Source organism: Canis lupus, chromosome 32, assembly GCF_011100685.1.
Source record: "Canis lupus familiaris isolate Mischka breed German Shepherd chromosome 32, alternate assembly UU_Cfam_GSD_1.0, whole genome shotgun sequence".
NCBI lineage: Eukaryota > Metazoa > Chordata > Mammalia > Carnivora > Canidae > Canis > Canis lupus.
The window spans coordinates 6,018,153-6,162,331 of NC_049253.1; the positions used below are offsets into that span (position 1 = coordinate 6,018,153).

The 144,179-nt window shown below is 35.5% G+C and overlaps 1 long non-coding RNA gene across 12 annotated transcripts; it reads right to left on the minus strand.

Moving 5' to 3' along the window:
* Positions 1–2,109: 2,109 nt before the first annotated feature.
* Positions 2,110–117,512, minus strand: LOC102151347. 12 transcript variants are annotated; one of them, XR_005382614.1, is made up of 5 exons: positions 115,596–117,506; positions 112,638–112,707; positions 108,526–108,613; positions 99,425–99,499; positions 2,110–3,764 (listed from the first exon to the last, which is right to left on the minus strand). It is a non-coding gene; the product is annotated as an uncharacterized LOC102151347 (long non-coding RNA). The 12 variants fall into 12 exon arrangements; XR_005382619.1 differs by lacking the exons at positions 2,110–3,764; positions 99,425–99,499 and adding exons at positions 3,795–3,996; positions 80,388–80,473 and having other exon boundaries at positions 115,596–117,511; XR_005382617.1 differs by lacking the exon at positions 2,110–3,764 and adding an exon at positions 3,796–3,996 and having other exon boundaries at positions 108,519–108,613; positions 115,596–117,509.
* Between the last annotated feature and the right edge of the window lie 26,667 nt (positions 117,513–144,179).

Here is a 144,179-nt window from a genome sequence, read left to right on the forward strand (position 1 = left end):
TAATCCAGTTTGAGTTTATTTTGTCCATGATGTTAAAGGTGGTTAAAAGGTATAAAAGTTTCATTCTTTTACATGTAGCTGACCAGTTTTTCCAGCACCATTTATTGAAGAGATTGTCTTTTCCCCATTATATATTCTTGCCACCTTTGTCATAGATTAATTGACCATAAAATAATGGGTTTAACAGGAAACAACAGGTGTTGGTGAGGATGTAGAGAAAGGGGAAACCTCTTATAGTGTTGGTGGGAATGCAAACTTGTGCAGCCATTCCGGAAAACAGTATGGAATTTCCTAAAAAGTAAAAAATAGGACAATCCTACAGTCCAGCAATTGTGCTACTAGATATTCACCCAAAGGACACAAAAATACTGATTTGAAAGGATACAAAAATACCCTAATGTTTATAGCAGCCATTATCAACAGAAACCAAATAATGGAAAGAGCCCAATGTCCATCAACTGATGAATGGATAAAGAAGATGTATGTATGTGTGTGCATGTGTGTATGTGTATATACCATATCTTCTTATATATACTACATATACATCACACACACACACACAAACACATGCACACAATGTAATATTACTCAGCCATCAAAAGAATGAAATCTTGTCATTTGCAACGATGTGGATGGAGATAGAATTTATTATGCCAAATGAAATAAGTCAGTTAGAGAAAGACAATACCATATGGTTTCACTCATATATGGAATTTAAGAAACAAAACGAATGCACATGGAGGTGAGTGTAAAGAGAGAGGAAAACCAAGAAACAGACTCTTAACTATAGAGAATATGGTTACTGGAGGGCAGGTGGGAAGGAGGATGGGCTAAATGGGTGAAGGGTATTAAGAAGGGCACTTGTGATGAGCATCTAGTGTTGTATGTAAATGATGAATCACTTAAATTCTACACCTGAACTAATATTATACTGTATGTTAACTAACTGGAATTTAAATAAAAACCTAAAATAGAAAAAAGAATAAATAAACATAGGACTAAAAAAATCATGAATTTATTTCTGGGCTCTCTGTCCAATGATCTATGCATCTATTTTTGTGTCAGTACCATACTGTTTTGATTACTAGTATAGCTAGTATAGCTTTGTAGTATATCTTGAAATCTGGAATTGTGATACCTCTAGCTTAAAACACAGGTAATTTTTAATTGAGAAGTCTGGCTTAAAGTCAACTTACTAAAGAAAAAAATTCACAGAAAAAATAAAAACAGACAACATAACAAGTATACACATACAAACTTTCAATAAGAGAAACAGATAGAAACAAAATAACATTTTACACTGATCATGTGTAAAATGTGATTTAAAATATTGAAAATATTTGCTGTTGATTAGACTATGGGGAAACAATCATTCTCATCTATGTTAGTAGAGTGCAAAGTCTCAAAATTACACCTCCAGGTTTTTATCTACAGAAATGTTTGCATAATTACATCAGAATATAGGTACAAAGATATTCAACTTAGCATTACCTATAATATTGACAAATTAGAAGTAGTCTATATATTAGTCATATCTTAACAAGTTTGGAACATGAAAAATGAAAAATTATAAGGTTCAGATTTCTGAGAATGGAGGGATGAAATCAGATTCTTCCCTAATCCTAATGAAATGTGCATAGATAGGTAAAACATTAAAAAAAAAAAAAAAAGAAACCACTTATTAACATTCAAAGCCAGTTTTATCCTGTATTTTTAAAAATTATTTAAGAACTTTATTTGTTGTGCCCAAGATTGCGAATCCGAGAAACCACCAAGGAGCCAACACCGATGCAAACACACGAGAGTTTATTTACAAGCTCCAGCTTGGGTCCAAGTATACCTGACACAGGGAAGCAGGGACTTGGACCCCGAGGTGGGTTTCAGCTTAGTTTTAAGGACTGGTCTAGGGGACCTCCAGAAGGGGTGGAGCAATTCCTCAAGTTCTGTTTATATTTTGATATGGGGCCTTCAAGGGCATTGAGCTCTGTTCTTACTCTAATAGGGGCTTCCTGCCACTGGCTTGGGCTCTGTTCTCATTCTAATAGGGGCTTCCGGCCCTTGGCTTGGGCTCTGTTTTTATTCTAATATGGGGCTTTCTAGAACATTAAGCTGTAAGCTGTTTTCTTCCTGTAACTGAAGTAAGGTAAAGTTCAGCTATTATTCACAGGGGCCTGGGATGGCTGTACTTGTGATAACGCTTAACTTAAAGTGGAATGGCCTTAATTTTCTTGGCCTTCACAATTAACGAGTGCTTGCCATTTGTTGATTTTTTTTTTTTTTTTTTTGAAAAACTCAAGTTGTAAACTTATTTCAAATTAAAAATGAGGTTCTTAAAAATCTCAACTGGACCGGATATGAAACAATTTAAAAACCTTTAAAGGTATATTGAGACTTTGGGGAGGGGCTGAGTGTGTTTGACAAGGAGAACTATGGGACAGTCATGGGTGCTGAGCTCTGCCATGTCCTTGCCACCCTGGGAGAGAAGATGACCGAGGTTGAAGTGGAGCTGATATTGGCCGCAAGAGGATGCCAATGGCTGTATCAATTACAAAGACTGTCAAACACATCATGCCTGGGTGAAGCGGACTCCTTCAGGGTACCTGGCCCTTGGCCTCAGCCTTTCTGGGGCAAGTGAAGCAAGAAGCCCAGAGTAACTGAGCTGGAGCTAAGGTCCTGGACCCACCTTTGGCATGCAGCCCTGAAGGCATCCCAGGCTCATAGCCCTCCCTGTAAATAAACAGTCCTGGCAAGGTCCTGGGCCAAATTCTCTGAGAAAAAAAACAAAACAAAACAAAACAAACAAACAAACAAAAAACAGAAAAACCAGGCTTAAAAAAAAAAACCCACACATATATCATTACCAAAAAGAGACATCTTTAGGTAAAAATAATAAACCCCATGCTTCATAGATAATGCAGGCAGTTCTATTTATCGTGGGCAAAAAGGTCTTAACTTAAGGTCTTCAACTCCAATCTTTTGTTCGCTTCTTATTGCTGGAATTTCATCTTAATTTCTTCCTGGGGAAGACTAAACCGGCCGATGGTGGAGATGGTAAGCCCGCCCAGCTCGCCCAGGGAGCCTCCGGTTCTCAGCTGGGGGATCCGCTGCTTTCATCTCTTTGTTGCCGTCTTGCAGGTTTTCTGGGCGTTTGCGTTGGTAATTGAAGTTGTGGCGGCCGCTGACCTTGGTCTCACCTTGATTTTCCTTACCTTCCGCATTGCCATCTGGCTGTCTCGGTGAGGAGGACCCCGAGGGAATCGTGGTGCATACTCCCTCTCACTGGTCTACCGTGTTCTCCTGCACCTGGGGGTCAGCACCTTCCATCACCTCCCCCGCACAGGGGCGTTGACGCCCAGGGGGTCTCCGCAGGAGGAAGGTGGGAACCGTGGCCTGCCGCAGGGCCCACCTGTTGGGCCAGGCCTGCAGGAGCACTTTCCAATCCCTCCGTCTCCGTCTTTTCCCCACTCTCACTCTTCTGGTCATTCTGCTGTTAATTGCGTGGAGGACCTCTGCAACGTGGGTGGCATCTATATGGTTAGGTCTGCTGCATATTTACTGCCTTGCACTGGAGCTCCACCAGGGCCTGTCACATTTGCTACCTCGCACCTTCTTCTTCAACAACATCAGACCCCACATTTTCTCCATCTCCTACCCTGCGAAGGCAGGAGACCTTTCTGGGGTGATTCTTCTTTATGGCAGTCTGGTGCAGTCTGGCGTTCTGGCTCAGGGCTCTCTGGGGTCGGATCAGTTTTATCCTGTATTGACTGTATTGAGAAAGTTATTTATTTATTTATTTATTTATTTATTTATTTATTTATTTTTAAGATTTTACTTATTCATGAGACACACACACACACACACAGAGAGAGAGAGAGGCAGAGACACAGGCAGAGGAAGAAGCAGGCTCCATGCAGGGAGGTGGGACTCCATTGGAGGACTCCAGGACCGCATTCTGAGCCAAAGGCAGCGCTAAACTGCTGAGCCACCTGGGATGCCCTGAGAAAGTTAAAGACAAATAAGGTAATCAGAATAACAAAGAAGAGAGATGAAAAATCTCTCCACTCTTGCAGTTTAATAAAGATGCAATTAAATCTGTTCTTATACGTTCTTTCACTTTTATCAAGAAAAAGGAGCACATAATAAGTTAAGATCAACGAAAAATACTTATCATATCAAGTAGTATAAAAAGGATAAATTACTCTGTTAATACAACTAGATTGGATCTAAAAGCAAAAGCCAATAGTAACCGGTGTACAGGAGGCAAAAATTAAAACAAGTGACCCACAAGAATCGAAAATAAAATTACCATTTTTATTCTCAATGTAAAAAATAAATGCAATAAAAAAAGGTTGGGATATTAATATTAGGGTAGAAACTAAAGCAAAAATATATGAGACACAACAATATCATTAATTGTAAATGGTAACCTTTACAAAGAAGATTGTATATATTTATCATATGATTAAATAGGATGTCAATATATAAAGCAAACACTTCAGGAAATGCAACTGAAAATGAAGGATTAAGAACAATGAGATATTTTAACTCACCTTTTTCAGCCACTAAATAATCAAATAGATTTTTTTTAAGAGCAAACAGGAAGTCTAAATAACATACTGGACAGTAATACTGTCCATAATACTGGACAGTATTTTTATTTTGATTCATAAAGAAAGTAACTGAAATAGCCAACCATCCTGAAAACATAAAATATAAAAAAAAATCATAATAATAACATATAGAGAAAAAAATCTGTGGATTTAGGTGCTAATTGTAGCAGAAAAGAAAGTCACTAAGTGAGTTAATCATTCAACACACACACACACACACAAATAGAAAAAGTTAAAAAAATAAAACCTAAAGAAACAAAATGAATTTAGGGGAAAAAAAGAATAAATCAATCGCAAAATACTTCTTTGAGAAAAACAAGCAAGCAAGCAAAAAAAGAAAAAAAAAATTAAGCCCATATCTAACCTAATTGAAAAAAAGAAAAGATACAAAACACAGAGACATACATGTGAAGAAATTATTATAGATAGGAAAAATTAAAATAGTAAGATAGTTTGCTCAAATATATTTAATTAAATTTGACAACCTGGAAGAAAGTAGATGCCCCTTTCCTTAGAAAATTGACTACAAAAGAAATAGACACTGAATATTATCTAACATTTGTCGAATGAGAAAAATAACAGAGCTGTTCTGTAAAAATCATAGAGATGAGATAGTTCACAAGTGAAGTCCATTACACTTTCAAGGAACAAGTAACTCCAATTATCTAAAATGTTCCAGAATATGTCAGAAGGAAAGCTTCCAAATGCTGTCTACGAATTAACTATAACATTGATCACAAAACTAGATGAAACAGCAAAGAAAGAAGAAAAAAATCACATTTACTAATATTAATGCAAAATATTGGCCTATACCTTTGACTTGGAGAGTAGAAAGATAATATGATCTTGGATTCATTCTAGAAATGAAAACTATTATGATATTACAAAGCTCTCTTAATATAATTCACTATATTAATAGTGTGGCAGGTTTTGTAGACTGCCTCTCTCAATAGCCACTTAAGCTCTCTTTGGGGTATGCTTTCCTTGTACTTCAGAGGCTGAGAGTCTAAAATCTGCATTTCCCAGGCACACTTGAACCTATGAAACAGGTGTGATTTTTGGTTCTACTAATCAAGCATGCAAATGAGATTTTTGAGGCTTGAATTTGGAACCTAGTTAAACAAGAAGAGAGGCAGAGAATGGGGATTTGTGCTATAGTTTGAAGTAGAACTTTGTGGACCAAGGGATACCAGTTTCCCGATTCACCTTCAGTTAAAAGGCATTGGCAGCTGCTTTCCAGCTGAGGGCAGCAAGTATGATACAAAGAGATGAGACCTTACTTGGAATCTCAACCTTGAGCCAGAAACTCTAGCTCTTTAAAAGATTTTGAAAGCCATGAAATATCTGGTGTGAAATCCTTTTCTGCTGCTTATACTAGCTAGAGTAATATCTGTTGCTTACAATTGATAAATAGGTCAAAGAAAAAAACAAAAACAAAAACATAGGACCAGGTTTCTTGATGTCACAAAGACTGAGAAAATGCAACTATCTTAATTCCTGTTAGAATTTCTTAATGAAATTGTGGTATAGATGGATACTTCCTTAAAGAAATAAAATATATGTCTTTAAATCAAATTGATATTATGCTTACTGGATGAACACTAAAAGTATTTTCATTAAAGTATAACATAAGATTGGCCATCTCTGCTAGAATTTTTTTTTTCTTTTCAAGAATTTTTTAGTTATTTTTTCTAGAAGTACTAGCCAATACAACTAGAGATGTGAAAGGGAAAAATGCATAAAAATTGAACAGAATAAATAAAATGTTTATTTTCATAACTAGAAAATCCAAGAGGATCAACTAAAGTTACTAGAAAAAGATTATCTAGTTATTAATATATAGAAGTCCAGCTTCTCTATTTACAAATAACTACACAGAAAAAATGGGGGGAAATCTCATTTATAAGCCACCAAAAAACAAAAAACAAGAAAAATAAACAGAACCTAGAAATAAACTTAACAAGCAATATGGCAATTCTAAATGCAGATAACTTTAAGACTCAGACATAAAAGACTTGAATAGACTTTTTTTTAAGAGATCTTATTTATTTGAGAGAGAGAGAGAGAGAGAGAGAGAGAACATGAGCAAGGAGAAGAGCAGAGGGGAGAGAGAGGGAGAGAGAGAATCTGAAGCAGACCCCTACTGAGTGTGGAGCCCTACTCAAGGCTCCTTTTCAGGGCCCTGAGATCATGACCTTCATGGAAACCAAGAGTCAGACACCCAAATGACTGAGCCATCCAGGTGCCCAAATAGATAGTTTCTTATTGCATATTATTACTCAGTATTTTAAAGACTTCTAAACTGTAATCTGCACATTTTATATGACTCCAATAAAAATAACAGAGTATTCAATATCCATTTTTTGAAACTAGTTTAACTGATTAAAAAGTTTACAGTGAAAAAACCATTCAAGAAAAACCATAAAAATTCTGAAATGTTAGAGGTAATTTATGACAATACTTAGTAGTTATGAAAACACATTTGGTGGTGACAGTCATTAGATATGAAGTACTTTTATGATTAGATGGTGAATTTTTAGAAATAGCCCTAATAGAAATGCCAACAGTTGGTGTATGATAAAGGTGGCCCTGCCAATTAGGGAGAAAGATTTTTATTTATTTCGTAAGTTTTATTTATTTAAGTAATTAAGAGTCAGATACTCTTTCAACTGAACCAGCCAGAAGCCCTGGGGGAAAACAATTTTTTAAAAAATTTCAGATAGAATAATAATTTAAATGAACAAACAAAAAACCCACAAAAGTACTAAAACAAAAAAATGAGGAAACTTTAATGCAATCTTGAATTAAGGAATTCCTTTTTTAAATAAGACACGATACGCAAAAGCCATAAGGAAAATTATTGATAATTTTAGGTAGATAAAAATTCTATATGTTAGCAGCATTATAAACTAAGTACAAAGTCAAGTAACAAAATGGAAAAAATATAATCATAGCATTAGTCAAAGTACAAAGTGATATTTTTACAAGAACATTTTTTCAAAAACTTTTTAAAGATAGAATTCATATACCATACTATTAACTATTTAAAGTTTTTAGTATATTCAGGGAGTTGTGCAACTTCAAAGCAATCAATATTTTCATAACCCCAAGAAACTTGCATCTATTACAGTCACTCCTCCATTTCATCCCAACTCAGCTCCCTCAGCCCTAGGCAACTTTCTGTCTCTATAGATGTAGCTATTCTGCACATTCCATTAAAATGGTGTAGTATTTTGTTGTCTTTTATGATTGACTTTTTATATGTTTTTGAGGTTCATCCATGTTGTAGGGTAGCATGTGTCAATACTGCATTTCTTTTACTTGATATTTCTTTTTATTAATGACAATGTTTCATTGCATGAATACAACCATAGTCTATTTACCTATTCATCAGTTGATGGACACTTGAGTGGTTTCCACTTTTTAGGAATTATGAATAATGCCACTAGGCACATTTTTGTACAAGATTTTGTGTGAACATATGTTTTCATTTATCTTGGGTATATATCTAGACACAAAATTGCTGGGTCATATGGTATTCCATTTTTAAACTTCTGAGGAACTGCCAGAGTATTCTCTAAAGTGGCTGCACCCATTTTACATTCCCACTGGAGTGTAGAAGGGTTCCAATTTCTCCATAAACTTGAAAACAATCGCTATTATCCATGTAAAATGTTATGTGGTTTTAATTCACATTTCTCTAATGGCTAATGATGTTAAGAATTGGTTCATATGCTTTTTTGGACATTCATAAATCTTTGGCGACATATCTATTCAGATTTTTTTGCCCATTTTTAAATTATATTGTTTTTTTTTGTAGAGATAAAAGAGTTCTTTAAACATTCTATACACTAGTCCTTTAACAGAAATATGATTTGCAAGTATTTTCTCAAATTGTGTGGGTTGTCTTTTCCCTTTCTGGATAGTGTCCTTTGCATTTGTTCTTCTGGACTTGCCTTTCCCAGCATGAAACCACCCTATGAGTGACCTGGGCTGCGGACAATCAAAGTCCCAGTAACCTGGGCCTGCCTCACTTGGGGTAGAGCCTCCATTCCATGCATGGGGAGGGAATGAAAGAAATGAACCCCTAGCCTCTTGGTTACATTTTTTTCAGAATTTTGCCTCTTCACCTTGGTGTCAGAGGGAATGAGAAATGCTGGCAGCCAACTCCTCCAGGTAAGATACTATGTCTCTTGGTTAGAACTGAGAACACCTGAAACCTAGTGTTCCTATATTCTAGTTCCTAGAATATGATGGGCATGGAGTCTGCTTAAGATCCTCTCTCTCCCTTTCCCTCTGTCCCTCCCCCCCTTAAATAAATAAATAAATAAATAAATAAATAAACAAACAAACAAACAAGAAAGATAATAATTCTCTATCTTTAATTTGGCTATTCTACCTATTGCATCTGAATCACAGAATGTTACATTTAAAAGGAACTTTTGCAATTTAGTGTTACAGTCACCTCATTTTAATAGATAAAAGACTTTGCTAAGGTTCACATAGGTACTCAATGCCAGAAGGAATACAGGATCTGTTGCCACTTGATTTACACATTTTTAATGTCAACATGAGAAGGAAGTCTCTATGTAACCAACTTTCTAAGCCCAGGCATCCTCATTGCCTTCTTTATGTGTGTATCATACCTTCATCACGTGCAGTCCCTTTGTTTTCTTTGCAGAGTGTTATGTGCTATGAAGACAGGAAAGCAAAGCAGTGTCCAGGATGCATGAGAATGTGTAGGAGGTGTTTGGAGCCACTGCTGCTAACATTTTTGTCAGCAGCATAGCTGATATTTTTTAATAGGTATTTTGGACAGATGAGGTAGTAATCCTTTCTTAATGAGAACATGAAGGAAATTATTTTAGCCACTAATTTTAATCTTCTTTTTAAGTCCAATTTTAGTAATTTGAAATACTCTCCTGCTACTTTTTCTGCAAAGTTTAGTTTGTGATTTCAACATGTTTTGTACTAAAGATTTTTTCTGATCCACGAAGAAATCTTAGGTTTGACTGGCAGCATGAGGGTAGTTACATAAGTACAAGCAGGACCGATATGCTGGGGATTTAAATGTGCCTATAACTAAATATTAATTGCTAAAGATAGCAAGTAGCATCACGGATAGGATGCAGATAAATATATGTTTTAAAACCTCACCAAACTTCCGACAATTTTATCAGCCCACTCTTAATGGTCTGATATTTACTTTCCCATTGCTATCTCTGATCTGAAAGAACATAAGCATATGCCTACAGATGAAAAAAGTCATAAAATCTTCTCTTCCTCCAAATCTCTGACTCCCTCAGCCAGGCAACATGCCCAGCTGCCTGACTTTGAGGTCAGGTTGCAACACATATTTATGTAAAATATCTCCTTGAGGCTAGCAGTTTTAATATAATATTTCCAGTTTTGAATTACTGCTGAGTTTTGTTTTATTTGATCCTTGATGCAGTTTTTGAAAAGATACAATCAAAAAGCAACTAAAATGTAATATAAAAGAGGTAGAATGGGATAAGATAAAATAATGACAAAGCACATTTAAAAGAAACACATTATTTGAAAGAAAGAAGACAGAGAAAATTGGAAATAAAAAATACAAAAACATAAGAAGGGATAAAATGACTAAGAGCAAAGCAGACAACAGAAGTGAGAAAAACTGGAAAAGATGAGAAAGCCAATAAAATGACTGGAAAGATGCAAACCTGTAAATAGTATAGTTTCAACTGCTTAATTGTATACTTCCCTGTGCTCATATTTCTACTCCTGTGAATCATCATCGCCACTGTTATTTCTGTCTATTATTGGCAAGAATATAAAGACTTGTAGGATATAAGCAACAAAGAATGCCTTTTGGATAACTTTGTGTTATCATTCCCAACTTCAAAATAACATTCATTGCTGATTCAAAGTAAAAACTTGTATAGATAATTAAATGATATAATGTGTTTAATATTAGGCTACATATTAAACACATAGGAAGGAATTTTCTTTATAAAATATTTAGGTTAGAGTAATTGCCTCTCTCTCCCTGCACCAATTCTGACCTATGTCAAGGGGTGTATTTGTTCTTGAATCAAGGAATATCTTTGGACAGTAAAATGTAAATATTAATAAAATCTGGATAGATGCCTGAGAGACTCACCTATAAGCTAAATACAGGAGCTCTGTGGCATGATCTTTCTAAGATTTCTTTTTGCAACTAAGATAATTTTCCTGCAAAGTTATAAGAATAACAATGTCCTTGCTGCATCTTCCAAATTAAGAGATCTCTGCGTATGTGAAGAGCCACTGAATTCTTCCCAAATTGTCTCCTGTCAATAGGTCAACAGAGCTTGGTCATCTGGTTTTCCTACCTACAACAAACTAGAAGACACAAATGAGAAAGCGGGAGATAACACTTCAAAACAGACACAACTGCTCAGGGATAGGTGAAAAGTGACAATGCAAGATGTGAAAAAAGACTCTCCTGGAAACTAATCAGGGGGGCAAATTTTTTTAAAAAGTATGGAACTCTGGGAGAAATGAGACATAGTACTTTATAGATAGCCAGATGATAGATAAATGAATAGATAGGTGAAAGAGAGAGAAAGAAAGAAATGAAAGAAGAAAGAGAAAGAAAAAAGAAAGAAAGAAAGAAAGAAAGAAAAAGAAAGACAAGAATAAAAAAGAAAGACAGAAAGACACGCACAGTCCCCGCAAAGAACAATCCGAAAGAAAAGACCAACACCACATAGACCTGTCATTCGCACTTGGACGGAATTCGTTCTTCCTTCGCCTCCTCATCCTCCCTCATCCCCCATCCCTCCCTCCCACTCTTTGCTTTCTTTGCGATGGATGATGACTAGATCGGAGGGTCGGGATAACCTCTGGAAATAGGTTCATATCCCCATAGAATGAGGAATTTCATGTAGTTCATCCATGGAGTGACTGGCTTATCAACTCTAACCCTTTGCTGTTTCAAATTCTCAACTATTGCCTATAGCTTCAATATTTTCCAAATTTCTGGAATATATCATTTTGTTGATCCTTATTTGCTTAATAGGGATCTGAGAAGCCACCCTAACTTTTTAATTCCATTCTTACCTTTCCACGAGGATTTAGTCTTATGTTCCACTTGACCCATGTTCAGTGATCCAGATCCTCTGAGACCCTGCCTCATTCTCTAGTTTTCCAGGCTTGATCCCTCTCTGTGGCCAAATTCCTATCCTTTCTGGCCAGAACTCCCTGCTGCCACAGTCTCATCTACCTGGATTTCAAACTACTGCTTCCTGCCAGGTTAGCTTGATGTGGCTTCTCTATCATTAGTAGGCTGTTTACTGTGGCTCATCACTGATTTCCATGTCCCTTTGCCTTCTCCCGCTACTGGCAACAATACTCATTCTACCCTGACGGGTCAGTCTGACCTTAGACCTCTGGCCATCCCATCCTGCCATCACCTGGATTATAACATACTGAAACATGGAGAAGAGCTCATTTCCAATTTTTAAAAGGCAATGATCAAAGAAAGCATTGTCGTAAGCTGTCATTAACAAATATTAAAGAAAACATAAGGATCTTCAGTGAGTGCATTTCCAGATCTCTGGAAAAAAACATTCATGCAGAAAACTTCAATCTTCAACAATTTAAGTACAAGTAAATTGACACATTTGTTAATTATTCCATTTGGCACAAACATATTTAAGATAAGCACTTAAAGTACCACTTTCATATAAGTCTAGTACTAGGTACAGAGACATTAAAGTCCTCTTTCACCTCTAGGGCTCTGGCCTGAGCAGGGAGCCAGGGAGGAGTTGTTTCTCTTACAGAAATAGAAAGAATATTACCAGAAGCAAAAGTCTCACTGTTCACATTATCTATTGCACCTAACCCAACATTTATGTGAAAGACAGAGGTTACACCCTAAATCATCCAGTCTAGATACTTTTCCATATTTAGTATTTTCTCTTTTCAATGTCTTCACAAACTGTTCCCAGGAAAAGCCCAGCAAACAATCAGGTCATCCTGCCACTAATGGCTACACCATTAGGCTGTGCTCAGGTTTAACAGATTTGACAAAAGTTTTCTGGTAAGTACACCCCTGAGGCTGCCCACATGAGTCTATGGCCTGCACAGTGGCCTACTTCAGGTTTCAAGCACCTTTATATTATTAGAGCAATGTGCCTTGTCAAGAAAGTAGCAACAGACAAAAGCCAGTGATCCTATTACTTTTGCATTGCTCTCCATTCTAAGATGCAAAATAGCACACTCCTCAGTGAAGAAAAAATAATTCAAACATGTGTTATGATGAAGTCTTTTATTGAGAAAAAAAATCATTACAAAGCCACTTAGAGAATATCAAGAATTTTCTCCCATATTTGGAAAGAAATGCATCAAAGAAAAGTTTGTCTTATTTCTTTTGGTCTCTATACTTTTGGTTTTGGTCTATATTGGTCATCTTTATTTTATTGCTGTATTCACCTGATTGGAGGATCACCAATAAATCTCAATTTTGTTCAGAGGTAGCATCATGATTGAGAAGATTGAAAAGTAAGATCCATATCATATGATCAAGGCAACCCATTTATCAAAAATATTCTAACAGAAAAGAAAGTGAACTATTTTGTGCTATTAATCATGACCATTCAGGGTCAATGCCAGTTAGTCTTGAATTGCTCTTCAAGGAAAAAACCAAGTAAATTAAATAACCTAAACAGAACACATTAAATGCAATGATGAATGCAAATATTCTCCCTGTCTCATAAATAACTTTTACAAATTTGTAAACATGTCCTCTTGAGCTATTCTTTGAGTATTAATTTACTATATATTTTTTTAACTTTTTCCCTTGTGTCCTTATAACATAGTAATAAGATGCCTAAATACCAGACAGAGACAGAACATGTACTACCACCAAACTGCTATGTCCTTCACACTGATGAGACATAGAATCATCAAATGACTGACTGATTAGTGAGCTGATAGAGTCCATGCGGACTTGATGCCAGGCACTGTACTATTTACACCATGACACGTTAGGAATTGCGCTATCAGCAAGACAGAATTTTGCCTTTAGAAGGAGAATTTCACTTTGACATGTCTTTGACAGCAATGGTGGATTTTTAATTCCACCCAACGTGTCTTCTGTTGTCTGAAGACAAATATCAATGCCAGGAAGAAGACTCATTTTAGCTAGAGGATGAAGTTTTTGATTGACCAAGCTTAAGTAGTATTATAAGATACTCTTCGAATAAGAAATATACTGAATTTTAGTAACTCTAAGCAGATTTTTTTTAGAGTTTACATTATGAATTATGCATTATGCATACTTCATATTGATGTTCTCAAATTTAATGAAATGAGTCAATATACACTAAAATTGCCTCATAAACTCTAAAGCTTTGCAGGTAAAAATGTGTCTTTGTTATGTTGGCTTTCATAAGAGAGAAAAAATAGAACAGTTATACTTGGTTAGTCAATACTGACAGTCATTCAATCATTACAACACATTACAGGCATTCAGATTTATAAGCAGCTTCATAAGAATAAACATGCTGAAGGGTTCTGCTGGAAGAGTGACAAGTTGTCTAACATCTGCAAAGATTCACATATGGGAACTCTGGAAACCAAGTATTAATGGTAGAGCCACTGCATCAATATGTGACTACTTACCTCTGGGTTTTTATTTAAGAGACAAACTTTCATTTAATTTGAGTCTCTGTATATTGAAGTCCCTTTATCATAGCAGTTTAGCCTGTCTCTTAACTCATACAATTTCTAATCAGCTACTTATTTATTTAAATATGTTTATTCTGGTGCAGCCACTGTAGAAAACAATATAGAGGTTTCTCAAAAACTTATAAATAAAAGTACGCTGCAATCCAACAAATGTACTAGTAGGTATTTACCCAAAGGTAACAAAAATACAGATTCGAAGGGGTGCATGTACCCCAATGTTTATAGCAGCATTATCAACAATAGCTAAACTATGAAAAGAGCCCAAATGTCCATTCACTGATGAATGAATAAAGAGGTGGTATATGTGTATATTTATACACACATACATATATATGCATATATATAAAATGGAATATTACTGAGTCATCAAAAATAATGAAATCTTGTCATTTTCAATGACATGGGTAGAGCTAGAGTTATTATGCTAAGTGAAGTAAGTCAGTCAGAGAGAGACAAATACCCTATGATTTCACTCATGTGTAGAATTTAAGAAATAAAACAGATTGAACCTATGGGAAGCAGGAAAAAAAGAGAGGGAAACAAACCATAAGATACTCTTAACAACGGAGAAAAAACTGAGGGTTGATGGAAGGAAGCGGGTGAGGGATGGGCTAGATGGTTGATGGGTATCAAGGAGGGTACTTGTTATGATGAGCACTGGGTGTTGTAAGTGATGAGTCATTGAATTTGATTCCTGAAACCAATATTGCACTGTATGTTAACTAACTAGAATTTAAATAAAAATTTGAAAAGAAAAAAATATTTATTCTAAAAAAATATATAATGTCTTATACATGGCTTTGGAAATACACGAAGATTATTGTACTACAGACATTATTCTATTTTTATCTGTTGACCCAATAACAGTGTAGTGAACATTTTTGCATAGTCTTAGTGTGTATCTTTCTAAGAGTTTTGGGTTTTTCAGTTTATACTAAAGATTTTTTTTATAGCTAACCATTTATTGCTGATTTTTAATCACATTACATTTTGGTTAGGAAATTAGCCTGTATAATATTGGGGTTTTTAAAATTATTGGAGCTTTTCTGGAAAACTAGCATTGTCAATATTTATAAATATTCTATACATGTTTGGAATGAACATGACTTTGGTATTTATTGATTAAAAAGATAAATTTATATGTATCCATGAATACACACAAATGCATACACAAGCTTATTGATTTTGCTATTGAATTTTTCTGTACCTTTACATATATTTGTTTGTTTGATATATCATTTTCTGAGTGAGTCCTCTAAAGAGTTTTCAGTTCTTATTCATAACCATAACCTGCATGCACTATTCTCCATGACAAATGGGATCAAACAATGGCTTCCAGAAACTAAAAGCTAAACTTATACTAGCTATGTATTCTAGTACATGTAAATTTTTGGCCAATATTCTTAAACACTGTCTATGATATGTACCTAAAGATTAATTTAACTGTCCCTTTGAGGAGATGGGAATTCAGTTGTTCCATTACTACAACCATTTTTTAATAAAAGAAATTTTAAACGTATCATTTAATTAAGAAATACTCTCTGGGAAGACCCAGTTACTATGAAACAAAATAACACTTTTAGATTGAAAAACATTATCTATGCACTTTAATAAGAAAGAGTTGAAAAAGGAAAAGTAATTAGATGATATATTAAAATGTCTTCATATTGATTTCTTCTTTGCATTTTCTAACCAATTTCCTATAAATTATGGTAGCTTCATGGTAAAGAAACCTTAATTAAAATGCCAAGTACAAAAGGACAGGATTTGGCTGACATATGTAAATGCAAATAAAAATGACTATAGGGAAAGTGAGACTTCATCGAAGGTGACATGATTGCGGAAAGAAGATGTGCTGAGCAAGCACCTCAGCAGAACAAGCAATTTGGGGCAGTGCCATAAGCTGCAGGCATTTCAGAAAAAATACATTGAAAATGTAATTGAGAACAGCTTGGGTAATTAGACCCCAAAATGGCATCAATCTTTAGGACTGCAAAGGCAAAGGAAAAGAAATTGGCAATCAATAAAAAATGGAGATAATGCAGAAAAAACAACAAACACATATGTAAGGAGAGGCACACCTTGCTTTAACTTTTGAGTAAACCACATTATAAAAGTCTGTTTTTACATTAAATGTATATAGATGTAGATTTATACATATTTGTGTGCCCCTTTGTGCGTGTGTATGCAAATGAAACAGATATGCTAGCGTAACATAAGCTGTCTTATGCAAAGTGGTGTTTTGCAGCCCTCAGATTTTGTAAAAATATTCTGAAAGGATGTCTTTTCTCTGTAACAGAAGTTGGGATGGGGAATCAAGACAACAAGACTTTACAGTGTAGGAAGTCTTCCAAAAGAAAAGAAGTCATTCTTGTTAGTAGTTCTTTTCCTCTTAATTAATGAAGTCTTGTTACAGACAAAACAAAGAGAAAAGGGAAATTGTTATTGTTTTAAAAAATAACATGGAAGCTATTAAATGAAAAAACGCAATCAGTGACAGAAGGAAGACTCAATAAAAGAGGTGCTTTTCCATTCAGTTTGCCTAAATGGCACCTAGTTTAGAGACTAAATAACTCTGTTTCTATTTTAGAAAATGATCAAGCCACAGATATAATTATATAATCCTAGGGCTTGTCAAACACAGACTACTTGAGAATATCACATCTTTGACTATACTTTCCATTTGACATTTCCCACTTAAACTCTTTATATTTCCTTTCTCAGATGTGGGTATATCTGAACAACAGTTAAAAGTCGTATTCCAAAGGTGCTTTGCCCAAGGCTAAGCACATAGTATAACAATAGTCACTAGGGTAGCCCAATAAATAAATTATATACTTCTCTAAAACTAGAGGTAGCATAAATCCCCTCAATGAAATTGGCATATCTTCCCTCTCTCAAGTATGAGATTATCTATGCCATCTACTCTAACAATTCACTCATTCAAAAACTATCTATTGAACTCTTAACTATGTTTCAGGTACTATGATAAATTCAGGGGATAGAGAGCAATGAAAAAAGAAAAACAAAAATCCCAGTCTGTTTGGAATTTATATTCTATTCTAGTGGTAGACAGACAGTAAGTGAGAAAAATAAGAAAAAGTATCTAGTACATTAAATGATGATTATTAAGGAAAAATATTAAAAAAGGATGGAGATGGGCAATAAGGTAACAGAAATTTAATAGTAGCTATGTTTAGGATGTAAAATATAATTGGCAAAATAAAAAACAAAATTAAATAGAATGAGTAAAAATGGATATGGTTAAAGAATGAGCTAGTAAGTTAGAAGATTGGAGTAAAAAATTTCACCCATAAAATGGTAGAAAAGGACAAAAAATGAAAATGTAATAGTTACGCAGTAGAACAGATATAGATCTGCTTATATCTGCATAATAAAGTCCTATAAGGAGGATTATTTCTTGAAAAAAGGAAGAAATCTTTGAAAAAATAATGAGGATAAACTGTGTTCAAGTAAGGGTTACAATCAACAACTTCTCATTGCTCCCATTACTACAACCTTAATTCAAGCTATCACCTCGGTCTGGATAACTGTCATAGCCTCCTAATAAGCCAAATAGCCTCCTAATACCTTCCACTCTTTCCTTCCTATAATCTAGTCTAACACATTAGTCACAGGAAACTTTTCAAATTATAAATCATAATATATCACTCTTCTCTCAAAACCCTCTGCCAGTCTGATAAAAGTCAAAATTTTTACATATAGTATCCAGATTTGGTTTCTAAACCATTCCCCAATAAAACTAACAAGGGTCCCATGGAGAAATGGCTGATTCTAGAACTGGGGCAAGAAACACACAAAATGAACTTGAAGCATCTTATAGTGCCAGAAAGTAAGGAAGTATTCAAATTAAACACAACAGGGCAGCCCCGGTGGCTCAGGGGTTTAGCGCCACCTTTGGTCCAGGCTTAATCCTGGAGACCCGGGAACGAGTCCCATGTCGGGCTTCCTGCATGGAGCCTGCTTCTCCCTCTGCCTGTGTCTCTGCCTCTCTTTCTCTCTCTCTCTCTCTCTCTGTGTCACCCATGAATAAATAAATAAAATCTTAAAAAAAAATTAAACACAACAATGGAGGCCTGTCAAAGGGACAAAGGAGCCAACTGGAAGAGTTCTCAATGGCCAAAGTTAGAATTCAATACTACATTATTTTTTTTTGCATAACAAAAAATTTAATGTAGTATTGACTTATAACCTAACGTGAAAAAAATCTAGGAGTCCACACTGATATAAATATTTGAATAAACAAATAAAGTAGAAGAAATAGATTTCAGAAGAATCCCAAGCAATTTATGCAGATATTTGCCCTCAGGAAAGATGGAACAGGTGAGACATAACAATAATATCAGGTGGAACATAACTTCTATTCTTTAGATGTGGGCTATGCACAGTGACTTCCTAGCAAAGGGTACAGCTTGGTTATGAGAGAGAAAAAGAATAACTTTACAGTTAATAGACCTGATAATCAGTACTTCAGTCAGGTGATCAAGATCGAAAGCAATAGTGGTAAGTCATGTGGATACAATGTATCATTAATGTGATATAAAAATGGACTTTATTTCTGTGGTCATATTCCCCAAACAAATAACCTAAATCTAACCATAAGATAGACATCAGAAAAGTTCCAATTGAGGAACATTCTACTAAATACCTGACCTAGACTCCTTGAAATTATTTAATTTATCAAAACAAGGAAAGCCTAAGAAACTGTCACATCCAGAGAAGCCTAAGTAATTTTAAGTGTTGAGTAGATGTGTTGTGGTAACCTGCAAGGTATCTCAGAACAGAAAAAGAACATTAGGTAAAAACCAAGGCAAACTGAATAAAGTATGAATTTAGTTCTTCACAAGTTGTTCTCATTATCCAGAACTCTCTTTCCCATCATCCCACGGCTTACTCTCTTACTTTGTTCAAATCTTGTTCAAATGTTACCTATTCCATGAAGCCTACCCTGATCACTGTATTTAAATTGTAATCTGGTCCCTCCAACAATTTCAGACTACTTTAACCTTAATACTGTGTAACAAACTATATACTATACTTATTTATTATGTTTATTTTCGATCACTACTCCTCAACATCTTTCCTCTCAATCAAATTATAAGTTCAACAAGTGAAAGATATATAGGGCTGTTTTGTTTATAGATCTATTTTAAATACAGAACAATGACTAGATAGAGTAGGTGTTTAATACATATTTGTTGAATAAATGAATAGATTGCCAAACAGATGGTATAAGAAAAAAACACACATAGAACTAGTCCAGAATTTTTTTTTTCTTAAGTAGTCTTCATGCTGAATATGCGGCCTGAACTCATTCATGACCCTGAGATCAAGAGTTGCATGCTCTACCTACTCAGCCAGCCAAGTGACCCTATTTCAAAAAATTTTAAAACATCACTATGGTTTGACAGTTTGTCTCCCCAAAATTCGTATGTTGAAATCCTAAACTTCAAAGTAATGATATTAGTGGATGGGGCCTTTGGGAGATACTTAAGTTATGAGGACAGAACCCTCATGAATGGAATTAGTGCCTTATAAAAGAGGTTCCAGAGAGACCTGTAGCCCCTTCCATCATGTGAGGATTCAGAGAGAAGGTGCAAGCCATGAATCAAGAAAAGGGACTTCACCAGAATGTGACCATTCTGGCATTATGATCTTGGACTTCCCAGCATCCCAAACTGTGAGGAATAAATTTCCGTTGTTTACAAACTATCCAGTTTGTATTTTGTTATAGCAGCCTGAATAGACTAAGACAAATATCAAATACAGTAAAGAAGATTCTAAAAAATTCAAGACCAAAAGAGAAAAACAACTACCAGAGAACAAGAACTAGATTAACATTAGATTAACTCCATGAAGAGCCACCTAGAGCATAAGACTACAGTGAGGAAATATGTTAACTATTAAATGAAGAGACCCTTGAAACCACAATTTCACATTCTGCAAAGTGTCAGTCAAATGAGAAGATAAATAAAAATATTTTCAGACATTTAAATTCTTTGAAAATTTGCCATTTGAAAAGAACATTTAAAATGGTTTCTGAGGAACTGTACCAATAAGAAGAGAAAAAAATATCTAAGAAATGCTGCAATACTTAGGGAAAGGTAGTAATAGTGATAAAAATATAATTGGGAAATCTGTCACTATCTAAAACAAACAAAAACAATTATGAAGAAAAGGAAAGAAGGAAAAAAGGAAGGAAGGAAAGAAAGGGAGGGAAGAAGGAAGGAAAGAAGGGAAGATGGAAAAGAGGGAGGAAGGAAAAGACAAAAGGAATTTCAAATAACCCAGAATTAAAATTCCAAATGATACTAACATTATTGAAGTGGGAGGGGGTTCATAGAATCCTGAAACATACCAAAAATATTTTATCATTCTTGTTTTCCTAGATGCAGATATAAACATAAATATAATAATAGCAAAGAAAAAAAAGGAGAAAAGAAATTTTGTAGAAGAGGGACAAACTGAAATGAAAAGTAAACAAGTCAGAAATAAGTCCAAAATATCTGCAATCACAATCAGCATAAGTAAATGCACTAAACTTATCCGTTACAAAATAGGAACTGTGGATGGCTGTTAAATTTCCAGCAACAGGACGCCTGGGTGGCTCAGTGGTTTGAGTGTCTATTTCAGCTTAGGTCACAATCCTGGGATTCTGGGATCCAGCTTCACATCTGGTTTCCTGCTCAGTGGGGCATCTGTTTCTCTCTCTCCCTCTGCACCTCCCCCTGCAGTTCTCTCTCTCTGTCAAATAATTAAATAAAATCTTAAAAAAAATTTCCAGCTACAGTTCAGTTAGAAGAGACTCAAGTGACACTTAAGGACATAAAAGCTAAAAGTAAGAAAACCGAAGGTAGGTACACACTATTCAAAACAAATCTGGTATAATCATCTAATTATCAGACAAATTCAATTTTAAGGGAAAACCTAATATTATAGATGTGATTGCTTCATGAAAATGAAAATTTCAGTTTATTAAAAATTATAATAACTATAAGTATACTGTACCTAATAAAAATCTCAGAATTTATAAAATCAAAATTAATAGACTTATGAGGAGAAATTGGCAAATTTGCCAATCAGGGGACAAGACTAAAACACAGCTTTTTAAAGGAAAAGTAGTTACCTCAGGATTATGGAATAGGTATCATATAGACAATATTATTTGACTGCAACATAATCAAGGTAGCAGTTAATAAAAATACAAATAAAAGTGTCTTCATATTTGGAAATGGAAAGAGCATACTTTCTAAGTAACTCTTCAAAGATAACAGAATGAAAACTGCATGATCATGAAAAAACTATATGGCAAAATTTGAAGCTACAGCAAGAACAGTATTTAAATACTGTTTATCGCAAATAATTACAAAATAAACTAACAAATGCCAATAATTAATAAACTAAACATACAAAGTAGATAGAAAAATTATTAAAGATAAAAGCAAATATTGGTGAAACAGAAGTGAGTCTCAAAAAGTGAAATTTTGGTTGTTCAAAAAGATAAACCACAAGCCTCTATCAAAACTGATAAAGGTGAAGAGAGAAAAAATATATATAAATAACATTTTGAATAATATGGAGAAGATATTAGAAATAAAACAAATATTAAAGATGTAATAAAAATATCAATACATTTATGAGATTAATTTTAAAACTTAGTTACATTGGATAAATTATTTAAAAACGTAACTTACCAAAACTGAGTCCAAAATAAAAGAATAATGAAGACTCTATTGAAACCATAGCTTAAAATCATCCTATAAGAAAATAATAGTCTCAAATGATTTACAAGTGAGTTCAACCAAATTTTCATGAAACAGATCATTACAATCTAGTGGAAACTCTTCTAGGCAATGGAAAAAAAGAGAATATATTTCATACCTGTAAAATCTTAATGCAAAATTTAACAAAGAAAATTGTAGGTTCTTCTCATGAATACCATGAGAAGTATTCTCATGAATACTATAGGTAAAAAAGCTCTAAATCAAGTAGTATATTTGAGTTGCATCTATGAGAATCATACATGACCAGGTAGGATTTCTTCTAGTAATGTAAGGATGGGTTAACATCTTATATGTAAATATCTAACATAGGAATAATATATAATAATATATAGTACTAATATATAAATGACATTGCTGATTATTTCAATAGAAAGAAAAAATTCATAGAAATTTAATAAAGTAAATTTAATAAAATTTAGCATGAATTAATAATAAAAACTGTTACTAAACTTGAGGAACAAAGCTGGAGGTATCACAATCCCACATTTCAAGATATGCAACAAAGCTATAGTAATCAAAACAAAATGGTACTGGCACCAAAATAGACACATAGAGAAATGGGACAGAATAGAGCCCAGAAATAAACCCATGCACATATGGTCAATCAATCTACGACAAAGGAGACAAGAATATACAATGAGGAAAAGAATACCTTCAATAAGTGGTGTTGGAAAAACAGGACAGCTAAATGCAAAAGTTTGAAACTGGACCATTTTCTTACACCATGCATAAAAATAAAGTCAAAATGGAATAAATACATAGAGATGAGACCTGAAACCATAAAATTCCTTAAAGAAAACACAGGCAATAATCTGTTCTGTTAGACACTGGCCTTAGCAACCTATTTATGGAAATGTATCTGCAGGCAAGAGAAACAAAAGAAAAAATAAATTGTTAGTACTACATGAAAATAAAAAGGTTTTGCACAGCAAAGGAAACCATTAACAAACCAAAAAGGCAATCAAGTGAGTGGGAGAAGATATTTGCAAATTATATATATCTAAGAAGGAGCTAATATCCAAGATATATAAAGATTTTAAACAAGTCAAGCCCAAAAACATCCAATTAAAAATGGGCAGAAAATCTGAATAGATATTTTCCAAAGAAGACAGACACATGAAAAGATGTTCAACATCACTCATCACCAGGGAAATGTTAACAACGGAATATCAACTCACATCAGTCAGAATGGCTAAGTAACAAAAAGATAAGAAATAACAAATATCGGTGAGGATGTGGAGGAAAGGGAACATTTGTCCATTGTTGGTGGGAATGTAAATTGGTATAGCCCCTTGAAAAATAGCATGAAGTGTCCTCAAAAAATTAAAAATAGAGGTACCATATGATCTAATAATTCCACTACTGGGTATCTACTACTCAAAACAAAAACATTAATTTGAAAAGATATATGCACCCTTATGTTTATTGCAGCATTATTTACAATTGCTAAAATATGGAAGCAACCCAAGTGCCTATTGATAGATGAATGAAAAGAAGATGTGGTATATGTATACAATGGTTTATTATTACTACTTAAGCATGAAAATAAATGAAAACTTGCCTTTTGTGACACTGATGGACCAAGAGGATATTATGCTAAGTGAAATATCTCAGAGAAAGATAAATATTATATAATTCCACTTACATGAGGAATCTAAAAACAAAACAGATGAACAAACAAATAAAAAACAGACTCTAAAATACAGAGAACAAACTGGTGGTTGTCAGAGGGGAGGTGGATGGAGGAATGGGCAAAATAGGTGAGGCACACTAAGAGGTACAAACTTCCAGTTATAAAATACATAAATCACAAAGATGAAAAGAATAGCATAGGGAATATAGTCATAACAATGTAATCACATTGTATGCTGACAGATTGCAACTATCCTTTTCATGGTGAACACTGAGTAATGTATATAATTACTAAATCATTAAGTTGTATACCTAAAACTAACATAACATTGTGAACTATACTTCAATGATAAACATTTTTTAAACTCTTAAAAAAATAAAATATAAATAAAAATAAAATTACCAGTCTCAGAAAGAAAATAATTAAAAAAATAAAACTACAATTTTGATTCAGAAGACTTAAAATTAACAACTTTATCACAGGACCATAACTTTGCTATTAATAGAGTGGTCCACAGTCTAGGATCTATAGCATCAACATGACCCAGGAGCTTGTAAGATTTTCAGAATTTCTGGGACCACCAGGACCTGTATTTGGTTGGTTTGTGTGCACATTGCCGTTAGAGAAGTCCTGGTCTAGAATAGATTTTCTTGCCTTCTCACTGTTGACAGTTGGGGCTGGATAGTTACTAGTGTTGAGTGCTGTCCTGTACATTTTTATTTTTAAAGAAAACTCTAAATGAACTTGAATTTACTCAAGAAGAGGAATATCTCAATAAATGTATGTTATTGTCAGGCTTATCCAACATTCATGAATGTTAACTATATTATTAAAAATTTAAATGTAGCCATGCATGGCTCAGGGATGATAGTGTACCACAAATCATATTTATTATTAAACTAATTCTAAATATCTGATATATACATTTTCAAAATAAAGGGAGTGTGGAGGCCAATGCTCTTTCCACCGAACTTTTTCAATGAGAAAATAGGGTAAGAGTGGCGGAGAGATGTTCTTCAAAACAGATAATAAAAACAAAAGTAAATACAAGGAAAGCTTCCTAATCATTGACATAAAATTATAGAATCAAAAATATGTCAGTTGTTCAATACAGTAAGATGTGCTCTGTAGATGTAATATTATTAGTGGTATATCTAAATTTTCTAACGAATCTGGCCTTCACTGAATTCAACTACAAAGAAAAAAATGGGACAATTTTACTGTGTGACATGATGGGATATCTCCTACTGAAAGGCAACATCTATATTATTTAATACACTTTGTAAAGAACCTAACCCTCATGGTGGCACTTAAAAAGATATTTTGTTGCTTATGCCTTTAATAAATGGAACTCTAATCATATTCTCAAGCTGTAACAAAATGACATCCTGGCAGAGAAAAACCCATAACAAGTGTTTTTCTTTTCCTTCTTAAGGAGTCATATTTTACACACATCCTACTGAAAATGCAGTCTTAGTTGTCAAGATTTTTCTGTGCATAAAAGCCCATCTTTGTTTTAAGACTGAAACAAACCCTTGTGCTCACTGAAACTAGATTCCAACCACAAACTTCTCCATAATTGACTTCCTGTAAGGACCACCTATTAAAGTTCATGAATCTTATCCTAAGTCTGGATTCACTAGAAATGACTGGATTCACTAGAAATGACTATATCATTTTGTTGATTATACTGAAGTGGTCAGAGGACAAATTAAATCAGAACCAGAGGAAAAAAATAATGTGAAATAAAACATTTGCTCTTCTTTCTCATTAGTTTTCATGAATCTTTTTAATTCTTCTCTAATTTCCTGGTTGACCCTTTCATCTTTTAGCAGGATGTTCTCCAATAAAAATAAATAAATAAGGGATCCCTGGGTGGCACAGCGGTTTGGCGCCTGCCTTTGGCCCAGGGCGCGATCCTGGAGATCCAGGATCGAATCCCACGTTGGGCTCCCGGTGCATGGAGCCTGCTTCTCCCTCTGCCTGTGTCTCTACCTCTCTCTCTCTCTCTCTCTCTCTGTGACTATCATAAATAAAAAAAATTTTTTTAAATTAAAAAAAATAAATAAATAAAAATAAAAAATTAAAAAAAATTTGCTCTAAAAACTTTCTTCAGAAAACTGTATGTCTATACTGGATTTTCTTCATTAATATTCCAGAAATGACCACTTTTGGCTTTTTCTCCTGTCATTTTCTGATACTGAAAATCTTTTTTTGCTGTTGCTTTTTAATATTTTATTTATTTATTCATGAAAGACACACAGAGTGAGGCAGAGACATAGGCAGAGCAAGAAGTAGGGTCCTGAGGGGAGCCTGATGCGGGGACTTGACCTGAACCAAAGGCAGATGTTCAACCACTGAGCCACCGGCACCCCATGCTGAAAATCTTAAATTTTATTTACCACAATAGCCATTTCATCAGGATTTCTAAAAAAACTGACAGTCTAAACTGAAGCTCAGATATATGTAAGGAAGAAAAAGAATTTTTGATGCCACAAGGGGAAAGGCACTAGAAAGATTTCTCTAAACACTTCAATTTTTTAATTTTTTCCTGATTGAATATTACTAACTATAATCTGTTTCATTCTACATTACATATGATTTGAGTACTATCAAGTACATTTGTAGCCTAGGATTTAGGGGACGTTTTATCATCTTGGGTTTGTTGGTCTTTGGAGAAAATCTTATAAGCAAGAATAGTCCATGGCATTCTTATAGTTTGACCATGCTGATCAATAAAGGTATTCTCAAAATCTCCAAAAGCAATAATGTATTTTTTCAAGTCACAGTGTAAATCAAACTTTTCCTAAGATACTGTAAACAACAAAAGCTTTAAACAAAACTGCAGTTTTTCTTGCAACTTTCCTTGCTGCTAAGACTAGTCAATGAGATCCAAAGTGCTTTAATTTAACATGATATTCAAATATTGCTAAGGTGAGCAGGGCACATCAGAATATTCCAAAACTAGGCATCATATATTGAAAATGATATAGAACTTAAACAGTGGATAGAGAATAATTTTTAGGAATAAAAGGAAGTCTGTAGACTCAGCAATCATCTGAAAAAATTAACAAAAGATAGATAACTAAGATTATTGGGAAACATAAACTTGAACATCATGCATTTTATAACTGTTAACATTGCGCATAGCTATAATACAGTATCAAAACCAGGAAACTGACAGGGTTGCATAAACCATAAAACTTATTCATATTTTACCAGCTGTATATGCAGTTGTGTATGCCTGTGTGTGTAGCTGTCTAGAATTTTATCACATACGTAGCTTCATATAATCACCACAACTTTCAGTAATTTAAATGGGTTCTCCCCCTGCTTTCCAGACTTCACGATTTCTGATCATAAAACAGCTGTTGATCTTACTGAGGTTTTGTATGTGATAAGCCACACTTCTCTGGCTGCTTTCAATACTCTACCTTTATTTTTGGCTTTCAACAGTTTATGATGTCTTTAGGGGAGGATAATTTTGAGATTGTTCTACTGGAGTTCATAGAGCTTTTTGCATGTGCAGATGAATTTTGTTCATCAAATTTGGAAAATGATCAACCATGATATTCAAATATTCTTTTTGAATCTTTTTCTCTCTTCTTCTGGGACTCCCACTATACTTTTGTTGGTATGCTTGATGGTGCACATGTCTTTGAGTCTCTGATCTTTTTCTTTATTCATTTATCTTCCTGTTCCCCAGACTAAATAATCCCAATTGCTTTATCTTCTATTTCACTGATTCTTTCCTCTGTTCAAATCTTTTTTGGGCATCTCCAGTAACTTTTTCATTTCAGCTATACTTTCATCCACATCATCTATTTGTTTTTTAAATATATATCTACCTCTTTATTGATATTCTCTATTTGGGGAGACATCGTTATACTTTCCTTTGGTTCTTTGATAGCTCATTTATAGTCTTCGTCTAGTGAGTTGAACATGCGGGCTTCCTTAGGGACAGTTTGTATTGACCACTTTTCTCCCCTGTGTATGGGCCATACTTTCTTGTTTCTTTGTATATCTTGTAATTTTTTTGATGGCAAAAAATAAACATTTTCAATAAAATGTGACAAATCAGGAAATGAGCTTGTTGGTTTTCAAGGCTATTATAGAACTGGAGAGGGAGAGAAAAGGATGGAAATTGGGCAAAATGAAATGCCACTAATTTGATACCAAGGTTCACTCTTCCTGAATAAATTCTCCACAGATAGTTGTTAACCTTGTTAATATTCAGAATTTGGAAAATTTTTTGTTGATGTTTTTTGCAAATGTCCTGTTGCTTTTGTGGAGGAAGGGATTTGTACAGGATTTCACTCTGTTATTCCTCAATCTGTCACCTCCAATTACTAAAATTTTATTGAGCATTTTTACATATATTTTAATAAGAGATATTGATTTATGGTTTGGTTTGTATGCATGCAGGTCCATTCACATATGCACAGTATCTTTTGTTGCCAAGGCAATACTTGCCTTATAAAATTGGAAGTTAGAAAGTGTTTCCTCCAGTTCCATTTTCTGGAAGATGTTGCATAATATGTTAATAATTCTTTGAACGTTTGCTAAAATTTTCCATTAAAACCACTTGGGCCTATATATTTCTTGTCAATAGCTTTAAATTATAAATTCAACATCCTTAATAGTTATAAAACTATTCAGGTTTTCAATTAATCTTGGCTGAGATTTGGTAGTTTGTGGTTTTTGAGGAATTGGTCTATTTCTTATAAACTGTCAAATTTATAAGCAAAAAGTTATTTGTAATATTCCCTTATCTTTTTAATGGCTATAGGATTTGTTCTGCTATCCTGTTTCATTTCTGACATAGCTACTTGTGTTTTCTTTCATCTTAGGTGTGGAAATAAAACTTTCCTAGATTTTTCAGTGTTCTTCCAAAAGGAATTAGCCTTCTGATATGTTTTGCATTTTATAACAATGATATTTGTATCCATTTGCCTTCTTAATTACAGTGATCAGTGAGTATAAAAAAATGTCTTTTGTTTTATGGAGAAAGCCAATGGACTAGATTATTAGGTTAAGTTCCACAGTGTAAGAAATTCTGTAACCTATCCCGTTCAGTATTTACATTTCAAGGAGGAATGAGGTTGGAAACAGAAACATCTATAGTTCTGAGACAAATGGGATTAATTGACTTCGGAAAATATTTTAATTTACATACCAAAGAGCTGTAGTAAGAAGGGACACTCCAAAGGGAGGTGGACAGCTTTCTCCTTTCCCTGTATTAAGCAATTAAAAAAAAAAAAATCACTCTGCCTTTTCTCCCTGTGGAAGTATCCAGCTAATCAAGTAAGACAATTTACCTGACTCTTATCACATTGACCTAAGGATAAACACTACAGTAAAGAATCAGGAATGGTGAGAAAAACAAAAAAGGCTTATTATTTGCTAAAGGTGTTTAATAAAAACTCTCTGACCCGAAACTCTCCATGTGCATACATTCAGGATAAAATAAATGAAGATGAATATTAAAAACCCAACATTTATCTTTGTGAATCTTTGTAGAGATTTATCAGTCACTGACTTATTTTTTGAGAACTAGCTTTAGATTTCATTAAAGTTCTCTGTCATTTTCCTGTTTTCAATGTTCTTTATTTTTATAATTATCTTTTTAATGTTTTTCCTTCTTCTTGTTTTGCTTTTTCTTTTCTTTTTCTAGCTTGTTAAAGCAAGAAATTATTGATTTGAAATCTTTCCAATGTTTTAATGTAAGCATTTGGTGTTATAAATTTCCCTTTCAGCACTGCTTTAGCTGCAGCCCACAAATTTTAATATGCGTGTATTAATCACAGTTGAATCAATCAGTTCAATTTCAGGTGTAAAATATAACGATTCAACAATCCCATACATTGCTCATTGCTTTTTCTTTTTCTTTTTTTTTTTTTAAAGATTTTATTTATTTATTTATGAGCGACACAGAGAGAGGCAGAGACATAGGAAGAGGGAGAAGCAGGCTCCCTGCAGGGAGCCAGATGTGGGATTTGATCCCAGGATCCTGGGATCACAACCCGAGCTGAAGGCTGTTGTTCAACTGCTGAGCCATTCATGCGTCCCTCTCAGTGCTTATCAAGATAAATTTACTCTTAGTCTCCTTTTTCTATTTCATGTATCGCCCCAACCTTCTCCCTTCTGGCAACAACCAGTTGGTTGTCTGTATTTAAGTCTTGTTTTTGCTTGTCCCTTTTTTTCCATTCTTTGTTTCATGTATTTTACTTCTTAAATTCCACATATGAGTGAAATCATATAGTATTCATCTTCCTCTGACTGCCTTATATCACTTAGTATCATAACCTCTAGGTCCATCCATGGTACGGCAAATGCAAGATCTCATTCTTTTTTATGGCTGATATTAATTCCATCATATATGTAACACATCTTCTTTATCCATTCATTTATGGATGGACACAGGTTGCTTCCATATTTTGGCTCTTGTAAGTAATGTTGCAATAAATGTAGGAGGGCATATGTCTTTTTGAATTAGTGTTTTCATCTTCTTTGAGTAAATACCCAGTAGTAGAATTACTGGATCATATGGTAATTCTATTTTTAATGTTTTAAGGAACCTCCATATTATTTTCCACAGTGGCTGCACCAATTTATATTTCCACCAACAATGCATGAGAGTTCCTTTTTCTCCACATCTTTGCCAACCTTTATATCTTGTCTCTCTTTTTTAAAGATTTATTTATATATTTCAGTGAGAGAGAGAGAGAGAGAGCAAAGGGTGGAAGGCAAAAGAAGAGGGAGAGAGAAATCAAGCAAACTCTGCTGAGGAGGGAGCCTGATGTATGCCTTGATTTCATGACCCTGAGATCAGACCTGAGCTGAAACCAAGAATCAAACACTTAATGGACCATGCCACCCAGACACCCCTTTTGTCTTTTTGAGACTAGTTAGCTATTCTGACAGATGTAAGGTGATATCTCACTGTGGTTTTATTTGCATTTCCCTGATGATTAGTGATGTTGAGTATCTTTTCAAATGTCTGTTGGCCATCTGCATGACTTCTTTGGAAAAACATCTGTTCAGGTCCTCTGCCCATTTTTTAAATTGGATTGTTTGTTTTTTGATGTTAGGTTTTTTGAGGTTTTTTCTATATTTCAAATATTAAACTCTTGTTGGATATATCATTTGCAAATATCTTTTCCCATTTAGTAGATTGCCTTTTTGTTTTGTTGATGGTTTCCTTCACTGTGCAGAAGCTTTCTACTTTAATGTAGTCCTAATAGATTAATTTTTTTGTTTCTCTTGCTAGAGGAGATATATATAGAAAATATATTTTGCATGTTTCTTTAGTGTTAGATTTCCTGTTTGACACATAGATTATTTAAAACAGTGTTGCTTACTTTCAAGTGTATGGAGATTTTTCTGTTGTCTTTATCATTGATTTCTAAGTTGATTCTATTATCACTAGAAAACTTATTCTCTTTGATTTCAGTTCCTTTAAATATGTTAAATTTGTTTTATGGCCCAGGATTTGGATTGTAGTGAAAGTTCCATTGGCACCTCAATTTAATTTTTGTTTGGTGTAGTGTTCTATAACTGTTGATGGTATCCTATTGATGGTGTTTTTTTTTTTTAAGATTTTATTTATATACTCATGAAAGACACACAGAGAGAGAGGCAGAGACATAGGCAGAGAGAGAAGCAGGCTCCACACAGAGAGCCCGATGCAGGACTTGATCCCAGGACTCCAGGATCATGCCCTGGGTCTAAGCCAGGAGCTCAACTGCTGAGCCACCCAAGTGTCCCATTGATGGTGTTATTCAATTATCTATAGCCCAGTTGATTTACTATTATTTCTCTGGTTTCCCAACTATAGTTGTGGATTTCTTAATCTTTCAGATCTATGTTTTTGCTTCAGGTGTCTTAAAGCTCTACAGTTTGGAGCATACTAATTAGGAATGCCATATATACTTTATCTCATATTAATGTAGTTACTCTTACTTTTTTATTTTTTAAATTAATGTTTGAGGGACACTTGGGTGGCTCAGCGGTTGTCATTCTTCAAGTCCAAAAGTCCCTAACTTGTCCATATTCTTCTTTCAAGCTTTCCAGTTGGAATTGTCCTCCAAAGTATAACCTTGCCAGAGGCTGATGAAGTGACTAGTCTAAGATTATTGACTAGGGCAGCCGGGGTGGCTCAGTGGTTTAGCGCCGCCTTCAGCCCAGGGTGTGATCCTGGAGACCTGGGATCGAGTCCCACATCAGGCTCCCTGCATGGAGCCTGCTTCTCCCTCTGCCTGTGTCTCTGTGTCTCTGCCTCTGTCTCTCATGAATAAATAAATAAAATCTTTAAAAAAATAAGATTATTGACTAAACCACTCCCATCTAGGTTTTCCTATCTTATGGCTTAGCAACCTCACATACATACTTTGAGATCTTTAAATAGATTGCATTTGATTCTTTTAATGAAAACATTAATAGATCTGGTAGATTGCTGTGATATCTCTATTAACAAAATTAATCTTTTTTGTGGCCTCTTATGTACTCTGTAGTGATTACAGAGGGTGTCAAAGAAGTGAACATGTTTGTTACTAAGTACAAATGTATATGTTTGTTAATATTTGATACCTTCATCCAAAATAACCAGAATATAAGGCTCCACCTTTTAAGATAAGTTTAAAGATGTATGTGTTTTATAATTAACAAAGTTCTGGCCTCTTTTCAAATTTTTTACACAGGAAAACAAGACTTTAAGTTATGAATACCAAGAGAGGATATGTGGTGCTATCTGGAATGACACAGCTCCCTGGCCAGGCAGTATTTAACTACCCACTTTAAAACGTTTATAGTTTCAAGACAGGCATCATTATGTGAAGGTACTGGCATGGAATTAAAAAATATTTACTTTCATGCCTCAAGAATTACTGCATTTCAAATGTGCCCTGCTGCTAATGAATTAAAATTAGCTAATGTTGAAAGTTAACATAGAAAACAAAACAAAAAAATCTTTATATTTTCTTAATATTATTATTGTAACTCTTTCAGGCTATCTTATTATTTTTGGAAGTTTATTTTGAAGAGACTATCTTTGAACAATAATATTACTGAATACTTTATATGTGCTTTTTGCACTTAGAAAGCAAATGGGCACATAAGTAAGGGATTTAATGAAACATGTTTTTAAATATTTTAAATGGCCACTGTAAGTCCTTTTAGTTTTTAGTAATAATTTAGCTAGGTTTTCAGGAAGTAAGCCAAGACTTAATAGTAAAAGGGTCTGACTAAACTATTCCTTCAGCTTTTGAAATCCACCCTGAAATAACATTAAGTAGCTTTAAAGGTTCAAGTAATGAGGCATTAACAAGCCAAATTCATGAGAAATAAAATGGAATGTTTCAAAATGGTAGATATTTTAAACTGAAGATGTAAAGAATGAAATACACTCAGTGAATTTATCTTTTATAAGTTTTCTTAATGTTTAGTTGATGTAGAATAAATTCTACACATTTAACTTGTCCAATGTGACAAATTTGCATATACATATACATCCCATGAAACCACTGCTGCAAAGTATTGAATATTTTCATCAACTCCAAAAGTTCCCTCATGTCTTGTAATTTCTCATTCCCCCATAAAAAAATTCTTTTGGCTATTGTAGGTCCTTTCGATTCCCAGGTGATTTTAGAATCAATTTGTCAATTTCTACTAAAACAAAACAAAAGGGATCCCTGGGTGGCGCAGCGGTTTGGCGCCTGCCTTTGGCCCAGGGCGCGATCCTGGAGACCCAGGATCGAATCCCACATCGGGCTCCCGGTGCATGGAGCCTGCTTCTCCCTCTGCCTGTGTCTCTGCCTCTCTCTCTCTCTCTGTGACTATCATAAATAAATAAAAATTTAAAAAAAACAAAACAAAACAAAACAAAACAAAACAAAAGCCTATTGGGATTAAGTTGAATTTATAATTAATTTGGAAGGAACTGACATGGTGATAACTCTGTGTTGTACATCTGTGGATGTGGTATATCTGTTTATTTAGAACTTTAAATCTCTCGCCAGTACTTTCAATTTTAAGTGTGTATGTCTCAAATCTTTTGTCAGATTTATCTGTAAGTATATCATAATATGATGCTATTGTAAATGGTGTTCTTTATTTTAATTTTAATTTCAAATTGTTCATTGCTAATACATAGAAATACAATCTCAGAAAACTGATGGTAGGGAGGAAGTTACTTCTTCAAAGTCACATGTAGAATGTGGCAGAGCTAGGATGACAACTCAGTTTCTGAGTGTTCTTTCCATCACATTTCACATTTTCACAAAGCAAAGCATGGTTAAGTGGAGAAGTCAGGTTATGAAGTAAAATTACCTAGGTTTCAGTTCCATTTCCAATACAGTGAACTCATTTAAATAATCATGGGCAAATTATCTTGGAAATTAAACTTCCTCACTTGAAACACAGGGATAATGACCCCTTCCTTATTCATAAGATAATGGTTAGAATGAATTGAAACTATGAAAATAAACGAGAGGGAGGTGGGCAGGGGAATTAGGTAACTGGGTGACAAGCACTGAGGAGGGCACTTGATGGGATGAGCACTGGGTGTTATACTATATTTTGGCAAGTCAAACTTCAAGAAAAAATAAAAAAAGAATAAATAAATATATGTGATCAGAAAAATAAATAAATAAATAAAAACAAATAACCAGCCTGGAGGTGTAAAGCACTATGAAAAATTATGCATTGCCATTATTCTTTCCTCTTCGTTTTACTTTTTCCCTAAAAAGTAATTAATAGTCCACTGAAAAAAATTAGAATTACGATAAAATTAAGATTATGGTGTTTGAGGATACCCCAAAGCATTTTTGACTGCCTTGGAAATGCTATACCTTCCTTTAATTTAAATCTTAATTGACCTTATTCTTATGTGAATTACCTATAAAGTCCCAAAATAGAAGGTTATCATTGGCCTTTATTTTTGTCCATATGTTGAGTTCATGATCTTCTATAAAATTTTTGGTTTATGAGAACAATAGTTTATGAAATAATAATAATCAGAAGAAATGAAGCTTGATCATTGCAAATATTTTTGTAACTATAAAATTTAGATACACAATGAAAACATTTATAACGGAAGTAAATATGTAAACATCTACATTCCAGCCATATTCGATATGGGCCTGTTAGAAGTTTTAATTTTCCCAAGGTCAGTTTGAGTTAACAAACAGCAATTATTTTAGTTTTTGAATAACTAATTTAGGAACAATAACAGGAAATTTCAAGTCCCAGTACTTTCCTTAAATCACCAGAAATGAAACCAGCAAAAGGTTAACTTCAAAAAAGTATTCATGTGTTTTCGACCTTAGGCTGATTCAAACTAAATTTTTTTCCTAAAAAATTAAACAAACATACTAAGGTGGATGCTTGTTTTTAAAAATGCCAATGCAAATATGTGCCTCAATAAGTGATATATCAAATAATAAGCCTTCTCTGAATTTGTTTTGGACCTAACAATTGTCCTGCAATGCATTTTAAAAATGCTTATTTATAGCTTTCAGACTTTGTGGTTCTCATTTGGAGGTAAATAAAACTGTTTTTGTGTTTGTTTACCAACTATATTTCAACTTTAATTTGTTCACCTGGAATGGCTCTAATATTTATTACAATGTCTTTATTTCACATGAAAATTCTTCAGCATATATAGTGTGATATTGTGTGTGTGTGCATGTGTGTTGGGAAAGGGGTTTGTTAGATCAAGCTATGCTCCTGGAGCATTCTAATCCTCAATGTACATGTACAGTCTACTGAGACATGTACAGTCTACTGAGAAACTAAGGGCATTCGAATCCAAATACACAGTCCAAAAATTTATACATCAAAATGAATGGTGATAGTAGCAGATTATGTAATCCATAGAACAAAATAAGGGCCACAAATCCATACTTATAAAAGTAAATATGAAATGAACAATTTAATAGGGAGGAGAGAATGTTCTTTCAGTAGAAAGAATAAAGGATTAGAAAATCATTGGCCAACAGCAAAGAAACAAACAATCCAATCATGAAATGGGCAAAAAACATGAACAGAAATCTCACAGAGGAAGACATAGACATGGCCAACAAGCACATGAGAAAATGCTCTGCATCACTTGCCATCAGGGAAATACAAATCAAAACCACAATGAGATACCACCTCACACCAGTGAGAATGGGGAACATTAATAAGGCAGGAAACCACAAATGTTGGAGAGGATGCGGAGAAAAGGGAACCCTCTTACACTGTTGGTGGGAATGTGAACTGGTGCAGCCACTCTGGAAAACTGTGTGGAGGTTCCTCAAAGAGTTAAAAATAGACCTGCCCTACGACCCAGCAATTGCACTGCTGGGGATTTACCCCAAAGATACAGATGCAATGAAACGCCGGGATACCTGTACCCCCATGTTTCTAGCAGCAATGTCTACAATAATAGCCAAACTGTGGAAGGAGCCTCGGTGTCCATCGAAAGATGAATGGATAAAGAAGATGTGGTTTATTACAATGGAATATTACTCAGCCATTAGAAATGACAAATACCCACCATTTGCTTCGACGTGGATGGAACTGGATGGTATTATGCTGAGTGAAATAAGTCAATCAGAGAAGGACAAACATATGGTCTCATTCATTTGGGGAATATAAATAATAGTGAAAGGGAATAGAGGGGAAGAGAGAAGAAATGGGTAGGAAATATCAGAAAGGGAGACAGAACATGGAAAACTCTTAACTCTGGGAAACGGACTAGAGGTGGTGGAAGGGGGGGTGGGGTGACTGGGTGGCGGGCACTGAGGGGGGCACTTGACGGGATGAGCACTGGGTGTTATTCTGTATGTTGGCAAATTGAACACCAATAAAAAATAAATTCATTATTAAAAAATATTTTTAAAAAATCATTTGGCAAACATCTTAATAATAATTGTTTTCTTCAAAAATTAACCATAGATGTTAAAATTAACAACTGAAATTTTATGAGAAGCAAGACATTTTTATGGGCTCAAATCATCTAGCTACAAGACACATATTAACTACAAAAGGAAAAATAATAATTTTACAATGGAAACACCGGACAGACACCACAAGATTAATTCCTGATATAATGCATTGAAAAGGAAACAATATCACAATATCAATATACCAAAAATGCATAATCTGAACCTAATCATGAGGACACATCAGACAAACATAAACTGAGGGGCAGTCCACAAATTAATAGTTAGTACTCTTCAAAATGGCAAGATTATAAAAGACAAGGAAAGACCTAGAAATAACCCTGGTAAAAGAAAACCAAGATAAATACTAAATGTAAAACCTAGATATAACCCTGGTGAAAGGAAATGAAAATAAATACTAAATGTAAGAACATTTTTCCCTTTTGCTATTAAGTTCATTAGTAACACAACTGGTCAAATTTGAAGAATCTAGGTAAGGAGAATCATAATAGCAAGGTTTAGATAATTATGTATATATATTATAGAGAATGATAAGAAAATGTGGTAAAATATCAGCATTTGGAAGATCTGGGTAAAAGACATACAGGGATTCTTTATACTGTTTTTTCAGTCTTTATTAAGTCTGAAGTTATCTGAAAGTAAAAAGATATTTTAAGAGGAAAAATTCAGTCCAAATATGGTCTGTAAGTGTTCTATCAGAAAGTCCATTGTACTTTGTGGAAGATTGCTGCAGCTCTTTTTGCTTTTGTATCTTGGCTGGCACCAAATATTGCATTGTAAAGATTAAGGGCATTTTATTGGTAAAACTTATGGCCTTATAAAAAGCCTGCTGAATGTTCACTGGTAAATGAAGGGTGTTAATATGAATCAACAAAACAATTTTAGACTTTGCCTCACCAGCATGGAAAAAGTACAAAACTTCAATAAGATGTTATCTAAATTTCTAAACAAGTCTTTGCTTATCCACAAACAGGAGTTTGGTTGCCTGGTACTCAGCTATAAGGATGAAAGCATCATTTGGAATTTTGGCTTTTATTTCTAGTGAGCTTTACTGTAAGTTGATTTTCAAATACCTAACTGACTAGAGAGCTGATACTTACAGAAGAGGTAAATAAACTGTTTTTGTGTTTGCTTACTAATAAATGTTTAGTCACTGTTTGTGAGATTTTTTTAATTTTTTATTTTTTTAATAATAAATTTATTTTTTATTGGTGTTCAATTTGCCAACATACAGAATAACACCCAGTGCTCATCCCGTCAAGTGCCCACCTCAGTGCCCGCCACTCAGTCACCCCCACCCCCGCCCACCTCCCCTTCCACCACCCCTAGTCCGTTTCCCAGAGTTAGGAGTCTTCCATGTACTGTCTCCCTTTCTTAGATTTCCCACTTATTTTTCCTCCTTTCCCCTTTATTTCCTTTCACTATTATTTATATTCCCCAAATGAATGAGGCCATAAAATGTTTGTCCTTCTCCAATTGACTTATTTCACTCAGCATAATACTCTCCAGTTCCATCTGAGATTTACCTTTATTATAACCTGTAGCAATGGGGAGTGGCTTGATTCTCAATCACTTCAAACTCCTTTGGTGGCTAATGTTTATCTATGGAAAAAAGCTTAAAATTGTAGGCACCCAAATTGGCTTAGGAGAGTTTGCAACAATGTTGAAGTCAGAATGAAAATCTCAAAGTACATTCCCCTCTACTCTGCACCTACAACCTCTGCAATGAGAAGAAAAGAAGTGGATTCCTAACCGCCAAATTACCAAGTAAGATGCGGGACCAAAAGAAATGGGGATTTAAAGGTTTAAGCTCACAGAGACTCCGTATTTTCATAGGATAATGGAAGAATTAAACATTTATAGGCAAAATAGGGCTATCAGTTCAGCATTTTGCTTTTCTGCATGTTAGGTAGCTTTTATTTCACTTACGGTTTTATATAACAGAAGTGCTCATGAATGGGTTTATGTGTCTATACACACACACACACACACACACACATATGTCCTCTTTTGTCTGAAGAATCTAGGTAGTTTAATTTCTGTTTTAAAAATAAGGAATTATAACATGATATTTCATTCATTTATTTAACAAATACTTATTGAGAACTTACAATGTTCCAGGGATTATTCAGGTATTTAAGATAAATCTTTTATAAACCAAAAAGACACAAATTCTAGCAATCATGCAGTTACATTGTTTTTTTTACTTAAGAAAAATTTTCCAGCCTGGAGAGGGAAGAAGGTATTCAAGTAGAAAGACCCTAGGCTCCCCTCAATCCACAAATACAACTAGAGAACTATCTAATCATTCAATACCTTAATTGACCTAAAGACTGGCAGAACAAACTGTACAACTAAAGGTAGAGAAGAGGCCACATTAAAGTAGGAAGTAGAGAGACATGATTTAGGACAGAAATGGATATGGTCACTGCAGTCATAGAGAAGGGCAAGAGATAGACTAGTACACAGGGGAGGTGACACAGGAAAAGATGAATCCCATATAAATCGGCTTGGGAAGTGAGAGGAGCCGAATTTCATGAGTTCTTGCAACCAGTGGAGCTTAAAGCCTGGATTTTTAAATTCAGTGGGCTTGGCTTGGGGAAAGCCTGGGACAATGGGGCTATTTTTAGAGAGAAGGCAGACAAAATGGCCCACAAACATACATCGTGGAAACAGTGATCTGAAGAGCACCTGAGACATTGTGGGGAGGTTATTTGCTCATCTTGAGCATGTCCCAGAGAGGCAGCATTCATGGAGAGACCTGTCCAGGAACAAAGGAACTGGCTAGTGCCATTTCCTTCCCTCACCCCTCAGCATAAGCATAGGGCCACCAGTGGGAACCAGAGCATCACAGACACTGCTACCTAACTTGCTTACACCAAGCCCCACCCCTCACGCACTGGTGGAATGGCTCTTCTCGGTCACACTTGCCTCAGTCACAGTGTGGCAGATCTCCTCATCAAAAAGACCAGCCCAAACCCCTGCAAAAGCTTCATCTCCGGGCCCAGGAGTTTAACAGAGCTTTGGTTCAGCAGCAGTAGTGACAAATCTAATTTCACAAGCAGACCAGAGCACATCCAGTTAGAATTCACCACATTCAGGCTAGGGACCAAATACTGCCCGCAGTGAACATCATACCCAATGAGAGAAAAACCAAGAGCTTTCCTCTAAGGTCAGGAACATGACAAGCATGTCTACTCTCACCACTGTTATTTAACATAGTACTGGCAGTCTTAGCCACAGTAATTAGGCAACAAAAATAAAGGCAAGGCATAATTCTTGGTAAGGAAGAAGTAAAACTTTCACTATTTGCAGATAACATGATACTATATATACAAAACCTTAAAGACTCCACCAAAAACTGCTAGAACTGATAAATGAATTCACTAAAGCTATAGGATACAAAATTAATGTGCAGAAATCTGTTGCATTTCCATATACTAATAATAAAGTAACAGAAAGAGAAATTAAGAAAATAGCCCCATTTACAATTGTACCAAAAATAAAATACCTACAAATAACTTAACCAAAGAAGTGAAAGACTTCTACTCTGAAAAGTATAAACATTGATGAAAGAAACTGAAGATGACACAAGAAGTTCCATGTTCATGGATTGGAAGAACAAATATTATTTAAATGTCTATACTACCCAAAGGAACCTACAAATTTAAGGCAATCTCTATCAAAATACCAACAGTATTTTTCACAGAACTAGAACAAAAATCCTAAGATTTATATGGAACCACAAAAGACCCTGAAAGGCCAAAGCAATTTTGAAAAAGAAAAGCAAAGTGGGAGGGAACACAATTCAGAATTCAAGTTATATTACAAAGCTGTAGTAATCAAAACAGTATGATACTGGCACAAAAATAGAGACAGATCAATAGAATAGAACAGAAAATGCAGAAATAAACTTACAAGTATATGGTCAATGAATCTTCTACAAAGCAGGGAAGAATATCCGATGAGAAAAAGATAGTCTCTTCAACAAATGGTATTGGGAAAACTGGACAGTAACATGCGAAAAAAAAAATGAAATTGGACCATGTTCTTTCACCATACATAAAAATAAATTCAAAATGGATGAAAGACCTAAATGTGAGACCTGAAACCATAAAAATCCTAGAAAGGAGCATAGGCAGTAATGTGTCTAATATCAGCCATAGAAACATTTTTCTAGATATGTCTCCTGAGGCAAGGGAAAATCAAGCAAAAATAAAATATTGGGACTTCATGAAAATAAAAAGCTTCTGCACAGCAAAGGAAGTAGCAAAACTAGAGGCAACCTACTGAATGGGAGAAGATATTTGTAAATGGCATATCCAAAAAGAGTTAGTATTCAAAATATATAAAGAACTTAAAGAAATCAACACCCACAAAAAAACAAATATTCCTATTGAAAATGTGCAGGAGAAATGAAGACATTTCTTCAAAGAAGACATTCAGATAGTCACATGAAAAGAGATGCCCAACATCACTCATTTTCAAAGAAATGCAAATAAAAACTACAGTAAGTTATCACCTCACAGCTGTCAAAATGGCTAAAATATAACACACAAGAAGCAACAAGTGTTGGCAAGGATGTGAAGAAAAAGAAACTCTCTTGCACTGTTGGTAGTAAATGCAAAGTGGTGCAGCCACTGTGGAAAACAGTATGGAAATTCCTCAAAAAAAGAAACCTATGACCCAGCAATTGTACTACTAGTTATTTACCTAAAGAATACAAAAAAAAAAAAATACTAATTCAAAGGGATACATGCATCTTGATGTTTATAATATATACTTGTATATCTTATATATAAATAGCCAAATTACAGAAGCAGTCCAAGGGTTCATAAACAGATGAATGGAAAAAGAAGAGTTGGTATACAATGGAATATTACTCAGCCATAAAAATGAATGAAATCTTGTCATTTGTAAAGACAGGGATGAAGCTACAGCGTATAATGTTAAGTGAAATAAGTCAATCAGAGAAAGACAAATACTATACGATTTTACTCATATGTGGAATTTTTAAAAAGCAAATGAGCAAGAGTAAAAAGAGAGACAAGTCAAGAAACGGACTCTTAATTATAGAGAACAAACTGATGATTACCAGTGGGAGGTGGGTGAGGAGATGGGTGAAATAGGTCATGGGGATTTTTTAAAATTTATTTTTATTTTTTATTTTTTTTTGGTCATGGGGATTAAGGAGCATAATTTTCATGATGAACACTAGATGATATATGGAATAGTTGAATCACTATACTGTATACCTGAAAGTAATATTTATGTTAATTATAATGGAACCAAAATGTAAAAAATAAAAAAAACTTTTGCCTTAGAATCAAATATGTTATATAAATATGTTAAGTTTGTTATAAAAAAATGGAATAATTCTTCTTCCTATCCTCCTCCCCCTCCCTCTTCTTCTTCTCCTTCTCCTTCTCCTTCTTCTTCTTTAGAAAACTGAAATTCTTTTAGGACTTTTAGTAATCCCTGTTACTTTGGGATTCCATGCCAATAAGAACAAGATAAAGTTAAAAGAAGGAAGAGGAAGGAGAAGAAGGGTTAGTGCTATTGTATCTCAGATATTCAGAGGTCTAGAACCTATAAAATTAATCAGACAACCAAACTGGGATATGTAACAGAAGTAAAAACTGATGAATAAAAATAGTAAGACTAAAATAGAAAGGAGATTAGAATTAAATACTTCAATTGGCAACTTCTGGACCTGGGTAATTTGGGAATACTTAGGGTCAAAATGCCTCTAAAATTACCTTTACATTAGGGATGTAGTGATGCTGACCTCCATCTGCCATATTCACCTGAATTAAGAAGCCTGAATAGTTCATTGCAAATCGTACCAGGTACCAAAACATCAGGTTGTTTCTGCTTCACTCAAAGAATTCAGAATGGAAGTGAAGTTTCAATCATGTGGAAAATGCAGAGATAGAATTAAATTTTGTTTCATTATTTCATATCCCATACCTCTTTCAGGATGTATAATTGAGATTATTAATCTGTAGATATCAGCTACAGTAAGTCTATAAAAAACAAACTGCTGACTGATTTGAGTTTACATTTCTCATTTAAATGCCATTACTAGGGGAAATGTACCTTTTTATTCAGATGTTCAATTACTAACATTACAGTAACTTTTGCAGCAAAAATAAATGTTAAAATTAGTGGACAAAGTTTGAAGAAAAACAGGATATTTGCATAGTCTTCGAGTGTCTCCCTCAAGATAGTTATCAATTACAAGGAAAAGAATAGTGACACTGAAGACAGCCAGTAGCTTACCTCCTTAATCAAATGATCTAGGTTAACATTGCCAGTAAATAAAATGTACCACCCCAATGTGCTTTTGATAAGACACAGTGAGACAAATGGACATAACATTATTCCTGGAGTATTCTTACCAAAATTGTACAGTCTCAATCTAATGAGAAAACATCAAATAAAGTCAAATTGAAAGACATCCTACAAAATAACGCACATATTCATCCAAAATATCAAGGTATGAAACAAGAAAAAACTGAGGAGCTTTCACAGACTCACAGGCTGGAGAGTATGGATACATAACAAGTAAATGTAGTGTGGAATTTTAGATTAGACTCTGATATGAAAAAAGGATATTAGGAAGAAAAAATGTTGAAATGTGAATGTTTTCTGCAGCATAGTTAATAATATTGTACCAATATTAATAATAATTATTCTGTGATTAAAATTTTAACATTAGAGGAAGCTAATGTAAGGGTATATATAAAATCTGTCATTTTTTCACAATTATTTTATAAGTCTGAAGTTATTTAAAAAAAGAAAAGAAAGAGAGTGTATTAAATTGTGGAATATTTAATCCAAAGCAAATTATTAATTCAATAACATATATTGTGGTATTATGCTTTCTAGAATAACCCTGAACAAGTTAAATTTTCTCCCTTGGATTCTTCCAGATTGAGACCTGATATGCCCCAATTTTCATTCAGCCACATATTTGTTGACTCAAATACAAATACTCCTTTGTAATGGCAAATACATCTTTAACTAAAGTATGATTTCTGTTACTATAATCATTTTGTATCATTATCAAAGCAAGCTACACAGACCAAACAAGGGGTTTACATGCTGAGGTGTCCATTTAGCTCTTTCCAGATAGATTTCATTTTGGCAAAGAGAATATAGTACCTAAACCTTATAATTACTTTTATTGTAAGCACATGATATATATGTCAGAAGGTTCTCTCTGAAACTTCTTGTGTTTCAGCCTTAACGGAGCCTGTTAATACACATTGAAAGTGAAAATTTCCTCCTTAAAAAAATACCATAGAGACTTTGCACTGAAGAATATCTGAACCCTAATAATCATAGACTTTAAATATTACTCTTCAGGGAAGAGCACTGCTTGGAGGACTGTAATGAGAAATCTTAAGACTTGTGAAATGATCTGAACTCCAAATAAACTGGGATCTGCTCGCCTTTTCTTTAATAGCAAATATTTAGTTTTTTATTACATTTTTTCTCTATACATGCTCAGCACCAAGACACTTAGATAATTTAGGTTACTCAGTAGGATCCAAACCTCCAAAGTAACATAGACAGTATCTGATTTACAGCTCTTGATCATTACTGTCTGGTAATTTCACCACTTCTTAATTTACCCATATCACAAGTTGAAGACCACAACATTTCGACTTGGTCATTGTGATAATCTGTGTATGTTTCCTTTCAGAGTTCATGGTACTACCACATTTCCATTCATCTAGATTTAGTGATAAAGAAATATATGTCCCTTTTCAGCTAATATTGTCAATCAACATATCCAGCCAATTTTAACATAAAAACATTTTAAGATTTGACACTTTCAATCTACTCACTTTTTATTCTCTCAGATACTTATTATACATACATTTGTTGATCTAAAACCAGAGCTTTTTCTAAAGTGGATTATAACCCCTGTCCCATTCATTCTTTCTAATGCCTTTTATTTTTTATCATCTAAAACCTAGATCTATTCTATATCACAACTATTCTTCAAAAAAATGGAGATAATTCACATTACAAAAAAATAGGATAATTTTTTCACAGATGAATTTTGGGTGTGTGACCTAAGCATAGTCTAACCGCAAAAGTTATCATCTGATATACCTCTTATGCTACACCATAATCTCTAGCCATGCTGAACTTCATTTATCTGCTACTGTCCTTGTGCATATACTCATGATCCTTTTAGGATCACATCCTCCTGTTACATCAAAGCCAATTTTTTTTAAGGTTTATTTAATTGAGAGAGAGAGAGGGAGACAGCACAGGCGGAACAGAGTGAGGGGGAGAAGGAGAGGGAGAGAATCTCAAGCAGACTCCTTGCTGAGTGCAGAGCCCCATGTGAGGCTCTATCACACAACCCTGAGATCATGATCTGAGCCAAAATCAAGAGTGAGAGGCTTAACCTACTGAGCCACCCAGGCATCTCCAAAGCCAACTTTTTTTTTTTTCAGAGCCAACTTTTAATACTCAGATTAAATGTCTTCCAGATTCAAATTTGTTTTATGATAAGGGAGTACGTTGTACAACATTATAGAATAAGCCCAGTTTACCTTTATTGGAATTTTGTATGCACTGGTGGTCCCATATGGGATTGTCACTTTCTGAGGACATATGTTTTGATACAATTATTCATATTATGACCTATAGACTGGCTGCATCAAAATCACCTGGATTGCTTGTTAAAAATCAGATCCTGGTGTCCCCTTTTGAATCTAGGGGACTATCTCTAGAGATAAGGACCCAAGAAACTGATTCTTAATAAATTGGTATTTATACACTAAAGTAGAGCACTATTAATGAACTGAAATAGCACTGACTTTGGAATAAGGTACATCTTTGTCTTTGGATGTATTACCTCTCAGCATAGATTTTCTTACCCATAAAATGAGAATAAAAATAATATCTAGCACATGAATTAGGTGGGAAAAAACAAATATAATAACATATGCCTAAAATAGCATAGACATTTAATGATACATAATTTTCCTTCCCTAACTCCATTCCCCAAACCCTATATACTCAGAAATGACATATTGATATTTTAAATACATTTAGCAAATAATATCTATTATAATAGCTTATATATAGAAGGGCTATAAAAGTTTACTTTCAGAGATGGCAGTAAGGAGAGAAAAATTCTCCCTAGAAATACTGTATTAGTATGCAAGACACTGGGGCACCTAGGTGGCTCAGTTGGTTAAGCATCTGTCTTCGGCTCAGATCCTGATCCCAGAGTCCTGGGATCCAGCCCCTTGTCAGGGCTGTTGAGCAGGGAGCATGATTCTCCCTCTCTCTCTCTGCTGCTCCCCTGCTGTGCTATCTTGCTCTGTCAGATAAATAAATAAAATCTTTTTTAAAAAAGTATGCAAGACACTGTAATTAAGGCAAATTTTAGAAGACTAAAGATCATTTGTGAGTACTTATGAAACCTACCAATGATAATGAGAAATAGTAATGAATCACTACCAAAAGTCATGGAAAAGTACTTTCACTTTATAAAAGAGTATTGTGGGACACCTGGATGGCTCAGTGGTTGAGCGGCTGCCTTCAGCTGGGGGTGTGATCCCGGGGATCAAGTCGTGCATCAGGATCCCTGCAAGGAGCCTGCTTCTCCCTCTATATCTCAGCCTCTCTCTGTATGTCTCACATGAATAAATAAATAAAATCTTTAAAAAAAACCCAGAGTATTGTACATTTAGATATGGGTGATGGCAAATACACCGTGCTTTGTGGCTTAAGCAAGGCATTTAACAATAATAGAACAATTGCCTTCTAGGTATAATTGAGAAATACAGGTATGATGATTGTACTGCTGGGTATATTGGTAGATGCCTAAACAGCTGTTTTATAAACAATTAGATATTGCATAAGGGGTAGCCACTGGGCATTTAAAAAATGTACTTTGAATCATGGCACTTGGGAGATAAAGAGATTGAAATTCAGCTCACATTCAACATAGCAAGCCATGTGCCTAAGGTGGTGCTATACCCACCTGCAAGAAGCACATCTACAAAAGTGTATTTTTGCTTTCACAGCTCATCTGACCAAAGGGAGTGCCATTCTTTAATATGTTCAAAACTCTGTAAGGGGGTCTTATAGATTAGTCTCAAGTTGGCTCCTACAAACAAAAATGTGGAGATGTGGGAGACAGTTTCCCATACACAAGGAACAATATGATTCTGTATATCCCAGCACAGTCACCAAAGTGATAACCTTAGTCAGATCCATAGTTTCCTGAATCCCTAAACAGTATAGGGAAGGAACGGAAGTAAGCTGGACGACTGGCAAGGCATAGTGCTTGGGATAAAGGATGACCCAGTAGCTACTTACAGAGACCAGTAACTAAAGACAAAATGGTAATGAGGATAAAACTGCCGCTGCCACAAGGATAGAGAGGACACTAAGTAACAGACATCCTCCCCTCCAACGGCCACCTCTGTAAACCTCCTGGAACTTAATGGAAGTCCAGGCCAAAGCGTGGATGAACCTGAACTAAGATTAAATTTTTGCCAGCTGGCAAAATAGGAGATGAACATAAAAATTAATTTAAGTAATTAAAAATTAATTTAAGTAAAACATTGCATGGCCTGAGAGTCATACCTGCTATACAAATGTAGATTGAATTTAACTATTTTAAAGCTAAGGTAAATTGGACTATATTTATGTAATCATTGCACTTATCACAATTAAAAGGAAAAACAGACAACTCAGAGAAAACTCCATATAGTTGATTGGCTTAACTGCTATCTTGGAATATATAGACATTTCTAAGAAATGCCTTTATCAATATTACTCCCTGTACTTTCTTGCCTTGTGCAAAAGACTATCCTTGTTTTGTTTTGTTTTTAAGATTTTATTTATTTATTCATGACAAACACACAGAGAATGGTAGAGACATAGGCAGAGGGAAAAGCAGGCTCCAGGCAGGGAGCCTGATGCAGGATTCGATCCTAGGACCCCGGGATCATGACCTGAGCCAAAGGAAGATGCTCAACTGCTGAGCCACCTAGGCAACCCTATCCTTGTTTTTAAGCACCTGCAAAATATACTTTTAAAAGGATCTGTGCAATAGCACAACTGTTTTACATCAGTGATTTTATTGCATATGAATGGAAAATTAAGTGAAATGTAGTGCTGCAAAAATTCTAAAGAAAATTAGACTTGCAATTATAAACTGAACTTTCAATATTACACTTTCTACTGTTTCCAAGATTATATAACTAAGTCTTCAGCTTTTAGCTAGGAATGTCATTCCCTTTAGGGCCTGACATATGCCACTGGTTAGATCCTAAATCATTCAAAGAAAGATGCAGAAGCCTAAAACCTGGTCAGTCTCAGTCCTGCTTTTCTGTAACCTGAAGATAATTAGTTGATGTTGTATCTGGCCTCTGTACCAAGGTTACAAATTGAATGGAGTACTTATGGTTCTTGCTTAAATGGCAGAGACACCCAAAATTAATGTCTCCTCATTGCTTTATGCTAGAATTATATAATTTGACTCACTCCCTGTACATGAGACAAGATTTTTTCTTTACTTGTTTTTCTAAAAACTTAATTACTTAAATCTGAATGGAATAAAAATAACTCTCTAGCATATGAAAATTAAAATGATGTGGTTAGTAGCAGTAGAAATTGCATAAAGGAAAAGGATCATGACACTTTGTCACAGAAAGGCAAAAATGAAAGTTCTGTGAATCTGAGAAACTTATCTTATAAAACAAAATATCAATATTTCCAGAATATCTTTTATCTTTTAAAAATGACAAATACGTGGGTGACTGGGTGACACAGTCCGTTAAGTGTCTAACTCTCAGTTTCTCCTCATGGTCGTGATCTTAGCATTCTGAGATTGAGCCCATCATGCACTCCACACTCAGTGGGGAGTCTGCTTAGGACTCTCTTTTCCTCTGTCCCTCCCCTACCCCCCGGGTACTCAGGGTTCTCTCTTAAATAAATAAACAAATAAACAAATTAATTAAATAAAAATGACAAATACTTTTTTGCTGATTACAGAAACATGTGAAAATCCAGAAAATAAACTAAGTAAACTTACTTATAGTTTACCTACAAGTATAAAAATTCAGAAAATAAACTAAGAAAATTAAACATAGCTTACCTGCAAGTGATAGAATTCCATATTTTGATGAGTTCCATTCCATTCTCCTCTCAGGGAGAAAAAGTACACAAAAAGTACATTTAAAAAAGAAACAGATTTATCTAGTTTGGGAATTTTTTTCTTGATAATGTATTATTAACATCTTTGAGTATAATGAAATATTTATCCACAGACCATTTTTAAAGGCTGCACTAGATAAAATACCATTGTAAAATTTTAACACAAATTGATTAGCCCATCTCTTATTGTTAAGCTTAGTTGGTAAATTTTTTAGCTCTGATAAATCAGGCTTTGATAAATAATTGATGTAATGGAATATTTATGAGCATCCATAATCAAAATTCTTAAGGATCAACTCTTAGGGCTTAATAGCAAACCACAGAGTACCCACTTTTATTGTTTTCTGTTATTGTTGTTATGGCCAATTCATCCTCAAGAGACTCTCTACCAGTATTAATCCCCTGTCCAATATTTCAGAGTGTTCAGGTTTCAGAAACTTTACTGACATGGAGCACTTCTCTCATTTTACTCCTACTAGTTTATGATATATGCCATATCCATTTTACTTTGCACTTGTTTACTTACCAATGACATTTAACATTTTGTAAATATTAATTACTTGTGTATATTCATATATAATTTTTAAAATTTTTGTTCTTTTTACATATTAAGTGGAGTATTTATCTTTTTCTACATTTTGAAGAGCTCTCTTTGTTAATTAATATTTTGTGTAAGGTATATTGCCAATATTATTTTTACCAATTTATTATTGCTCTTTTGAACTCTTTATTCAGGTGTAGTATAGGTACAGGAAAGTACACAGCTTAATAAATTTCACAAACTGTATCCATTGGTGTAATTAGTAACCATATATGGAAACTGAGAACCCTGACAGCAGAGACCTTTCTGCTCCTTCTAGTCCTTATTCTCTCCTCCAAAGGTGATTAATATTCTGACTTCTTTGTTTTTAATATTCTGACTTCTAACAGCTACTTCTGTTTGTTAGTTTATCTCCATTTGTTCGTTTCTTTTAGCTTCACATAATTGGAATTATACTATATATGCTCTTTTGTGCCTGGTTTCTTTTACACAACATGATATTCCTGAAATTTATCCATAAGGTTGCATTCATTCCACTGAATCCCACTTCATTCTACTGTGTGACTTTATCTTATTGGTGACAAGCATTTGGGTAGTTTTCTTTTTGGAGCTATTAAATATAATGATGGATATTAAACATATATGATTGTCACAATTCAAAATAAGTAAAATAGTTTAGGAAAGCTCCAAGAAAGTGGAAATAAAATTAAGAGATAAAAAATGTGAGGAAAAAACATAAGAAATCCAGAAGACAAATCTACGAGATGCAACAACAGAAAATAAAACAACCCCCGCCAAAACCCATCAAATTGAGAAGATAAAATCATTTGAAAAATAAAATAGAATTTCCCCAGCAGAAGAAAAAATAACCATTTGGATTAAAAGGGACTACCTTGCAATAGTAGGACATGTGGAAGCTGACCCATAATTGGACATAGCAGTATGAAATTTAACTATCTCAAGAATAAAATCATCCTTAGGAGGCAGGGAGGGTGGTTGGGTGAAATGGATGAAGGGGGTCAAAATGTACAAACTTTCAGTTATAAAATAAGTAAGTCATGGGTGACTATAGTTGACAAAACTGTATTATATATTTGAAATTGCTGAGAGTATATCTTAAAAGTTCCAATCACACACAAAAAAATTGTAACAACACATGGTGATCAGTTTTAATTAGACTTATTGTCATGGTATGATAATTTTGCAATATATACAAATATTGAATTATGTGAAACTAATGTTATATATCAATTATCAATACATATGCATAATCAATATATCTCAAGTTTTAAAAAAGAATGACATCATCTAAAAAGACAAAAACACATTATGTTCAAAGCAATAAGAAAAACACTGGCATCTTACTGTCCAACTGACCTACTGCAGGTAGAACACAATGAAGCAATGCCTTCAAAAATGTAGAAAAAGCTCTATCCCAGAATTCTGTCTCCGTTAACATCATTACTAAATATGTAGGTAAAATAAAGATATCATTATTAAATATATAAGTAAAATAGAGATATCATTAGACACGCAAAGTATTTGAATATTTATCTCTTACCTGAGTAATTATTTAAGGACTTACTCTGGAAAAAAATGAGGATGTAAACCTAAAATAGGAAACAAAGGATCTAACCAATAAAGGGAAGCAGTAAAGGGAAGTCCCAGCATTTCAAGTGTTCAACAAGTCTAGAGAGCAATCACTTTAAAGCTCCAGGAAAGAAAAAGAATATAAGAAAATCAGAATCCATATATAAAGAAACTATTCAAATTGGAAAAGGAATTCAATGGCCTTCAATTAAGGGCATGAAACAGCCCAAGCAATAATGCAAGAAGATGACTCTCAAATTTTCTGCTTTTAGAATCAACTTTTAAGAAAAGCTGTGAAACTTATGGTTATAAAATAGATGGCAATTTTTTTCCCACTTTGACCACATATATGTAAAAGTACAGGAGACAGCTGTTGGGAGGTAGAAAAAGAAGGAAAGATGTAGAGAAAAACAAAAAAAAATATTTTCATCTTTCAGACTGAGAAAGAGAAAGACACTGAATAATAAATAGAAGATTGAATATATAATTTGTATGGAAATATAAACTCACTACCACTCAGCAGTACAAAAATAAGGTAGTTGTTTTTTCTAAAACTGGTCTAATCTTTCTGACAAAGCTCCTGTTAAATCTGTTGTTTCCAGTTTAAACTGTTGTGTTGTTGTTGTTGTTGTTATAATTCAGCTTATTCTAGGTAAATGCCTTGTCTGCAAAATTTCTTCCCCCTCATATACTTTCCTTCTCTCCTACCTGAACTTGATATCAAATATAAGTAGGAGAGGGCTATGTGAGCTCCTGTACTGTATTCCCATCAGTCCTCTGGCCCCCTTAGGGTTATTCCTTAATGTGCCTGGATACCCTACAGGCTTCCTCTGCTAACATTTGCAATGAAGAATTGTGTTTTGTTCTCTTGGCTCCCTTGAGGCCGATGAACTTCTTTTTTGACTTAACCCCACTTTGGCTCTTTCCAGCAGCCCATTCCTCCAGGTCTCAGTGAAGTCTCCCTCTGGCCCTTGGCTTAGTTCACACATCCAAACATTTCAAACCTCCTCCTTGCAGCCCCCATAGCAGGCCAGCTGGTTTTCATCTCAGCTACTTCCCTGTCCCCACAAGACAGGAACTTGTGAATTGATTCTATATCACAAAGTCATAAATTACACCCTTTCTCTCCATAACCACACTGAACCCCCATGTGTGCCCTGCTGTGTTTGTGCAAGAATACATTTCCGCAGACCTCACTGTCTTTGGCTTTCCCTCAGCCACACAGTCCTCCGTCCTCTTTCCCCAATGGTGGAGAGTTAGGGCAAGTGTGCATATAGGTGATTTTACTGCTTCTTTCCCACTTCTCTTTCCCACAATCCACTGACTGCAAAGGGTTTTCATTTACTCTACTTCTTATCTGGCAAGCACTTCCTCTACATCATATTCTCCATATTCCATTTGACTTTCTTCTTTAACTATGACAATAGAATTGCTATGGGAGAAAAAAGAAGGAATAAAGAAAGATATTAGTTTAACGGTTTCAAAATAATTGACGACCTGCTTAAATTTGAAAAACAGTGTTATTTTTAAAGAGTGGTATATACAACTGTATTTGGGAAGAAAAAGTGCATGTGCCAGAAGAACTGAAATAAAAATGCTTAAAAGTATTATTCTGGATATGTGAATCAGGAGTTAGGAGGAGAAGGGCATGGGACAATTGTTTTTTATTATAAATTTTTGTGTACTATTTAATATACTGTTTCACAATCCAAGTTTTTATTTCTTCCTACTAATTAAGCCATGAATTCATCAGGAATAGGTTCCAGCAGCTCAGCCTCCTTGACATTGATCTTCAAAATGAGTTGCTTTCTGTAGAGCATGATGGTACTTCAGTTGAACCCAGAGACTCACTTATTTCTCACATATCCATGATTATTTTCCTTCATATATTTTGGTAATCAATCTCAACTCATAGAGTACTTAATATAAAATACACATTTTCTTGTCAAGAATCATGACTTTAACTTACTTAACATTATCAATCCTTCCAATGTAATATTAGTGGAGCAAATGTTATAGGATTTTAAGAAAATTATTTAATCTTTCTAATTTCACTGTCTTCATCTACAAGATGGGGATGACAGGCGCAATGAGAGGCATTAGAATAGACACAAAGACATAGCAAAGCTAAATTCTTGTACCTAAATGTCTTGAGTGCTTGATTAATTATTCCATATTTTTGAAAAAAAATTTACCACAATATGTCTAAGGTATTTTTTAAATTAATTTTTCTTGGTAAATAAGGAAAAATTTTAAATCATATTCAGATGGTTTAACATTCCTTATTTCAGAATATATTCCTTTTATTGTATTTTACATTGCTGAGTTTTATATTTGTTTTGTTTCTTATTCAGAAATACATTTTTTCTTATATTAGATCACTAAATTAAGCCTTCTTGATCCATAATAATCTTTCTTACCATTTTCCTTCTACCATACTCCATTTTGTTTCAGGAGATCTATCCAGTTTGCTTATTACATCACTGATACAATTCTATGTAATATTTATTCTGTTCTGTAGGTTTTATGCACATTTCAATTCTATTAATTTTTAGTTTGCTACTAAAAATTACAATATTAAAAAATAAAAATAAAAAAATAAAAATTACAATATTTTCTTATCTCTCAGCATCCTTTTTATTTCTTTTTTTTTCATCCTTTTTATTTCCATCTTTCATATTAATGAATAGTTTTTTTGCTCCTTTCACAAAGTCTGATTCCTTGAATTATTTTACTAGCTCAATGCAGAAAGGTTGTAAAATGTATTTTAATTTTCCTGTAGTAAATCTTTTTTTTTAAGTCTGTTTTTTCCACATCTTCTATATTATATTCCTTTCAATGTTGAAGAGTATTCCCATAGACCTCAACTTGTTGGAATATGCTCTTCCTCTGTTGACATACAAGAATAGAGAATGATTTATCCAGGCCAGATGTGGGCCATAAACAGACAGAGGGCTCTCAGAACCATTCAATGACCACATGATTGCTATTAGAACCCTATTCTCAGGTATGAAGCTTCAACTGGAGGTTGGTTGATAAAATTTCACTTCCTTAGTTAAGTGAGCCTGGGAGCTTCAGGAAGAAGCCAGAGCCTTTGAAAGGCAACTCAGACTCAAAACACATTTCTCTTTTTAGTGAAGCTGCTGCACTAATTTCTAACTCTGATTCCCAACTTCTTTGCTGTCCAGCCTCTCTGTCAAGAGACATCTGACTCCATTGCCCTTTTTTCTGGTTATGACACCTGCCAGATCAAAGAGGACCTGCATCATTCAGCTGGATTTCTATAGTATCTGCATAGTAGAGCTATGACTTCCCTCATAGCTTCTTTTTTAATGTAGCAGCAAAAACAAATGTCTATCCTTGGTCCTTTGCACTTGACCTTCCATTTTAGAGAATTTTTTTCTCTTCAAACAAGAAAAGTAGATCACATTGCCATTAAAAAGTTTAGATGGTATTATAAAATTTTTTAAAAGATGAAATTTACTATTTTTTCTCTACATATTTGGTAAGACATATTTTCAATTTGTAGGAAAAAAATTGGATTTCCTAGAACTTGTATACTATATTCAGAATGTTTTTTTTTTTTAATTTTTCTTTTATTTATTTTTGATAGTCACACAGAGAGAGAGAGAGAGGCAGAGACACAGGCAGAGGGAGAAGCAGGCTCCATGCACCGGGAGCCCGACGTGGGATTCGACCGCGGGTCTCCAGGATCGCGCCCTGGGCCAAAGGCAGGCGCTAAACCGCTGCGCCACCCAGGGATCCCTATTCAGAATGTTCAAGTATTAATAAAGAGTTAATACATGAGAAATACACAAAACATTTGTCTTTGGCTCACAAATTATATTGTTTAATTAATAATCTTGACCTTTCCAGGGTCTGTTTGCAGTGAAATCCTTCCACCTTGCTGCTTTCCTTGCTTGCTTTTGTGTCTTAGGGGTTAGGTTGCTGTAGGGGTGGAAAGGACCAAGTCCTGCCAATTGTTCTTCTAGGCTTCTATGTCTCTTGGCTTCTAGCTAGTTCTGATTCAGCACTAGTGGGTCATTGGTAAGTGGGAATAAAGAGACAGCCAGCCAGCTCTATTTCCACCTCTGGGCCACAAGTGGCATTCCCAGTACATTTTTACTCTCTTAAACTGCCAATTCAACTGATAGACCTATTATGACTGCATTTTATCACTGGTGACCCTGTGCTCTGAGCTTTGGTAAAACTACTTCTCTTTGCCACTCCAGCCCAGGGATGATGGCATCCTGCAGTTATTAAATTCTGAGTTGCCTCCCCAGCCTGATGACTTATTAATTCTTTATCACCTATGTAAGTAATCACCTACATTAAATTACTTCTGTTTCTAATACTTAGTGTTTTCCATTTAATACTCTAACTGATATCCAAGCATTACATGAATATATATCACTATCTCAAATTTATATCCATTGTAAGTTTTTCCATTTTAGTGTTATGTTCTCTTTATGCCTTTAGTACTATTGATGATGTTGATTATAATATGAAAATAAATGCATATTTTAACTCCCTTTCTCAGATTCCTCCTTAAAGGAAAAAAAGTTGTTAAAACACTTATGAAATGTAAAACTGCCAAAAAATAAAGATAGTAAACAACAAAAAAAATAAAAAATAAAGTTTTTCTAACCTAGATAGGAGTTTGCATTTTAAAGGGCTATTTAATAGCAGTACAAGGCCAAATACTAACATTTGTGTAATTTTTGCTTTATATGGAGTAGTTTTCACATTGAGTACAGTTTTCTATTGCTGTTTAACTGTTTATTGAGACACTGAGCAGCTAAGCATCCAGACTTGATTTAATTACAGAATCTTAGATGCCAAATATATGCCAATTAATTAACAGTTGAATGCTAATATTAAAAATAATTTTTAAAATATTAAATGGTATGATGTTATTTTCTGAGCAACAGTTTTTTCATGATATTATCTGCAAAATTTTTATTTTTTTATAAATTTGAAACAATTCTCAATTGAAAAAGTGTCAGCTTTTATCTCTATGTTAAGCAAAGGTATCAACTCCTGTTTTGCAGTTGGATAATGCATAATTACATATCTTAAGCATTGCATTTTATAAAAATCATGTGTTCTGGTTAAAGAGAACTAGAAATTCATAGTCAATAAAACCTAGTATGAAATTTCCCTTAGAGTCACTTAAAAACTGAACCAAAGCCAACAGGTCTTGCCTTATACCTATAGAATGGCCCATTTACACAACTTCTGCTAATGCAGTAAGACTTTCAATGGGCCAAAGTCTTCTGAGTTTTTGCCAACAGACGTGGAGATTTCCTGTAATTACTACATCTGGGTATTTTGCTGGAATGATGTATGTGAAAAGGATCAGAAAAGTTTATGGGTAAATTGATATGATAATTGCTACAGCTTTGTTACATTTAATCATTTTATTACAGTTTATGAGTTCAGCTGCTAATGGCTTTGGTTATTTTCTTTGTACAGGGATTGAATTTTTTCCAGGATAGGCCTTCTGCTCCTACCTACATATCATGCTTCTCCAGAGAGAATCATCCATTGTATAGTATAGAATTTTTCTCTAGCTAGAATGCTGTAGACAGAACAAATTAACACCCTGACACAGTGAGAAAACAATGTGCATACCTTGCTTGATCCACATTTTTACTTGTATCATAACACAAACTGTCTAGGTAATTAACACCTACAGATTCCCAGAAGTTACTTTACTCACTGCCCTATGGCATTACTCAATACACTACTTTGTGATATCAGTGTATCCTCCTGGTAATCCACCTAAGAAGTCTTCAGAAAGCAGTTAACCCTAAATTAACCTAACTTCACTACCATGCTGGCGATAAAACTGGCTTTCCTATATAGTTTGTAAAATATTTTAACAGAAAAATAATGAAGTAACTAGAAGTAACAAGCAAATTGCTATGATCACAGTTTGGGCAAAGCAGAGGATGGGAGTGGAGGAAAAGGAGAAGTGGGGATCCCAGGACCTTGGGAAAAGTGTTAAAAAAAAAAAATATATATATATACTCTATAAGTTATTCATCTATACATTGTTTATAATTCCAAAGGAACTCAAATATCTGCATTAGAGGATCAATTATCATAATACTATGAAAAATTAGAATATTAGAAAACAATTTTTACTGACATTCAAAAAAATCATTTTATTTGCTCAGAAAATCCAAATATATATGCCTTATGATGCTATTATTAGATCAGCTGTCCTTTATGAATATTCAGAAAGATGCTAGAATGATAGAGGCTATTTCTGAATGGTGAAAGACTGGTGATTTTGAAAATCTGTACTTTTGTATTTTTTTTCCAAGATTATATTTTTGGTTGATTTTTTTTTTCATTCTCCTTGCCTTTCCTTATCTGTTCAAATGTAGTACTGAAATTACTATGTGCCTCAGTTTTCTCAATTCCTAATCAGATTGCAATTTTGTAATTGTTAATCATTTGCTTTTTAAGTTTTTACACAATTAGGGAGAAGTGAATTTAAAAGCTAAAGCTTTTAAAATTTAAAAGCTTTTTTAATTTAAAAATTAAAATATTTCACAAAACTAAATCATGCATTCATAAATTTCATTTTTTTTTATGTAGCAATTAGGGAGTGTCTACAAATTACTTCATCACTGAGAATTTTCTTTTCCTCTCTCTAAATTAAATCCTGGGGGGTGCCTGGGTGGCTCAGTCCATTAAGCATCTGTCTTCTGCTCAGGTCATGATCCAGGGGTCCTGGGATCAAGCCCTGCTTAGGTCTCCATAGGGCTCCCTGCTCAGGAAGAGTCTGTTACTCCCTCTCCCTCTGCCCCTCCTCCTGCTCATGCTTTGTGCTCTCTCAAATAAATAAATAAAATCTTTAAAAATATATTAATTAAACTCTGATTCTGAGCTAGTTCTTTTTTCAGATTAAATGATTAAGGAAAGAATGTGCATTATTTGGAGAACAATTAGCTCCTTATATAAAGTTATATATGTCACATTTACAGTTTACCAAATATACAGATGTTTACTTTGCAAATAGAGTTATTCCTTTTTCATTTGCTTTATGATAGGATTTTAAAAGCATCAAAATTAAAATATCTAAGCTTTTTTGAAACCAAATAAAGAATTCTTAAAGATATTTCTCTCTAATATCAGTAGTCTTCTTTACAGGAAAAAAATAATAAATATTTAAAAGTTCTATGTAATTGTCAACCTAAAATATGTAAATTTTAGTCAATAATATAAGGAATTTTTTTCCTACATTTCCTGAGCATACTATACAGAGTCAGGCACAGATATATACATTTCCTCAGAAGAATCTGTATCAGGACATTATTTAAGCAGAACAAAAAAAAGACTTCTATTACTCCATAGTGTTGAGACAGAGTCACCAGTGTTTAAAATGAAAAAAAAAAATATATTGAAGAAGAATGGAAAGCCTTATCAAGTTAATTTCATGCTATTTCACTATAAATTCCTTCTAGTCCTCTGGGTTTTATATATTATGGCATGCTAGTAAAATATATATTAGAAGATGGTTACACCATTGAACAGTTACTGAGGGCCACATTAAACTTAATAGATGCTAGTTGAAAGATTTGCCATTTAGGGATCCCTGGGTGGCGCAGCGGTTTGGCGCCTGCCTTTGGCCCTGGGCACAATCCTGGAGACCCGGGATCGAATCCCACGTCGGGCTCCCGGTGCATGGAGCCTGCTTCTCCCTCTGCCTGTGTCTCTGCCTCTCTCTCTCTCTCTGTGACTATCATAAATAAATAAAAATTAAAAAAAAATTAAAAAAAAAAAAGAAAAAAAGAAAGATTTGCCATTTAAATGCCACTTTCTAAATTTTAAGAGAAGTATGCTTTGGTTGGTTATATTGGAGGTGGTTTTAAACTAGCAGAGGAATTAACACAACAAACAACTAGTAACATGAAAGAGTCACAGTAAAATTGTATATGCAAAGCTTTCTTTTATTTGATGGTGAAACTGAAAAAGAGTAAAGAATTTCAACATAACTAGAAGCAGATATACATACACCCAACTACTTTTCCTTGTATATAAATAGGGAAACAAGCAAATTCAAGAATAAAGTATCCTTGAATATGTACCATCTTAACTGCAAAATCACTTGGGAGAAAAAATATAAGTATTGTGGAGAAAAACTAGAACTAATGATTTTAAAATAAAAGCTCTTTGTATTGACTAATTCAACTGCACTGTTCTCTTACAAAATCAAATGTTTTATATCAAGTTAAATTGCAATTTATATCTGGCATCTTTCCTGACATTCCTTTATCAGACAATGTAGGTATATCATATCTGTATTGGTATCATATGAATTTTATCCAGTCTATCAAGCAAAATCAAGTTTTTCCAGAATTAAAAACAATTTTTCTTCCAATGTCCATGCTTTTCTTTATTGTAATAATTCACAACCTTTTATAAGTGAAGAAATTACACTTAAAAAAAAACCTTAAATGTTATAAACTTGAAATTCTCCAAGGGAATGACTGTGTAATGGATCCTTTACCTATACAGAATAAAAACAGGTAGTTTTTATAAACTGCCTAACCCAGTATGCAGCAAATGAACCATTCGTGTTAGTATCTTCTAAAATCACTCTAAAATCAGTTATTAAAAAAATAAATAAAATAAAATCAGTTATTTTCCTACAGTGTGAGAAAAACTAAACTCAGACTTTGAAACTTTGTTGTGATTTATTCTGCTTGGAGTTTCTAGTCAAGGCCTTGGAGAATATGTGACAGCTCTAGTGTCAGGAAGGATGGATGAATTGAGCTTTCAGAGCCTGAAGACTATAACTGCACTCACTTTAACGCCAGGCCCAGGCAGCAGCCAGGTACTACGCATAAGGAGAGATTATGCTCCTTCACAAACATGACTATCCAGTTAGTTTTTCTTGACTATGAAATAACTGATCTTGGAAACTTCTTCATTGTTTTTGTTTATGAAATGAGGCAGAAAATGGAAACCTAACAAAAAGCCTCATTAAGAGTGTTCTTTAAGGAGTGCTATTAACCTAGTTTTCCTCTCTCAGCAGCAGAACTGCTGCCCTGTTAGTCAGAAAAGGTCCTCTCAGTTCATCTTGCTACCGAAAAACAAATGCTTAAAATCTGTTGAACTTACAATCTATATTAAAAATTATATATAATTTACCTATCTGTGGTTATGTATAGAAGAACTATAAAGAATATACAAAGTGCAATTCTTATATCAGGATATAGCCTCTCCTTACCTAGGACTCATGACATTTTTAAACTTAAAGTATTCTGAATTGATCTAGTTCTTTTTCTGCTGGTCTCACATCACTTCTACCTCATTCAGCTGGTACTGAAAAGTATGCTTCTTGTTCTAGGTTTTAAGGAACCAGACAATGTAATGCCAATCCTCTGTGTTTATGGTCAGACTGTGCTTGATATTTTTATATTGGTTCATCATTCAACAGCAAAAGGTCTTGGAAAGTGGGTGTTAAAATATCTATTTAAGAAAGAATCCATTCATAATAGGAATGGAAGCTGAAAAATAAATGAAATACTAGACTTATAAAATGAACACAACTATATTTTTTTTTGCTGTAGTAAATACTGTTTACAATTCCTGTCCATAATCTAGAACAGTATCCGAAGTTTTACAGAAGTGAATTACTTCATGTTCACTACCATTGGGTTTGCATTGTACTTTGACCCCATACAAATCATAGTTACTAAGCACCTTTATAACTAGAAAATATAACCTTTATATATTTCATATTTAACTCACCTCACCCCTTCCTCTTTTTTAAGAGCATGGACTAGAATAATAACTGGTGGATCTTTTTTTGACTAGCATTTCACATACTTAAAGATAGTTCTAGGTGATGGGTGTGAAAGTACAGGCACAGAAGCCCAGATAAAACTCTGAATTATGTTAGAGTGATTCAGAGGTCTGGAAAAGGAGCCATAGAAAATGTGTGAGGACTGTGTTGAAAAAGAGAGTCAGTGACTAGTAGCTGAAGAGGACCTAAGGGGAGAATAATTGCAATATGAAATTATTTATGACATTATGCAAATAATTTATCTTTTTTTGGCCTCCCTGACCTGAAAAACTACTCTGGCTAAAAATATTTTACTTTATTTGCTTGTAATTTCTCCCTCTCTTTTACATTTTAAAACTTTTAATCATTTTACATTACGTATTTTGAGACTATGGCTTTTGGAACATGAATGTTTGTGATATATTTTTTTTAAGATTTACACCTAAATTTTATTCTGAGAATTTTATAATTGTAGCTCTTGGACTTAAGTTTTTTATTTATTTTGAGTTAATTTTTGTATGTGGTGTGGGGGAGGGAGTCTGACATTCTTTTTCACATAGTGCATATGTGATATCTATATTTTAATTGTAGACTGGATGTTTTCAAGTATGTAAAATTCTCTTTGACATTTTTAATACTTTTTGCCCTGAATTCTTATATCATCTGTCACTAATACTTCTGCTCTTGATTTCTTTATGCTTTCAAAGACCGGGTAATACTTGCAATATTAATTTTAATTTTCTCTTAGTTTAATATTTTATTCTGCATATCTCATAAACAGTATGTCACTGAATTATTTTGTAATTTATTTATTTCAATAATATTTTGAATTCAATCATATTTATTACATTATATTTATTATGTGCTTATTTGCAATTTTATTTTATATTTCCTTGGCATTTGTTATTTTTTACTTAATTTTTGTTTTTATCTTCAAGTATTAAATATGGTTTATTAGCTCATGCTATTTCTCTATTGATTCAGATGTTCGTTACCTTTTTTACCTTCTTAATAGTTATCTTCATATCTTTGTAAAATGTGAATGCATATTTCTTCAACTTTATTAATATAGAAAAAATAACTACCCACTCCTCCATTTTAAGATAAAAACTTTATTCTATCCCAATCACCAGCCTCATACTTCTTTTGTTGTTGTTTTGTTGCAGTAATCCAAGAATTTAGCTTCAGATTTAATTATTACTTAACATTATTTACCTTTACTTTTAAACCATTTGATAGCTTCATTATTTTATAAAAATATTAACAACCTATAAATAACTTTTAACTTTCACTGGTCTTATTATATTATTATTTTATTATTATTATTATTATGCTACACCTTTCCTAATCTTGAGCTTTTTTTTTTAAAGATTTTATTTATTTATTCATGAGAGACAGAGAGAGAGAGAGAGGGAGAGAGAGAGAGAGAGAGAGAGGCAGAGAGAGGCAGAGAGAGAAGCAGGCTCCATGCAGGGAGCCCGACGTGGGACTTGATCCCAGGTCTCTAGGATCACACCCTGGGCTGAAGGTGGCGCTAAACCACTGAGCCACTAGGGCTGCCTCGAGATTTTTTTTAAATTCAATTTGCCAGCGTAGAGAATAACACCCAGTGCTCACCCCATCAAGTGCCCGGCACCCAGTTACCCCATCCTCCCACTCACCTCCCCTTCTGCAATCTTTTGTTTGTTTCCCAGAGTTAGGAGTCTCTCATAGGTTGTCTTCCCCTCTAATTTTTCCCCACTCAGGTTCCCTCCTTTCCCTTATGGTCCCTTTCACTATTTCTTATATTCCACATATGAACAAAACCATATGATAATTGCCTTTCTCCAATTGACTTATTTCACTCAGCATAATATCTTCCGGCTCAATCCGCATTGATGTAAATAGTAGGTATTCATCCTTTCTGCTGGCTGAGTAATATTCCATTGTATATGAATATATACCACATCTTTGGGGCACCTCGGTGGCTCAGTAGGTTGACATCTGATTCTTGGTTTCAGCTCAGGTCATGATCTTGAGGTCCTGAGATGGAGCCTCACACTGGGCTCTGTGCTCAGCTCAGCATGGAGTCTGTTTACCTCTTGAGCTCTTTTTAAAAATTATTTCTCAGTTGGCATAGTTTTTCAATGCTTTCCTTTTTTTTTTTCTTTTCAGGGAGACTAAAGGAATGATGCTCTCATTTCACACATTCCTGAGAATGCCTTTTAATTGCACCCCTCCTCCAATAAATGACAGGTAATCTTCAAATAATAGCTTTCTCCAAAAATTTTAGAGATTTTTTTTTCTCCCAAAGAATTGCATTAAAGCATGATACTAATTAACTGTTTCCTTTCTAGGCAGTCATTGTATTATTTGAATGACATAGGATTTTTCTCCACATTCTTTACTATCTCTCCAGGCTGCCTCTACATAGTTCCCCCTCATCTTATGCCCTAATGGCCCTTTTTGGTTGCCACATTATTTCACACATGAGTCATATATTTTTCCCAACAAATCATGAGTAGTTTCAAAACATAGTTGATAAACTACTTCCTCTAATAAGCCTTCTTTTATTGCTATTAACCTGTATTAAAGTTTACTCAAGTTTGAATCCTAACTGTTCGCTGTGTGACTTTGGACACATTGCTTAACCTCTGTGCGTTGCAGTTTCCTCGTATGTAAAATGGGTATAATATATACATTTTGGGATTGTTTGAAAGATTAAGAGATAATAAACAAGGTGCCTTGTTTAGTAACTTAAAATGAACACAGTGACCATATTCTTTTAAGAGGCAATTTTATGATAATTGTGATATGATATTACCAAGGTATATTAATGTGGGAGTTTGGCTAGACTGAAGTAATAGCTATAACACTTAGTGCCCTGTGACATAATGGTGTTTTGTTTTTTTGCTGTTGTTTCGAATAGGACTCTAACCATTGTGCCTAATAATACACAATGACAACACATTTGAACCAATGTGAACATGTGTGCAGTGATGTAAACAGCATGATATTTCAGCTTAGGAGGGGAGGTAATAGCTACAAGAATGCCTCATCTTCCTGTTCATGAATCATTAGCAGAGGGGGATGCTTCATGTTTCCACAATAGAGCATAACATGTCTACATTACTTCTTTCCTGGCAAAATTCCACCAGACAAATCTGTTTGCTATTTCAAAATGATATGGATATCTTCCCAGAATTGATTTCAGAGAAGAGAATTAAGCATATTCTCAGATTTTAAAGATCATTTTCTCCAGTTTGTCATGACCAGATTTTAAGGATACTGTTATAAAAGTCTGCAGGGAAAAAAATTCTTCTCTGAGAAATCTCAGTTTAAAATTACTTCATCTAAAAGAAATCCCATTGCCATATGTTTGCTTGGCCTAGATTTCATTCAATAAAGCTTTCCTCCTCGTACATTCTTCAGAGGGAAACAAAATTAAGAGCAGTGTAGGTGCCAGCCATGAAATGCCTATGTCCTGTGTCAATTTTTAATAAGATCTTGTCAGTAACTTTTAATGGACTCTTGTTTTATAACCTTAAATGGTAGAGAAAGCAACGTGATTAGAATTTATAAGGGCAAGAAATTATTAATCTCTGTTTTTCTTTCTGAAAAATATTGCCTTTTTCCTTCCTTACAGAAATTTAAAGTTCCTTTCATGTTCACAATCCAAGATTACTTATTTAAAATGCGTGCGATGTCTTCTTCTTTCTTGTTTTAATGTTACCTTTGATGTTTTGGTTACTTCTTATATTCATGTATGGATTAAGCACTGTTGTGAAAAATCAAAGATAATATGTGGGTCAAGAACCATGACCCACAGTGTACATTCAATGTTGAATTAACATGGAAGAGAGGGGGCAGGGGAAAAGAATAAAAAAATTAAAGCATTGGGTGAATGAATTGATACAAAATTATCACTTCTACTTGAAACTAAATGATGATGGGGAAATTTTAAGAGTATAGTATTAATAGCTGAATTGCCACAGATAAATTAATCTAATATGATTGCTTAAAGTATAATTATTGTAAAATGGTTTTTTAAAAAACTTTGAAAATTTATACTGTATTAGCATTAAAAATTATATTTATGAAAGGCTATTACTGTTACCACTGGGCTGAAGTTTACAAACAGAGCATCATATGTGTCTTGACAGAGGTTTTAGAATAAGAGCTTATCATAGCTTATCATGGCCATAATGATCATGCAGTAAAATTAAATCTTATTCCTTGTCCTAAGCAAAACTTAGTTACTGACAGAGTTAACAACCAGAATTCACATCTTTTGTCTCCTGATCCAATGCCCGCCTCCATGACTCAGATAGATCCAACCAACAAGAGGTCCTATCTGTGTCTCCAGGGGAAATTAAGCTTTCTGCATAACTCTATGGCACATTTTACCCTTATTCCTCATTGAAGTTCAAATGTATGAGGTATCAAGTCAAAGAGCACATTGGCTAATCATACCAAATCTACACAAAAAAACTGTTCAAGAAAACACGAACTGAAATTGCAGTAATGAATCATATTTAGATCTATATTTAGATTTAGATCAATATTGTATTTCAATGTAATAGAGCTAAATTTATTAAGTACTTTCTATGTACCAGACTGTTTTAAGTGGTTTACATCAATTCCCTCCTTCACTGCTTGCAACTATGAGGTAGATAGTCTTATGACCCCATTTTACAGATATGAAAACTGGAACAAAGATGATATGATTAATTGCCCAAGGTCACATAGCTATGAAGTAGTAAAAGTTAGGGTTAGGGTTTGAATACAAGCAAGTCTACACCAGAGTACTCATTCTTAACCACTCCTGCAAATTTCCAATACTTAGTACATAATAGTGAATCAGTGTGTCAAACTGATATTGAAGTTGGAAGTGTCACCATGTGACATAATCCCTAACTCTCTCTTCTTCTCTGGAGCACACTTATGCTATCTGCCCCATGTGAATGGCCAGGACTTCTCTTACTCTTCCATTCTCCTTGCAGAATCACTGGCCATGAAGAATTTTTCACCACAGAACTGTGAGCTAGAAAATTTTGGCTGACAATGATTATCCATTATTTTGAAATAACATTTAATCAGTTGTTAAAAGTCAGGATCCTTCTGGTTTTAAGTTTCCCTTTAATTATTCATAAGGCCACCAGGAGTTTCCCTGGTAAGCTACTTTTACATGCTCATAAAGACCTCCATGACTTATAAATTTTCTACTTCATTTCTCGCCAGGATAATTTGCCCTTCTGAAATCAAAATGTTGGTAATTATAAGCTACCATACCTTGACACACAGGGATACATCTCATAGGCATTATGAAGTTGTATAATAATTCTGGTGTAGAGTACTTTAAAGACGTTTCCTACATATTTCTATAAAACTCTCCTGGTTCTTTGGTGTACAGGGGACTTAACCTGTCATGTTCCATATACACTACTCAATGCTGAAGTTGAAGCACAGAGTGAAATAATATGGTTTTTGTTAACTAAGAGACCCCAAAACATGTGTTTTTACTTTTAGAGATCAAAATCTTGACTTTCAACTGGGTTTATTTCTGTTAAACCAACCTAAAAGACAAATGCAGGGGAATGATTTATTTAATGACCCATGCATATGCTATACTAATGCCAAAATACCAATAATTTGTCTAGGCATTTTCTCTTTGGCCTTTGTTCCAAACATTTTTAGTTAAAAAGCATCTCCCCAAGCTCTTTAATAAAGATAGAAGAGAAAGATGCCAATTATTGCCTGCTATCCTCAGAGGAATTCTTTCTAATTGCATTTTGAAATTAACAACTAATGAAACGTGAAAATGAATGCAGAGCCCTAGAAACGGAAGAAAAATGAAAAGTTGGAGGATTCACCTAAAGGAATAGAGAAAATATGAAAAGCAAGTACACTCCAGAGGATTATGCAAATAAAACATTACATAGTACAATATGAAACAAGTGGTTTATGACAAAATTGAGTAATAGTTCATGGAATTTGGACCACTGAAAAAAGGAAATGCATTTTTTTATGAAGGGTTTTTTTTTTTCCTACCCTTTCATTGTCCCTTCATTTTTAAAGCAACAAAAAGAAACCATTGTAAGACCTGCTTAATGATAGATGACCTGGGAGCTGTTGAGCTTTCTGAGTCCAAAGATAAGAGACAATTGCTAGGGTAGAGCCATGAGAGGATTATAGGGAAAGAGAGCAAATAAGATGTGAGAAAGTGGTTAAAAGACAACAGAACAATTTGCAGCAAATTGTGTCTTAAAAGTCAATTATTGAAAATGATGATCTCTAAGGGATAGTTCAGAACATTTTTTTTTTCAAAATCTAACTTAAAATAAATTCTTTAATAAAAAATGTATTAGAATCTCCATTTGGTCTAATAAGCTCTTTTATGATATCAACTCTAAAATGCTATTTTATACTTAAAATCTCCCTCTTCTATTATTTCATTGATTATACTTTCTTTCTTTCTTTTTTTTTTTTTTTAATTTTTTAAAGTTTATTTGTGGTAGTCACAGAGAGAGAGAGAGAGAGAGAGGCAGTGACACAGGCAGAGGGAGAAGCAGGCTCCATGCACCGGGAGCCCGATGTGGGATTCGATCCTGGGTCTCCAGGATCGTGCCCTGGGCCAAAGGCAGGCGCCAAACCACTGCGCCACCCAGGGATCCCTGATTATACTTTCGATTCAGTATAGCTTACAACAGAATCCTGACAAATTATCATTCTTTTCAGACCTTTGGAAAAAATTTTGAGAGGTAACATATTAGAAACAAATAAATAAAAAAAACTAGTTTAAAATAATTCTTATCCATAGATTTGTTTTTCATCATTTCCAAAATATAAGGTAGTGTATATTATCATAAACAAAGATTGGTTACTGAGAACAATTTCAAAAAAATATTATAGTATCTTTCTCCAAATAAAAGTAATGCATATTTACTGACTCAGTGCAGAAAAATGGAGCTTATTTTTTCTAGCTATGTAATACTACGAAACTGATTTAATACAAGTTCTTACCTGTAAATTAGGGGTAATCACCCTTATTTTACTTGTCATGAGGTCAAAATGTGGGAGCCTGTGTACAGAGCTCTATAAATATTAAGTTTCAGTAAAATTTTGTCTCCTTGCCTGTCACTTCTGGGCAAAAGACTGTTGCATCCCTCCTAAGTACTCTTTATTGACTATGGAGGTTATATTAAGAGTTTCAATTAAAAATTTTTAATTCTAAGGGCAGCCCGAGTGGCTCAGCGGTTCAGTGCCACCTTCAGACCAGGGCGTGATCCTGGAGTCTCAAGATCAAGTCCAGCGTCAGGCTCTCTGCTTGGAGCTTGCTTCTCCCTCTGCCTGTGTCTCTGCCTCTCTCTCTCTGTGTGTATCTCTCATGAATAAATAAATAAAATCTTTTTTAAAAAAATTTAATTTCAAAATTAAAAAATTAAAAACGCAAAGTTTTAAAATTGGCAATTATGAAAGAGAAAAAAATTCAATACATTTTAAATGAGTGATCTCAGTGCCACTAAACACATATTCTTATTGAATACGGTGTAAAAAAAAAAATGTGTTTCAGATTTAGGAATAATCATTTTAATTTAGGTGGCTTTGGTGAATTACAACAACAACAACAACAACCACAACAGACCAGAATCTGAGTGTTTACAATGCTACAAACTGGCCATTAGTCCAACAGTTCGGACTATGGTCAGTGCCAATGAGCAGATAATGGTTTGATGCCTTTCTCAGAGAAATATTTAAAAAGAAATTTGAAAAAAACTAAATTGGTTCATCTATTCCCACGAGTTTCCTTTTGAACAGCGTCGCGTCTAGGGAGGATCAGAGCAAGGTGGTGCCTGGGACACCCCAGTGCCGTCCCCGCAGGTGTCAGCGACGACACGGACGCCCACAACCACCACAGTCTCCGAGGGGTCTGGAGCCCACGTGGAGGCTTCGGAAACGCGGGGGAACTAAGAGCCTGCGCGGGGCCACACGCAAAGAGGAGGAGGAGAGCCTCGGGGCCTGCGTCATCCCGGGACCAACCCGGCGCCCGAAGAAGCCCTTGCGGGGAGAAGATCCGTCCTCCCGGGCGAAGGGCGAGCTGGGAGGGAGCAACCCGCCGCCCGGCCTCTCGGGACGGAAGGTGCCGCCCGGATTTCGCCCCAGTCGCGAGGCCGAGGCCTGCAGAGACCGCCGGGGGCACGGGAGAGCGGGAACGACCCGCGGGGCCGCGAGCAGGACAGGCCCTCAGGGAGCTCTTCCGCGGGCCGCTCCACGTTGTGCACCGCAGGGCAACCGGGGGCCACACGGCGGCCACGGACCCCCGCGCATCTGAGCGGCCTCGGCCCGCAGGTGACCGCGTTGGCCGACGTCAGCCGCGTCCGCCCCCGGCTGCTGCCCCCGCCTCCGCCCCGGGGCTCGGACCCGCGCCGGACCCGCCCGCTGGCCCCGCGGCTCAGGCGCACGCTCCCGCCCCCCGCGGCCCGGCTGACGGCGCTGCCCCGCCCGCGCTCCCCCTCCGCGGCTGCCAGCACCGGGAACAGCGGGGTGCCTGTAGCTCCGAGTGCGCCCCTGGCCGGTCCCAACCTTTGCCGCCGGTTCTGGCCCACACCCCTACGTCTGTGCCCGCACCTGGTGTCTTCCACTGCAGAAGCACCTGCAGCTGACTCCTGCCACTGCGTGTGTGCCTCCCGCCACTTAGGGCGACGGCCACCACCTGCCCTGAGCCCTCAGCATTGGAAGTGCAGGTGCCCCTAGGAGCTTCAACAGACCTTGGGGACACGATAGACACACAGTCCCCACCCCCACCCCCACCCCGAACCCCAGCGCAGCACTCACCAAGGACCATGAAGTTGTAGATGCTGTGGACCCCAGTGGCTTGAGCTGAAAAGACATCCCTGGGTCACAATACACTCCAGCATGCCCCCACCCACTGAAAGTCCTTTGGTCAGAAAGACCAGTCAGTCCATAAGGTCTAGAACAGGAGGCTGCTATTTATATCTGATAAAGAATTAATATCCAAAGTATACAAAAAACGCATACGGCTCAGTAGTGAAACAAAATCTGATTTTTAAGATGGGCAGAGGAAGTGAGTAGGCATTTTCCCAGAGGAGATATCAAAACGTCTAACAGATACATAAAAAAGTGTTCAATATTACAATTATCAAGGAAATGCAAATCAAAATCATGACATATTGCTTCTTCATACCTGTTAGAATGGCTGTCAATGAAAAGACAAGATTACAAGTGTTGGAGAGGATGTGGACAATAGGGAACCCTTGTGCACTGCTGATGGGAATGTAAACTGGTAGAGCCAATGAAGAAGGCAGTATGGAGATTTCTTAAAAAATCAAAAATAGACCTACCATATAATCCAGCAATCCCACTAATGATATATCCAAAGAAATAAAAGCTGAATATCAAAAAGATCTCTACTCCCATGTTCATTGAAGCATTATTCATAACAGGGAAGATATGAAAGCAACCTAAGTGTCTATCAATGGATGAAGGATACACGTGGTATGTATATATCCAATGGAATATTATCGAGCCATGAAAAAAATAAGGAAATCCTGCTATTTGTGACAAAATGGATGGCATTATGCTAAGTGAAGTAAGCCGGCAAGAAAAAGACGAATACTATGTGATCTCACTTATATGTGCAACCTAAAAAAGCTAAACTCATAGAAATAGAAAGTAGAATGATGGTTATCAGAAATTCAGGAGTAGGGGAAATGGGGAGATGATGGTCATAGGACACAAACTTCCAGTAATAAGATGAGTAAGTTCTGAGGATCTAAGGTGCAACATGGTGATTATAGTTAATAATATTGTATAATATACTTGAAAATTGCTAAGATAGTATATCTCAAATGTTCTTACCACAAAAATGAAATGGTAATTACATGACATGATACAGGTGCTAGCTAATGCTATGGTGATAACCATTTTTTGCTGTATATATAAGTGTATAAAATCAATAAGTTTAAACCTTAAACTTACATAGTGTTATATGTCAATTATATCTCAATAAAGCTGGGGGAAAAAAGAAAACAGCCACTTTCTGAATATATTATATGAGATGGAATACAGGGCACAACTAAATAAACAAAGAAACCAACAGAGTTTAGAATCGGTTTCTGTTGCCTGCTTTCTTCTCATCTGTGGCCTGTTTTTTGACTACAGACACTGATGTTAATCTCTCCAACTCATAATAGAACCAAGTAACACATATTTATTTCATCTTATACTGGATGAAATAGTATATTAAGTCAATGTTCTTATGTACACACATGAGCTTTAGGAGGGGGAAAAACTTCAGTTCTACATCCTTAAATATCTATTTTCCCTCTCTATGACAAAAAAAAAAAGCCTGTTTATTCATTCTTTCAATGCTCAGTAAATTTTACTGGGTACTAAATATATGCAAGAAACTCTTTTAGAAATTGGATGTACATTATGAACAAGACAGAGTCCCTGCTCTAGTAGAAATTGCATTCAAGTAAGGGGACACAGAAAAAAAAAGTATATAATATTAGTGGAGATAAGTGGTAGAAGCAATCTAAAAGAGAAGACAAAGAGTACAGTGTTGTGAGAATCAAAGAAGTCTTCTTTGAAAGGTGGCATCTGAGCAGACACCTGACTAAAATGAGTAAGCTCTGTGTATCTAGAAAATATGCTGTGGGGCAAGCTATCTGGAAACAAAACATTCCAGGAAAAAAAGGAATATAAATGATCTGAGCAGAAACTTGCTTAGAGTGTTAACAGAAGGCAAGTATAATTAAGCAGTGTGAAAAAGGGTATATATGTTTTCTAGGGTCACTATAGCAAAGTAACACAGCCTTCTGGCTAAAATAACAGAAATTTATTTTCTCCTAATTCTGTAGGCTGTAAGTCCAAGATCAAGGCATCAGCAGGGTTGGCTTCTTCTGAGGACCTGTCTCTTTGGCTTGTAGAGAGCCACCTACTCACTGTGTCTTCACATGAGCTTTCCTCTGTGTGTGCCTGTGTCCTATACTCCTCTCCTTACAAGGATACCAGTCACCAGCCATATTGGATTAGTGCCAACCCTAATGACCACATTACCTATAAAGGTCCCTATTTCCAAATACAGTCACATTCTGAGCTACTGGAGATTAGGACTTTAACACGCAAATTTGAAGGGGAAAAATTCAATCCATAGCAGAGAGGACAATTATGGGATTGAAGATCAGCTTTTATATGTGGTTTTGTTTTGTGTGTATATATAAGTGAAATTTTTGCTTTTGTTTTTGTTTTTGAGTGATTAAGAGTGAGCCCAAGAGACAACAGGAGGAGAAGTGGGAGAGTGAGTTTGGGCAAGTCTGTCATGGAGTTTTGCTGTAAAGTGGACCAATAAAATACGACAGTAAACTAAAGGCGCATGGCCAAAAAAGAGGGCCCTTTTTAAGCTGAAAGATTGTATATTATATTTCTGTTCTGATGGGAAAAAAAAGAAGAGATAACTGTAGGGAAAAGACTTTGTGCACACAAGGTGAGCATAGAATCAACTTCAGTCATGAAGTGTTTGAACTCAATAGGAAGATGAACAAGTGATTCCTTCTCTGTTACTTCATTCCTGGGTTTCTCCATCTGTTTAAGTGCATCACAATCTTCTACTCTCTCATATTTTAAATATTTTAAAAAGCAAATAAAAAAGAAAAATGCAAAGAAGGAAGGGAGATAGGAAGGAAGGCAGGTTGACTGTTTACTGGCTTATGAAGTAGAATTTTTTTTTTCTTAACAGTTGGCCTAATAATTCTTAGGAAAGGAATTGTCTTTGCTTGAAAACAACCTGTTTTAAGAGTAGAACTGGGATTCTGAAGGCCTGCATACCAGCTAGAAGAGCTAGAACTAGGATTTAGGGGCAGCGGGGGGGGGGGGGACAGAGCCAAAACAAAAGGAGAAGGCCTTTAAAAAGAGAGAAGAACAGAAACTGAACATCCTTAGAGAAGTAAGCCAAGGAAAGTGCAGTGGCTAGAAAGCCAGAAAGCAACTTTTGAAGAACAGAAAATCCTTAATACAAGTTTTTGAATTGTTTTGTTACTTCTTCTAGCCAAGATGGATTAACAGGGAGCAGATTTTTCCTCCTGCCAGAAACAGTGAAAGAACTGGACAAAATAAGAAAGAAATATTTTTTAGGCAGTGCAAGACAGTGATCAGTGGAAAAGAAGAAACAAATGAAACCAACATTCATAATTACTTCAGTTATTGACTACAGAGTTTTGAGTGGCAGCCTATGGAGTGGAAATCCAAGCAGATCCCAAAGACCCCTGAGAGGAGGAGACAGAGTCTGGAGTTCAGAAAGGCCACGCTGGCATTTGAGAGGCATAATACTGGAGAGACAGTTGCGTGCACGCGCACACACACACAGAGGAAGAGGGAGAGAGAGAGAGAGAGAGAGAGAGCGAGCTGCAGAGGAGTCTCTGAGAGCATATGTACATGAGGAAACCACCTAATGTCAGGGAAAGAACTACCAAAAAGAATAATCCTTAAAACTCATATTGGGCCAGGAATGGTTTATATTTTCACTAGTCAGATTGGGAAAGCTTTGTAATTCACAGGGCATCAAGTAAAGTACTTAAATAGTATAGCAAATTTAGCTTTAGAATAAAGGTTTCTCTTGGTCTCAGCATAAAAAAGGAAGAAAGAAAACCTCAAGAAGATCAAACTGTTTCCACCAAAACTAACTGCATGCCAGATCAAAGTTCAAAACATCCAACAAGGGAAAATTCGGGGTCTGCCATCCATTCCAAAATTATCAGGTATGATTTGAATCAGGAAAACAAACCCATATGAGGAAAAAACAAAACTCTATCAATAGACACACTCTAAAAAATAACAGAGATGACAGATACATGATAATAGGTTAGGACATAAATTATTATGACTTTTTATGATTTCAAGAGTAAAAGAGTAAGGGTAGAGAGCACATTAAGTAGAGACATGGAAGATATAAAAAAAAGACTCAAAAGTGTAAAGGATAGAAAGACTATATCTGAAAGAAAAATACACTGCATGGGATTAACAGCATATTTGACATGACAGAAGAAATAATTAGTAAACTTTAAGACATAGCAATGGAAACTATTCGAAATAAATACAGAGAGAAAAAAACTGAAAAAAAAAAAAAAACATGAAAAGAGCAGTGAGCTGTGGGACAACTTAAAGTGGCCTAATATACATGTAATTCAAGCCCCAGAAAGAGGGGGGTGAAGATAGGGTAAAAATACATGAAGAAGTAATAGCCAAATATTTTTAAAATTAAATGAAAGCAAAATCCACAGATGTAAAGAAGCCAAAAAAGTCTCAAACACAAAATGTTAAGAAAACCATACCAAGGCATATCAAAATCAAATTGCCTTTAAAAAGACATAAAAAGAAGTCTGAAAACAGCAGCCAGAGGGAAAAAAGAGATACATCATTTACAGAGGAATAAATAACTAAACATTTCATGTCAGAACAGACCAAGACAGAAAACAGAAGAGCAGTATCTTTAAAGTATTGAGAGAAAAAAAAAATTCAACCAAAATGCATACTTGATAAAAATAATTTCTAAAAAAATAAAATAAAGGTATTTCCATATGTAAAAAGCCTAATAGTAGACCTGCACTATAAAATTATATAAGTTATATAATTTTATTATGTTATATATAAATTATAAATTTTATTACTTGATAATCCCTGTATATATTCTTTTATAATTTAATTATTATTTCATGTATTTTATGTACATATGAAATCCTTTAGGCAGAAAGGAGATGATAATAGATGGGAGTCTGGATGTGAGGACTTTTTCTCCAATTGTCAACTATTTTGAGGTGTGTGAGAGTTTACCCTGCTTGTAAGCTAAAAGGTTAGCCTGCCACAGTTTCATGGATGCTAGCAGAAGATGTGAGCCTCCTGGGTCAGCAACAAAGACTTGATTACTCAAGATACTATAGGAGGCACCAGCATGAGCATATTTCATAGCAGTTCTTAGAGTCCCAATCTCCAGAGGGCGATAGGAAGAGTATTTAACAACTGCACACACTGGGATTCAATGCAAAAGAGAATCCTGAACTTAGGGAACTCAAATCTTTTACTATGAGCTGCTAGTTAGTCTGCTCTCTGCTTTATATGAAGACAATATCTCTGTCTTCCAAGGCCGTGCCTATACAAACATTCTCGTAAAGATGTCCAGAACGATGGTTAGGCAGTGCCTCTGCTCATAAGATATGCAGAAACATGAGACAGCCATAAGGTCTCCCAACAATATCCACCCCTCACTTCTACGTCATCTTAACTTCTGGTGAATCTTTTCACGAGTATGCATTCCATTCACCACTCTGATAAATCTGACCTCTAGAAGGTGGAACAAAATCCATTTAATTGTTCCATAGAACATTTAATTAGAGCTACTATCACAGGATGAGAGCAAATTAGAACTACCATATGATCTAGTAATCCCACTTCTGGGTCTATATCCAAAGGAGAAAATGATATCACCATTTCAGAGACATATCTGCAATCCCGTGTTCATTACATTGTTGTCCACAACAGCCAAGATATGGAACAATGTAAACATCCATCAAAGGATGAATGGATAAAGAAGATGTGGTATATGCATTACACTTGTTATAATATATAAAATACTTTAATATTATATAAATATAATAAATATAACTATATAGGTATATTAATTACTATAATATAATGTTATTTATATTATTAATTATATTGATTATAATTATAGATCATAATATATGTGTATAATATGTAACATTAATATGTAAATGTAATTTATGTATAATTAAATTACATTATGTGTAATTTATGTATAATTAAATATAATTGTATTTATATATTTTAATATAAATATATGATATATACATTATTCATATATTTTAATATTAATATGTATATGTAATTTATGTATCATTAAACTACACTATGTGTAATTTATGTATAATTAAATACAATTGTACTTAGATAATATTATAATATAATATATAATATATACATTATTCATATATATCTCATCTTTATATACATAAGAATATATATATGAAATTATTCAACCATGAAAAAGAAGGAAATCTTGCCATTTATAACAACATGGATGGACTTTGAAAACATTATCCTAAATGAAATAAGTCAGACAGAGAAAGACAAATACTGTATGATATCACTTATAATCTCAGTACTTTTTCTAACTGGGTGACTTAAATTACAGGGATTACTGCCAACAAGGTATATGTATATAATGAGTCAGTTTACTTTCCAGGAAACTCCCCTGAGAAAGTGAGGGTAGCTGCATTTTGGAAAGAACCCCACAGTCATCTGAAAATCACCTGATCTACTGATGAGGTTTCTTTAAGTGCTAGAAAGTCTCAGATGATAGCTTCAAAGGTATAATTAGCTATGTGTTCAGGAAAGAGATAAATGAATGCCTGAGTTCCACACAAGAAGTTTAGTTTGGAGACACACACATGGCGCCCCTAGAAAGAAAATGTTAAAAAAAAAAAAAAAGAAAGAAAGAAAATGTTTACAATTGTTAGGCCCTACACCATTTGGGGGAGCACAGGTTGATAGAACCTCTAATGTAGCCTGATGGTTAGCGATGGACCTTAGGGTTTCCAATTCAGTTCAAGTAACTGAGTCCAGTCCTTTTGTCTGGAAGGATTATATAAGGTCGGTCAGCCTGTTCAGTCATTTTGCCCTTCACCACCAGCAGAGTCAGATTTGTGTGCTGTCCAGAATGACTGAACAACAGCCACAGGAGTGGGGCTAGGCCTGACATTCACGGATGATGATAAATATTTTGCATGAGGGATCCCTGGGTGGCGCAGCGGTTTGGCGCCTGCCTTTGGCCCAGGGCGCGATCCTAGAGACCCGGGATCGAATCCCACATCCGGCTCCCGGTGCATGGAGCCTGCTTCTCCCTCTGCCTGTGCCTCTGCCTCTCTCTCTCTCTCTCTCTCTCTCTGTGTGTGTGTGTGTGTGTGAGACTATCATAAATAAATTTAAAAAAAATTAAAAAAAAATATTTTGCATGAAAGATGTGGGAACTAGGGCCACGCCATTCTATTTCCAACAGGCTTCTTAGTAAGAGTAAGGGGAATGATGATCAAATTGTAGTCAGAGCTGTCTGGCAGAAGATGGTAGCCTTACCAATAAGTTAAATATTATTGCAAGCATTTGCCACTCTAGGTTGTTTCTCTTCCATAAGAAAGTCTCCAGGGCTGATGCTAAAAGAAAAAGATTTTTTGTGTTCTGCCATCTCTTGTACCTTCCAGGGTCTGAGGAACTCCATTTCTAGGTGTTAAAATTATTCTTTTCCCTCTACTGAGACAAAATTGATGTGCCCTGTTCCAGTAGCTATAACTTTAATTTTCCCCATTATTCCCTAATCATATCTGGTTCAAGAGCAAGAGAACTAAGAGCTTTCTTGTAGAACTTACACAGACCCATTACATCCTTTGTTTTGTCCCTCATGGATCTCTGGAAAAGAATTCAGCCAGCAGGCATATTCAACAAGTAGTCATTCTTTTTATGACTGAGGACCATGTCAGTCCCATGGGACAATGCAGATGGCTGAACCAGCATTAAGTTTGAATACACTAGCTTTTCGGCTAAGCTGTACCTGGAAAGTATATCAATCAGGCCAATTTGGGATTGTAAGTAAAGGAAAGAAAGAAGCATCATGTCCAGGGAAGATCGGTTTGGAATTCCAAATTTTCAAAATTGGCTTATAGAACCCTCCTGATCACTACTCGGTGTATTAGTTTTCTAAGTCTGCCATTATATCAAGGAGTATGTATTATTACAAACTCGTTGGATTAGAAGAGCAGAAATTTATTCTCTCATGGTTCTGGAGGTTGAAGTCTGAAATCAAGAGGTCAGCAAGGTCATTCTTCCTCTGAAGTATCTGGGGAAAACCCTTTCTTCCTTTCCCAGCTTCTTTTGGCTCCTGGCACATTTTGGCTTGTAGCAGCATAATTCCAATCTCCACCTCCATCTTCATATGGCCAGCTTCCCTCTTTGTCTTTCTGTGTCCAATTTCCCTTTATTTTCTCTTTTAAAGACACCAGTCATTGACTGTAGGGTACACAATTCAATTGAATATGCCCAGGAACCATGCAAGAGAAGATAATAATACCTTTCACATTCAGTAATCAAGCTACTTTACAGATATGTGGACCAGAAGGAGGTAAGAGATAAAATCAGAATATTTTTTAAGCCAATTTTTAAAGAGGTCAGTACAGTTTACCACTTAGCTTAAACATTAGTGAACCAAGCTCCGGCAGTTAGGGGAACCTCTGTGAATTGAGGCCCCATTAAGCCAGCAATGTTACTTCAAGAGTCTAAGTAGAAGTTTTCTCCTAAAGGAATAGTTATTGGGATGCTTGGGTAGTGTAGTAGTTTGAACATCCTACTCTTGGTTTCCACTCCGGTCATGATTTCAGAGTCATGAGATCAAGCCCCCCATGTCGGGCTCCATACTTAGTGAGGAGCCAACTTGGGATTCTCCTTCCCCTTCTGCCCCTCCCCCTATGCTCACTAGGGCACCCATACACACTCTCTTTCAAATAAATAATTTTTTTTAAAAAAAGGAATAGCTGTTACTTTTTAACATAAAGATGAGATGCCATTGGAGCTAGACCAACTGTTTTTGGTTATTCCATTTCCATTTGACAAGAGATGTATATTGAGCCCTTTCCACCTTGTTAGTCAGAATCTAGTTTACCCATCCCAAAGTGAGACTATCAGCTCAGAAAGTCATAAAGCCTCAATAGACTAGCATTCAATTTCTATAAGACCACAGTAGCAAGCAATAGGTGCTTTCTGGAAGAAGTTTACCAGATAGCTGTGTCATAGAAGTGACAAATATAAATACAACCCAAAGAATGCTTATGAATGAAGGCTGTCACCCATTTCCAAGAGGCAAAATAATGAAAGTATCATAATAATCAGTCACAGAAACATTTAGCTCATAGGAACAAACAGGTTGTGGGGCCCCAAAGGTATTAACATTCTCTATATGTAGTTCTTACTGATTGGAAGACTCCTTTCAGGCATTTATGATATAGAGGGGTAAGCATATAGCACATTAACTACTACTGTTCAGTCAGATACGATCTACAGCAATAGAGCACTAAGTTGGCTGCATAGGACAAATTCTATGAGGTCACATTAGTTTCCTATGACCACTGTGGAACTTGCCAAGACCCCATAGGTTGAATTTGGATGTCCCTCCCAACATGAAACAGGATGAGATGGAGACTCAATTGCCATATACTACTCAAAACCTTATTTATGATTTCTAATGAGAATTTATCTATCTCCTAGAACTATTACTGAGAACACTGAAACTTCCTTATAGCAGCCACAACCCACTGCAAAAAACCCCCCAAATTTCTGAGAACTATTATCTCTGAATGGGTCTAAATTTGGCATGATCCACTGTCATAACACAGCCCATCTCTTGCCATTCTTCTTTGATGAGCATTACACACCTGACCCTCATCTCCCAGTGACTCAACTAGTTATAAGGATTTGCCAGACTTCTGACAATAGATGCCACAAATTTCCCTCCTGTTGCATTCAATATAGGCTCATATCTTCTAACTTGTCTGGAAGGGGCTATATTAGGAATATCCAGAAGAACAGAACCAAAAAGTATGAGGGACAGGGAGGTGGGGGTCATTTTAAGAAATTGGCTCCTGCAATTGTGAAGGATGGCAAGTCTGAAATCTGCAGCACAGATAGGTAGGCTAGAGACCTAGGGAAGAGATGACATTGCAGTCTTGAACCCAAAGGCTTGTGAAGGTTGAATTCCTTCCCCCCTGGGGGACCTCAATCTTTTCTCTTAAGGCCTTCAAATGACTAGATGAGGCCCACTCATATTATAGAGGGCGATTTGCTTTACTCGAAGTTTCCTAATTTAAGTGTTAATTGCATCTAAAAAATACCTTCACTACAACATCTGGACTGGTAGTTAGTCAAAAGCTAGATACCATGGTATAGCTAAATTAAGACATAATATTGACCATGATAGCAGCAGAACCTTCTGCTTACCCATGAAAAATCTTTAAACTATTTTTTACAATAGAGTAGAACTGAGACCATGATAATGCAGAAGTCTTCCTACCTAAAGGAGTAGGAAGTAGTTGTTACAACAAGCAAGATGAAATGAGGTGTGCAATCAACTTCCTCAATTCCTTTCTCATTAACAGCCAGTAGAGTATTTATTGCCCACCTGATCATTCAACTTGGCCAAAACATTTGCTACTATTCCTATGGATTATTCGTATTTCATTAATTGGCACACATGATCCTCATTCTTGTTCTAGAAAGCCATGTGTCTATTAGCATCCCATCTTTACCACTGCCAAAACTGCCAAAAACTCTGAAGGCCATGAGATTTTATTCCAGTTGTAAGCTAACTTACCAGTTTGAGACAAAGGGGTTTATTACTCATCCCACAGTGTCTTAGTCTTAGTTCAGGCTGCTATAACAAAAATACCATGAACTGGGAGGCATATAAACAATAGAAATTTATCTCTTACAGTTCTGGAGGCTGAGAAGTTCAAGATCAAAGCAGATTCAGGTGGCGACTCGCTTCCTGTTTCATAGACAGCTGTCTTCTTGTGTCCTCAAATGGAAGGAGTGAGGGGGTTTTCTGAGGGGTCATTTATAAGACACTAACTTCATTCATGAGAATTTGACCCTCCTAAAGACCCCACCTCCCAACACCATCATACTGGGGATTAGATTTCAACATTTCAATTTTTTTTTTTAACATTTCAATTTTTAGGGAACACAAACATGTAGTCTTAGCACACAAGTAGCTAGACTATCGGCATATTTTTGCAGCTTCGGTGAGCCCCAATTTTCACAGATGGAAAAGTAGGGCCAAGTCATACCTGATTATGCAGTGATTTACATGATAAGAGATAAATCTTTAGTTCAAGGAACCTGAATCTTTTATGATAAGCTGTAAACACACCAGCCTGGGCATGCCAGGCGGCTCAGCGGTTTAGCTCCGCCTTCAGCCTGGAGCATGATCCTGGAGTCCCTGGATCGAGTCCCATGTCAGGCTCCCTGCATGCAGCCTGCTTCTCCCGCTGCCTGTGTCTCTGCCTCTCTCTGCATCTCTCTGTGTTCCTCGTGGATAAATAAATAAAATCTTTTAAAAATATAAAAATAAATAAATAAACACACCAGCCTTCTACTCAAGAGGGAGACACCGTCTCTATCCTCCAAAGCTCATAGACATGCAGAAAATGCAAGAGACTCATAATTATCTTCTTAAATTTTTTTAAAGATTTTATTTATTTATTGAGACAGAGAGAGAAAGAGAGAGAGAGAGAGAGGCAGAGACACAGGCAGAGGGAGAAGCAGGCTCCACACAGGGAGCCCCAGATGTGGGACTCGATCCCGGATCTCTGGGATCCCGGATCTCCAGGATGCCGGATCTCCAGGATCACACCCCGGGCTGCAGGCAGCACCAAACCACTGCGCCACCGGGGCTGCCCGAGAATTATAACACAAATAACTACCCTGTACTTTATTCCCAAAGGTGGATGGTCTTTTTCATGACTTTTTCTTTTTAAAGTAGATGTATTCATACGTCTTCTTGGAAAAGAGCACCCATCATGGGCCAAAAGGATAAATTCTCTTTCAATGTGTCTACAGTGTATGAAGGATAGACACATAAAGTAGTGGGCAAATTAAAAACTGATTTTCTTACTTAGATAATATGAATCAAGAACAAGTGAGTGGAACGCAAGCACAGGGAAGTGTAGGAATTAGCAAGCAAACAATTAGACATTACAACTTTGTGAGAGAGTGAAAATACGGACCCAAATGTGGCAGAAATTACAGAATTTAAGTCATGACACATAGGGTGGGGAAAAAATCTGACAAACATATAAGGAAAAATTAATATTTATTATTAGTCATTTGAAAAAAGATCAATTATTTCTCTTCTAGAAAATGAAGCTTGTTTTCTACAGCTAAATGACATTTGACTTCTGAATTTGGTCATAAGACTGCTTATGAAATACTTTAGCAGCTCAAACCTAGCTTGAGTTTCACATTACTGTTATTAAATCCAATACATCTGATGAAACAATAAAAATGAGATTCCAAATTATCCTTTCTTATGCCACTTTTCTTTTTTAAACCTCCACATACATATTCACACTTTAATATACATGTTCTTGATACAATTTACAATACTAAAAAAGTATTAATTAAAAGGAATTTATATATGTAATGTATATTTTATTAACATTAAATAGTTAATTAAATAGTAACTAAATATGAATGACACGTTGTAAGAAAATCTATAAATGTTTTGTCTTTGTTATTTCCTTCCATCTTATAAAGCAGACAATAAATATTACTTTTCTGATGTAATGAAACTGAGACCTAGAATTGCTAACCAGGTCCAATTTCCCTGACAGTATATCCAATGTTCCATTCACTATTATTATGATCCTGGAAAATCAGTTTATAATCTCACCAGTTTCTGGGCATAAGTTAGCAAACATTAATATATACATCAAGTGATTACATCACTGATTATATATGAATACACAATTATTGCATAGCCCCATGACAGCTGCGTCAAATGTACAAGGACTATTAAAAATCTATTCCTCATTAGTTCTTTATAAACCATGAAAATACAAACACAAATATATTTTAATGAATAGATACCTCACAGCAATTTCCCCAGCCCATATATGAAACATTTTTTGTAGTTAAATATCTACTTTTATATTACATAAACTAGTAAACATATATGCCATAAATTATGAAGTAGGATTTTTTTCTCAAGAATTTCAAAATGAATGCTTTATATACATTTTTGAGATTTTATAAAATGAACTAGCATTAAAGCTAAGCCTTTGATCTGATTTTTTAATTCCCTGCTTAAAACATTTACTTCCAACTTTTATTTCCCCTACCTATGTTTTTCAAGACTGTTTTGTGTCAATTCTACTTGTATGGGTGAAAATCTAATGAAATAATTACAAATGGTAAGTTAAGCTAAACTTACCTTTACTTTTTTAAAATTCAGGACCCTACCACCTTAGAGATCATTATGTCTACTAAATTCATTACTGATATTGAAGTCACCTTAATTTCTTTAAAATATAGTTTTGGACACGTTACTGTCCAGCTTTTAAACTTGAAATGGTCCATATTCACACACACACATTCATTCATTCATATATAGATGTATACACCCCAACCACCTAAGTCAGGTAATGAGTCTTCAATGGCCAGGAATCGCCTATTAATTCTTATTTAGAGAGGAAGCTACTTCCTGTCTCCTTGAACTGTCTAATTCTCCCATCTTCTTAGCACGTGTTTTTTTCTGCCTTTGGAATACTTCCTATTACCTTATCCTTTGAACCCAAGCTTTTGTTATCTCCAACAAAATTGGTCTTTTAAAGGTTGAAAATATCTCTGTGTTTCTAATTCCAGTAGTCAATTCTCAATCCTCACCTTATATGACTCATCAGAGGCACTGAACCAGTAAATCTCCTTCATCCTTGAAACACCATCTCCTCATCTCTCCTGAGACAGCTGTCTCTCCTGGCTGTCTTCCCATTATATTGGTCGCTTCCTGTATCTCCTTTGCTGATTTCTCCTTATCCAAGTGTTGGAGTGTCCTGGAGCTCAGTGCTGAACCTCTTCTCTATTTGTTCTCACTCTTTACTGATCTGATCTCATCTAGCCTAATGGATTTACATACTACATACATGCTGACAACTTTTACATTCACATCCTTAGTCAAGATTTAGTCACTAAATGATATAATTTTATATGTAACTGCCTACTTTATCCCTCTATTTGGCTATCTATCTATCACCTTCTACTTGAATATCAAGTAGACTTCTCAAACTTAATATGTCCTAAATTGAAATTTTCATCTTCCCATTAAAAAATGTTCCTCCAAAGCTTTTCTCAAATTAATAAATGAAAATTTCACCAGTTCAATTTCATAATCCTTAAGTTATTTATGAATCTTCTCTTTCTCTCAAATTATTTTTTTTAATTTTTTAATTTATTTTTCATGAGAGAGAGAGAGAGGCAGAGACACAGGCAGAGGGAGAAGCAGGCTCCATGCAGGGAGCCCGACGTGGGACTCGAGCCCAGGTCTCCTGGGTCACGCCCTCGGCCGAAGGCAGGCGCTAAACCGCTGAGCCACCCAGGCTGCCCATTCTCTTTCTCTCTACATCAATTTCACTGGCAAATTTTATCCATTTCTCCCTCTTTTGTGTGTGGATGCTTAACCGACTGAGCCACCCAAGCACCCCTATTCCTCCCTCTGTTAACAAAATCTGTCTTGTATGGAGGACACATATTAAATACAGAATTTGGTAATTGTTTTGATGTTGTGGAGTACCAAAGAAGATTTCAAAAGGGGACTGGAATCTGGGTGATGATTCATGAATATAGTTGCCTACAAACTGAAACTTACATGGGATTCTTAGGAAAGTTCTTAGCAGCTTCTTTATAGCTTTTCAACAGTAGCCTCACTGAGAAGTTTCTAATCAGACATATAAAACAGGCAATACATTCAGTTTCAAAGAGGCAATAAAATCAAGATCACAGACTACTAGGCCTGGGTTAATGTTCCATCTTTGCTACCCAATATCCTTAAGCCTCTGTTTCCTCATCTGAGATGAGGGGATAATGACTGCACCTTCTCTACAAGGTTGTTTGAGGCTATCAGTAAAATAGTTCACATGGGACATGTTATAGAAAGCATTCAATATTTATACATTAGTTAATATGTGTAGAGAGATTTGAACATCTTATAAATGCTTGAGAAAACACCATTCCTGAGGAATGAACTCTCATAATACGACTTCTTGTCAAAAATTTGTGATAATCTCGTGATTAAATATTAGCATAAGGCTTTGTTTCATTGTTGATATAACAGAATAAAAACCAAAAATAGTTGATCTTCCAACGTATCTAAAAGCATTACTCATCACTATGACTACACTCATAACCTCTACATTCAAAAGTGCCAATAGCACTATAGCATGTTCAACTTTATAGAAAGATGTGCAGTAATAACCGTTGGTCTATTTTTTATATTGTGAAATTGCATTATGAATCAAAGGAAAGTACTATCATCATATTAAGAAATATTTACCAAAATAAAATCATCAACATCATGAGGGCTAAGAGTTGTACCATGCAGGAAGATAATCATCATCTTCTGAGAGCAAAATATTGAAATTAGGCAGCAGAGTAACACAAGAATACAAGGAGCAGGTGACAATCTGAGCTCTGGCCAGATAGTAATCACAGATGTACTTAAGTTAATGCAGGTGTTCTGATTAAGATATCTAAAATTCTCAGTTTTAGGTCAAGACTTCTTCCCTCTTGAGAGCACATTATAAGACAGTAAGTTAATTTTCAGAGGGGAAACAATTCTTAATAGTGAAGAGCATAGAAGATGATATTGGAGTCACCAATAGAAAAGATATATTAAACAATTTCTGAAATTCAAGAAACAGACACAAACATGGGAAGTGAGCCATAGTCCAGGGACGTATGCTAAGAGCTCCTTCTACAGTTGTTGATTTGTCAAATTCTAGAATTTTTTACAGTATATTAAATTTGAAATTATAGTAGAAGAATAAAGATCAATTTCTTCTACATTATCTTCATACTTGCTATCTTTTTTAAAATTTTTATTTATTTATGATAGTCACACACACAGAGAGAGAGAGAGAGAGAGAGAGAGAGAGAGAGACACAAGCAGAGGGAGAAGCGGCTCCATGCACCCGGAGCCCGACATGGGACTCGATTCCGGGTCTCCAGGATCGCGCCCTGGGCCAAAGGCAGGCACCAAACCGCTGCACCACCCAGGGATCCCCTTGCTATCTTTTTCAATATAGGAAATTCCTCCTCTCCTTTCATGGTTTTGCCTTGATGTGAAAACATTTTTATTTTGCAGTCAGAGTTTAGTTCTTTGGCATAATAAAGAATTTGAGTTTAAAAGAATTTTCTTTAAAAATTTTAAGGGCATCTTACATAATCATTTATTTCTTTGTTTTTCTCATTACCTTCAGGATTTTCTCTTTAGGTTTAAAATTCTGAAACTTTACTCGGGTTATCTTCATGTGGAGGCCTATCTAACACCGTCTGGTACTAGGTGAGCCCTTTTAATCTAAAAATGTATTTCTCTTTCCAAGTCTGGGATATATTTTGCCTATATTTCTTTGAAAATTTTCTCTTTTTTGTTTTAGTTCTCTTTTTTTGAAAGCCCTTCCTCAGATGAACACAGGAATTTCTGTATCTATTCTTCACATTTCTAAATACTTCTCTAGACTTTCCACTTCTTCATTGTATGGACTACAAACTTCCCAGGTATGAGCTTCCTAATTGCTAATTCAGTCTTCCTTTGTGTCCACTCTCTTGTTATTTAATCTATCCAATGATGATGTATTTTTAATTGAAGCAATCACATTTTTCATTTTAGTAATTTTTTTTCAAAGCAAGTGTTTTAGTTTCTTGGTTTATTTTATAGATATGGTATGTCCTGTTATGCTTATCAAAGAATATTCTATTTATTTTAATACCTTCTGTTTCTTCTATTAACTCTGTTCATTGACATTTGTTGACTTCAATGATTCTTGGTTTTCTGTTCATTTTTGTAAAAAAAAATTTTAATATATGCCTACAGTAAATAATTTTATAGCTGGAATGTGTTTCTTAAACTCATAAAATAAACACTGGTGGTTTAGACTAGAAATAAATACATTTCTGATTACCAGAGCCTTCCACATGCAATGTCCAAGTGGACATGTTGTTTCTGAGGTGGAGGTGCTATATAGCCCCTTGACAACCCAAAATTAGTTATTTAGAGCAATAATTATCAAACTTAAAAGTTCCAATACTTAGGCCATCACCAAACCATTAAATCAGAATTTTCTGGCATGGAAGCTGGACTTCAGTAATATTCAAATCCTCAAGTTGATTCCAGTGTGAGGCCAGATGTGCTTACCTGATTCCACACACATTCTGGAACACTTCCTATCAGAATTCTGCCGTCAGAGTGCTATTATCACCTCTGTGCCAATGTAGTCATCAGCTACATTGAGTGGGATTCAATTAGTTACTTTTCCCCAGGTTCTATAGTCTCTGACCTTGGAATTATTCCCAAAGTCCATCTGGCAAACTCCCACATCATAGTGTCCTCTTAATTATCTCTGTGAGTTCTTACCCTTGTTGAGTCTCAACATCACTTCATTCCTGTCAACATTTTATCTTGCAGAAATTCTGCACTATTCCACTCTGTTAGTGACATTATCCTAGAGTTGCAAATACTATGAATTTATATCATCTTTCTTCATTTTAGCATGAGAGGTAGAAATCTATTCTCTATAGAACCTCCAAGAAGAGATATTCAGGTTTATGTATTTGTTCATTCTTTCATTTATTAAATATGATTTGGGTCCCTGCTCTATGTGCTAAGTTTAAAGCAGAGAACAAGACAAATACAGATACTGCCTCACATAGCCTGCATTCTAATGTGTTTTTCATAGTAGCCAACCACCCCTAATCGGAAGCAATTCAAATATTTAATAATATATTGGTGGTCGGATAAGTTAAGATAATACACATATAATGAAGTATTACCCAGTTTTTAAATACACTTAAAATTATGACATGAAAACATCTTCACAACATAATGTTAACTAGAAAAAAGGAGGATACATAATGGTGCATATAATATAAAAAAAAATTAAAGGTTTTTGCCTCTGAATTGGGACACCCTGGATAATTAATATATTTGTCTTTATATTTTTCAGCACTTTCTAATACCAACAGATTTATTTTCTATATATAATATACTGTTTAAAATAGTGAGATATGTGCTTTTTTATTATATTCTATTTTGCAAGTTAAAATACAAATAGCAGCAGAGTCTAACTATCTCACTTTATCAGGAGGCACAGATCTAGAAAATAAAGCTTGCAACTCAGAAATCAAGAAGACTTTTTGAGCTTCCTTACGTATTTTTACAAGGTAAGCTTCCTGAAGATAAGTGATTAACGTCATTTTTGCTTTGTTTTGTTTTGTGATTTTGGTATAAAGCCTTGCTAACTCATGTGATTCATTAAAAATTACTTTAGCAAAGACAGATGATATGTTTTAAGTCAGAGAATTGTTGCCTCACATAGTATCGGTATTCATGTTGGGTCTCTTGTCACAATATAGGGGTTTGCTTGAAACCTTTTAACCTAAAAGCCTTGGGTGGTGACATGCCTTGATGTCAGTTTTATTTCTGAGTGGGACAATACTTCATGGAATTTGGCAGAGCCCCTCTCCCAACACATTATCAATAAAGCAGAAAAAAAATATATAAAAAAAGATAAAGGGATGTTTGGTATATTGTTACTATATATTAAAGGCTTCGGACAAAGTTGACATGAAAATGATTTCTTAAAAGCTCAAAACTGGTGAAAGACCCTAGGAAGGAAGGCTCCTTCAAATTTTGGTTAACAAACCTCTCCTCATTTTGTCAGCCAGCTAATGCTACTCCACCCAACTTTTAAAAATCTAGACAACCCTTGAGAGGTAAACATTTTAAAAGAAAAAAAAAATGTCTGTCACTTGCTACCCATTTCCCTCCAGAGCCCATTTCTTCAAGTCTGATATGAAGTCATGGCTACCCCAGACATAAAAGCAATCTGATCTATAAAAAGCTTGGGCAGGGCTGCAAAGATGCAGTTGCTTTGACTCTGAAAAAGTTACTTTATATTCCATGATGTGCCACAAAAGATACAGATATTGCATGAGCACTTCAATGGTACCTCATGAATATAATCTCATTAATTTAACAGAGCATAGGTAATATCTGACTAAATGAAAGACCAAATGCTACACAATTTAATTATATAAAAACATCTATGTCAATTTTATTCTGTTACAAATTACCTATAAAAATTATCTTAATCAAAAATTGTCTTTTTTGTGGTAATGTTTTGTTGTGTTTTGTTTCTTGTATGGTGTTACCACTCAGCCAATTTTGGTCAAAGGTACTTTTTCTCACAATGTACTACCAATGTTATACATATGTTCAAATATTTTCTTTTTTTTTAAATTTATTTATGATAGTCACACAGAGAGAGAGAGAGAGGCAGAGACACAGGCAGAGGGAGAAGCAGGCTCCATGCACCGGGAGCCCTGACGTGGGATTCGATCCCGGGTCTCCAGAATCGTGCCCTGGGCCAAAGGCAGGCGCCAAACCGCTGAGCCACCCAGGGATCCCTCAAATATTTTCCTTACAAATAATATATAATAGATTTTTGGAGGGGCATTGAGTTTACCATTCATTTTAATGACAAAAGATTCCTCTTGAAACTTAGTTTCAAACCATAAAATATATCCTATGCACAATAGTTCTTAAATATTAAAGTGTTTCTATCACTATAGAGTAAATCATTCTACTGACATTGTGATACAATAGATATTTTAATACTTAATAATTATTTTCTCCAAATGCAGTTTCCATAGAAACACTACACTTTACTTATTAGACAAAGAAGGATCAGAACTCACTCTACCTACACTATGAAGTCCTTTTCAGCTCTGATTTCACTAAATTTACACATATGTTAAAAATCCATTTCAAATATTTAATATATTTTGTCTTGAGAGCATAAAATAATCTCCAAATTTTCTTGACAATATAGAATATTTACTATATATTTAGTATATGGACATATTTGTTTATACACATTTATGCAAATATACTTCGAGGAGGCAGGTTAAGGACAGAGAGTAACGATATATTTTCCAAATCTATTAGTTGCTCTCTCAAAGGATGACACACTTAGGGGTGTCCAGGTGGCTCAGTCTGTTGACAGTCCAACTCCTGATTTCAGTTCAGATCATGATTTCAGGTCACGAGATTGAGCCCTGTGTCAGACTCCACACTGAGCATGGAGCCTGTTTGGGATTCTTTCTCTCTCTCTCTTGGTCTCCTGCCTGCTGGCGCTCTGTCACTCTCTAAGGAAATAAATATAATCTTAAAAAAATAAGATAAAAAGATGACACATTTAGAAATACATCAATGAAAAATGATAGTAGTTTTGTTCTACATATTTTTAGAGTTGAATTTTTAAGTATTTAAGATTATAAAATGACATTATAGTATTTCAGTGTACAAATGCTCATTTAATGGCATCATATTCATCCATGTTAAATTGGTGAAACTAGAAATGACTGACAAATATTTGTTCCCCGAGGGGTGGAGTAGGGGAAGACATATGGAAGTAGCATGTACTGTGGCTTTCTTTGAAAGTGGTACTCTTAGTTCTCCTCTTTTTAGTACTCTAATACATCAAGTGGTTTCTTGGTCATTTAGAAAGTGTTAAGTCAAACTACCTGTCAAAATCTAGAATATACAGTGGTTATAATTATTCAGAATTATCTTCATTCACTCATTAATATCTAGTCTGAGAAGAGATTGGATTATCAGTTTTTCACAGATGGAACCACCCTTCCTTTTTGGCATACTGAACGTGAATGAATAAGCATATTGCATTGGAAACGGCACAATAAAATAAACAGAAATGGTGATGTAATTTACCTCCTGTCCTCAACATCAGTACTTATTAGGAAGTGGTTCAGTAGCCGAAAGAAATCTTTTTTTTTTTAGTTTTAATTTGGTCTTGGTATGAGGTTGAGTAAGGCAAGTGAGTGCATTGGATCAAAAGAATAGAAAGCAAGTTTTTAAGTGTGATGTGTAGCTCACCAGTTCCCCTAAGGTTAGGCAAATGGCAAAGTATATAAACTTATACGAGAATAAGTTCATACTAAGCATTAGAATAAATGTCTCGATTACGACGGTTGTTTAATAGCAAATTGAGGAACAGAGGAAATCATGGAAATGTTACTAACCTAACAAGATCAGCCAAAGGCACAAACATGAATTAAGTGAAGTCTGTCTATGTACCATGCATGCTCTTCCTATCCTTGACCCTCACTTTCCTATCCCTGACCCACTTGTGTTTCTCTAGGTCTCCCCCCATCAGATGCGACTGAGCAATGTGCAGCTAAACTGCACTGATAGAATCCATGTCCTTTGATTCATGTGTTGTCCTATTCCAACAAAATGTAGCATTTTGTGAGGAATTCCCTAAGGTGACTCTCCAATTAGAGGAGGCTAATCGGAATACCTACACCAGAAAAATATGTTCATGATTGTCAATAGTTTCACGTATATTTTGAACTATAACTATTAGGGTGAAAAAGATAAATCTCTTTCCTTTGCAAGTGTTGAAATTTCACTTTAGATAGTTTGAGTCTCATAAAAGTCCTGTTGTTGTCTGATTTAAAGTATTCCTGTACTGCAAAAGACTCAGCTCTGAATGAGATATTGTTTATATGCTGATTTGGATTTCTAAAACCGTAAACTGCATTGATAGTGAGATCTTTTCTACCAATTGACTAAAGAGCAGCCTAAATTAAGCATTCTTTATGTATGTCCAGGGACTATTACAGAATTTTAGATTTGATAAAACACACATGTGTTAAAGCAGGAGGAACTAAGCAAAAATATTTGGTCACATTTTAAGTTATTTTGATTTATTGAGTGACATTATTTTTAAAAATGTAATGTTTTTTATTTGTGGAGTTAGAAAATGGCCAAAAGTGATCCAATATTTATACTATCAGATAATTTGAAGACATAAAATAGGCCAAACAGATTATTACCTAATAAGCACTTTCATAAAAATAAAAATTAAAAAATAAAAAACCCAGAAAAGTAATATTTAAAGAAGCAGGAGGATTTCTGTAACAGAAACATAAAGCTCTAACTTATCTTCAAAGGAAGTCGATGGATAATTGTTTCTTGTACACTTAGGTAAAAGCGGATCAACGTATGCATCTCAGTGTTTCAGGCAAGCCTCATTTAGTGAAACCTTGGTCCCTGGCCTGGAATAAAAATCCCAGTGAGGATTCCAAACCTGTGCCAGTATTAGCTTCCATATGTTTTTAAATTTTTAAGAAGATGTACCACCACCTAACATATACATAAGGAATTTATACATAAACAAAAGGCAATAATCAAAGTCCAAAACTCTTTTAGTTAGCAGTTTTTAAAAAATACATAGGAGAGAAATAAAAATTGATCTCTGATCTTGATTTTAGCCTCTTTTTCACCCCCTCTGTTTTTGCATGTATACTCCCCTTCAGTATTAGTCACTCACTTCATCAGCTCTTCTCTACCCATAATTCCACCACAGAGCTTCTGGCCCCTCTGACAAACCAACACAGTGCCCCAGTCTGAGTGTCAGTCTGTGGAAGATAGCTGTTTGGGATTTGGCTTTACACTCCAGGTAGCCTGTCTCTGAGACCTAGTGATTCCTTAATGTTTCTGTTTTTTTCTGGGCTTAGAAATCTGGCTTTTCAACTATTCCCCTGAAGTCCATTATTTCTGATAGAGATTTTTCACCAGAGCCAAGGTTTTAATCTCATAGCGGTCTCAAAGGCTGAATAGAGTGGTTCTTCTTACCATGTGTGATCAAGGATACTAAGTCTGAGGAGGAAGAGAGAAACCTACTACTTTCCAGGGTTGGCCCTAGCCTCTTTACATGGCTTTCACTCAAAGCAACAAAGTGAGTTATGATTATTATTCCCACTTTCCAGCTTAAGAACTCAGGATTCAAAAAAAAAAGTTTTTATAATTTAAACTACGAAAATGTCAGTTTGAAGCAGAGGTCTACTTTTGGCTCTGCCACTAGATAACTTTGGTCAACTAACTTAATTTCTTTAGCCCTCAAAAGCTACATCTGTAAATTATTGTCATAATATTGGGCTGATACCTTGGGGACCTCATAGGTCTTAAAATTTCTTAAACTATGATAGAAAAGATTAATTCTCTGCTCAAGGTTGTTAAAGCTTGGTAAATGAGTAATGGAATTTCAGTATACTATTCTCTCTACTTATTTATACAATTAAAATTTGGCATAACAAAAAGTTTTTTTAAGTACTCTTTTGTTATCTAAAGAATAAAATACCAACTGATCTTCACTAAAATATACACATTATTGGCAATATGGAAATTATCTTCATCATCTATTTACTTTTCACGTGGAATAGATATGCAAAAACTGCTCCTAATGGTAAGTGAATTTTTCCATTTGTTCCACATTTTGTAAAAGCAAACTCCTATGTAATAAAATCAAACAAGAATATTCTTCACTTAAAAAAACAAATCCAAATTTTATTTAATAATTGCGATTTTCCTTGAGGGGATAAGCAAGCATTTAATTCCCGTGGGAGCCCATTTTAGTGTAACTCACTCCTGTTTTATTTACAATCCTGCCAGACCTTGCCCAAATTCATTTCTTTAGGGGGTGCACTTACTGGACAAGAGTTCCATGGTCTGACAGACACTTTGAACTTGGAGTATGGTCGAGAAGAGAGTCTGAATCACTGAAATCTAGAAAATCCACTTTAGAAACCACATCATTTCTGCTAGGGTAGGCAATGTTAACCAGAAATGTTTCAGCAAGTTTACTGAAGGACAAACAATTTCCCACATTCCTAAGGTTCCATAAACAGTGTGATGTTCTTTTTTGAAAGATCAGCATTATGAACAGTTACAATTATCCCACTTAAGTATTATTCATTCAAATAAGAAAAGCTGGAAAGCTTAAAATATAAAAAACCAGCAAAACTCAACCAGATGTTTTACCATGGCTGATTTCATTCTTTTTGTAGTCCAAAATCCTCAAAACAATGAAGGAGGACATAAATGTTCTAAGTTTTAAAAAGTTTCCTTTACATTTCCATTTAGTTGTTAAACTTCTAAATTCTATCTTATATACATTTGGGAAAGAATGAGGAGTCTTGCCAGTTTTAGGACTATAGTTCTTTTGGAATGTCAATTCCCCTGGACTATTCAGAATTCAATGTGAGGCAAACAACATTTGATTGGTGAGGGGCTTTCTTTGAAATGGAAAGGTTAAAGAGGTAGTATTTTATTGTGTCTTAAAATATTTGGAATCCCAAGTTAACTTACCATTTAAAACTTGTTTCTGATTCCAAAATACATTAGATTTCAGATATATGATTTATACATTAGATTTCAGATATATGATTTTGGTATTTCAAACTCTATTGGCTAACAACCCCACACAGAAACACAAGACTGAACAAAAACAACATCTGCATTCCATAGCCATTTTGTTGGCACCAGTTCCTTCTCAACATGTAAATGTAAAATACACAACTTCGGACATGAAAAAAAAAAAAGTATTCAGAAGTACTCTATTGTAGAAACAAGTCAATGGATTTAAAAAGAACTGTTGCTGCTGTGGGGAGGGTACATATTTGATTACATGACACAGAAAATAATAAAAGCAAATATAATTCTTTTGCAAAATGGCTGGGATTGAGATAAGGTACTTCTAAATTATTTTCATCCCACCAAAGGAAAGGACAGAAATACTCCCTGGTCAATGCTTGAGAAAAAAAGACAGACATGAGCCATTTTTTAATGAGGAAGAGTTTCAGTGGAATGATGTTTACTTCACCCAGTAGAATCTTGCAAATCAGAGTATTTTAATTTTATTTATTTTTTGGTTTCTTTGAACCTAAATGCTATAAAAGTAGCCATGCTGTATGAAGGACTTCAAGTGACCCACTTTAAAGAAAGAATTGAAAGAATGGAAGGGATGATTCAGACTATAAGAATTCAAAACTGGAGACAGAAGTTCAACTGAGCTTCCAGTGATATATAAGAATAGAGTTAGTAAAATATAGAATAAGATCCATGTTTGAAAGAAATTTGTGAGATCCTATAAACTTGATAATTTTATAGCTTTTGTTCATTTTCCTCTTACAACCAGCAGCAATGTACTTAAGTTGTAAAAGACCTATATTTTGACTATTTTCATTAATCAATTTTCCTACTCATCATACTCTCTCCATCCTTCTTTTTGCTGCTTGTTCTCCAGGAGGCCGTTTTCTGTGGCATACCCCCATAGCTGCCACCCACTCTGGATTTTTTTTTTTAAGATTATCTATTCATTCATTCATGAGAGAGAGAGAGATAGAGAGAGAGGCAGAGAGAGAAGCAGAGGGAGAAGCAAGCTCTGCGCAGGGAGCCCGATGCGGGACTCAATCCCAGGACTCCAGGATTAGGCCCTGGGCCCAAGGCAGGTGCTTAACCACTGAGCCACCCAGGGATCCCCCTACTCTGGCTTCTTGTTGGTTTGATCAGTGGGAAGCACCAGCACTTTGGGAGGATAGAGGAAGGATGAGTTCAGGGCAGTATATATCCTCCCAGGTCCATCCCTGTTGGATGCTGGGAATTGGCTCCAGCTTCACTGAAGGTCCCAACTTCTGTCAGATGGCCCTTTCCATATAGCAGCTATTTTCTCTGCTTTCAGTAAAGCTTCGCCTCCTCTCTTTCTCTCCCCACCCTCCTCAAAGTACAGCAATTCAAAAGTGATGCCACATTCCTGGGTCAAATGAAAAAATTAGCACCATAACAAAATATTTTTAACAGGAGAAGTTATTTATACCACATGTCCATTTCAAAATCTGTTTAGCTGGTATAGAAGTTTGATAGGTCTTAGAGACTGAGCATTACCACAAACTTAATCTGCCATTGAGGATTATGAAAAATCACTGTAGTCTCCAGTTGCTAGTTTATAGCTGTTGACTCAACCTATTTTTTAATCTAACAAAGATAATGGAACAACATATACCAGGTTTGAGTTGTCAGTTCTAAGTGGGTTCTACATCAAGAAAAGGCTTCATGGCAGGTCCAACCAACTTTCTCTCTGTGTTTGTTTGTTTGTTTTGAGAATTAAATGTAATAATCTATATAAGTCACCTAGTACAATATCTACCACATAGTAACCCCTCATTAAATGATTGCTTGAAAATAATTCCCTTACAGAAATACATTAGAGGATGGAGGGAGTTTTGGGCAGGGAAAGAAGTCAGGGTGGTTCACAAACATAGATTTTTCATAACTTACCCAGTGCCCTTAGTTTGCTGTATTCTAAGTAGACTCATCTACATATTGCATTTTTAAGAGTGCTTTTGAATGCCAGATATTTAGCTTTGAATTAAAAAACATGAGTTAGCACAGCCAAGAAACTAATTGCCTGCCACCATGCATACAAAAATCAAGCTCTTTTAGTACAAATATTTTCATTTAATGTATAAGCTTCCAACCAAGTCTCCTCCTACAGTCCTCAACCCAGATGGTTTATTGTACTTCTCTTGTTTTTATATGTTATCTAATGGAGTAATGCTTAAATGAAGTACAGGATACATTTTTACCAAATTATCACCACTTATTTTATAAGTTATTGTACATTTTCCTCTTTATTTCTACAATTCTTAGACAGTAAAAGGTACCTGATTATGAGGGGGGGGAAAACTACGTATTTAAGAAATACAAATCACACAACTTCTAATAATAATACAGGTACCACTCTTTATTTCTTAGTGGAATCAACTGTCATATAAATAGAGAATTACATCAAGATTAATGTCATCTCAGAACATGAAGACTCCTAACTCTGGGAAACGAACTAAGGGTGATGGAAGGGGAGGAGGGCGGGGGTGGGGGTGAATGGGTGACGGGCACTGAGGGGGGCACTTGACGGGATGAGCACTGGGTGTTATTCTGTATGTTGGCAAATTGAACACCAATAAAAAATAAATTTATTATTTAAAAAAAAGATTAATGTCATCTGCTCCTGTCATCCCCTATGCAATTCTTTATAGCTTCACACCAAAGATACTGTGAAGAAACATTACTTTGGTGTTTATGATATTGTGCTTGGGTATACTGTCATTGAGTATACTCATGACCTTGGCAAGTCACTTCACTTCAGTTCACATCTGTAGTGTGAGGTTGGAGGAAACATCCACAATGACTCTTAGCTTTCTAGATAGAACCTTGCATCATGTACAGACCCACCTGCTGTATATACCACAACAGGTGTGTACTATGCCTATACTTAGGCCACAGAACATTGACTTATGTTGATCAAGGTAGATGTAAGACAATTTCAAACATGAAAAGAAACTGATAAATAACACTGCTCTTCAAATGCACTGAATTACTTATTAAGAATATTTTCCCCAGTTTTATAACAACAGGCATAATATAGCTAAGTAAAAGGCAAATAAATATCTTAGTCCATTTAGGCTGCTATAACAAAAGTATTGGGTAGCTTATAAACAAAAGTAGTTTATTTCCCACAGTTCTGGTGGCTGAAAGTTCAAGATCAGGTAGCCAGTATGCTTGAGTTCTGGTGAGAGCCCTCTTCTGGATTATAGACTACCAGCTTTTTGCTGTGTTCTCACATGGTGGAGAACAGAGAGAAGAAGCAAACTCTGTCATGACTCTATAAAGGCACTAATCCATTCATGAGTTTTCCACCTTCAGGACCTCATTTAATCTTAATTATTTCTCAAAGGACCCACCTCCTCATACCATCACATAAGAGAAAAAGGATGGGGTTTCAACCTATGAGTTTGGGGGAATATAAATAGTCTATAACAGTAAATACCATTTCCCAAGAGGCTGTCTTGAAATACTTTATATTACCCTATTGGATGTTTGTATATAATTTGGAACTCATTCTCTACCTTTGACCAGAGTGCAAATATATATTAACCTAAAAAAGTAATGGCAATAAAGCAAGAAACCTCTGTAATGAAGTTCAGTAAAACAAAAGATATTCTCAAAAAAAAAAAAAATTCTAACAATGGTTGTTTAATTCCACTGCTATTAATATTCCTACATAGGGCAGATAAATACCTTTATATATAACTGGAAGTGTTAGAAATCCCAGAAAACTCAACTAGTAGTATTAAAGTATCTCTGTTCCATGTACAAAATGCTTTGTCCCTGGTGAGACTGTGTTAACAAACCTATCAATAGCACAGCAGTGGCAAAGAGACACCTGCATTGGCATACATCTCCCCCACCCCCCGGCATACATCTTAAAGGGGGGAAAAAAGAGAGTTTTTTCACCTCAATTACTACTTATCTATATATCCAAGAAAATGTAAGTTCACTTAAGAATAAAACTTTCTTTGTACTATATCCATCAAAACCCTTAAGTTTCTTGCCATACACAAAAATAAACTAGAAATGGATTAAAGACTTAAATGTGAGACTTAAGAATCATAAAACTCCTAAAAAATATGGCAATTATCATTTTGATATTAGCCTTAACAACATTTTTCTAGACATGACTCCTCAGGCAAAAAAACCCCACCCAAATCAAAAATAAACTATTGTGCCTGCATCAAAATAAAAAGGTTTTGCGCAGAAGAGGAGGCCATAAAAAAAGTGAAAAGTCAATGTACTCAACGGGAGAAGATATTTGCAAATGGCATATCCAATAAGAGATTAATCTCCAAAATATGTAAAGAACTTATACAACTCAACACCAAAAAAATCAAATAGGCAGAAGACTGAAATAGGCAGAAGACTGAAAATATGTTTTTCCAAAGACAGCAGAAAGATGGCCAACAGATATATTAAAAGATGCTCAACAGCACTAATCATCAAGGAAAAGAAAATCAAAACCACAATAAGAGATTACCTTCCACCTGTCAGATGATAGCTAATATCAAAAAGACAAGAAATAAGAAGTGTTGGTGAGGATGTGGAGAAAAAGGAATACTCATGCACTGTTGGTGGGAATGTAAATTGGTGCAGCCACTGTGAAAACCGTATAGAGGTTCCTCAAAAAATTAAAAATTGAATTACCAAATGATCCAGTTATTCCACTACTGGGTACTTACCCAAAGAAAACTAAACCTCTAATTCAAAGAGGTGTTTGCATCTCTATGTACATTGCTGCATTATTTACAATAGCTGAAGTAGAGAAGTGAACTAGGTATCCACTGAGAGATGAATGGATAAAGGAAAAAGAAAATATGGGGTGTGTGTGTGTGTGTGTGTGTTTGTGTGTGGTGTATATCTATACACAATGGAATGTTACGTAGCTATAAAAAGGAATGAGATCTTGCCATTTGAAACAACATGGATGGACCCAGAGGGTATTATGCTAAGTGAAATAAGTCAGATAGAGCAAGAAAAATACCATGGAGTTACACTTACATGTGGAATTAAAAAAAAAAAACACAAATTTAAAAAGTAGAAACATACCCATAAATATAGAGAACAAAGTAATGGTTAACTGCCAGCAGGGAGTTGGATGGGGGATGGGCAAATGGGTGAAGGGGAATCAGAGGCACAGGCTTCCAGTTATGAAATGAATAATTCACAGAAATAAAAGGCACAAAATAGGGAACATAGTCAGTGGTATTATAATAGCATTGCATGATGACAGATGGTAGCTACACACCTGGTGAGCATAGCATAACATACATAGTTGTCAAATCACTATGTTGTACACCTGAAACTAATGTAATATTGTGTGTCAACTATGCTTCAATTAAAAAAAAAAAAGAATAAATTCCCACTAGCAAGAAAGGCCTACAACAGCACACTGGAATCCTTACTTTTTGAGATGTTTGAAACCAGAAGTGAACTTAGCCATACCTTAGACTCCAACACAGTCCTCTCCTAAATCAATTCTCGGCTGAATGGAGGTGGTCAGCCTTTCATCCTGTGTGCCTATAGAAAAAAGTTTGAGGCATTCTATCTCTGTACTTGTAGACACAGTGTCTGCCATATTAGTAAAACAATCTTGATAAAAACATAATAAAATCTTTACTAGAGGAAGTTGACCAAATGTAAGTGTTACTATAAAATGTTCTAGGATGACAAATAATGTTAATGAGTGATAGATAATACATGATGCGTTCAAGGTCAAAGTGAAAAAATAATTTGCTTGTGTGGGGATTTGCATTATTATTTTTAAGAGGAGAGGAAGATTAAACAGTAGCCTTTCCACAATGGGATTAGGTTGATTCCTTCTTCCTGTTCTCTTCTTTTTCCACACAAACAAAATCTGAATCTTCAAGGAGACACTTCAAGATTCTCAACTCTAAGTAAAAAGATAGCTTTCAAAAATTCTTGCAAAAAATAAAAATTTAAAAAGTCCCTGTGAATGCAGGAAATACTCTGCGGAGCAGAAATTTCCAGGAATTACCAGGAAAGAATGAAATCAAGGTTTAATAGTACAGCATAAATGAAGAATTTGGGGCAGCCCGGTGGCTCAGCGGTTTAGCGCCGCCTTCCGCCCAGGACCTGATCCTGGAGACCCCGGATGGAGTCCCACGTCAGGCTTCCTGCATGGAGCCTGCTTCTCTCTCTGCCTCTCTCTCTCTCTCTCTCTCTCTCTGTCTCTCATGAATAAATAAATAAAATACTTTAAAAAATAAAATAAAATGTTTAAAAAATAAATGAAGAATTTCTCATAAATGCAAAAAGGAGTTAAAGTATTTTTCATTAATTTGAAAATAGTGGATAAATGGATTGTATTTTAAAAATATGGCCATGTAAAGTTAAGGATATTTTTTTTCAGCTTCTCCCTTGAGTGATTTATATGCATGTATACTTTAAAGTGATACATATATAATTTATATATATAGATACAGATATAGATAGAGATAGAGATAGAGGGGGGGTATTTTGTATATATACCTCTGTTGCAAAATAATTACATTATATCAGGACTATTTTATATCCTCACTTGACTCTCATGGCAAATGAAAGGTAGTCATTATATTTGAATGAATGAATGATTCATAAACAACATAAAAAACTATGTGAATTTTATCCTCAATATATTCAGCATTACCTTTCTTGTTTACATAGTTCCAAACTTGCCTACAATTATACTTTCAAAAAGGGGATTTTTAGCCATAAAGAAATAGTTGTATTTATGTTTCAAAAACAACCACATGATTTTTAAAAATATGTAAAGATGCCACTTGCACAGCATAAAAATTACAAATACTCAAAATAAATGTACAAAATATGTGCAATATCCCCACACAGAAAATTGTTAATCTTCATGGACAGAAATTTTAAAAGATAGCAGATGGTGGGTATTTGTCATTTCTAATGGCTGAGTAATATATACAAAATGAAAAGAAATGCTATGATAATATTGAAAGTGTCAATTTTATAAAGACGTTGATCTAAGTTGATTTATAAATATATATAATTTTTAAATTTGTAAATGATTTTTTCACGTGCATCATCTAATTTAATTCCCTTGACAATCTTGTGAATTTAGTCTTGTTAATCCTTATGGTAAAAATGAAGACTCACACAGGACAGACTCCTCAGGTTCTATCTAGTCTTATTATTAACTCAGGTCCTGGACTCTGAAGGAGGGGCCCAATCCCCTGTATCATAAACTTTTCCTGGCACTGAAGCCCCACCAGTCTATAAGGTACAGGGTTCCCAGGAAAAATATTCTGATAAAAAACCATTATTGATGAGATTGGCATATTTTCTCCTGGAATGTGAACTCCATGAAGGCAAGGATTTTACTTTCTTTTGGTCATTGCTATATCTTCATCATGTAGAATAATGCTTGTCTCATAGGTAGCAGTCAAAAGTTACTTATTGTTTGGATAAAAATGAAGAATGAAACTTTACTCTGAAGTAGACAAAATGAAGAATGAAACTTTACTCTGAAGTAGACAAAGGTAAAGAGAGACTTAAATATGACTTGTTTTTATACTTAATCTAAACATTCAAATTCAGTGCAAGAATTAGAGATGTGTGCATGGCAAGGGGTAGCCTGCACAAATAAAATAATTACAGGCATTTCTTTGAACTTTAATGGTAAATTTACTTTGCTAAATTTTTTCCTCCTATTTCCAACCTAGGATCTCAATCACACTCAATAAAGCAATGAAAATACATTCTCCTTGTTCTTTACCCAAAAGGAGTCAAAAACATATCTCCACACAAAAACTTGCACATGGATACTTAAAATAGATTTATTTATAATTACGAAAACTTGGAAGCAGCCAAGATTATCCTTCAGTAGATAAACTGTGGTGTATCCAGATGACAAAATATTATTCAGTGCTAAAAATAAATGAGCTATCAAGCCATGAAAAGGCATGCAGGAATTTTAAATACATATTACTAAATGAAAAAAGCCAATCTGAGAAGGTGACATATTATATGATTTCAACTATATGACATTCTGGAATAACGAAACTATGGAGATAATAAAAGAATCAGTGATTCCCAAGGTGGGGAAGGGAAGGAATAGATTAGTAGGCAGAGCATAAAGAATTCTTAAGACAGTGAAAATACTCTGTGTAATATTATAATGATGAGTGTATGTCAGTATACATTTGTCCAAACTGACTGAATGTACAACACCAAGAGTGAACCTTAAGATAAACTATGGACTTTGGATGATTATAATGAATCACTTTAAGTTCATTCTTGGTAAAATAAATAATTAAATAAATAAATAAATAAATAAATAAATAAATAAATAAATAAAATATATATATATATTATTCTGGTGAGTGATGTAGATAACACGAGGGGCTATGCATGTGTGGGGTGGGATGATATGAGAAACCTATTTTCCTCTCAATTTTGTTGTAAACCTAAACTGCTCTAAAAAAAAAAAAGTATAGGGCAGCCCGGGTGGCTCAGCTGTTTAGCACTATCTTCAGCTCAGGGCCTGATCCTGGAGATCCAGGATCGAGTCCCACATCGGGCTCCCTACATGAAGCCTGCTTCTCCCTCTGCCGCTCTCTCTCTCTCTCATTAATAAATAAATAAAATCTTTAAAAAACAGTATTAAAAGAAAAGAATAGTTAAAACACTTTTGAAGGAAAATAAGGTGGAATTTTTTCTACTGAAATCAAAACACTATAAAGCTGGAATAACTTATACAATGTTGTATTGGCACAAAGCATAGAAAAATAGGACAATTGAACAGAACAGAGAGACTATAAATATACACATTTGATTTATGTCACAGTGACCGTATAGCACAGCGGAGAAAGGATGGACTTTTCCATAAACGGTACTTGTGTAATTGGGTACTCTGTGGAAAAAAATTGAATTTTAACCCCTACCTCACACCACACACACAAAAAAAAAACAATTTCAAATAGAATGTAGATATAAATATGAAAAGGAAATCAGCATAGTTTGATAAGAATATAAAATCATACAGTCACAATCTTGAGCTGAGTAGAACTTTCTTACACAGGAAGCAAAAAGTTTTAACAACGAGGGATAAAGTGATAAATCAGTTCACTTTAATATGTAGGAATTGTGTTCATCAAAAAATGGCATCAAGAAAGTTAAAAAAGAAGCCAAAGAAAGGAGCAAATGTATTTACAACACATATGACTGAGAAACGGCTTATATGCAGGACAAATGAAACATACATATGAAATTAATAAGGAATAAAACACATAACTGAAAAAAAGGTCAAGAGACAGAGTCAAATGACAACCTATGAAAATTTGTGGAACATACTAATCATCAGGAAAATTAAATTAAAATATAATAAGTCACTATTGCACACCCACTAGAATGGGTAAAATCAAAAAGACTTTTAGTACCAAGATATGGCAAGGGCACGGAGCAACTAATTCTCATATTCTGTTGGCTAATGTTAAATTGATACCAAGAATTTATAAATCTATTCAGTAGTATCTTCTAAAACTGCACACAAACATTCCTTATAAGATAGCAGTTCCATTACTAAGATATTCCCAGTAGAAATGCTTGCACATGTATCTCAAGAGGCATGTAGGAGAACTTTCAGCATTATTTACGAGAGCTAAAAACTGGAAACAAATCCAATTTCCATCAACGGTGAAAGGAAGAGATAAATTGTGATACTTCTGTCCAGCGTAACAAAAACCAGCAATGACAAAGAATAAAATATTACTACTCATAACAACATAGGTGAATCTTAGAGGCATAGCATTGTGAGAAACAAGTCAGGCACAAAAAATACATATTTTATGATTCCATTTATATAAATTTTAAATCAAACCAAACTATAGTGAAGGAGGGAAAGGACAGAAATAGGAAATGCTGAGGGGTTAGGTACTCTGCAGTGCTGGTAATTTTCCTTCTATTTTTCTTATTGCTTGTAATTTTCTTTTTCTTAATCTGGAAAGCGGATAATCATTGATCTCTACATTCATATTTTGTGCACTTCTTGATAAGTGGATTATATCTTACACAAAAGACTCAAAACCATGGTAGATAATATTTTTTGTAGAAATGTTTGACAACCATAGAAACCATAGGGACAGCTATGAATCAAGTTCAAACATATGAAACATTTTGATAAAATTCTGAGGGGAAATACCTTCCTGGCTTATCAAGAGGAAAACTGTCTGACTAATCTAAGCTATTTAAATTTCCAAAAACCACTGAAAATTTCCACATCAAAGACTGGAAAACAAATTCTACCAAGATGACCAGGGGTTAGAGGAACATTTGTCATGGATAGGAAATTGGCTCAGAACAAGGAGAAGAAAGACAGGGGAAGAGCAAATTATACTCTCCAGATGAGTTAATATAAGAACCTGTGCTATTTGGCATTTTTAGAAAATAATCTTAACAAGGTAAACAGCATATCATTTATATTTACTTGCTAAGCTTTGTTTATCACTTTGACTTCACCTTCCCTAATTTTTTCCTCAGAATTTTTTCTATATTGTTCATTTTGTTCATTTATTTATTTGTTAATTTTGTTTCATAATATTTACTGGGGTTTATGATATAGGATTAATGTGTACAGATAGTGTCTTAGGCATTAAAGTTTCAGTGTAAACAAAACAGAAGATGCCCTCACTGATTTTGTATTCTACTGATGGATGTAGACAATAAGCAAAGAAATAAGTCAGTAAGATAATTGCAGATTATAAAAACTGTTGTGAAGGAAATTAAAATGGTATGGGATATCATTCAAACGATAAGGGATACAGTGCAATTTAATCTTGATGGGGAAGAACCTTAAAAACAGTATTTAGGAAAAGCCCATCTGAGGAAAGGAAATGAATCACTTTAAGTTCACTTCCCTAAGGGAAGACCTTAGGGATGAAATGTAATCATGCATTTAATTCACCAATGCATATGGAACACCTAAAGTGTAACAGGTATCATTCTAGGTTCTGGGAAATCAACAATGAATAAGAAAGACAAAAATGCAACTTTAATGGCATTGACATTGAAACCTACCAAAAGAAGACTTCCATGCTGAAGCAACAAGGACTACAAATAATCTGGTTGGAAAAAAACTCGATGGGCTCATTAAACTTTTAAAAGGAAAGACTATCAACAACATAGTGAACCATTTCAGGAGGGGCCTGCAATGGATTTAAAGAAGTAGGCAGGGACTGGAATGTGTGTGATCTGTGGCTCATGAAAATGAGGCTGCTTGATATTCTTAGTAAAATTAGAAGACATTGATGGGTTTTAAGCAGAGGAATGGTATAATCAGATTTAATTTAAAATCGTACTTGCTGTTTTATGGGAATGATATGAAAGGGATAATAGCAGACCTAAAGAAACAAATTAGTAAGCTATTTTCCAGGCAAGAAAGAATAGTAAACTGAACTGAGATTAAAAAAAAAAAAAAAAAAAAAAAAAAAAGTGGAGATGGAGAGTAAACAGATTTGGAGAATAATGTAAGGATACAGTAATCAGAATTTACTGAAAGGTTGGGAACACAAGAAACAGCTAGATGGATTTTGCTGCCATTTGCTAGGGTGACAAAGGAGAGGAGTTTAAGGAGGAGATTAGGGTGGAAAATCATGAGTTTCTGTGCTCACTTCAGCAGCACATACACTAAAATTGGAAAATCATGAGTTTCTGCTTTTATAATAGGTATGTTGAAAGGTATATAAAGAATTGAATTGTGGTGTCAGATAAGTAGTTCGAAATACAAGTTCAAGAACCTAGGGATAAGTATAAACATTTGAGAGTCATCAGAATAAGTATTGAATTTATATCTATGCCAAATGAGGAGATCACCTAGGAAAAGTATATTTATATTTAAGAGGCAAAGAAAGGGTGCCTGGGGGGCGGGCACAGTTGGTTAAGTGTCTGACTAGATTTTCGTTCAGGTCATGATCTCAGAGTCCTGAGATGGAGCCCTGAGTCCAGCTTAGAGTGGAGCCTGCTTAAGATTCTCTCTCTTCCTTTGGCCCTACCCCTGCTGATGCTCGATCTTTCTCTAAAATAAATAAATAAACAGTACACAAACGCACACCCCACACACATACACATGCATGCGTGCACACACAACCATGCCAGTAAATATGATTTATATATTTAATATGCTAAATTATTCAACTTCTATTTTAATTTACCTAAGTTTGCATTTCTTCTTGACCTAAATAATAGCAATAATAAATGTTTATTGTATTTTGTATAAATTATATAATTTATTTTCATACACATTATTATAATTGAGCTCAGCAGGACAAATGCAATATTAAAAGTATTCTTTTTTGTTTTTCTGTACAGAGGTTTCTAGGTTCTTATTTTCTTTTCCTAAACATAATTACAATTTTTAAAAAGATTTTATTTATTTATTCATGAGAGACACAGAGAGAGAGAGAGGCAGAGACATAGGCAGAGGGAGAAGTAGGTTCCTTACAGGGAGCTGGATGTGGGACTTGATTCCCAAATTGGGATTACGCCCTGAGCCAAAGGCAGACGCTCAACCACTGAGCCACCCAGGCATCCCTAATTACAACTTTTTAAAAATAATTTATTTATTTGAGAGAGAAATGGAGAGTTTGAATGGGAGGAAGGGCAGAGGGAGAAGGAGAAGCAGACTCCCTGCTGAGTGGTGAGCCTGAGGCAGAGTTCAATCCCAGGAACTCTACCCGTAACCCCTCCCCTCTTCATGACCTGAGCTGAAGGCAGATGCTTATGTGACTGAGCCACAGGCACCCTGATTTTATTTAATTATACAGATTTTAAGATTACTGTAATAACTGTTAAAAGTTATTTATGCAATTTAAAAGATAGTATAACTAAATTTTCATTTGTTAGAAGTGAGGCATCAGCAAAATAAGTGGTATCTAACAATTGATGACTATGCACTAAAAAAAAAGAAAAAATATCACTTCTCACAAATTCCATGAACCAACCATATGGAAAACATTTGACTTTATTTTTTTCAATAAGGTATTTTGACATATTGACATATATTGACCACTAAAAAGATGTAGGTAGAGTCTACAGTCTTAATATATTTGAATTGTGACAATAGAAAAACTTGAATAAAAGTGTCAGAAAAATAGATGGTGGTATGGGAAAACGAGATATTTAAAACCAAGGTTACAGAAGTGTTATATTTTCTGGGCTGAAAAAAAAAAAAAAAAAAAACAGTATAAAAATGGCTGTCCAAGAGAAATAAAAAGAAATTTGAAGATAAGACCAAAAAACCCAAAAGGTAGCATTCTGAATGATTTATTTATGTGGATACTGAAGTCACAAATACACAGGATTTAGGAATCTATACTCTTGAATAAAAGAGCTTTAGTAGGTAGGCAAATAGACAAGAATAACAGAAAAAAATGGAGGAGGGATATAATTAAGTGGCATGAACCTCAAGAACAGTAGTAGGTGTCTGAAGGAGGGGGAATAAAGAGGAAGTAGTGGAAACAGAAATAAAAGAGGACACCAACCCAACCTCTTATACCTCATTTAGTATGAGAAAGAACAAAGCAGCCTTATTTTGAGAGGCCCACATTAAAGCTAACAGTATAAAGGGACAGGCAGTTTTTTGGATAAGACAATAATATAAAGAATGTTCCTAGAAGAGATCGAACATATATGGTAGTTTTCTGATAAAGAACAAAAGTTTTAAAGGAAAATAGGATGGGAGTAGGAGGAAAATTAAGAGCTGGTCAGACCAGCATGGAGTTTTGTGTTTTTGTGAACATGAATGTCTTGTAATCAAATTTCTAGTTATGACTGAGCTAAACAGGGATATGACATATGATAGCATTGATCTATGTCTTGGAGAAAGAAGGGCAACGAGAACTATTAATCTGAACAGAAACACTACCCTCAGTGATATGGAAGCTTGTTAGATAAGAGTCCCACAAGGCTCGAAAGAATTTGACCATGGATAGTCAAAGACTCCATGGCTTCAAGGCTAGGGGTAGTTGATAGTATTCCCAGGCTGGTAGCAACTTCCCAGGAATTTGAACCATATAACGTCCCATCAGCTTCTAAGCATTTTTCACAACTTTTCTCAGTCCCACCTCCTTCAGTGAAAATTTTCTTACCTCTCCAGACTATAGCATTTGAACTCCTAGGGCACTTACTACTATCTGCACCATTCTTCTCATTAATTAACCACATATCAACTAGCTCTAGGAATTGTCGCATATATATGCAACTTATTATTTCAAGTATTTAACATGTTCATAAAGTGCAGTACCACATTTTATCCTTAGGATGTACATCTGTCAAACTGCAAATTAAGGTCTACAAATAGCATTTCTATTTTTCCACAACTACACTCAATCTTTGCCCATTTTTCTTAATAGAAGAAATTTAATATGATCAATTCCAGATATAGTCAAATATTTATGGATTTCCTAAAAACACATAAATAGTACTTATAGGGTATGTTACCTAATTCTAGAATATTGGGTTAGGGAATTATGCTTAAAAATTTGAAGGCATAAATTTAAAAGAAATTAAGCATTACCACATACAGCTAATAATGGAATACTTCATCTCAGAAGGATATTCAGGCCAGTGATTCATTCAACAGATATTAGTATCTGCTTTTAATTCTGAACCCTGTAATAGACACACAAAGGGAACAAAATTAATAAGAAACAATTGTTTGTATCAGAAAGCTTTCAATATATTAAAACAAAACATTTCTTATAAATAATGTTTTTGTGTATGTATTTATAACAATGATGAATCTATAAAATGATATTCGTATATGCTGTCTAGGAAAAAAGAGAAAGGAAGGAAGAGATGGAGAAAGGAAGGAATTTGAAGCAAGTTTTCTACTTTATTTTTTTTAAGATTTTACTTTATTTATTCATGAGAGACATATTTCCTGTGGGTTTTTCATAGATGGCTTTTAAGATGTTGAGGAATGTTCCCTCTATCCCTACACTCTGAAGAGTTTTGATCAGGAATGGATGCTGTATTTTGTCAAATGTTTTCTCTGCATCTATTGAGAGGATCATATGGTTCTTGGTTTTTCTCTTGCTGATATGATGAATCACATTGATTGTTACGAGTGTTGAACCAGCCTTGTGTCCCGGGAATAAATTCTACTTGGTCATGGTGAATAATTTTCTTAATGTACTGTTGTATCCTATTGGCTAGTATCTTGTTGAGAATTTTTGCATCCATGTTCATCAGGAATACTGGAGACACAGATAGAGGGAGAGGCAGAAACACAGGCAGAGGGAGAAGCAGGCTCCATGCAGGGAGTCTGATGTGGGACTCAATCCTGGGACTCCAGGACCATGCCCTGGGCCGAAGGCAGGCGCTAAACCACTGAGCCACCCAGGGATCCCCTAGTTTTCTACTTTTGAGGATGGGGTCAAGAAAGAAAAAACACACTCTTCCATATGACCACCACAATTACTGTCATTAGCTAGTAGACTCAGAATGAACAGATCAAGAATGGCAGATCCAGTGTTCTTAGATCCTCAAGGCAAATATTTTCAATAAGAGTGAAGTTTATCTGTTTTCATATGGAATGTAGATACAAGTCACAGTGTGTGACTCAACTACTTTTGAGTAGTTTTCAAAACTTTTTTCTCAGATGCCTGGGTGGCACAGTCAATTAAACATGAGACTCTTGGTTTCTGCTCAGTTGGTGATCTCAGGGTCATGTAATCAAGCCCCTGTGTCCAGCTCTGCACTCAGCATGAAGTCTGCTTAAGATTCTCTTTCCTTCTCTCTTGTCTCCTCCTCCAACCCCCATGCTTTCTCTTTCTCTCCCAAATAAAAAAAAAATCTTAAAAAAAAGAAACTTTTTTTTCTCAACAAACTGCTACATTCACCACGATATTACAAATAAGCTATTAATTGAAAAAAAAAATCTACCAGACAAAACATGTGTAAATGTGGTAGGCCCCATATATGATTGTTTAAAAATGATAAACTGAAAATCTGGGATTTGTCTAAATTATGATAGTTACATTTAAAAGTAGTGCTCATTTATTCATCCAACAAACACTACTACAATTCTATTATGCATTAAGTACCTAGAAGATCTTAAAATATTTGTTTATACTGATTTATATTTCCAAATAGTTTATTCCAATCCCAAGCCAAAAATATTTAATTTTTTCTCCAACTCTTTAACACACAAAAATTACTATCCTACCCAGGTATATAAGCAACAATAGCTGATTTTAAAATAAATATATGAGAGTAGAAGGAAAAAATGAATTTAGGGGTTTTTCAAAATTTATTTTACACAGTAGAGACAACACAAAATTGCCACAATTTTAGTATACTAGAATATTCTATGAAAGACTTCTGTTCCTTGGTTTAAATGATGTAATTTTGAGATTAAACCTGTGTTTTAACAAACATAAAAAACTAATAGACCATGGAAAAAAAACTAGAAGGGTCATGAAAAAACTAACAGCAACCAAAACAAGCAGATTACAAAGTACGCCTTATTCAATTAAAGTTCGGATAAACTAGGGTACACATACTGCAAATTTAAGATGTCCCTAGGCATTAGTAACGTGTATAACTAAGCGTTACTTGGTTGATTTTTTAAGGAATTCTAGCATTACCACAGTTTATAGTCAATGTGCCTTTCATTGGGTTTCTCAATTCTTGCTCTTTGCTCTATTAGGTAAGTGAGCCAAGATATTAGTGAAGTAACTGCCTAAAAAGTAAATGGTAATGTTACTTGATCTTTAAAGGAAAAGATCAGTGAAAACAACATGTAGGTTGGTACCTGCAACCTTAGATATGTGTGACCTCATTGAAGGAATTATCATTTAAATTAATTTTTGTAGAGTTAATCATTACCTAATCTATATCTATGTCCTATGCTAAAATGGATACAATAGAAAATAGATAATAGATAAACATACAGTATGGCTTATCTCTAATATGTAATTGATATATATGCATATGTAAATATATATACGTGCAGAAATCTTAACCAATAGAAATTTTAATGGCATTCTTAGAGCATCATAATACTATTGTGCATTTATTTAGTGGGTTCCCCCTTTTTGACTAAATTTGCATTTTGAATTAGGATTCAGACTTCTTTCTGATTGTCAAGAATGAAAGAATAAACATATCCATATTCATGAGAATAGAGAAATTTATATCAAAATGTAAGGAAGTAAAACTGACTGTACCTACACTTAAACAGGGAGCAAAGGGTAGTAAACTTTCTAAGTCAGGCCAGTATAAAGGATGCCTTGCAAGAATATGTTAAACAAATATATCCTATGGAATGGATGCTCATTTTCATTCACTCCATGCTCAAAATATCACAATATTTGAAAGAAAAAAAAAATCTGAACTTCCCTTGTGTATTTACATGTCCATGGGGAAAATGGTGAATACTTTAATAAAATATACATATTTCATTTGATAATTAAGTCAATTCCATTCAGAACTAAGCAACATAAACTGTGAAGGACCCTGTCAGTTACTGTCAGAGATGGTTTCTCTTTGTTCTTGCAATAATAATACTGATACAATAAACTGCGTAAGCTGCAGCTGGTCTTCTGGCAAGTTATAGGTAAAGGTGGAAGTATGCTCTCTTTATCCTCCTCATTCATTCTCCAGATTAACTCAGCAGTTCTCCCAAGAAATAGTACTAATTATAAAAACCATAGTAAATTCTCAGTCTGTGTTCATTATTATATTAGCTTGCTGGGGCTGCCATAATAAAATACCACAGACTGGGTGGCTTATATCACAGACATGTATTTTCTCACTGTTCTGGAGACTCAGAGTCCAAGACAAAGGCATCAGCATGTTTGATTTTTTTTTTCCTGAGGCCTCTCTGTTTAGTCTGAAGTGGCTATCTTCTCTCAGTGTCCTCACATGGTCTTTCCTCTTGTTGGAGCATGCTTGATGTCTCTCTATTGAGTCCAAATTTCCTCTTTTTATAAGGACTCCAGTTGAGTAGAATTAAGGCCCACCTTAATAGCCTCATTTCGCAACTGAATTACTTCTTTAAAGGCCCTATCTCCAAATACAGTCATTCTAAGGCAGTGGGATTAGGGCTTCAAAATATGAATTGTGAGAGGAATACAATTCAGCACATGACAGTTATTCTTAGTATTATTATGATTATTAGTTTAAAAATACTATTTTACTTAATCTTCATAGCTACACAGAAAGAAAGGTTAAGTATTTTTATCTCTATTTAACAAAAGTTTCTAAGACCTGAATTAAGGTTTCTTAAGGACTAGAATGCCTTCACTGAAATTATGCTTCTTCTGGAAAGTTAACTACCAAGAAAAATTTCAATGTAGATTTTCTTCCCTACCATTATTCTTTCCAGCCTACTGCTAGAAAATTCTAACTTGTAGCTAGAAGAAATCTTCCTTTCAACAAAGCAGAGCACCCGCACACAAATAAACAACCATAAATAGTGGTCTAGCAAAATTCTTCAGTCCTTAGTTTCAAATTCTTTCCCCTTTGCTCAGAAGAATTCAACGTTGATTCCGGGTAGTTGACGAACATTTGTTTTTCATCACAGGACTTTTTACGTCTGGGTTTGGCTTTAATCTTTAGGAAAGAAAAGCCACCATGTTGAAAATGGCCAAAAGACTTCACTAAGTATATAAGAATAAAACAGTCATACTTGCATGGAAGTGGTAGTTTCCATGGCAGCGGCTTTGGAAAAGGAGACCAGCAGCTACAGATTTCTTTAACTGTACTTAAAAAAAAATAAAAACATGAACCAGATATTCTAATACATTTTAAGCTATTCAATTAAGCTCAACAAATATACTTTGGGACCCTACTCTGTGGCCTCCATATTTGGGAATGTCTTTATTTTACTTAGACTAAGCTCTTTTCAGGAGAAAGGAGTACTTTCTCAAGTCCATAGGGATCTCTCTCTCCACAGGCCTCTATATCACATTATTCTATAAGACCACACAGATACCTTTTTTCTTGCTTCTTTTTGCATTTTTTTATTTCATTCTTTTCCTTTTCTCCAAGGAATAAAAAAATATATATTTTCTTGCACATACTCAGGCAAAAATCTAATGAATTATGTTGTTCCTATTGAGAAATATTTAGATGTAACCAAAACCTACTAAAGAAATATATCAAAAGCTATGATTAAAATGCTCTATTTCTTCCTTTATAACATTCATTTGCTTGTATTTCTTTGTCAGGAATAAAGGCATATAAGAGGGATCCCTGGGTAGTGCAGCAGTTTGGTGCCTGCCTTTGGCCCAGGGTGTGATCCCGGAGACCTGGGATAGAATCCCACGTCGGGCTCCCGGTGCATGGAGCCTGCTTCTCCCTCTGCCTATGTCTCTGCCTCTCTCGATCTCTCTCTCTCTCTCTCTGTGTGACTATCATAAATAAATAAAAAAATTAAAAAAATATATTTTAAAAAAAGGCATATAAGAATCTCTAATGAATTAATCTGGCTGAAAGTGTTTGCTTGTTTTGTCATAATATGTTTTTGCCAGTTCAAAAACTATTAAATGATTTTAATGTTCTCTTGCTCCTAAATATAGTAGGATAAAATTTTGCCATATAATAGAATAGAATTTTGAATGAATCTCTCCTACTGGTATATATAAATGGTATCTATAGATATTTTCTATATTTTTCCAAATGGATGACATTTGAGCAGGTAATACAATTTTCCTTTAAAACAACATAACAGGGCAGACCAAGTGGCTCAGCGATTTAGCGCCACCTTTGGCCCAGGGCGTGATCCTGGAGACCTGGAATCGAGTCCTGCATTAGGCTCCCTGCATGGAACCTGCTTCTCCCTCTGCCTGTGTTTCTGCCTCTCTCTCTGCCTCTGTCTCTCATGAATAAATAAATAAAATCTTTAAAAAAATAAAAAATAAATAAAACAACAAATTGGTTATAGAAAAAAATTCCATTTCAAAATGAAAATCAGTTCTGCTATATAATAATGATTTAGGACATTTATGCCCTTTTTGCCCATTCCATTCTTCCACTGTTTTATAAATGCTGTCTTTTCAGTTGACCCTAAGGAAGACGCAATGTTGTAGCCTCAGTGATTTTTTTGAATCTGCCCAGAATCATGAAATGAGTGGTCCCTGTGATCTTTTCACGATAGACTTGCTGTGAACTGGTTTGTTTTCACACCTCCACTCAAGTTACAGATCTAAGGTAATTCTCAGGCTCAGATGTGGCACAGTGCCTGAAAACACCAATTGATTTATATAGCCTATTTGCTTAGTTGAAAAGAAAAAGTAGACTGAGATTAGATCTTGCATATATATATACATATATATATGTTATGTTTTACCATGTTTATAAGATAAATTGTCTTCATACAAGAAAATACGTACAAATGAACCAGTTAATTTGTAACAGAACTTTATTAGCAAGTCTATGAATTGGCAGATGTTCTTTTCTTACATATTGTTCAATGCTGGCATTAAACTGAATAATATTATACAAAACTGTAAAATTTGAGGTATTTTTAATACAAAAACCCATATGCTGACCTTTTAATATTTTTTCTGTTGGCCAGAACATAGAAAATCAGCAGTAAATTCTTAAAATATTACACAATCAATCTATTGGTAACATGTTTTCATGATTTCTGCCAGTTGGCACCACCATAAGAACTTTACTTACAATAATAAGCAAAAGTTTAGTAAACTTATTTTTTTGAAAAAGGAGGTGGTTAGATCTGAAGGAACAATTAATCTAAAAACTCTTACTAAGCAGAAATCACTGGACCGATCTTAAGGATAAAATATGGTCTAAGAAGGAGAGTGTGCCTTTAAAAAGTTTACAAGATACTTTAGGGGAGAAACCACATAAATGTAAAATAAACCAAAAACTAATCACTAATTCCTATTATTTTGAGAAATAGGACATTTGAAAGATCAACATTCTCTTATATTCTTTTATAATGAATCTTAAAATATTTTTTTCTAAGAGTATCCTACATGTGTAAAATAATCTCACTCCTACACTAATTATTTTTCCATAAATCATTAAGAGCACAACATCTTGGGCTTGCTAGATTTTCAAGACCCTTAAAAAGCTCATTGGCTAAAAAGTATGAAAAAAATCATAGTTATTAATTGATAATAAGATGTATACAAAACAGTACATTATATAAAACTATTCAACTGCATTGAAAAGCCAATTTAATATAAATAATGTTTAATGTGGGAGCATATTAATATCTTTGATATGCAGTAATAGAGAATCAAATCTCTAAGAGCTCCTAGACTCTATGAAAGCATTTAAATGGTCATGCTAAACATTTAAATGGCATTCCTAAACACTTTGAGTAAACAACAATGAAATACAATTAAGTAGCAGGGTTAAAATCATATGAACAATGTAACAAAACCTCAAAAAATTTCCTTCACCAAAAAATTATAGAAAGAACACAAAAGCATAATTTAATATATAATACTCCTATGATCTGGACCAGTTAGTAAAATTTCAGTAAGTGCAACTCCCAAATCAGGATAGCAATAATATTCTAATTTTTCTATTTTCAATCATTTCCTTCACTTCCAATCTATTAGTAACTGTCGGTTGACCAATTTTCTCTCTGAAAGGACACTGCCATTCCTACCTCCATGTTCCAGTTCATGCTCTCCTCACAAGGCAAGTGTTTGCCTTTCTCTCTCAGATCCAAAGCCACCCCATTTTCCCAACCATTGCATTGAAAGAAAACCTACTATGCTAATTAGCTAAATTGTGGCATCATATTCTTGTTACATCATATTTCTTGTTTATGAAAACCTACTATGCTAATTAGCTAAAATGTGGCATCATATTCTTCTATCTCTTCGTGTTCTTTTCAAATATGAGAAGGATTTCAACTGCCATGTTCTTTTGTTCAGTTTCTTCATATCCACAGAATGGGAAGCAAATGGGGAAGTATTGTGACATCATAGACACCATGGTCCAACTGCCTGTGCTTACCCATGATCCATAATTATGAACTTCTCACTGCCAGCTCCTATCCCCTAAATCTAGGAAGGCTGCTCCAACAGTAACCTAATGCTAGACTGTGTGCTACACTCATGTAGGTGGCTGGTTCTCCTTGATCCAGGACTTTGATCCCTGGTGCCCAGTCTCTGCATTGGTTCCTGGAGCTAGAGTTCAGGGCCTATCTCCCTAGGTTTTGGATTAGTTGTCTCTCCAATCTGATCCATCAACATTATTTGGCAATTTGGTTCTCACTCTCTTCATGGCTCCAATCTACGCTATTTCTGCAGCCCACTTTGGTGCTTCCCGCATCACACTGAATTGCTCATCTGCTTCCTCATGCACTATTTTCCTTTGTTATTATTTCTTAACCCTTAGCTTCTGAACTCTTGTCTAGTCCTACTTGGCAAATCCTGTTCAATTGACTGAAGTTCATCTTGCCCTATAAGATCTATCATCAATTTTTAAAATAGTGATTATCTTCTGAGTAGCAATTTTTGGCAGGTGTTATACATATGATTTACTCTAATCTACATAGCAGGTTATACATATGATTTACTCTAATCTACGTAGCAGGTTATTTCCCCCCTTTTAATGATGAGAAAAGTGAGACTCCACAAACTTAGCCTTAGTTTCTCTTCTTAGACTTCAAGTCTTAGACTTCTGGCCAATACAGTAGTAGCTCCCATACTAGAAAGATTTCTAAAATAGGATTCTGAGGATATATCCTAGAACTTCTTTTTTTTTTTTAGAACTTCTGATTTTACTGGTTGCAAGGGCTATGCCAAGAGATTTCAACAATGAGCCAGGTTTGGGAGCCATGCTACTGCACATATTGCCTCTACCTACCTGTATGTAATCTGTATTGTAAAGCACACTACCCCTGAAATGAAACATGGATCATTCTTAAAACTGGCAGTGTGTTCTTACAGATTTATGGGGTGCAATTTTACTCAGGGTACTTCCACGTATTATTCTGCTTATCTGAATAATATGATATACATTCTAGAGTATATGTCATCCATAGTCTCCTCTTTTAACCCAGACCTCAAATTTGCAGAGCAGTTGGTTAACACCAGTAGTCTTGGAGTGGGAATTTTTCTTCTTAAGCATAGAAGACCTACATAAAGACAAAAATCATGACCATGAGGTCATAATCATATAGATACTATATTATGTATTAGGAGAAATTAATAATACAGTGATAGTATCCTCTTTTAGTCATTAACACAAAGAAGTATATGCAACTGTATTGTTCCTATAAAGAGATCAAACTTTAACCTATTTTAAAATAAACTTTTCTACTAGAAAATAAATATGAACATTTTTTATGACTTGAGGATATACTTTATTGTATCACTATATTCCAACTAAAAACAGGAGGCAAAAATCATTTATTCATTACTCTGAAGTCATTTAGGTGCTTCATAGCTTAAAAGTCAAAAGTTAAAAGTATCAATTAAAATACGTAGGATAGCTACAACTCATATTGCTACTTGCACTCTTGAATCAAATGAATCATTAAACACTCAGATGTGTTAAGGGAATACTGAGTGAATCTTCCTACTGATGGGTTTAAATATAAGAACAAAACAACTAGGGATCCCTGGGTGGCGCAGCGGTTTGGCGCCTGCCTTTGGCCCAGGGCGCGATCCTGGAGACCCAGGATCGAATCCCACGTCAGGCTCCCGGTGCATGGAGCCTGCTTCTCCCTCTGCCTGTGTCTCTGCCTCTCTCTCTCTCTCACTGTGTGCCTATCATAAAAAAAAAAAAAAAAAAAAGAACAAAACAACTAGATAGCTATTTTACCAAACATGATGGTGACCATAATTTTTTCCACATTTATGCAAGAAAGAAAAATAAGGAATAGAGATATCTAGTAATCCTCTGAATCAATTAAGAATTTACTGGAAGACACAGAGAGAAAACCTGGGCTATATGACTGATGATTACTCACTAAACACAGCAGTGCCTCATGATGCTCACATTAATGTTCCTACTTTGCTTTCCCATTGTTACAGAATCCTCTTAGTTGACATTATCAATTGTGTTTTTCCTACAGGTCAATAAATAATTTAAAACCTGATGTTTAAAGTACAAAGTAAATCAGCACAGCAATGGAAACCATCAACACAGTGAAAAGGCAACTTATTGAAGAAAATATTTGCAAATTTGGACATTAGCCTCTTATCAGGGGCTAATGTATAAAGAACTTACACAACTCATATTAGCAAAAAAAAACAAAAAAACAAAAAGCAAAAAACCCAAACAACCCAATAAAAATGGGCAGAAGATCTGAATAGACAGTTTTTCAAAGACATACAGATGGCCAAAAGGTACATGAGAAGATGATCAACACCCCTAATCATCAGGGAAATCCAAATCAAAACCACACTGAGATATTACCTCACATTACCAAAGAGACAAGAAATTACAAGTGTCGGTGAGGCTGTGGAGAAAAGGAAAACTTGTGGACTGTTTATAGGAATATAAATTGGTGCAAAGGCTATTATGGAGGTTCCTCAAAAAATTAAAAATAGAACTACCACATGATCTAGCAATTTCACTTATGGGTATTTATTCAAAGAAAGGAAAATCAGTAACTCAAAAAGATATAAGCTCTCCCATATTCATTGCAGCATTACTATCAATAGCAAAGATGGAAACAACCTAAGCATCCATGGACAGATGAATGGATAAAGATAATGCGATGTGTGTGTGTGTCTGTGTCTGTTTGTGTCTGTGTAGTGGAATACTATTTAGCCGTTAAAAAAGATGAAATCTTGCCATGGATAGACCTAAAGGGCATTATGCTAAGTGAAATAAGTCAGACAGAGAAAAATGAATACCATACAATTTCACTTACATGTGGAATCTAAAACATAAACAAAAGCTTATAGATACAGAAAACTGATGGGCAGCTGCCAGAGGTAGAAAGTGGGAGAATGGGGGAAATGGGTAAAGGAGGTCAAAAGGTACAAACTTCCAGTTATAAAATATATAAGGGGTACCTGGGTGGCTCAGTTATTGAGCACTTGCCTTTGGCTCAGGTCCTGGTCATTGGGTCCTGGGATCAAGTTCTTCATCAGGCTCCCCACAGGAAGCCTCCTTCTCCCTCTGTCTATGTCTCTGCATCTCTCTGTATCTCTCATGAATAAATAAATAAAATCTTTAAAATAAATAAGTCATGAGGATGTAATGTACAGCATGGTGGCTATAATTAAAACAATGTTAGGAGAGTAGATCTTAAAAGTTCTCATTAAGAACAAAAAAAGATCATTTGGTAACTAAATGTGACAGATGTTAACTAGATTTATTGTAGTCATCATTTTACAATGTATACAAATATCAAACCATTATGTTGCACACCTTATATAATGGTATATGTCAATTATACCTCATTAAAAAAAAGTATAAAGACCAAAGTATGTTGCTTTTGTTTGGTTATTTTACCTGTGGTAGCAGTATAAGAAAATAGATCTGGACCTTGGTTGGTCAAGGCTTCACATAAAAAGTTCTGAGTTGAATATAGTTGATTTTGGAATAAACCCAAAGAAAGAAGAGGATCTACTTCTGAAATGGCAGCCCAAGAGGGCACTATGCCAGGAAAGAGTTTAAAAGCCAGGAAATGAATCAGGCTTGTGAATGGACGGAGTCAAACACATCACTAAATCAGGAGGTCCAGACAGATGGAAAACCAGAAAAAAGTACCCAACTTTGAAAAATGCCCATTGCAAAGGAGATTGGGGTCAGATGGGCTGATGTTTTACTGGTTTATTCATTTATTCCATCGTTCTTTTAATGCATAACATGCTGGGTCAGGGTAATTTCCATAAAGCAAGGCATATGACTTATGTTATGTTGTATTCCTTTAACAGAGAATCCATGACCTGTTGTCTGGAATTATGCCTTTTGTGAACTCCAAAAAATATGCTAAGAGGAAGATCACAACATTTAAAAAATAGCATCTTTTTTCAAGGATGGTAATTTGACATATATGCTAGTGTTGAATTTCTGAAAATTATTCATTCACTTATTCAAATAATGTATTTTTCCTCTCGACAAAGCAGGATCCTGTTAACTGCATATTACCAAATGGTCACACCCTATATTTAGTAACATGAATCTCAAAGGAACAAGAAATTCCCTAGTTCTTCACTCATATTAATATTGCTTAAAGCAAACTGTTAGATATAAATCTGAGCAAAAAAAAATTAATCTGTGCCTTGGAGAGTGAAAGAAAAGGAGAATGTTTCTAATTTGTTTTGTTTTGTTAAACTCCATTAGCTTTACATTTTATCAAAAGATTGCCTTCTTTGCATAATAACTTGATAGTTTTATAAACCTTACATTTACAATTTGACATTTGGACAAGGCATCTCTAAGAGGTATTTCAGGATTCTTATTAATTATTTTATATATCACAAAATTAGTATCTGATGTCTTTTTAAGGTTTCTCTGCAAATCTGTAGAATCAAATCTTCATCTTGCTGAAACAATACTATTTCCTTATGCCATAAAAATTCTCCAGTTATAAAAAGTACGTATACTATTTCGTCTGTTATGTTTTCTCTACTTCCATCTATAAGCTTTAACACTTTCGCTGTTCTGGGAGAGTGGTGAAAGAGGATGTCTAAGCTTTGCTTCATAAAGCCTTAGAAAATGGGGGTCTCTAGGCAGAAAAACGTTCCTTTGAGATACTTAGGAAGCCCAAACCAAATTAAATCCTGACATTGGGAGGTTTATTATGGTTTCTTTTATTTAACATATAGTCACTGTTAAAGTAAAATACTTTTAAAATGGATCTTTGAGAGTCAAAGATGTGCTTACTTCTCCTCTAATAAAATGGTGGGGAGATCTGTAAATTGAGGGTTTTTTTTGTATATGTTTGAGGTGTGTTTAATTTCCTACTTTTTAAGTTTTCTTTAGTTTAAATTTTCTGCTTATTATAATACTGTCATATAAAGTGCTTAAAATAGGCATATATATATATACTTTAAATCCTCACAATAATCCTATAAGATAATTAATTATTATTCTTATTTTATGGATTAAGAAACAGAAATGGAAAAAATGTAAATAACTTGTCATGAAAGTTATTGGGTTGTATTTCAACAGTGTCACCGATATTCATTGTTTAAATATCACAGGTAAACTATTTCTTGGAGGATTGTCATGTAATATAAAAACAGAAAGAGAAATTTTCTTCCTAATCATTGATTTTTGAAGTTAAAATATAATTGCTGATTTAATATAATCTGCTTCCTTGAAGTTGAACAACCAGATACAATGTGCATGTGAGTTTAGAATCAAACTCAAGCAAGTCATTTTCATTAGAAATTAACAGATCCAAATATAAGTCATTATTTGAAAATTTTTTACCTAGCATATATAAATAGCAAAGATTTTTATATGAAGTAAAATAGATACAAGTATCTTTCTTTCTTTCCCTTGTCTCTTTTCTTTCTAGAATTGATTTTTCTTTTTTCAAATATAAGTATTTTTAAAATTCTACTTGTTGACTTTGCATCTGCATCAAATACAAAAAGTATTGAATTGTTAACCGTAAATACTTGTGTAAAGGCAATTTCTTATTGTTAAAGCATCCATCATTAATAAGTATTCCATAATCACATATGGTCTAGGCAGGTCTTTCATTTGTCAATTTTAAAATAACACAGTCCTACTCAGGATGTAGTAAGAATGCAAAACTCCATCCAGGTGTGGGATATAAAGCATGATAATTTCCTGAGAGAGGGATTCGAGCCCATTCTTCCCAGGTGTGCTTTATTATTTTTTTTAGCAGTCTTCTATTTGCTTCTTCCACAGGGAACAGCAGAATTCCAAGCATCTCCCTTAAAACTTTCAAAGTAAGACTTCCCATTGTTTGCAACAAACGTTGTGACTTTAAAAAGCTATCATCAAAAGTTTTAGACTATTTACTAAGAGGCCATTGTGAATCACAGGGTATCATTTTGTTGCCAAATGCTGACTCTAATAATCTAACTAGGTTAGTAGGTCATTGAAAATTTTTTCCCTCATTTTAAGCAAATCTTTTCTGGGGAGAGAAATGCCTAACCAAATATCGATAGATCAGTTTTTCTGTGGTTTTTAAGAACTAGCTACAGAAAAATAACACGTCTATGAACTGTATTTTAGAGCCTGAGAAGAAGCCACTGCTTTGCTCAGCTCTCTTTATGTATGCTAGCAATCAATAGTAGAGTGACACTCTTTTTCTGCCCCTCTCCTCCTAATTTACTTTATTTACTGGACCAACTTGCAACATAAATATATAGCTTCTGGTCTTATTTTATCATGATAATGGTGGAAAATTCTTAATTTTTCTCTTGTTGCTTCTTTGTCCTTTTATATTTTTTAGCACTGAGACTTGTATATGCTAGGTTTCTCTCTTTACACAATTCCATTGTGAATAATCTGATTGATCTTGTTTATTTCAAGTACCTCCCTCCACTTTTATAAATTCTCTGTGAAGGTAAGATTCTAGCGTTCCTTTTGTTTTCAATTAAAAGATAGAATTATCTATTGAACAAGAGAGGAAAAAGCAGGAAATGTGGTCAAAATCACACTGGACCCAAGGGCAATTGCCTGAGTCTAAAACCCAACTCATTCATTCAGACTTGGTCCACAAGTGTTTTTAAATTTCCAATTCTATATCAGATAATGAAATAATATGGTACACAAAGTATTTATTGCCCTCACTCTTGTGATGCAATGTGGTGAGGAGCTCAAGTGGTAATCAGATAATCACACAAACAAATATGTAATTACAAAACATGATAAATGCATTAGGATGTAGGAGAACTTGACTGCAGCAGAGAAGCTAAAGAATGCTTCCTGGAGGAAGCAACATTTAATCCAAAATAGAAAATAACAGGGTAGGATCAGGACCAGGGAAGATTGGTCCAGGCAAGGGAAAGGGTAAGGAAAAGCCTTGAAATAGAGTAGTTTAAATAAGGAATTCTAGGTCCCTAGATAAGAGGAAGAGAGTTTCCAGATATCACAGAAGATACCTGTGATATTTTGTAGGATTCAAGAAGGACTTTTAGTGATTTTGGTTCAATGTTAATAGCAATGTGAAAAAATTGATGTGATTACATTTGCATTTTAAAAGAATTACTGTGCCAAATCTGTGGAGAATGGATTAGAAAGATACAAGAGCAGAATTGGGGAAGAAACCATTATAGAAATCCAGAACGTATATCATGGCCATTTGAATCATCAGGAAGAGAGAAAGATAAACGGATTCAGAATATACTTCACTTGAAAAGTAAAATCAGTAGGATTTCATGATAGATTGGATGTGGTGGATGAGAGTGTCTGCAGGGACTTGCTAATTTGGGGCTTGCATATCACCACTGACTGAAATAGAACATGTTTTCAAGGAGATCATGAGTTTGGCTTTAGACTGCTATTGCTTCGAAACTGAGGCTCCTTCTCAAATTCTTTATCCAATTTCTTTTGCCAGTGGTTCTCAAACACTTTTACAGGTCTCTTTACCATGGGGAAGAAGGAAAGTGATAACTAAGAATTGGTAAAAACAAAATGCTATTAAAAAGTAGAAACGGGGATCCCTGGGTGGCTTAGCGGTTTGGCGCCTGCCTGCGGCCCAGGGCGCGATCCTGGAGACCCGCGATCGAATCCCACATCGGGCTCCCGGTGCATGGAGCCTGCTTCTCCCTCTGCCTGTGTCTCTGCCTCTCTCTCTCTGTGACTATCATAAATAAATAAAAATTAAAAAAAAAAGAAAAGTAGAAACGTAGGGGGACCTGGGTGGCTCAGTCGGTTAAGTGTTAGACTCTTGAATTTGGCTCAGGTCATGATCTCAGGGTGGTGAGATCAAAGTCCACATCAGGCTCCACACTCAATGGGGAGTCTGCTTCCCTCTCTCTGTCTCTGTCTCTTTCTCTCTCTCCCTCTGCTCCTCCCTCCACTTGCACTCTCTTCCTCTCTAAAACATATAGTAAATCTTAAAAAAAAAAAAAAAAAGAAAAGAAAATCAGTTCAGACACAAAAATAAAAGATCATCAAAAGTAAATTTTAAGGTCAAGTCTACAAATGTATTAAATATTAAATAATAAATATATATTAAATAACATATACAAATGCATATATTCCAGGAAGTATAAATCAGGGTTAGTTCAAGGCAACACTACATTTGTAGTGATAATACAAAGTACTTCCTGAAAATGTCAGTAATTCCAACCACCTATCTACATGGACATGTTAAAAGAATTTGGCTGCTTTGGTAAGCAGCCTCTAAGATAGGCCTCAGTGATCCCCATTTCTTGGAATCCACACCTTCAAATGAAAGCTGGTCTTTCTGGAAACCTAACTCCATATCTAACTAAAAAGCAAGAGCCCATCAGAAAAATCTTACTTACTGACACCATATGTGGAGCAGAGCTAAAAAATAGATAAAAAATAGATAAAAAATAGATTTTTTAGCTGTTCTCTGAGAGATTCAACTGTCATGGAAAGAGGCAGTGCAAACTCTAGCTATGACCTAAAACTTTTAATTACTACCCCAAAACCATATATCTAAAATATACCCCCATTTTCTCTCATGAGAGTATCATTCATTCCCATCTGAACTTTGAGAAATCTTGAAAGGATAGAATTAACATGTTAACATAGTAATCGCACTTTGAAACTCCAGGGATATGCCAATTATTTCATATAATTCTCACAACTTCATAAAGAACATTAATTAGCACCTTTAAAAAAAAACCTAGGACCCTTAGACAAGCACATTATTCAAGGTTTCATCTAGCAATTGATAGAGCAGGGCTTATATATGAGTCTATCTATCAGATTCTGAACCATCATTTCCCCATGGCCCTATTTGCTTGAAGAAGGCAGCTCCCAACTTCCCAAGGGGTCTTTCAGGTCCTTTCAAGTGTCAGCAGCTATCATAAATAAATCCTTGTTTCCTCACAGAACGGTAGCATATTTTCTTGCATCTTTCATTATTGGCAATGGATTTGATTGTTTTAGAATTTTCCAAAAAGTGTTTAGATTATCTTTTCAAAGGACAAACCCCTGCAAATGATGTCTTTCCAGGGGTACAGAACATCTTTTCTTTGTATCTTCTTTCAATTTCTTCTCTTTCTCTCTTTGTGTCTCCTATTGCCAGATGTGTATTCCTTTCATATTACTGAAATGTTCACATTCTATTCTATTTTTGTTTTATACCCTCCAGTAACTCTAGCAACTCTTCCATCTCTAGACCTGCAGTGTGTGAGGAGTGTTCCTTAAGCCCTTTCCCTCCCTCAAGCATGCTCAACAGTCTTGTTTAGGATGCTGGCATTCACCAATGGAAAGAAGGACAAACTCTCCCACCAGCCACCTAAATAGCCTTTGAACTTCCAACTTAGTTAGGGTTGGCATTCGTAACATAAATCGTGCGGCTTGGGGTACAGCTCTTAACAACTTGCTTGGCGCTGGGAGGGCAGGATGTTTGGAGGAGTAGGGTCCTCACCTCACCCAGCCCCACAACTTACCTAGATAATTTTCAAACCATCCTGCACACCTATAAATTTGACCCGAGATTTTTTTTTATGTTTATTTATTCATGATAGTCACAGAGAGAGAGGGGAGGGGGCAGAGACACAGGCAGAGGGAGAAGCAGACTCCATGCACCGGGAGCCCGATGTGGGACTCGATCCCGGGTCTCCAGGATCGCGCCCCAGGCCAAAGGCAGGCGCCAAACTGCTGCACCACCCAGGGATCCCTTGACCCGGGATTTAAAGAGAGAACAGCCGGAAGCTACAGAGAGAAGGGTTTTCGCTTCTAACAAGGTAGGAAGGCGGGAAAAAATTAAATAAAAAAATCCAGTGAAGGAGGGACCCCCGCGAGGAGCCAGGCTATGGCAGGGTGGCGAAAGCCTCTGGGACAGGAGAGCCCAGCCCCGGAGAAGCAGGAACTTTTACAATCTTCCTGGATGGAAAGGTGCTCACAGGGAACTCGGGCAGGATCCCAAGAGTGGCAGTGGAGCCTCCGGTATCCCAGGTCACTAACAGAGGAGGGGCCCCGGGGGGAGAATGCACCGCACACGGTGGGCCGAGCGCGGTAAAGGGCTGACGCGCCTGGAGGGGCCCCGGGGAGAAAACAGGGGGTCAGGTGGGGGCTCCGGCGGAGGGGGCTGCACCCTGCTGCCTTCGGGAGCCGGGGCCCCAGGAGCGCGATTCCAGCAGCGTAGGCCCCGGATCCCAGGGCAGTGGGGGACACAGCCCAGGATCCGGTGCTCCCCTCGGGACAGGTGGAGGTGGGGAGGACACAGGACAGCAAGGAAGCTCCTTCCCCCGGCGCGCCCGAGCTGTGGTCAGCTCCCCCCACCCCTGGAGCATCCAGGCCAGTGCAGACTAGAGCTGTGGTAGTTACTGTGGGAGCTGACTCCAGGGCTGGAGAGCTGGCCGCTGCCAGTGGGGTTGTTCCTCCTGGTGTCACCCCCTATGCCTGGGAGGGTTGGGGCACCAGGAAGCAGGGGCCTCACAGGATAAACAGCTCCCACTGAGGCGTGCACCTGGCAGGGGCTGGGGCATCTCCGTCAGGTGCACACACCTGAGAGTCAGTACAGCAGTCCCCTCCCCCAGAAGACCAGCTGGAAGGACAGGGGAAGGGCAAGTTCTGGACAGAGTGTTGCTGGAAAGCTCCAGGGGAAGTCGAGGAATTTACAGTATATAGAACCAGAGGATACCCCTCCTTGTTTTTTTCTTCCTTTTTCCAGTACAACTCGTTTTTATATCAGACTGTAATTTCCAATATTTTTTCTCCTTTCCCACCTACAATATTTTACCACCTCTTCATTTTTAAGATTCTTCCTTTTTGACTTTCATATTTCTACAATTACATGTCTTAGATATATTTTCCACTTCTAGATCCCCTTCAACATACTCAACTTATTTTTGGGAGACATACAAGATATGTTTTTTGTTTGTTTGTTTTGTGTTTTTTGTTTTCTCTGCCTCATTTTGTTCTACAATGGTGGAAGTTAATACCTTCTAAACATGACCAGCATGCACCGAGAACCAAGTGGTATACCATGCTGACTTTTTCTGTAAGATTCCTAATTCTCATTCTGCCCCCCTCTTTTATCACATTTATGTTTTGGTGGTAAATGTTGGGGCTCTCTACAAGTATTTCTAGTTTATATAAATTTGGGACTGAGCATCTTCTAACATACAGAGCTTAATATACTCAGAACCAAGAGGATCACCCTCTAGAACCCCTCAGGTAGAATATATTCTCCCTCCACTACAATTTCATCACCACCACCATCTCCCAGTACCCCCATTTTTCTTCTCCTATTTATTTTTATTTTTTCTTTTTTTCTCTCCATTTTTGGGATTCTTGGCCTATTATTTTTTACTACTTTATTTTAAAATTTGTTTTTCACTTTAGTGGTCCTTTTGTTTTATGTGGTTCCGATCTTTATTTTCAATTTCTGGTCTCTGACCTTGCCAGAATCATCTAGGGTGAAATTTACTTACGTCGTGGTTGATATTCTTGACTCAGCCAACTCATATAGTCACTCTGCACTGAGCAAAATGACTAGAAAGAAGAACTCACCACGAAAGAAAGTATCAGAAATAGTACTCTGCCACAGAATTTGGATTACAATTCCATGTCAGAAAGACAATTCAGAAGCACAATTATAAAGCTACTGGTGGCTCTGGAAAAAAAAAAAAAAAAGCATAAAGGAATCAAGAGGCTTCATGACTGAAGAATTTAGATCTAATCAGGCCAAAATTAAAAACCAATTAAATGAGATGCAATCCAAACTGGAGGTCCTAACAACATGGGTTAATGAGGTAGAACAAAGAGTGAGTGACATAGAAGACAAGTTGATGGCAAGGAAGAAAGCTGAGGAAAAAAGAGAAGACTGATTAAAAGACCATGAGGAAAGGTTAAGGGAAATAAATGATAGCCTCAGATGGAAAAATCTACATATACTTGGGGTTCCAGAGAATGCCAAGAGGGACAGAGGGCCAGATAGCATATTTGAACAAATCATAGCTGAGAACTTCCCTAACTTGGGTAGGAAAACAGGCACTCAGAACCAGGAGATAGAGAGGTCTCCCCCACACAAAATCAATAAAAACCATTCAACACCTCAACATTTAATAGTGAAACTTGCAAATTCCAAAGGTAAAGAGAAAATCTTTAAAGCAATGAGAGACAAGAGATCCCTAACTTATATGAGGAGAAATATTAGATTAACAGCAGACCTCTCCACAGAAACCTGGCAGGCCAGAAAGGGCTGGCAGGTTATTTTCAGGGTCCTAAATGAGAAGAACATGCAGCCAAGAATACTATGTATAGCAAGGCTCTCATTCAGAATAGAAGGAGAGATAAAGAGCTTCCAAGATAGGCAGAAACTGAAAGAAAATGTGACCACGAAACCAGCTCTGCAAGAAAATATTAAAGGGGACCCTGTAAAAGAAAGAGAAAGCCCAAAGGAATAATCCACAAAAACAGGGACTGAATAGGCATTATGATAACACTAAATTCATATCTTTCAATAGTTACTCTGAACACGAATGGGCTTAATGATCCCATCAAAAGGCGCAGGGTTTCAGACTGGATAAAAAAGCAAGACCCATCCATTTGGTGTCTACAAGAGACTAATTTTAGACCTAAGGACACCTCCAGCCTGAAAATGAAAGGTTGGAAAAACATTTAGCATTCAAATGGTCCTCAAAAGAAAGCTGGGGTAGCAATCCTCATATCAGATAAATTAAAGTTTATCCCAAAGACTGAAGTAAGAGATGAAGAGGGACACTATATCATACTTAAAGGGTCTATCCAACAAGAGGACCTAACAATCATGAATATTTATGCCCCTAATGTGGGAGCTGCCAAGTATATCAATCAATTAATAACCAAAGTAAAGACATACTTAGATAATAATACTCTAATAGTAGGAAATTTCAATACAGCACTTACTGCAAATGACAGATTTTCTAAGCACAACATCACCAAAGAAACAAGAGCTTTAAATGATACACTGGACCAGATGGATTTCACAGATATATACAGAACTTTGCAACTGAATGCAACTGAATACACATTTTTCTCAAGTGCACATGGAACTTTCTCCAGAATAGACTAGATACTGGGTCACAAATCAGGTCTCAACCAATACCAAAAGATTGGGATTGTCCCCTGCATATTTTCAGACCACAATGCTTTGAAACTAGAGCTCAAACACAAGAAGAAATTTAGAAGAAACTCAAACATGTGGAGGTTAAAGAGCATCCTGTAAAAGATGAATGGGTCAACCAGGAAATTAGAGAAGAATTCAAAAGATTCATGGAAACTAATGAAAATGAAGATACAACCATTCGAAATCTTTGGGATACAGCAAAAGCAGTCCTAAGAGGGAAATACATCACAATACAAGCATTCCTCAAAAAATTGGAAAAACCTAGCTAACCTCACACCTAAAAAAACTGGAGAAAGAACAGCAAATAAAACCTACATACACCAAGCAGAAGAAGAGAGTTAATAAAGATTCAAGAAGAACTCAATGAAATAGAGACCAGAAGAACTGTAGAACAGATCAACAAAATGGAGTTGGTTCTTTGAAAGAATTAATAAGATAGATAAACCATTAGCCAGCCTTATGAAAAAGAAGAGAGAGAAGACACAAGTTAATAAAATCATGAATGAGAAAGGAGAGATCACTACCAACACCAAGGAAATACAAACTATTTTAAAAACATATTATGAACAGCTACACGCCAATAAGTTAGGCAATCTAGAAGAAATGGACGCATTCCTGGAAAGCCACAAACTACCAAAACTGGAACAGGAAGAAATAGAAAACCTGAACAGGCCAATAACCAGGGAGGAAATTGAAGCAGTCATCAAAAACCTCCCAAGACACAAAAGTCCAGGGCCAGATGGCTTCCCAGAGGAATTCTACCAAACATTTAAAGAAGAAGCAATACCTATTCTACTAAAGCTGTTCTGAAAGATAGAAAAGGACTGAATACTTCCAAACTCACTTTATGAGGCCAGCATCACCTTAATTCCAAAACCAGACAAAGACCACACCAAAAAGGAGAATTATAGACTAATATCCCTGATGAACACAGATGCAAAAATTCTCAACAAGATACTAGCCAATAGGATCCAACAGTACATTAAGAAGATTATTCACCATGACCAAGTGGGATTTATCCCCGGGATGCAAGCCTGGTTCAACACTCACAAAGCAATCAATGTGATAGATCATATCAACAAGAGAAAAAACAAGAACCATATGATATCTCAATAGATGCAGAGAAAGCATTTGACAAAATACAGCATCCATTCTTGATCAAAACTCTTCAGAGTGTAGGGTTAGAGGGAACATTCCTCAGCATCTTAAAAGCCATCTATGAAAAACCCACAGCAAATATAATTTTCAATGGGGAAACACTGGGAGCCTTTCCCCTAAGATCAGGAACATGACAGGGATGTCCACTCTCACTACTGCTATTCAACATAGTACTAGAAGTCCTAGCCTCACAGCAAATATAATTTTCAATGGGGAAACACTGGGAGCCTTTCTCCTAAGATCAGGAACATGACAGGGATGTCCACTCTCACTACTGCTATTCAACATAGTACTAGAAGTCCTAGCCTCAGCAATCAGGCAACAAAAAGAAAGAAAGGCATTCAAACTGGCAAAGAAGAAGTCAGACTCTCCCTCTTTGCAGATAACATGATACTATACATAGAAAACCCAAAAAACTGCACCCCAAGATTGCTAGAACTCATACAGCAATTCGGCAGTGTGGCAGGATACACAATCAATGCCCAGAAATCATTGGGATTTCTATGCACTAACAATGAGACTGAAAAAGAGAAATTAAGGAGTCAATCCCATTCACAATTGCACCCAAAAGCATAAGATACCTAGGAATAAACCTAGCCAAAGAGGTAAAGGATCTCTACACTAAAAACTACAGAACACTTCTGAAAGAAATTGAGGAAGACACAAAGAGATGGAAAAATATTCCATGCTCATGGATTGAGAGAATTAATATTGTGAAAATGTCAATGCTACCTGGGGCAATTTACACGTTTAATGCAATCTCTATCAAAATCCCATGGACTTTCTTCAGAGAGTTGGAACAAATAATCTTAAGATTTGTGTGGAATCAGAAAAGACCCTGAATAGCCAGGGGAATATTGAAAAAGAAAACCAGAGCTGGGGGCATCACAATGCCAGATTTCAGGTTGTACTACAAAGTTGTGGTCATCAAGACAGTGTGGTACTGGCACAAAAACAGACACATAGATCAATGGAACAGAATAGAGAACCCAGAAATGGGCCCTCAACTCTATGGTCAACTAATATTTGACAAAGCATGAAAGACTCCACTGGAAAAAGCACAGTCTCTTCAATAAATGGTGCTGGGAAAATTGGACATCCACATGCAGAAGAATGAAACTAGACCACTCTCTTACACCATACACAAAGATAAACTCAAAATGGATGAAAGATCTAAATGTGAGACAGGAATCCATCAAAATGCTAGAGAACACAGGCAACACCCTTTTTGAACTTGGCCACAGCAACTTCTTGCAAGATACATCTATGAAGGCAAGGGAAACAAAAACAAAAGTAAACTATTGGGACTTAGTCAAGATAAAAAGCTTCTGCACAGCAAAAGAAACAGTCAACAACACTAAAAGACAACCTACAGAATGGGAGAAGATATGTGGAAATGACATATCAGATAAAAGGCTAGTATCCAAGATCTATAAAGAACTTTTAAACTCAACAGCAAAGAAACAAACAATTCAATCATGAAATGGGCAAAAGACATGAACAGAAATTTCACAGAGGAAGACATAGACATGGCCAACAAACACATGAGAAAATGCTCCACATCACTGGCCATCAGGGAAATACAAGTCAAAACCACAATGAGATACCGTCTCACAGCAGTGAAAATTAACAAGACAGGAAACAACAAGTGTTGGAGAGGATGTGGAGAAACAGGAACCCTCTTGCTCTGTTGGTGGGAATGTGAACTGGTGCAGCCACTCTGGAAAACTGTGTGGAGGTTCCTCAAAGAGTTAAAAATAGACCTACCCTACAACCCAGCAATTGCACTGCTGGGGATTTACCCCAAAGACACAAATGCAATGAAACGCCGGGACACCTGCACCCCGATGTTTATAGCAGCAATGGCCACGATAGCCAAACTGTGGAAGGAGCCTCGGTGTCCAACGAAAGATGAATGGATAAAGAAGATGTGGTTTATGTATACAATGGAATATTACTCAGCTATTAGAAATGACAAATACCCACCATTTGCTTCAACGTGGATGAAACTGGAGGGTATTATGTTGAGTGAAGTAAGTCAGTCGGAGAAGGACAAACATTGTATGTTCTCATTCATTTGGGGAATATAAATAATAGTGAAAGGGAATATAAGGGAAGGGAGAAGAAATGTGTGGGAAATATCAGAAAGGGAGACAGAAAAAGCTGCTAACTCTGGGAAACGAACTAGGGGTGGTAGAAGGGGAGGAGGGCGGGGGGTGGGAGTGAATGGGTGACGGGCACTGGGGGTTATTCTGTATGTTAGTAAATTGAACACCAATAAAAAATAAATTAAAAGAAAAAAAAAAAGAAACGACAAATACCCACCGTTTGCTTCGACATGGATGGAACTATAGGGTATTATGCTGAGTGAAGTAAGTCAATTGGAGACGGACAAACATTTTATGGTTTCATTCATATGGGGAATATAAAAAATAGTGTAAGAGATTATAGGGGAAAGGCGGGAAAATGGGTGGGCAATATCAAAAAGGGTGATGGAACAGGAGAGACTCCTAACTCTGAGAAATGAACAAGGGGTGGTGGAAGGGGAGGTGGGCAGGGGATTGGGGTGACTGGGTGATGGGCACTGAGGGGGGCGCTTGACAGGATGAGCACTGGGTGTTATACTGTATGTTGGAAAATCAAATTTCAATAAAAAAATACACAAAAAAAACCCCGATGAACTCTGAATAAAATATGGAGTTCTGTTGATACTATCATGAAAAAAAAAAACTTGTTTGGCTAACTGTGCGATATGAAATTGACATGTACATTGTCTTCTATGTAAGTTGACTTGAACAAGACTTCATTTTAAGTTTCCAAATGGGGATGAATGGGTAGGGATGGCAGGGTTATTTTTCAATGTGGTCTCCATCCCCCTATAGAGGAAAGAATCTCTGATGGGCCAACAAAGCGGCACATTAATTCTTTAACCCATCCTTTCTGGAAAGGAAACTCTTGTCTCAGGTGAGCAAGCCCTTGACTAAGGAAATTGGCCTATGAGTCAATGCACAATTGCATTCGGCCACAATATTGCCAATTGAAAAAGAAGACTTGGCTAAATAGTTAGAACTCCATCACCCTCTCTCTATTCAACTGTTTACCATGATATACTTCTTAAATATTTTTGAGTGGAAATAAAAAAAGTAAATTAATAAATATGAGAGTTAATTTATCCTAGTGTTCCTGTGAAAGAAAACAATTTTTTTTCAGCCAGATATTTGATGGAATTTAGCAGCATCAGAAGCTTCCCAACCAATCTCTCATTTCCAAAGGTGGGGATGGGAGTTTAACTGAGACATTTTTAGAAGCTAAGAAGAAATATCAAATATCCCAGAACTTTGATATTCACTGAAGATAATTAGACATAATACAGGAAGGAACTCTGTTTCATGCAACATCGATTTCTATGGCTCCCCTTTACCTTCCACTAGTATGTAGTAAGTATTTTGTATGGAACAGGCACTGTGGTAAGCCCTGGGCCTAAAGTAGTGAACAAAACCTAAACTAGACCCTAATCCAGTGTAGGGATAGGCATTAACCAAATATGCACAGTGTCTAAATAAGCTGAAATCAACATTCTGGACAGAAAGGAATATGAAGTAAATGGAGGGCAGGACTGGTGTATGATCAGATATGCAATTTTTTTAAACATAATTGCTGAATGCAGAAAATCAGTTGGAGGAAAGCCAAGTGATTACGCTGTAGTAAAATGTTCTGATGTTATTTTGTAAGGGAACTGACTTTTCATATTAGTTAACACAAGTACACAGAGAAGAAACCTCATTTTATGTGCACTTGTCTGGAACTTTGAAAAAGAAACTTTATATTCTATGCGGGAAAACATGTGAGCTGGGTAATGTTCAGGCAAAGCTACTCTATGTTCATGGTACTTTTGATGTTTTCTTGGGTATTCTTTTAATGCATGTTTTAACTGGAGTAGAGTCTGAGTGGGTGGCAGGCAAGCACACTTTGTTAAAACTTGCTCCACTCATTTGCTTCATAAAGTTTCAGATTATGGCTACCAGTGGGACTAGACTCAACTAGTTATTCTTTCTGAATCAAAGTACTAGGTCAACTTGGATACTGAAAATAAACCATAATATAAAATATGCCATTATAACAGATTCCTCTAGTTACTTCCAGAAAATAACAATGACAGGATATTCCGCTAACAAACAGGATATAGAAATATTAAATTAGAAAAGTATAAGAAAATGATAACTGTCTACTGAAAATAATTTAAATAAAATATATTTCAAAATATTTGAGACAACTCCCCCATCTTTATCTTTCCATCTTTATATAATATTCGTATATGTACTGTCTCTGAAAATTCCATTATTCTTCCACTACTCCTCTATGACCTTTTCCTATTTAACTTCAAATTATTTGAAACATCACTACTTGCTTGCCACTCCCTCTACAGTGTAAACTTCAGAAAGTCTCTAACATTATATCTACTTCCTTCCCTCTCATTTTGATATTTTCTACTTCACAAGGCATGAACTAGAAATACTCTCATTATAAATGTTATCAAAGTTTACCACACTGAGGGAAAGTATGCTTAACCAAAATCAGAATTATTTTCTACCTATAAATATGAATTTGAAAAGCATTCATCACACTAGCTATACGCATAAAATTATTGGTTATTTTATGTCAATTCAAGTACATGTAAATTAATTGGATAGTTCCACAAATGATTAAATGTACATTTACATGTAAATTTTTACAAAAATTATTATTATTATTTTTAAAGATTTTATTTATTTATTCATAGAGACAGAGAGAGAGAGAGGCAGAGACACAGGCAGAGGGAGAAACAGGCTCCATGCAGGGAGCCCAACGTGGAACTTGATCTAGGGTCTCCAGGATCACGCCCTGGGCTGCAGGCGGCGCTAAACCCCTGGGCCACCGGGGGTGCCCCAAAAATTATTAGCATATTGTGATAAAGTACAGATTCCTTAAAATCATACCAAATTTATGAATGTTACACAACTTATTTTGCTATGGTATTAAACTGGAAGAAACAAAAACATTCAATTTCTTTACAAAGGTTTTTAAGGAGCATGTCAGTTTTTTTTAAGATTTATTTATTTCTTAGTTGAGAGAGTGTGAGCTAGTGGGGGGAGGGGCAGAGGATGAGGAAGTCTCAACATACTTCCCACTGAGCGAGGAACCTGATGTGGGGCTTAGGATCCTGAGATCACAACCTGAGCCAAAATCAAGGGTCGGACAGTTAACCGACTGAAACACCCAGGCGGCCCTAACGGCATATGGTTTATAAAACACTTTGTGGATCAGAATCCTCAATATGCTAATATAAACATCTTCAGAAAATTTTTTTTATTTATTGTGGTAAGTAAACACAAGATAGAGACAAAGGGAAACATGTCTTATAAAACCATTTTATTATGAGCCAGATCTTAGATATTAAAAGGAAATTATATCAATTGCAATAACATTTAAAGCACTGAAAGGCCTTTCTTGTGAGATCATTTTAATATGAAAAGCTGACAAATTACACTGTTTAATAGGGAATGCTGTTTAAAAAGGCATTTCATAAAAATCTTACCAGCAAAATTAGTGCTCCCCATCTTGGACAAGAAATATTGCATTTGTTTTAATATTGCCAAAAGATGGTTTTATTGCTTCAGTTGACCCATTGACTTAAAATCAATGCTTCCTAAGAGGTGAAGTGGAAAGGCTAAGCAGGAGAGAGAAGGAGAGGTTCTCCTCAAGAATCCATCATAATATGAGAGCATATTGTTTGCCAAATCTACTTATTTTCTGAAAATTAAATTCCTTCTGAATAACTGAACATAAGAATTGACCTTACTAATCATATATGTATGGAGTGCTATGTTTTAATTTTTTAAATTAAAATCCTCTGGCCTTTAATTTTATTTTTTTATTTTTTATTTTTAATAATTTTTTTAAAATTTTTATCTATTTATGATAGTCACACAGAGAGAGGAGAGAGGCTGAGACACAGGCAGAGGGAGAAGCAGGCTCCATGCACCGGGAGCCCGATGTGGGATTCAATCCCGGGTCTCCAGGATCGCGCCCTGGGCCAAAGGCAGGTGCCAAACCGCTGCGCCACCCAGGGATCCCTAATTTTAAATAAAAAAGAAGACATCTACTTTAAAAAATAATCAAGAGCATGATTAGCAAAAACAGCAGAGACAAGAGGCCTGTACTTTCATTGACTGTTTAGTCACTGATTTGCTATGTAACCTTGAAAAGTCAAGGAACGACTTGAAGCCAGCCTTTCTTTACTCATTTATGAAGTGGATACATGGTAATGATTACCAGCTGTTTCTAGGATTGATGAGTTTGGGTGTGATCCTCCCATGTTACAGAAATACACCCCAGCTAGGCCCCACTGAGCCTATTAACAAAAGGGAGAAGCGATATCACAAAGCATCAGGGCTGAGCCAGGCACCACACAGGATGCCATATGGCTGGAGGTGGTCCAAGATGGTGACTATGAAGATCCTGAACTTGCCTCCTGCAGACATACAAGTCTACAACTACACATGGAACAATTATCTCGGAAAAAGACCTGAAAACTTGCTAAACATTTCTTTCTCAGCTGCAAATGAGAAAAAGGGGAAGAGAGGCTGAGCTATGGTCTTGTCGTATAATCCAGCCCCAGCACAGCAACCCACAATCAGGAGGGAACTTACGAATCCAGAACTTCTCTCTGAAGAGCGAAAAGTTGGTACCCCACATCAGGAACCCTAACTTTTAGGTTCTGCACCTGAGAGATGAAACCCTGAAATATCTGACTTTGAAAACCAATAGGGCTTTTGTCTACAAGACCCAAAGGGCTGTAGCAAACTGAGAAACTGCCCTTAAAGGCCTCATGTGCAGACTCACTTGCCCCAGGATCCCAAGCATAAGTGGAAGTTTGAAAAACACCAGTCTATATGTGAAGGAGATTCATTTGCTAATCTTAAAGTGTCCACCAGATGGGTAGAGGCCTGTGAGGATACTCTCTCAGGACTAAGGTACAGGCAGATGTAACTTTTGAGCTGTCTTTCTTCCTTGTAAAGCCAAGAAATGTCAGGCAACTTTTTTTTTTTAAATCTTTGGGGGTGCTATCTTCATGCTCTCCCTCTGCAATGTTCCACAATGCCAGTACCCCTGGAGTTAGGGGAAGCTTTTATATACACAGCTGATGCCCTGGTTTTTACGTCTGGTGTCCCAGTTTTTGCAGTTGCAGCCCAGGTAGTACCCTTTGATCTCCTGGTTCAAGTGGTGAGGGAAACTTGCATTTCTGGGTCCCATGAAACTGTAACAATCAGAGAGACAGTTCTTAGCAGACTACCACACTCAGGGCACTGCACAGAATAACTAAAACACCCCCCCCCCCACTCCCAGTTTTTCTGATAAAGAGACCTATTTGGTTGTCTGAGAGCTATGGCGGGAAGGGCAGGCTTCCGGTTGAACACACAGGAGCCTGCAGATGTGCTCTGAGGGAAGGAGGCCAGTGGATTCAGTCTTTGTGCTTTCCCTCTGCCTTTCTCCTTCTCACTGGTATCTTTCAGGAATGAGCTTATACATTTATATGATGCTCTGATTTTTGTAGCTGCTTCCAGGAGACACCTCTACATCACTTGGTTCTGGTGGCCAGCATGGCTTATGCTCACAGGTCCTACAGGACTATGTATATTTGCATACTTAAAAGTTTGGCTGGCTTCTGGCTTCTAATCAGCCTGAAAGTAGGTGTTGAGATCTCCCCCTTTGGGACACCCTCATAACTGAGAGCTATGAAAAATAAAATAGGCTGCTTAGACAAAGATCCAAGAGACTACCAAGAGCTAGAAAAGGTTGAATGACTGAATAAAAATTACACTAGTGGTGTTCAACAGCAAACTGGATGAAGCAGAGGAAAGGATGCTATCAGACAGCTTGGGTGAGTTTGCAGAGAATGAGGTTGGGGGCACTGGAGATAGGTCCTCTCCCAGTCACTGCAGAACCAGGAGCATAGAGGGCAACAGTGGAAGCAGGGAGAAAAAGATAGAAAAAAAAGGAGAGAAAACTAGCACATCTTGAGCACCTACTATAAAACGCAAATAGCCATAGTACTACTTCAGGGTGAAATTATGAGAATTAAAGAACTAGACTTTTTTTGGAAAGACCTTAGCAAAATTCCTGAAATACAAAAGTGCTAAAAATTTGTTGGTTTTATAGAAGTGGCTTGGGATCCAGACTGACTAGGTTCAGATTATTATTCCAAAATATTATCTATGTATCTAATTAATTAACTTCCCTTTGTCTCAGTTTCCTTAATTATAATATGAAAGTAAAGATATTCCCTGCTCGTAGGGCTGATGCAAGGATAAACATGTTAATAACTACACAGCACAAAGAACAGTGCCTGGCACCTCTAAGCCATTCAATAAGTATTAGAGTAACAGTGTGTTCATCACTTCCTGCCAGGTTCTGCGCATGATGCTTTCACAACATTGTCTCATTTTCCATATCTAATTAATGTTCTCGGAGGCAAAAATGGCGATATGGTAACTTGCATTCTCTTAGAGAAAGATATCATGAGGATGGTATTCTGTTTATGACCCAAAGAAATCTAATATAATTTTTAAAATAGATAGCACTGTATAGCATGCTATTACTGATCTTGAAATACCATAATGCAAAATATCTTCTGTTGTTTTATTTACTCCACAAATATTTACTATTTACTCACTATGTGCCAGACATATGTTGAAACTCTATAAGCAGAATACTAAAGAGATTTCTTTTGAAAAGTTCTTTTTATTGCCTACAAAGGTTAAGATCAGAATAAACTTTCTACCAACTATATTGTATTCATTAATTTTACTCCCCTCTAGTTTTGTGTCTCCTTTCTAAGAAGACATCCAGCTTCCTGTTTTTGTTTCTTTTTGGTCCCTGCAATCAATCCTTGTTAGTTTTTCCATTCCCATTTCGGGATGCTTCTTCTTTAGGAAACCTCCATCAATTCTGATCCTTTCTTGCCCGGCTTTGTATCATGGCCAGAGCACAGATAGGGCCGAATTAAGCATGGCAGGAGGATTGTTGTTGTATAACAAACTATACCCAAACTGAGTAGCCTGAAACCACAGTCACTTAATTTGCTCATAATTCTGTTACTAAACTGGGCAATTCTTATCTGGGCTAGCTTAATGGATCTCTACAGTCAGATGGTAACTCAGCTGGGACTGATGGTCTAGAATGATCTTATTTATAGCTAGGTGGTTCTAGTATGCCTCATCTTTGGGAGAAAGGATAACTTTCTTTGCTTCATATAATTTCCTATCCTTCAGTAGGCTGTTCCTGATTTCTACCCACAAGTTCTGAAAAACAGAAAGAGAAAAGGCAAGTTCCCAGATACAGCCTCTTTTTAAGCCTCTGCTAATATCAAGTTTACTTGTCCTACTGGCCAAAAGAAGTCACACAGTCAAGGCCCAGATCCGAGGAGAGGAAAAATAGATTCCTCCTCTCAATTAGAAGCATTTTGCAAAGAAGCAGTATACAGAGATGGGAAGAATTTATGACTAGTGTGCACAAGAAGGTAAGCCCTAAAAAAAAAAGGCAAGAGATCACAAATATTTGAGCAAAATAAAATTTTTGATATTTGAAAATTCAAAAAAGCATAAAGTGATTATAATGAAAAAAATTAGTACTGTTAGGTAGCCTTACACTTATAATGATATAAGATCTTGAGTTTTATTTATTTTATTAAGATTTTATTTATTTATTCATGAGAGATACAGAGAGAGAGGCAGAGACATAGGCAGAGGCAGAAGCAGGCTCCCTGTGGTGAGCTGGATACGGGACTGGATCCCAGGATACCGGAATCACAACCTGAGCCAAAGGTAGATGCTCAACAACTGAGCCACTCAGGTGCCCCAAGATCTTGATGTTTTAAATTACATACGAAGCAAACGTGGGCAACAATTTGTTTTCATTACTTAGTGTCTTAGTCTATTTGGGATGCTAAAACAAAATACCACAGACTGGATGGTTGGGGTCTGATTGCTCCCACACTGGGTTAGGACCTCTATTTTAGATTCTCATAGATATACATCATCTTCATAGTGCTCATTACAATTGTGACTACTATCAATTCTCCCAGTAAACTGCAATCTCCATGAAGGCATGGATTATGCCTATCTTGTGCCGTATTATATGTGTCTCCAATAACTGACCAATAAATAATGGACCTTTGATGGGGGATAGCTGAATGAATGGCAAAGCAGGAGAGAAGAAAGAATAAAGAGATATGTATACAAACATATCTTTGAAATTGATTGAGAAGATGTAAGGTGAGTAAGGGAATAAATAGTAGAGAGGCCTGCCTGCACAAGTTAACAAAGGAAAGACTATACACTGAGAGAATGATAACAAATAAAGATGTATTTGGTAGGAATTAAAGTAGAAGAGGGCATGAGCAAAGATTTCCCATTTTGATGATTAGAAAGCCCAAAGTGAAACTGAGCCCGGGGGTGGTTACAGTGGAGGTAAGTAGGACATTGGGCAATGAAAGAGTTTGATAAATCAAAAAGCCAGAAACAGTATAGTAGACCTGGACAAGAGGGGCCCCTGCCCTGGGTTTCCACCCTATTCTCTGGCCCCCCTTCAGTCTTGTTCCTTCCCTAAGTCAGGATGCCCACCCAGAGTCCATATACCTCCTTTTAGATCATATCTGGGGCCCGAAAATTTCATGTAGAGATCACTCTACATATCTGTCCTCCTGAGGGTGGATCACATAGCTATCGTATACTCTCTGGATCAAGGGGAGAGCAAGACAGGACTCTTTAAGGGCAGTTTGGCCATGTGGTCTGGAGTGTCTAAACACTTCTACAAGGGTCTTGCGGAGCAGGAGCAGGGGCAGAGAGAAAAAAGAGTGAACATGGTCTGGGGTCCACCTAACCCACCAAATAGTGACACGGGACTCTGACAAGGTCCAGGAATTCTAATCTTGAATCAGGCTTCCAGCTCTCAAGTTGTATCTCTGTTTCCCATGTATATTTCTTTGCTCTCCCTATCGTAAAAGAAAATGCAGGCTTTCTAGGAGAGAAATAAGTTGGACTCCAGCTAAATTGATGAAGTCAGAGTTTCAAATTAGGTTTGACTTATTAGCTTGACTTATAACTATTAAATATTTAAATATATGACACACAGACCTCCATTTTTAATCTTGACACCAGCTCTGCAATGTTAGGGGCAGGTCCAGCCAGGATGTTTATCTTCTACTAGAAAGCTATGATTCTGAAATGATCTTTCACTCTGGGTTGATTTTGGCTGGTTATGGACTTCTTAGTATCCATAACTCTTATTTTTATGTGAAAAGTTAACTAGACTATCCCACAACAATTGCCTTAAGTTTAGAGTTCCACTTACTCTTTTCAGATGGACACTGAGTAATGTATTTGGTTAGGAGTCCCTAGAGGCTAGAGCATCTTCTAAACTCGGAGAAATGAAGAAAATTAGGGAGACATGAATAGCATAAAGGTATGTGGTAGTTGATGATTTCAAAACCCGTTCATGTATATTATCCTAATTTGGTTCTTAGAACCACCCTGTAAAAATAGATAGGGAAGATATTACTTCCTCACTTGACAGTCAAGAAAACAAACTCCAAGAGCTTGCACCATGATGGATAGCAGAATTAGAATTTGAACCCAGGCTTAAAATATCCTTTTATTTTTCAAATTAGGAAGGAGGTGACATATTTACCAAATTTGAGGGTTTTTTCTTAACAAAATAAAACATGTAAACCTGCAGTGAATACATATATGTGATCTCATCATGAGAAGAAGGTGTAGCACTTTTTGAAAAGATACAAAGTCCTCTGGTTGGCTTCAGTTTGAAATCTCTCTGATTTCATCAGTTTGGCAGGTGTCCAACTGGCTTATGCCCTAGAAATCCTGTGCTTTCTTTTATTAAGGGGAAAGAAAAGGAACAAAAAAAGGGAAACAAAGGATATAATTTTAGACCTAGCTTTCGTCTAAGTCTTTATTTTTATCTGAGGTCACTGCAACTCAGAAAAGTTAAGTGAGTTGCCATAAATCTCCGAGAGATAGAAGGAAGAGCTAGACCATGAAACCACATCTGATTCAGATCTCTGAGATTCCCCTCTCTTGGTGTCCTGTGTAATAGTCTTTACTCTCTCCGGTTAATTTTATTCTTTCTTTCTTAATTTCTCATCACCTTCTTTTTAATGTAGTCTCTGCTCAGTTATTCAAACCTACTAGTTTGAAACTATATACAAGATATGCATACATATATCTTGTGTGTTAACATATATATCTTGATTATATAGTTCTGGTGTACAAAATATTTCACATTATTATTTTCACTGTGCATTACATTAGATGCATGTTCTATGTCCTTTAGTATATCCATAATTATCATTTCTAGGGGTCATAGCATTGCATCAGGTTGATGACTCCTAATTTATTTAACCCATTTTCCTATTACTTAACATTAAAACTATTTTAATACTTTCTATTATGGATAGTGCTCCTGTGACCATTTTTATCAACTCTTTTTCTATTCTACTGAATTGTGTTTTTAGGATAAATGTCAAAGAATGGTATTATTGAGCTAATGTGTAGAGATATTTGTGTGGTTTATATATGATACTGTGATATACATTGCCATATTATTTTCTGAAAAATATATATCAACTCAATGCTTTCACAAGAGTACCAGTTTCAATCCAATCTTATAAATATTATATACCATATATTATTCATTTTACTAGTTTAATAGGTATAAAAATTATGATAGTTTGTTTTATTTTATATTCCTTTCATTACAAATAATATAAATATTTTACTCTCTTTTGATCCACTTCTATTTGCATTAATTGTCCAAATTCTTTACATATTTATTATTGGATGTCAAGATATTTTTCTTAAAAATTTGAGTGAACACTTTTCTTGTTATATTACTAATAATATCTTCCCAGATTATTTTCCTTTTTGACTCTAGTTTTATAATTCATTTTCACACAATTAAAATTTCCTATCTAACTGCTACTGTTGAACAAGCAAAACCAGTAGATTCACACAACTTTGTTTTTCTCAATGTCTCTAAATTCTATGGGCCTGGTTTCTCTTGCCCTTCAGACTTCTAGTCAATCCTAAAGAACAGAGAGTCTTGTGATCTCTCTATTTCACAAAATCTGATAGCAATTCAGAATTAGGATGCCCAATAATGTATAATTATGAAAACTCTGAACTTCATTTAACACATGTGTTTTGTCCTTTCCCCAGATCAGAACTACTTCAGCCTGGAAACCTAGAGTATTTCTCTAGTTTACTGCTCCCTGCCTAGTACTTCTACCCTTCCTTCCCTAGTTTGTTAACCTCAACTTCTCCTCCAGGTTGTGTATGCAGGGAGGGAGAAAAGGTGAGAGAGTCGAGTAAGTCCTTAAATGACCACCAGTAGGATGCACTCGGGGCCTGGCAGTTGTTCAAGGGTAACTTTTTCTCAGATGTGCCCCCCGCCAACTTTTGACAATTTCCTAACTGCAGTTCCTTTGACATGAGGACAGGTATGTCTAGGCAGAATCTGGAGAGTCAGCCCTTCAGATTGGACAGCTATCTCTTGATTCTTTTTGTCTGATTGAGACTGCACTCCTGAAATTCCTGAATAGGACCAAAGACAACTCGCTTCTATTCACTCATGGCCCACATCTGATTCCCAGGAAGCCCTGAAGCATCCTTTGTCCTGTCCAACTGTGGGAGACCTAGCCAGTCCCTGTGAGCCCCTCTCTTCCTTTGACTCATTGGCAGACAGTCCTGAGGCTTTCTCAAGCAGCAGCCAGACACCAGACCACTTGAATCTCAGGAGGTTGGCCCCTCCCTCCTCAGGCCCATGTAG